Here is a 144179-nt window from a genome sequence, read left to right as displayed (position 1 = left end):
TTGATGGTCATATACTCATTCTTGAAACTTCAAAACAAATAAATGCCTTCCTCTTAAGTTATCTTGATTATGGTGTGTTAGCAAAGCAATAGAAAAGTAGCTAAGACATACATGCTGACACATTTCAAGGCAACTAGGTGTTTATCGATTACTTTTTGCTGTTAACATTCTCCTGGTCATTTTGCATGCAGTATTGCTGTTGCAAAGAAATGTGCTTGTGTGTGTGGTGTGTGTGTGGGGGGGTGTGTCTGTGTCTCTGAGTATGATGGTGTCGAAATTCTCAATCTCTTTTCAGCATGGCGTCAAAACCTTGTGACAATCTTAGATATAATTTTCTCACTTAAAAAGTACAATGCAATTCTTCCACATTTAAGATTTATTTCCTGGATTCACTTATACTTTGTTTTTGACCATCTGATACTTGTGTTGTAAGATGTAGGACCATCCCCCCTTGCCATCCACTTAATTGATTTCTACCTCCTGGTTCTAAATGTTCCATTTTTCAGAAAGTGTGGGAAATAAAGATCCTCACTTCAAATTAAGAGTTTCACAGTCTTTGTACCTGTACTAAAGCTAGCGCCTCTGAGAAGGGCTTCAGTTGTCATTTCTTACAAAATGTAAACTTCCTTTTTCTTTGTTTCTGACTGATCATCTGTTTATCATCTATCACCTACCTATCAATCTATCAATCAGTCTATCTATCTCTCTATCTATCCATCCATCCTTTATATCACCTACCTATCAATCTATCAATGAACCTCACCTGCTTGCCTGTCTTCCTATCTATGTGTCTGTCATCTGTCTATCTGTCTGTCTGTCTATCTATCTATCTATCTATCTATCTATCTATCTGTCTGTCTGTCTATCTATCATTGAAGCTATGCGGGCTTTCCATTGATTTTTATTGCTATTACTATTGGCAGTTTTGAAATGACAGAAAGGTAGTTATTTTTGTAAGTAAATTTTAACATTAGTTGTCCCACTCCACAATTTTCATTTGCTTTAGTTTTTCTGACAATTCTTTTATTTGTTTGGCTTTTGAGACAGAGTCTTGTTATGTAGCCCTGGCTGGCCTGGGACTTGCTCTATAGGACAGGCCAACTTCAAACTTAGGGCTATTTTCTTGTCTCAGCATCTTAAGTGTTGGGATTACAGGTATGTACCACCAGGCCAAGTTCCCTGGATATTCACGACCTACAATTTTCATTATTGACTTAGGCATCCTATGGCCTGGCCAATAAGAAGTTCTCATGGTAACTTGGCTACTTAACAACTACCAAGTCTGCTCTTTCCTCAGGTTTATTTTCAGGGATGAGAACTATAGTCTTCTGGTTCTCAGCCTAAAACTTCTTATGCGTGTTTTTGTAATTCTTATAGGTCAAATGCAAATTAGGAAACCTAGCTGAATCTGCCATCAAAAGAGACCCATCTTCCAGCCCCTTCGCAACAGCTCTGCCGCTAATGCCCTCACGTCTTTCTCCCCTATTTGTCCTGTGAACATTCAAATCCATCCTTGCTAGAATAGCAAGTTAAGAGCAAAACCAGACCATAAGAGACGGCTTCTCAACCAGGAGTCTACTGACTGTTCATCGCACTTAAAGTTTTCTCAGAGTCCTGAGTGGCCCCTGTAATTCTGCCTTTGTAACCCCTTGGATCTTGCCGGCTCCTCCTTCCTGTTCATTTTCCTGTAGTCGCTGGTATCTGCCTGTCTCACAATCCCTTCTCCCCTTGCAGAGCTAGACAGCTGCACCTCTCTGTGTGTGCTCTCCTTAGGGGCTTTGCTTAAACCATCTCGAGAGGATTTTTCCAATCACCTGTACAAACCTCACCTTCTCTTTTCCGCTTCACTCAGCACAGCCCATGTTCAGATTGTCTCTTTCTGACTCCCACTAGGAACTGAGCTTCCCAAGGGCAGCTTTTGATCTACTTGGGTCATGATGATATACTAGTGATTAGAGTGATTAGACACAGTAAATGCTCAAGAGTCATTTTTGCTGACTGAACTCATAGGTTTAAAAAAAATCACTAAGAAGCACATACACAAAAACAAAAATCTGAAAGACTCTGTCAAAGATTTGCAAAGATTAGACTTCGTAAGGAAAAAATGGAAAGTTTGCAACAACAAAATTGTCCTATATAGTCCCAATAACACCAACACAATTCCTACGTATGAAGATTTAACCTTTAAAAGTAGGGTGATGCTATCTGAGACATATGGCTATTATTTACTGCTGGTAGGTATTGGCGGTTGTAAAATAAATTCTTAGAAATGAAATTAGCGTAAAGAAGGTGACACGGGCAAACTGAGGCATGAGGGTAAAGGTATTTCCCCTAAGGTGTCCACCCATCATTTGGCAAAGACAAGATCTGGACCCAAGTGTTTCCTTGACTGCTAAACGGTGCTATCTAGCTAGTTTTATCTCCCAACTGTGTTCCTTCTAGCCACAGCCCCTCTTGGGGATTATTTTTCTTGTCTGTACAACAGAGGGCATGGGGTTGGACTACATGGTGTGCTGAATTCTGCAAAATGAACGTCAGTGGTTCGTGGTGAACCCTGGGCAACATCATCTACTTGAGTTATCTGTGTAGTTGCAAACTAAAAGAACACATTCGAATTCGACCTGGAGAGTATCAAGGCGTAGTGAAAGCTCGAAAAGAACTGTTATTATGTCTGAATGTTCATTCAGACAACACAGAACAGCACCCAAGGGAAGTAATTTGGAAAGTTCAGGGGAAATCGTATTGAAAATTTGAGCTGAGCAGGAGCACATCTGAGACGTGATGGCTTCACACCGCCCTCTTGTGGTAATAACGTGAGACTACAATGCAAGCCTTAGAACTTAGCTAATGGAAATAGGCTTTTCCTGTTTCCTTCCAGACACTATGATCCATAGGTAAGGGGTTGGCAAGACTCCGCCCATGCCCATACCAACGTATTTATTGAAAAATACACGATCTGAAATTACTTCAGGATAAGGCACGGATTCATTAGCTAGTGCAGCATTTCTAGCCTTTTGTGATCAAGGGTCAGCTTCCTTCCTGTCCTATGCTCCAAATAAAGCCACCTGTTTACTGCTCATATATAAAGTGGTCATATCAATGCCTTATGCAATCACTTTTCTTAGGCTATGTCTCTATATCTAGATTGCGTACTAAAGCATCTGTAGGACCCTGAGTCTCTGCCACTGAGAGTCTACATTTCCAGAATGGACAGTGTTAGATTTGGCTTTTGTATCTCCCAGAACCTAAGACCATGTGACCTCAAGAAAGGGGGTACACTTTGTGACTTAAAATATACTTTTTAGAGGAGAGTGCTGGCGACTGAACCCAAGGTCTTAGGCGTGCTAAGCAAGTACTCTGCAACTTCTATCACTGAGATATGTCCCCAGCCATCAAAAAAAATTTTGAAGACAGGGTCTCATGCAGGGTCTAGTCTAGCTTTGAGATTGCTGTATACCCAAAACTGACACTGAGCTCTCAAAATTACAGTTTCTACATTCCACAGTTTGGTATTATCTGCATGTGCCACCCCTCAGGGCCTAAAATCTTCTTACTTTGAATTTATCCTGAGAATTGTATACAACTGAAAACAACTAGATAGCTCAGCCTCCTACTTCTCACTTAGGGCACGTAAACGATCCTGTGGTGGTTTTCCAGGTCCACTCTTTCCTTGTTCAGTCAGCTTCCAAATAGGTGTTAGAATGCAAGTTCCAAACCCAATCTCAGTAGGCTACAATGAGAGGTGCCAAGGTGACTTCAAACAGTAGAGTCTGTGTACCCCAGCTTTACTTAGGTACCTGTACTGTTATACTCACAAGCCATGCATGGTACATAATGCACAAACAGTACTGAAATATCTAAAGGAGACTTTATACTGTGATATTTTTGATGAGAGGAATGTCATTGTACGTACTTGGTAGTTTTGAAGCTTGTAGATCAACACTCTTCCACTTTCAGCTCGTTTGGGTACCCCACTTTTTAATGATTACTGTAGCAAATCATTATCATCACCATTGTTTTCACTGTATTATTATGTTTTGCATATGTTGTGTACATGTTTGGGAATGTGAGTGAGTTTGTGAAAACCACCCTGTCACTTTCCGCCTACCTTCTTGACACAGGATCTCCCACTGGCCCTGAAGCTAACTATGTGGCCCAACCAGCTGTCTAGGAAGCTCCAGGGTTCCTCTGTCTCCACTTCCCAACACTGAGGTCACAGGTACATGCTGCCACCTCTGGCTTTCATGTGGTGCTAGAGTTCCAAGCTCTTGTCCCTATGTTTTGTAGTATGTACATTCCCTGCCTTGCAATATTATTCTTATCAAAAGCTTTCCAATATCCCAATGGAGAGCCTTGTATACCACTGGCATGAATACAAATCTACCTTGGAAACTATTTATTTAAAGAACAGAAACAAAGCTCTCCAGGCTACAAAGACCAACTAAATTTACCTTTCTACCCTGCCTCTGAGTACTGCGTCCCTGTTGTTGACACACTGGGTCCCAGGCTTCTAGGATGAATTGTGGGTCTATGGAGGTACACTCACCTACCCATTTCTGGGCCCTTGCATATGCATGGGATGTTCTTGTACACCATTGTCTGCAGTGAATCATCTGCATTTCTTTCTTAAAAAGTTAATTTTTATTACCGCCCCCCCCACTGTGTGCATGGAAGCCAGAGGACAAGTTTTGGAAGTTCTTTCTTTCCGCCATGGATTTCATGGATCAAACTCAGATCTTCAGTCTTGCAATGAAAGCTCTCTTACCCTCTGAGCCGTCTCAGTGGGCTGACTCCAGCTTACTTCTGACAAAAATCATGTTGAATCGAGGCAAATCCAGTTATCATGGGAAAGATGCAGAGTGTCAGCCTTGCTCCTACTAGTAACCATTGCACCACGCCCCCGGGGGGAGGTGAGCATCTCCCATATTCTTAGTCATGACTCCATCCACATTGGTTAACTTCCGTTTGTTAACTTAGTGTGATAGCTTGGCTCTCGAAGAGACGCTCTGGGTACGTCTCCTCCTCCACTTCCCTGCACTGCCATCTAAACCATGAATCTGACAACTCCATATGTTCACAGTGGAAAGAGAAACCATGTCTGTTCTGCTTACCACTGACTGTGCATGACAAGGCCCATGAACTATTGTGCATCTTAAACTACGTAATCCCATTCTCTAGGATCACCCTGGGAGCTAACAAGACTCTGACAGATTGACAGACAAATATAATGAACTTCTGCCGGGCTGTCTTTGTGCCTTTGAGGAACACAAGGGCAGGCTGTCCCAGAGGGGCTTCCCCTGAGCCAATCAACTGAGCAATCCCAAAGGAAGCCTACCTAACATTGCCATAATGAACCCCGAGTCACAGGGACCAACTGATTGCCAAGTCTCTATGCATATGGCGCTCTTTCTTGCTAAACTTCCCCAGAGCTCCTCTGCTTGTTTAACTTTCCTTAATAACCAGCAGATGGCTTCTGTCTGGGCAGTCATCAGCTGGTGCTTAGCAATCGCACATTCAAGAGGAGGCATGGGGCTTGTTAGGGGTGGGCATCCAGATGCCGACATGCAGAATGCCAGGTGAAATTATCAGGCACCATCTAATTGGTGTTGGAGGCAGTGAGGACAGCTGGGAGGGGGTATTAGGAGGACTTCTTCCTGGAAGGGGCGACTATTGCTCAACAATGTGTGCAAATGAGCAAAGTCAAAGTTTGTGGTATTCAGGATACAGCAGTAGACTAGCCACTTGTTAGACTAGAGACTTGTTATTTTATGAGTCCTCAGCATTACTCATGGTGTCCTATGTATGTGGGGTTCTCATTAATGTAGAGTGAATACAAACTTAGAGCCACCATTTAGTCATTTATTCAAATACCGAAAAGTTTGGCATGGCCTTGCAGTGTGTCAGGCTAGATCGAGTGTGTACTGCACTTGGGATCAAACAGTGAAAAATGATGTTTAATCACTAGTTGTTATTGAATTTTAAGATTGTATTATCATGTTTGATTGACAAATCATAATTGTATAGAGTTATCGGGTGCAAGTTAGTGCATCCGTGAAGTAGAATCAGCAGGTAAATAGCTCACTTAGCTTAAGTGGGAGTGACTTAGGTAGACCTTGAATAAAGTAAGTGTTGAGCATCTGGAAGACAGGAAAACTCACGTTAATGCAGCTGAGAAATGAGGAAAATGAAGAGTAGAAGCAGAGCAAATCTGAAACACTCCAAGAACACTGCCCTCTGGCCTGCCCAGCCGTGCCTTCTGGGCAGCACTGAAGACATGACAGATGGAAGAGTACCCTGTCAGGCGATGGGGGAGTTCTCTGCATGAAAGCTCAGCTAGCTCCTCTCTGAAGGGGCTTCATTAGCCAGTGTTGAGTGTGGGAAGAATCACATATGCTTCCTTTTACTAGATGCTGTTCTCCAGGCTGGGTCTCCTTGACAAATTGTATACAGTAAAAGAACAGATTGCTGTCACGCTGGAGGGAAACACAGGTAAGAAAAGTGAAAATGCAAACATGGTATTCTTTGAAGCATGAATAGCTGCTTTAAAAAATAATTGAGCAGAGTAAGGGATAAAGACAGGAGTGTGTTTGTGTTTGTGTGTGTGTGTGAGAGAGAGAGAAAGAGGGGGGCAGAAATAGCCTCTTTGAAGAAATGGCTTCTCAATGGATACTTGTATTTTCTGAGCCACGCAGTAGATCATGTGGTGATCTTGGAGAAAGCCCTGTAGGTGGAGAGAAATACTTCATGATGAATTAGAAAAATAGCAAGTATGTCAGTGCGGTCAGACTATAGTCAAAAACAGAGTGGTAGATGTTGAGCCTGTAGTCATAGTCCAGGTTATTTTGTACAGAGGTCTTTGATGAGTGGGTGGATTTATTTGATGAGTGGGTGGCAGAAAGGCAGGCAAGAACTGGGAATAAGGAGTATTGCTGTAATTAATATTTATCTTCTTGTAGTCACACAGCAGGATTGCATACAACATTCACATGAAACAAATTTGGTCAGTACATGTGAGCAGTTGCATGTCACTCTTGAGCACATGGGGACTAAGTTGTCATATTCTCTCTGCATGGTTGTGGGTGTCATATTTGCTTCTCAGCAAAAGTCTCAGGGTGACATTGATGATCCACCTGAATAACACATTACATATATAGTGAATAAAGGGGTAAAATATGAAAATTTGAGATCATACAGCACAAATAAATGTATTCTGACAAGTACAGAGTTCATTTTCTTTCATGCTTAAGGACTATTTTAGTTCAGTTATCATGGCAGCTAATATCTACCCTCTATGTATCTATCAATCACATATCAAATTACATAAATATCACCCAAACTTAAAGTTATATGAATGAAGATGAAAAAAGGAGACAAGAACAGAGAATAGGTGACAATACATAAAGATGAAAAATTAACAGACAATAGGACCTACTTTATTTCAGCAAATGTGAAAATAACACATTCGAGTGTTGCAAAGACATATCTAACAACACACACTTCATCTTGTATGAGCAGGAGTAAAGTAAGATAAAGACTGATGAGTGCTTTTGTAATTTTGCTTTTGGAAGAATATGGGTAAGGCAAGTTTTGAAGAAATTTAAAGAAATTAAAGAATCAAGGTCTCTGGGTATGGTGTGTCCCACCTTTAATTGCAGCACTTGGGAGGAAGATGCAGGTGATCTCTGTGAGTTTGAGGCCAGCCTGGTCTACAAAGTGAGTTCCAGGACAGCCAAGGCTGTTACACAGAGAAACCCTGTCTTGAAGACCACTTAAAAAAGAGCCAAACCCATGAGTGCATGGTTTAGAGTGATGAGACTCATTATGCAAGAGGAGACGAGGGAATATGGACTTAGAGAAGGCAATAGATTAGAATTGGAGGTATCAGTTTGATCATATATTTTCTAATAAACATACACACATATATGTTGTATTATGCATATACTACATTGGGTATATGTGTAGTATTTACATATTTGAGTGTCTACATGTGTAGACATATTTGCACATGTGTAAATGTACATATAGTGTATGTTGGTATAAAATTAAACATAGACATAAGAATAACACAAGACATAGAATGTAATGTAATACTATATGCCAAATGATAGATTCAGAGGAGTAATAACTTGAAACGTCATAATTTTATAAGGTCACCATAATAATGCTTGATTTAGCAAAGAGTCATCAATGGTTCAGGTTAGAGTTATCAACAGGTACCAAATCTAAGGGGACATTTTAAATAAAAGTTGGATACTTTCATGCTTCAAAACACTGGTTGATTGCAAAGGAAAAGAAACAGCAACCACACAGTGAACATTGATAATGTGTTACCCAGGAATAAAAGATGAACATCAGCACAAAGCACATTTCAGCCTATGATTTTGGTGCTCAGGCGAACAGCACCCATGTTGTAGTCTGAGCCAAGACAACAATTTAATAATATTTTAGGATGTAACAGGTTAAATCAATATAAATAATGCCTTAATAAATGAAGCAGAGAAGTTAGCCACATTCATTAAATTTTTTGATGCCTTGAAGTAAAAGAAATACTGGAAACATAGTTTAAATTAAGCTATAGTTTAAGTAAAATAAAAAATGTATCACATGGAAATGCTATTAAAACATATCCACTCTAAAGACTTTAAAAAATCATATGGAAACATTACTAACATATATCTAGATATATAGATACATATATAGAGTCAAAATAGATTTATCCTATAATGGTGCCACAATGTCCCTACTAGACTACACAGGCTAACAAAAAAAGAAGCCTAGTGTCATTAATGGGTTACTTCTTTTGAAATTATTGACCAGTGAAGTTTCATGGATATCCAAACACTATAGTTTATTGCCACTGCTCACAGTTGACTCTAAAACTTGATGGCAAAACCCTATTGCCAAAGATACCACACACTTGAGTCAATAGAACATGGAGAGACCAAGCTTGTATTGACCTGGAAGCTTCATTCATACTTGTCAGCTTTCATAGTACTGGAAGATGAAATGCAACCTATCATATGGAGGAGAACATTTTATCACCAATAATATCCAGTTGTGAGCCCTGGCCAAAAGACATAACCATTGGTGCAGTAGTGGCCTGCACATTATGAGAACAATCACCAACTTTTAAATAAATTCCAGGTTCACTTCCCAAGATGAAATACCTGCATTATTATAAGGAAGAGAACCGATGGCTGGATAGGCAATAGGCTTAAGGGAGAACATATTACTATTATTTTACTAAATGGACATAATAGTAAGTCAACATCTAATAGCTTATTAAAATACTCATAGATCAAGGCATCTCCCAGCTCTCATATGAAAAGCTTATGTTTGCAGTAGATGATGATCCACAGAGAGACCTTCAGCTGGCCAAGTTTCAGAGAATAAAAGATACAATGATGTTCAGTCCTAAAAGGGAACATATACACTGAACCATCTCCCCCAAAGCTCAGGGATCATTGAAGAAGGCAAGGTAACTGTACATATGAACTCACACCAATTGTGAGCATGCACAAGACATGGGCAAGCCCATGGCGACCAAATCCCAGCATGGAGAGTACAATAGGGTATGAGGTTTCACCCTGCTACCTGAGGAGTTATTGGCATTTGTTAGCTGATGAGAAAGTATGAGTAAATTTTATCTAAGTGCATAGTGCCTCGTAAGTCAACCTTGCTCCAGTGGAAGCCACATGTGCTAGACTTTTTAGATGGGAAGAGAAGAGAAGGGAAGGTGGGTGTGGGGAGGATTCCATCCAGGTGAGTAAATATTACCAGAACTCACTGTCCAAAATTCTTAAAGAACTGAAATCAAATGTGTTTTCTGAAGCATTTGTTGGTAAAGGGGCACTCACCATGATTTTCTCCAACTTTATTCTCATATGATTTAGAAAAATATATATCCATAGGTGTATGAATGTGTAGAGATATTATATGTATACACACACACATATATATATATATACATATACATATGATCTATCTACACACATGAAAGGAGAGGGAGAGAAAGCACTCAAACAAATGGCAATTTGGTAAAAATGCTGCTACCCAAGGAAACTGTGATCTATGTGTTTTTCCTGTTATTAAAACTTTACTGTAATCTTGAAGTTCTCTTCTAATAAAAGTAAGAAAAGAAATTCTATAAAGCCATTCCATGGGTCTGTTGGAGGCAGACATGATAAAGTTTGCAGGTAATATTCCATCTAAACTCAAAATCATCTTGTGCTGCTAAATGAGACACACAGGGTATGTTTTAGGTCCCTTGTTACAAAGCTGAGCTTCTTTGCATACATACAGATTTAAGACAGAGAAGACTGACTTTTCAATGTTTAAATGTCTGCCTAAAGGTTCATATTTCGACCGAAACTGATTTAATAGCTGAAGCAATTTTCAAGGCACAAGAGGCCTCACATTGGTGGGATATAGAGTACTGGCTTTCTAAATGAAAACTAATTCCAACCTGACTGTCTGTGCCAAATCTGAGTGATGGCTATTTTAACCTGTCTTTGAAAAAAATTGGCAAGTGAAACATAATTCCATAAATAAAATAAGTATCATTCTGTGAGTTATTTACGGACAAGTCAGTCTATGCTGCCTTCTCTGGAACCTGGAAATGGGTGTAAGAGATGAAGAAGTAGGTTGAAGCAGCTCTTGGTGATGTTTGGAATAACTTCTGCCTAGTTCCTAGAACACTGGAATCATATTCATGATAAGCTCGTGAATGGAGTTCTTCTACTTTTAGGCCTCCATGTGACCCATATGGAGAGGCCACGGCAAGGAGCCTAATAAGACTTATGAAGAGAGACATAGTCCTGCTCTAGCACTATTTGACTAAAATTGAAAAAACACACTAGCTCATAGTGAATATTAATCTGGGTACTTCCAGTATTTAGGGTGCACATAACTGTGGGAGAATATAAATGGTTGTTTTCGTCTTAAATCACTGTTTTGAGATATATAACTGTCTCATGAAAGAAAGGAGGTGTCATTACAGAGGGGGTAGTTTCTTGGGACTACATAAGGGGGTTGGGAGCAAAGAGAAATTCAGTTTACACTACAGCATCTTGGGAAGAGCTTTGGGGGTACTCCTATTAAGGGAGTGAGGGTGGGACATGGATCTGGAAAGAATGCTATTTGCATTATCCTTTGCTTCCGGGTAGATACTTTCACTTACTTTGGCGAAATGTAAAATACACCTCTGTGGAAAAAATGAGGTAGAAACATTTCAAGTTGAGCAACATCAGGCAGAGTAGAATTTGAGGAAAAGTGTCCACACTAAAACAGGGAGAAGTTAGTAAGTTGAGTAAAATTCTCTGTTTTATCCTACTTATGTACACAAGTTCCAGTTCATTCTTAATGTATCCTTTTAACCATGATGGATAAGAAAGAAAAATCCCTTTACAAAACGTGCGCGCGTGCCCATGCATGCATATGTGCACGCACACACACACACACACACACACACACTCACACACACAACACCAGTATAAAGGATGCTAAAATTACAACTGAGCCTACAATTTCTCCTACCAGAGCACCAGGATCATGCTGTTTCTATGCTGTTCCTCTATCTTGATAAGTGCCAGAGGTCCTTATTTAAGATCCTTCCACATCACTTGTATCTGTGTTTCTAAACAAGTTTGTGTATTCATTGATTTGACAAAACTAATTCCACTTAATTTGTCATTAACAGTCTTCATGTCTCTAGTCTCCTGTGTGAATGATTATTACATTTTCTTGTTCTACCTGAAACAAGCTTCTTCTAGGGACACCACCTTCTCCACAGTCATTTCATGTAGTTCTGTTATTTCCTTTCACGCCCTGTGTGTCTTAGTTAGGATTTCTCTTGCTGAGAAGAGACACCATGACCACCTCCTAAAAGTGGTACTCCCTTTGCGGGCCATTTTTTTTCAAACCACCACATTAATGATATCATAATGCAAGAAATGCATTCAGCCCAACTTCAAAAGTCCCCATAGTCTATAGCAGTCCCAAACTTATTTAAAAGTCTGAAGTTCAAAGTCTCTTCTGAGATTAATTTGATCTCTTAACTGTAATCCCCCGTAAAATCAAATAAAACATCAGATTACATACTTCCATTATACTGGCACAGGATATACATCACCATTCCAAAACACAGGCAATACTGGATCAAAGCAAGACCAAAAACCAGCTGGGCAAACTTCAAACTCTGCATCTCCATGTCTGATGTCAAAATACACTTCAGATCTCCAACTCTGTTCAGTTTTGTTGATTGTAACACACTTTCTTTTGGGTTGGTTCCACTACTGTGAGCAGCTCTCCTGGACAGGTATCCCATGATTCTAGTATCTGTAACATCTCTCCTGTCTCCAAGGCAATCCATGCTTCAACTTCACAGCTTCAAGAAATGGCTCCCTAGACCTCCACTCAGGGACATCCCTTACACACACCTGGTCTCAGCAGCTTTCCTTAACCACAGAAGCAAATTCCATACCTGTTTCTTCTGTCTTTAACTCTAAAACCAAAATGCTTGGCCAAGTTTTTGCTGCCAAGGTTTGTTTCTTGCTGGGGCTGGAACATGGCTCCTCATTCAAGTACATCTTCACCAGCTTTCTGTGTTTGATTGTTAGCTTATTGTTAACTAAGCTTGGCTGTCCTTGAACTTGCTCTATAGACCAGAGTGGCCTCAATCTGTCAGCCTCTTCCTCCTGAGTTCTGAGATTAGAAGTGTAGAAAACCACCTACACTAAGAGACCATGGATGCCAGCCCAGACCACTATACCCGGCAAAGCTCTCAATCACTATAGACGGAGAAAACAAGATATTCTATGACAAAACTAGATTCAACCAATATGTGTCCACTAACCCAGCCCTACAGAAAATTTTGGAAGGAAAACTCCAACCCAAGGAAGCTAACTACAACCAGAAAAACATAAGCATTAGAGAATCCCTCTCTACCAACAGCCAAAAGAACAAAGAGGTGAAATTCCACACATAATTCCACCAACAACAACCATCGCAAATCGAAGAAGGATGAGCAATCATTGGTCATTAATATCCCTCAATGTTAATGGCCTTAACTCACCCATAAAAAGACACAGACTGGCAGATTGGATTCGAAGACAGAACCCTTCCTTCTGCTGCATACAAGAAACACACCTCACCCTTAAAGACAGACATTACCTGAGAGTTAAAGGTTGGGAAATAATTTTTCAATCAAATGGACCCAAGAAACAAGCAGGGGTAGCAATCCTAATATCTAACAAACTAGACTTTAAAATAAAATCAATCAAAAGAGATGAAGGAGGTCATTGCATACTCATCACAGGTGAAACCCACCAAGATGAAGTGTCTATCCTGAACATCTATGCCCCAAATACAAAGGCATCCACATTCGTTAAAGAAACATTATTAGAACTTAAATCTCATCTAAAGCCCCACACAGTTATAGTGGGAGATTTCAACACACCACTATCACCACTAGACAGGAATACCAAACAGAAACTCCACAAAGAAGCAAAAGGTCTAATAGAAGTAATGACCCAACTGGGATTAACAGATATCTATAGAACATTTCATCCACATAAAAAAGAATATACCTTCTTCTCACCACCACATGGAACCTTCTCAAAAATCGACCACATACTTGGCAACATATCAAACCTCAGCAGCTACAAAAAAATTGGAATAACTCCATGCATCTTATCAGACCACCATGCTTTAAAATTAGAATTCAACAACAACACAAATTGCAGAAAACCTACAAACTCATGGAAATTGAATAATGCTCAACTGCACCATCCCTGGGTCAAAGAGGAAATAAAAAAAGAAATTAAAGACTTCCTTGAATTCAATGAGAATGAAGACACAACATACCCAAACCTATGGGACACTTTGAAAGCAGTGCTACGGGGGGAAGTTCATAGCGCTAAGTGCTCACATGAAGAAACAGGAGAACAGTTATACCAGAGAATTAACATCACAGCTGAAAGCTCTAGAACACAAAGAAGCACACTCCCCCAGGAGGAGTAGACACCAGGAAATAATCAAATTGAGGGCTGAAATCAATAAAGTAGAAACCAGGAAAACAATACAAAGAATCAATGCAACGAAGAGTTGGTTCTTTGAGAAAATCAACAAGATAGACAAACCTTTGTCCAAACTCACCAAACAGCAGAGAGTGAACACGCAAATTAACAAAATTAGAAATGAAAAGGGGGACATAACAACAGACTCTGAAGAAATCCAGAGAATTATTAGGTCATACTTTGAAAACCTGTACTCCACAAAATTCGAAAATTTAAAGGAAATGGATGACTTCCTGGACAGCTATCAATTGCCAAAATTAAATCAAGAACAGATAAGCAATTTAATTAGACCTATAACCCCTATGGAAATAGAAGCTGTCATCAAAAGTCTCCCAACCAAAAAAAAAGCCCAGGTCCAGATGGCCTCACTGCAGAATTCTACCAGAAATTCAAAGAACAGCTTATACCAATTCTTCTCAAAGTGTTCCACACAATAGAAGCAGAAGGGTCTTTGCCAAACTCTTTCTATGAGGCTTCAATAACCTTGATCCCCAAGCCACACAAAGATACAACTAAGAAAGAGAACTTCAGACCAATATCCCTCATGAACATTGATGCAAAAATACTCAATAAAATACTGGCAAATCGGATCCAAGAACACATCAAAACAATCATTCACCACGATCAAGTAGGTTTCATCCCAGGGATGCAGGGATGGTTCAACATACGAAAATCCATCAACATAATCCACCATATAAACAAGCTGAAAAACAAAAATCACATGATCATCTCACTAGATGCTGAAAAAGCCTTTGACAAAATCCAACACCCCTTCATGATAAAGGTCTTGGAGAGATCTGGGATAACAGGGACATACTTAAACATAATAAAAGCTATATACAGCAAACCAACAGCCAACATCAAACTAAATGGACAGAAACTCAACGCAATTCCTCTAAAATCAGGAACAAAACAAGGCTGTCCACTCTCTCCATACCTTTTCAACATGGTACTTGAAGTTCTAGCTATTGCCATACGACGACAAAGGGGGATCAAGGGGATACAAATTGGGAAGGAAGAGGTCAAACTTTCACTGTTTGCAGACGATATGATAGTTTACATCAATGACCCAAAGAACTCTACCAGGGAACTCTTACAGCTGATTAACACCTTCAGCAAAGTGGCAGGCTACAAGATCAACTCAAGAAAATCAGTAGCCCTACTATATACAGATGATAAAAGGGCTGAAAGAGAAATCAGAGAAACATCACCCTTTACAATTGCCACAAACAACATAAAATACCTTGGGGTAACGCTAACCAAACAAGTGAAAGACCTGTATCATAAGAACTTTGAATCTTTAAAGAAAGAAATTAAAGAAGCCCTCAGAAAATGGAAAGATCTCCCATGCTCTTGGATAGGTAGGATCAATGTAGTAAAAATGGCAATCCTGCCAAAAGCAATCTACAGATTCAATGCAATCCCCATTAAAATCCCAGCACAATTCTTCACAGACCTTGAAAGAACAATAATCAATTTTGTATGGAAAAACAAAAGACCCAGGATAGCCAAAACAACCCTGTTCAACAAGGCAACGTCCGGAGGCATCACCATCCCTGACCTCAAGCTCTATTATAGAGCTATAGTCCTGAAAACAGCTTGGTATTGGCACAATGGAATCGAATTGAAAATCCGGGTATTAACCCACACACGTACGAACATCTGATCTTTGACAAAGAAGCTAAAAATATACAATGGAATAAAGAAAGCATCTTCAACAAATGGTGCTGGAATAATTGGAGACTGTCATGTAGAAGAATGCAGATCGATCCATGTTTATCGCCATGCACAAAACTTAAGTCCAAATGGATCAAAGACCTCAACATAAATCCAGCCACACTGAACCTCTTAGAAGAGAAAGTGGGTGGTACCCTTGAACGAATTGGTACAGGAGACAGCTTCCTGAACATAACACCAGTAGCACAGACAGTGAGATCAACAATTAATAAATGGGACCTACTGAAACTGAGAAGCTTCTGTAAAGCAAAGGACACAGTCAGCAAGACAAAAAGGCAGCCCACAGAATGGGAAAAAATATTCACTAATCCCACATCTGACAGAGGGTTGATCTCCAAAATTTACAAAGAACTCAAGAAGCAAGTCTCCAAAACACCAAAGGACCCTATTAAAAAGTGGGCTGCAGAACTAAATAGAGAGTTTTCAATAGAGGAGTCTAAAATGGCTGAGAGGCACTTGAGAAAGTGCTCAACATCCTTAGCCATCCGGGAAATGCAAATCAAAACAACTCTCAGATACCATCTCACTCCTGTCAGAATGGCTAAAATCAAAAACACCAAAGACAATTTATGCTGGAGAGGATGTGGTGAAAGGGGGACACTCCTCCATTGCTGGTGGGAGTGCCAGTTGGTTCAGCCACTTTGGAAATCAGTATGGAGATTCCTCAGAAAAATGGGAATAAACCTACCACAAGACCCAGCAACTCCACTCTTAGGCATATATCCAAAAGATGCCCATTCATGCAACAAGGATGTCTGTTCCACTATGTTCATGGCGGCTTTATTTGTAATTGCCAGAACTTGGAAGCAACCTAGATGTCCTTCACCTGAAGAGTGGATAGAGAAAATGTGGTACATCTACACAATGGAGTACTATTCAGCAGAAAAAAATAATGGAATCATGAGATTCGCAGGCAAATGGATGACACTAGAAGAAACCATCCTGAGTGAGGTAACCCAGTCACAAAAAGAGAAACATGGCATGTACTCTCTCATATATGGATTTTAGACATAGATCTGGGGAGTGCCGGCCTTCAATCCTATGGCCAGAGAGTCTGGGAAACAGAAACTTTATTTAGTGGCTGATCGAAGAAGAGGCAGTCTCCCTTGGTTAAGTACTGAGCTGAACTCAAGAAAGCCAGTAACAGAGAGGGAGGACTGATGATCAAAGGGATTAAGACTGGGCTGGTTTAACCCCCAGAAACAGCTGACCAGACAAAGGTTAACTCTTGAATCCCAGGCATCAGCCTGGGAAGCCAGCATGGGACTGATCAAGACCCCCTGAATGTGGGTGTCAGTGAGGAGGCCTAGGGAATCTATTGAGCCTTGGGCAGCAGATCAGTACCCATCCCAAGTATACACACGGACTTTGGACTCCCATAGAACAATGTGAGGTGCACTCTTACCCCGAACTCTTGGGGAAGGGTCTAGGCCCTGCCCTATATGAAATGACAGACTATGGACACCCCCATGGAAGGCCTCACCCTCCCTGGGGGAATGAGGGGATAACGGGGGGGGGGGGCTCGGGAGGGCGGGAGGGAATGGGAGAGGGACCTGGAACTGACTTGTGAAGCAACCTTGTTTCTTATCTAAATTTAAACTGGAAAATAAAATAAAAAAAAAAGAAGTGTAGAAAACCACACCCAGCTCTAAGCTTTACTTTAATTCTTTTTCACAAGTTGGGTGTGTTCTTGCCCTGAGGTCACCACTACCTTTATCCTTTTTCTTACTCTTTTTATCTCCTCGAACACAGGATTTAGCTCTATTCCACTTCCTGGTGTTTCTTTTCTCAAATTTTACATTTTGTAATTTACCCTCCTCAGCTTGCTCCTCTGCTTTCCTAACCCAAAGTATCAAAGTCCAAATCCCTTCAAACACAGTCATGGTAGGCCTATCACAACAATATCCCAGTCCCTGGTGCCAACTTTAGTCTTAGCTAGGATTTCTCTTGCTGTAAAAGGACACCATGGCGATGGCTAGTCTTATAAGGAAAGAATTTAATTTGGGTGGCTGACTTACAATTTCAGAGGTTTAGTCCATTATGATGGTGCAGAGCATGGGAGTATGCAGGCAGACATGTGCGGGAGAAGTAGCTGAGAGTCTTATATCTTGTAGGCAACCGGAAATGGTCTAAGTGTCACACTGACTGAAGCTTGAGCAAAAGAGACCCCAAAGCCCACCACCACCATGACACACTTCCTGGAACAAGACCACACCCACTCCAACAAAGCCACACCTCCTAATAGTACTACTCCCTTTGGGGGTCATTTTCTTTCAAACCATCATACTGAGCATCACCAGAATCAAAACGCAACTGGTCTATGGCTCTTTGCTCTTTGATTTCTCTCTTTAACAGTGCCAACTGTTAGTCCAGTTAGTGTAGGGAGAGATCTTACGTACCTGTGGCACTGACCACGTTTGGGTGTGGTCACAGGTATGTAGACTGTACAGGGGTTAAAAGAGCTGGGAGGAAGAAGACAATCTTTTTTTGGGTTCCTGTTGTGTCTCAGAGAGTAGCATGTAGATTTTTGGTTGTTGACTTTCTTGGCTTCTCATGTAAGTAACGTCCCTCAATAAAATATCATAGTACATTCCTACTTTGTGTAGCTCAATATTTCCACGATATCTGGTGGCAGGAGTCAGGAAGTAAGTTTACCCATCCTACAAGCATGGCCTACAGCCCCATGTGCAGCTCGGCATCCCCGAAGGCCCTCCTAAGTCACTGGGGTTTCCCAAACACAGTCCCGTTCTCCCACTCAGTGTGGGTCTCTTCCACCAAGTGGGGTTCCATCTCCCATCTCCTTTGTTCTCTGCCCACTGCTGGCTCCAGCCACACATGCAACAGAGTCGCTGAGTTTCTGCTTGCCGGTGTGTCCAGATTTCTTGAGCAGCTGCATTCTCCCTTACTGGCAGCCTGCTGAACACAGTCCCATCCTCCCTGCAGGTTCCCACAATCTGTGTGGGGTTCTTTTCCCCTCCCTTTAACAAAATCCTGCCCCCTAATTTTCTGTCAGAGCTACTTAGAATTTTTCAGATTTTACTTGAAGATACTGAACTTCTGCGATGGAGCTGTGTTTGGCGGTACACCTGTGCTACCTGCTGGCTAAACATAGTTACTGTAGGTAATTATATACACCCAAACCTGAAATCATTGGAGGTAAGTTTTGCATTCTGGTAGTTTAAGCTGGTGATGAGATTACCTACTCTATAGCATGGCGGATAATCTTATGATGCAGAATATTAAGGACCTCATTGCTTTTTATATGAATGACATCCTGGGAGAGAATTATGACATTCCACAAATATATTTGCGTCTAATGTTAATGATTAGCTTCGTAATCCATATAATATTCTGGAAGAGAAGCCTTGATAACAGGGCAGAAAGCAGGGAAATTGTGCAAAACTATTGGGAAACTAGAGACAAAAATTCAAAATCTTCACGTCAATGGGGAAATATCTAACAAGGTAGATAATCTAGAACTTAAAAATAATCCCCTGCAAGACAGGATTGGTTCCATGACTACTGCCCTAAAGGCCAAAATCGGATCAATTCAGGAGGACATTTTCAGGCTGTCAGAAACAACTTGCTCCATGTCTGATGACTCGACTAATAAAACTCAAAGACTGGAACATCAGATTGGTAAACTTACTGAAACAATTCATTCCATGTCTGAAGATATGACCAGCTATTGGGTAGAACACTCTTCCTAGAAGGCAACTTACATGTCATTCATGTAATATCTAAGGATGAGAACATTAAATGCTTGGAATCACGTATAAATGGTGAATCCAAGAAACTGACAGACTCTGTGAAGTTCTTAGAAATTTTTTTGACCCAGGAAGTTCAAGCACTCAAAGAAACAATGGTCAATGGGCTGCAGGTCTTTAGACAACCTAGAATCTGATACATCAGAATCAAAAGTACGAGCAACAGGTAATGACAGAGGTTTACCTATACCTCTCAGACGCTGGGAAGACCTTCCTAAGGTTGTTATGCCATCTTCTATGGTATTTCTAGTATCTATGACTGAAAACCAGCAACAACAACAACAAAACACTCATGGCGTGGTCAGTGCCATGGGTAGTTAAGGTCTCTCCTGACAAGTTAGTGACTGTCACCCTCGTTCATTGATGTCTCATTTCCTTTCTTTAGTTCCACATCCACTCCTTTCATTCTCCTCAGCATTACAAACATCGTACCATTCCCACACAATGCTTACTTGGTTGGTCTCCTTCCCTTCAGTGACCTCAATTTTTATTCAGGATGTTGCTTGCCTCGCCCCAATGTGCCTTCCAAGTTCATTTGCATCTTTACAGGTGTACCTTTTACCAGTGTTGATTTTATGAACCTTATTCTTATAGTGGGCTCTCCTCCTACCCACTGGGTCCGGTTCCTAAAGAGATTACTCCCTTTATGCGTACATCTCTCATGGCTTCTCAAGAATTTCTCTCTGTAGCTAGGTCCTCATCATTTGCAGCTTTCATATCTCTAGAAGTGTTGAGACATTTTTACAAGTCTGTGAGTATGCCATATATTATCAAACATGGAAAGTTCCAACTCCATGTTTCTCTGTTATTATCCCCATTTAGGGAAACTCTCCACAGGATTGCACTTTGTAGCCTTAACTTCTCCAACATCGTATACCCATTGAAGTCAGGAGTGTTTTGTTTCAGTTGTTTCCCAAAACAAGCCTGGAGACAAGTAGCCTCCAAAGAAGGATTCGAGGGGAATAGTTCATTTTGAGATTTTAGAGAACAATGCCATCAACGTACACAAGTGACAGATGGGAAAAAGGCAATGAAGACTGTAGTACTAGCAAAGGCAGCAATTACTATGAACAGTTGGTGCTTTCACAACTCCGAGGAACAATTCAAGCAATGCTATAATAACACCCGATACAGGAGGAAAGCAAGGAGGAGAAAAAAAAACTCTATGAGCTCTTGGTCCTGTATGGCTAGAGGGTAGCCATAGTTTCAAGGTATATTCAGATGTAAATATGCAGTAAGAAGTACACTGGACACATCAAGAGGTTGAAAGTTCTGGCTATGACTGAAATATCTGACTTTTTACTACAGCATATTCAGACAATTCTTAGGGTAGGGTTGTTTTTATTCCCACCTTCATTCTCTAGCCTGTCTGTAGGACAATTCCATCCTATGTCAGTGGGGACCGGCTAGTGTGGTGTAGTCTGTCCCAAGGAGAGGCCAAGCATATAATGGATTTTCTATACTCACCCATGGCTGAGCCACTGCAATGTCCTGATTTCCTCCTTTCAGTTTCCTTTTTAGCACCACTGTAAATAAAGGATGATCATAAATGTCACTGACATCAACTGAAGTAGGGGAGGATGGTGGGAGAAAGATGGCCTTCACTTTAGGCACACTTTACTGACACTTGCTTGCTTGTATTTCATTGTATGAGCTGAAAAGCATTGACAATTTTGCTTCTGAACCATGGTCTGTTGTACCAGTGATGTTTGTCACCCACCAAAGACAAATCCAGAAATCAATACCTAGATCTATAATCATCCCAAACCCAGATGCCTAGATATCAGTGGGAAAGACCAAATCAAAACAGCCAAGGCAATATGTGCCCACTGAAGCCCAGCTATCCTACCACAGCAGGCCCTTAGTATTCCAACATGGCTAGAGCACAAGAAAAAGACCTTAAAACCAACTATGTAGAGACAATAGAGGGCTTCAAAAAGGAAATGAAGAAAAATTCCTCAACAAAAACCTGAAAAAAACCAAACAAAAATGGAGAAAATGAATAAGTCCCTTAAAGAAATTCAAGAAACACAGTTGGAGAAAATGGATAAAACTGTTCAAAACATAAAAATGGAAATAGAATCAATAAGAAAAATACAAACTGAGAGAATCTTAGAAATAGAGAATTTCTCAACTTGAACAAGGAATACAGAATAAAGCTTCACCAACAGAGTATAAGAGATGGAAAAAAAATCTCAAGCATTGAAAATGCAAAAGAAGAAATGGATACATTGGCCAAAGAAAATGTTTAATCTAAAAATCTCCTGATACAAAACACCCAGGAAATCTGGGACACCGTGAAAAGACCAAACCCAAGAATAACAGGAATAGAGGAAGCAGAAGAATCCCAGCTTAAAGACCTGAAAAATAATTTCCACAAAATCATAGAAGAAAATTTTTCTAACCTAAAGAAAGAGATGCCAATCAAGGAATAAGAAGCATACAAAACACCAAATAGACTTGACAAGAAGAGAAAGTCCCCCTATCACATAATAATGAAAACACTAAACATACAGAAAAAAAAAGAATATTAAAAGCTACCAGGGAAAAAGACGAAATAACATATAAATGCAGAACTATTAGAACTATGTCTGACTTCTCAATGGAGACTCTAAAAGGCAGAAGGGCCTGAAGTGTTGTGCTGCAGAATTTTAGAGACCACAGATACCACTCCAGCCTCCTACATACAGCAAAAATTTCAATCAACATAGATGGAGAAAATAAGATTTGGTGTCTTGGATAAAATGACCTCCATAGGCCCACAGGGAGTGGCACTATTAGGAGATATGGCGTTGTTGGAGTAGTTGTGGCTTTCCTGGAGGAGATGTGTCATTGAGGTCCAGCTTTGCGGTCTCAGAAGCTTGAGCCAGGCTTAGTGGCTCACAGTCTTTTCCCACTGTGGTGGATTCAGATGTAGAAGTCTCAGCTCCTCTCCAGGACCATGTCTTTCTGTACACTGCCATGCTTCCCACCATGAAGAAAATGGACTAAACCTCTGAAACTGTAAGCCAGCCCCAATTAAATGTTTCCTCTATAAAAGTTACTGTAGTCGTGATGTCTTTTCACAGCACTAGAAACCCCGATGAACTCCTAAGGCATTCCATGATAAGATATTCCAAGTCAAATTCAAATTTAAACAATATCTTTCTATAAATCCTGCCTTACAGAAGGTGCTAGAAGGAAAACTCCAACCTAAGGAGGTTAAATACATCCATGAAAACATAGGAAATAATCTCAGCAAAATGGAAATTAGAGAAACACACACAAACACACACACACACACACACACACAGAGACACAGACAGACACATACACACATACACACAGAGCGAGAGAAAGACAGAGACAGAGACAGACAGAGAGAGAGAGAGAGAGAGAGAGAGAGAGAGAGAGAGAGAGAGAGAGAGAGAGAGTTCTATTACCAGTACCAGCAGGAGTACCAATAGGGATCAACAATTACTGCTTACTGTTATCTCTCCATATCAATGGTCTTGATTCTCCAATAAAAAGACACAGATTAACAGAATGGATAAGAAAACAGGATCCATCATTCTGCTGCATGCAAGGACCATACCTCAACATCAAAAATAGGTATTACCTCAGTAAAGTGTCAGAAAAAGACATTTCCAAGTAAATGGACCCAATAAACAAGCTGGTATAGCCACTTTAATAACTAACAAAATAAACTTTGAATTGAAGTTAATCAAAGGGAAAGGCAAGCCCACTACATACTCATTAGAGGAAAAATTCACCAAGATGATATTTCTTTTTTTAATAAATTTTATTTAAATTGGAAACAATCTTATTTTGTATATCAATTCCAGTTCCCTCTCCCTCTCATCCTCTCATTCCCCCCACTGACACCCCATCTCATACCCCATCCACTCCCTAGGGAGGGTGAGGCCTTCCATGAGGGATTATCAAAGTCTGTCACATCATTTGGGGCAGGGCCTTGACCCTCCCCAGTGTATCTAGGCTAAGAGAGTAATACACAATGGAGTACTACTCAGCGACAAAACAATGAAATCTTGAAATTTGCAGGCAAATGGACGGAACTAGAAGAAACTATCCCGAGTGGGGTGACCCAGTCACAGGAAGACAAACATGTTATTTACTCACTCATATGTGGATATTAGACATAGAACAAAGGATTAACAACCTACCCATCTATAATCCACACCTCCAGAGAAGATGACATTTCTTAACATTGATGCCCCAAACACAAGGACCACCAAATTTTGTTTTTATTTTATGTATGTTTTTTATTTAAATTAGAAACATGCATGCTTCAAATGTCAATCCCAGCTCCCCCCTTCTCCCTTCACCAGCTCCCCTAATCAATTACCCCCAGCCCAATCCCCACATCATCCCCCAGGGAGGGTAAAGTCCTCCTTGGGGGGATCTCCAGAGTCAATCATTTCATCCAGGGCAGGACCTAGGCGCTTCCCCATGTGTCCAGGCTGAGAGAGCGTCCCTCCATGTGGAATGGGCTCCCAAAGTTCATTTGTATGCCATGGTGAACACTAGTCTATTACCCAAGGCCCCAGAGATTTCTGAGGCCTCCTCACTGACACTACATTCATGGAGTCTGGATCAGTTTTTTGAGTTTAGAACTCCATGCCATTTGACTGCAGTGTGTTAAATAAACCACTTGAACTCACCTATCTGCCAAAAGTGCATTCCAATTCTCTCCAGTCATTCTGCTTATCAACATAATTGTTTTTCTTCTCTACAGGTAAATAGCTCCAGTGAAAAAGAACTGATAAGGGGGACTGATATACAAAATAAGATTGTTTCTAAATAAAAAATTCATCTCATTCTATATTTCATAGTTTTAAAAATCATTATATTTGGGGCAAGGTGAAACTCAAGGTTACCCTTAATTACCTGCCAAGTTCAAAGCCAGCCTGCAATACAGGAAATGCTGTCAAAACAAGCATAAAGGCAAACCAAATAGACGAAGAAAGATAAAAAGGAAGGGAGGAAAGAAAAAAGGAAGGAACAAAGAAGCCTAAGCTTACCTTATTCCACAAGTCTGAGCATTCCTTGCTTATATACTTTTCTGGAAATGCATATGCAAAAACTTGATTTATTCCAGGCAGTCTAAACTTGTTTATTGCCCCATTTAACTGAATTATCATCACAGCTCTATGCTGTAGACTTTTCTTACTTTTACTGTTCCTGGTTTGCAGATGTAGAAACTGAAGATCAAGGAAATGTGTAGTTGTTAGTGGCAGAACTAGGAACAGATCAACTTAACTCCAAAGCTGATTTTTTTTTCTGTTTTATTACATTGCTTTTGCCAAATGCCATGTGGAATTTAGCACATTAGCTGGAAATGTAGCAAAACTGCTAGGTATGTCCTAGTAGGCATCATTGTTTCCAGTGGAAACAAAGCAGATGCTGCTGATTAAGAGTCTAAATGGGCTGAACAACTTTAGTAGAAGTATCTTTACCAGAAGGTGAATGGTAATGGAAGACGAAGGCTCTCTCACTGTCTTCAACTATCAGTCAGTTTATCTGAGTTCAGACTATACAGAACAATACATGCATTTCCATCCACATCACTAAACCCTTGGTTGCTTTATTTTTTATTCTGTGGGTGGTTGTTTACTCATCACATCATCATAGCATGTATGTCTCAAGCTACGTAGACTTCAGAAATCCTGGGTCTTTAGGTGGAATTGTTCCACACGTCAATGAAAACCTCCCTCCTTTTTCTCTTCCCTTGAAGTATGATGTTGGCTTCTATCTCTGAGGCAGCTAGCCTTTGAGAAGATGCAATTTATGGTTCAGGTTGAGAAATCCAGACTCAAAACCCTCCGAGAGTTTTAAGAATGAGCCGAGCTAACCATGAAAGAAAGCTCTGGTTGGAGGCCCCACGAAGTTAGGCGTGGAGGTGCCAGCCATGGAATCACAAGCAGTTTATGCAAACCTCTCCAAGGAGGTTTACACAGATACCCATACAACATCCTCTTCGGAGAGGATCTGTTTCCATCTCATGAGCCTGTGTTTAGCAGCGCTTAGCTGACTGTGAGTCTGGAGGCTGAAAGAAGATGGTGTTTTAAAAGCCAGCCTAGTCATTAAAAAAGAATGTAGCCCGTAAGCTGAATTAAACTGGCCTTTCCTCAAGCCGCAAGGAAAGGGATTCGGTGACCCAGGGCATCTGGGTGGACTGGGGACACAACTTCTGCTTGCATGACCTGCCTTGTTATCTGCCTCCTGCGGGTGACTCTTGCTTTGTATTTGAAGCCTCAGAGTGTGTATCTGTGGGCAATTCTGGGACAACCGGGTTCTGAGTGTGAGTGTGATGGGAAACATAGTAAAGTGCCTGCCTCCTGTATCATATGAGAAGAGAAGTCTGCACTGGGTGTTGACACCGTGGAGCTGTGGTATTTTAAGCAGTGAATGGTGACCTTTTAAATAAAGCTGTCGAGTATTTCTACACATTTATAATTTACTCATTTTTGTTTTGAGATAAAATGAACAAAATATTCAATATACAAAAACTACAATATAGTCAGTATATGAAATGTAAAATTACTGGGCTCTCCACCAGCCCAGTCAGGTTTGTCTTGAGCTCCTAATAAATCCATCCCAGGGTTGTGTTATCTTAGTTTCCTGTACAAGATCTTTACTTTTTATTCTTTATTTTTACCAGAACAAATGGGATATGAAGGGTATGTAGGACATTCCACACTGGATCTCCATATATCAATAACAGTGTTAAGGGTGAGGGGGATGAAATAGAAATTACTTACTTGAAATGGGAACTTCAACTCTCAATAGAAAGTTTGTGGTGCCTGGCCATTTTTATTCCTCAAAAAAAAAAAAAAAAGAACAGAAAAGAAAAGATTTTGTTCAATGAAGATTTCCAAGTTACCAAACATAAGATGGAATTATCTTAATTGAAACACATGACACAATTTAGAATTGTTATGGCATTAATGTATTTTTCATTCTCCCCTACCTTCCCTGATACTGGTCTCCATTTCTTGCCTCCTGTTTGTTGACCCCCCCTACTTCACTTATTCTATCCTTTTGGTCTGTTTTCCCACAATACAAGCAATTGGATCCTCCTAGGAGAGGGCCAGCTACTGGGTGCTTGTAGGTGACAGGGTTCCAGGGAGGAGATCGGGGATGGCGACAGCCTGAACAGCAGAGAGTATTCTTAGTCTTGATTTTAGGGCATCCTTCATGGGGAGTCTTGGCAGAGGCACTGGCATCCTAGTTCACTATCATCATGGTGTGGTGTCATATAGTTCACTTAGCTCCATCAACAGTGACGACAGATGGGTGTGAATGGCCTGACTAGGGAGACTGCAGCTTGAAGATTCCTAAGACAGCCGTGCTATCTTTTCTTAGTGGTGAGCATGTGGCTTTGGATGCTCCAGTCATGGCTGCGCCTCAGCAACTTAACATCATGCTTAGAAGAGATTGAAACCATTGACGGTGTTTAATCACTGTATAAGCTATTGTCTTATAGCCCTGGGTATGAGGGATAAGTCAGTTACAACTTCAGAGTGTGGCTTCTACCTGTATAAGATCCCTTGGTTCTTCTGAAAAAGTGATGGCAGCAGAAGTAGCTCCATGGTTTGCCCAGTCTTGGTATGTTGAAGACTGGTCTGTCACCATAAAGGAAGAAAGCCTCGGTGTCAGTTCCAAGTGTGTGGGCGATGGTAGGTGCTGAACAAGTGTTGGGTGCTTTCCAACTATGGCATAAAAGTGTAGCACTCTCACGGTCTCACAGGGTTTGGATTCAGCTGGAGTGCACCTGGTGCCAATTTTATGTTAGCACTCACTGAAGAATGCTCTTATAGACTCCCAGTGAATTTTTCAAGAAAAACTCTCCCAGACAACATTTGCTTAAACAGGATTGTGGGGTCACTGCAGACATTTATGAATCTGTCCAGCCTTTCGGTGACTCAAGTTTCTTTTTGACCTTGGACTACACCTACTGCCTCAAGTATATCTTCTTGCTCTCAGCTTCTAGGTTCAGTGTCCAGATTCTATGAGGCAGAGATGGGCGGAAGTGGTGGGAATCTTGGGCCTGGGTGTTCACACTTGCCTTCTCCTTACAATCTGAGCAAAGTTGGAATAACACTGGGTCTGGAGTGGGCTGTCAGTGGGCAATCAGCAGAGGCAGGGCAGGGGGTTAAATGACAAATGCATTTTCATTGATTGGCACAAGAAATAGCAGCCGGTGGTCAGGGGGTTCCTGCTTGCTCCGGGATGTCTGGGATGTCTGCAGAGTGATCACCCATTTCACTCCAAGGTGGGAAGAGATTCAAACACTAGCTGTGCTTCGGGGCAGTGCTTTTTAATGCATATCTGGCTTTGTTAATAGAGACAATGAGGGGAGTTCTCTCTTTAGTCTTGAGTGTCCTTTTCATAGATTTCTCTCCCTGTCCACTTGAGGGCGCTGGAACCCACGTTACCGAGCCTCGCTGGAAACAGTATCCAGGGATTCTCAGAAGCCATCCAAATGGGCATGCTCCAGATGGTGGCACCAACTTTGCCAGCCTGCCTATTTGTGAACCTCTAAATGTGCTGACTCGCTTAAAGGGAAGCCTTAACTCCCATTCAGGAATCCCACAGCACAGGTTTGAGCCCATTTTTAGAGAGGTATTCACTACGGTGGAGGCGGGGGGGTGGTCTGTGGGAAATAATGGGAGAAGGCACCTGCCCAGGGACCTGGCACTGGCCGGTCAGAACGATCACAGATTTGGGGCAGTGGGAGTTGGCTCAGCCTTTCCGAGGGGGGCTTTTGTTTGGAAGAGGAAATAACTTCATTTTATGGCTCCTGAACTGCTGTCTAGAAGTAGTATTTCCTTCTCAGTAGTGGAGAACAAGGCAAGACAGCCGACAGAGCGGCTGAAGCAGCAAGCTGGGCTGACACTGAATTCCCAGCTCGGCCTGTGACCTGCTAATGCCTCCACTTAACCTTTTACTGCCTCCTAAACTCAGTCTTCAAGTGAAACAGCGTCAACCGCTTTTCCTGACTGTGGCTGTGGAGATCCAGTAATCTGAATACAGGGTTGGGCATAGTGCCTCGCAATTTTATTTATCTCTATTTTTGAAAGCACAATTAAAAAGAAAATCATACAACTGACCCTGAAGGGCTATGGTGGGCTCTCGGGAAAGGCAGTCGGGTTCCCTTTCAGCACCCAAGCGTCTGTAGTTGATAAGCGCTCCTAAAACTCCTGGTTTTTCAAAAGGGGCAAAAGTTGGGCTCAGAGAGCCTAAGAGATTTGCCAAGGTCTCCGGGCTCTGAAGTAGTCATGCTGAAAGCCCGAGCCTGGTTTGTGTCTTCCTGTGGCCTACCGTCAGGACACGACACTGCCTGCCTGTGTCAATGCTGGGTCTGCACCCAGAGGCCCCTAGGTCTGGTGAGCTTTTGGCGGGTTTTATTCATCGTACACAATGGCGCAGGGGCACATATGTTGCGCTGGCAAGGCCGAGCATATTTTCCAATGTCGGGGGAAGCAGTGGATGAATGAATAATACAGGGAGAGGAATCAACAGAAGGGGCAAAAGAAGGCCAGAGTCATATCGGCTCCCCTGCCCCCAGCAGGGCAGCAGAAGGCGCAGCTGGCGAGCTGCAGACTGGTGCTCCAGTCCAATCATCTTGCCGCTGGATTTTTGCACAGCTTTCCTTCTCCATTCTTTCTCGGTTTTGACACTTGCGATTATTACCAATCCTGGTGGCGCTGACGCACTGAGTGCAATGGTTACCATGGCATGCTTAATAGCGAGAGCAGATGTTTGGCAGGGGAACACCATGCATTCTAAATACACAAGGCGAAAGTCGGTGGAGGGCGTAATTGATTTGCTGACTGCAGTGGGAAGCCAGCCCAAGCTCGCTCAGGGCCAGGGCACCCTACCACATCCTCACTTTAACACCATACAGTCTCATCAGCAGCTGACCTCTGGTACCCCTGGCTTTCCATGCTATCAATTCCCACCTGCTCACTTGTCTTCTGCAGTACTTAGCACCTGCAGCCTCACAAACAAGCTGTGCCTGGTCTGGCTCCCGTCTGGGTTTGGCACAAGCTGTTCCTACAACTCAAGACTAGGTTCCTTTGTCTGGTGAGCAGCACCCCATTCAGCCCCCAGGTCTCAACTCGATCCTTCGGTGTGCCTTGATTGTGTCTGCATTGCTGAAGCTCTGCTTACTGTCCTCATAGAACTTACTTCTGTGGCATAGCTTGCTTGGTTTCTCGAATGAGGGCAGGAACCCTGACATCTATAAGAAAAATCGACTTTAATTGTTAGAGGCACTTACAGCAAATAAAAATTTCATTCATTACGATCAGGAACACATGTCTTGCAAAACACTGTGCAAACAGTAGCAACAGCAAGCAACCCCACCTTCCCTCCACACAGGATAGCCATCTGTATGCACAGTGCCCTTTCTTATTCCCCAGCCTTCCTCTAGAAATCTGCAATCCTTCTCTCGTTCTCCTCCACATTTTCAAATCCTGCCTGCCAACCAAGATGCTTCTCAATTGCCATGCAGTTTCTCTGGCACACCCTCCCAACCATGTGTGATCACTTCATGCTACTGTTTCCCCAGCCCCCCATGCTTTCTGACTGCTCCGGCAAAATACCATGGCAAAAGCAACTTAAAGGAGAAAGGGTTGATTTTTGCTTGCAGTCTAAGCAGGATACAGTCCATCATGACAGAGAAAACATGGTAGTGGTCAGAGAAGGCATGGTGGCAGGAGCAGAAGGATGGCTAGTCACACTGCATTCAGGCTTAGGAAACAGAGCAGTTCAAATAGTTTTGCAGTTTCCTTGAAAGGATAAAAAGATACACATGTAACTATATAGTGACTTATGGGTGGTTTGGCTGGATGATTAGTGACTTGAAAAGAACATGATTCGAAAATTGATAAAAAACACATTTGTGAAAGAACTATGTACATGAATATCCCCACATGGGCAAGGACACAAAGATACTTGTATCCCAATGCTCGTCAGAAGGCGACTTTAGCAGAGGAGGATTTCAATAATCAAGTATGTAGGATTGACTTTCTGGAGTTTGTAGTCAGCCTCTTTTACAGGCTATCCCTGTCATTGTCCAATGGGTCCATAAATAGCCATAGAGGCAGAAATGGAGGTTATGCTTGGTTCCACATCATAGACTTCCACTCACCAAAGCTGGTAGATACAGCTGTTGCTGAGTGTGGTATAATTCCCTGGGGATGATCAAGTCAGAAACTTGGTGATATGTAGGCTATATTATTGTACCAGTTCTATTATTTCAAAGGCAGCAGATGTCCTTACTAGAATAAACACTTATTCTGCTTATTTGTTTGCCTTTCTTTCACATAATACTTTTCCCTAAGTCATCCATGGACTTACAGAATGTCTTACCCACCGCAATGGTATTCCAGAGAGTATCACTTCTGACACAGGAGCTCTATTCATAGCCAAATAAGTGTGGCAGTGAGCTCATGTTATGGAATCCACTGGTCTTTCTATATCTCCCACCACACTGAAGTAGCTGGCTTGATAGGATAGTAGAATGGCCTTATAGAGATGCGGTTACAGTGCCAATTAGGTGGTAATAGCTTGAAGGATTCAGTTGGGGTTTCTATAAAAGGCTTTATGAGTTCCAAGTCAGCTTCCAATGTATGACACTGTTTCTTCAGTGGCCAGGATTCACAGGTCTGGGAATCAGGAAGTAAAATGGTAATAATATTACTCTCCATTATTCCCAGACCCATTAGAAAAAATTGCTTTCCATTCCCACCACCTTATGCTCTACTGAATAGAAGTTTATTTCCAGGGCAGAAATGCTTCTCCTAGAAGGTCACAACAGAAATTCCATTGAACTAGAAGCTCAGACTTCCCCTGGCAACTTTGGGCTCCCCATAACCTTGATTCATCAGGTTAAGAAAGGAATGATAGTGCTTGGAGGGGTAATTGGTCCATACAATTGGGTAGAAGTTTCACTGTTTCTCCATAGAGAGGGAAGGAAGAGGAATGCTTCAAGTGTGCAGTCATCCATTATGGCATATCTTGGTGTTACCATGTCCTGTGATTACTACAACAACAACCTAATCCTGATGGAATGATAAATGGCCCAAATACTTAAGCAAGAAAGGTTAGGTCACTCCCCTGAGTAAAAAAAAAAAACCAAAAACAAAAACAGTGTGTGCTGAGGGCCTTGATGAGGGTGGAGGAAACAAGGTGTAGAGAGCAGAGGAAGACAGTTGTTAATACTATCTAAGACCACATGTTACAGAAATGAGGACTGCAATTGCCATGAGTGTTTCCATCCCATTCTGTTAAGAACGTGTTTGTGCACATCTACATATATATTAAGCAGGTATTTGTGTGTACTTTCCTTTGTGTCTTTATCATGTAATATAATATCAGTAATCAGATAATGTCAGTAGTGTAAGTCTATACTATCACATTTAAGTTATGGGACACTTAAAGACTATAAGCATTCTTCAAGGGATTTTGTTGCCTATCCTAGGGGAAATGGTAAGTTTGCAGTTTTACCATGTTGGGTCAAATTATGAGATTGTTATTATTTTCATTTGGAAATTAAACGTGACATAGGAGGTAAGATTGGGTATAAAGCTAACAAGGAGTGGACTTGAGATGGTTCATCTTAGCTGTCAACTCTATTGGATCTGGACTCAACTAATAGACAGCTTAATAGGCATTCTTATGAGGCATTTTCTTGATCAGATTATTTGAAGTGAGAAGACTCACTCAAAATGCCTATGGTAAATTCTGAGGGCAGTCAGATAAAAAGAAAAACCATTTCTTCCCCCTTTTGCCCATTTGCCTTCATGTCTTGCTGCTGCTGCCTATGCTGTGGTATTCAGTTTCTGATACCAGAACCTGGCTTCTTCAGGCTTCTAATGTGAATGGAAGACCAATGACTCTCTACAAACCCTCTAGACCTTCAGTGCCAGATTGAGACTACTGAGGCATTCCAGTCAACCAGAAGGAGCAACTATTGGGTTCTCAACATTCATAGTATGAAGAGAGACATTGCTGAATTATCCAGCCTAATACATGTCATTTTAAATATATATCAGTCCTGCACATCTAGAGATTCCAGATACACACACTCTGGCTATACACCACTTTCATGACATTTAGAATTTTTGATAGACACAATAATTGTATATCATCTGTCTGTTTGTCTACCTATCTACCTATCTACCAACTACCTACCTATCTGGACAAGATACAATTTAAAAATTGTAACTACACAATTGTATAGTGAATGAATCAGGAAACAGTATACATATCACCTTGAAAATTTATGATTGCTTTGTGTGGGTACCTTCAAATTTCTCTCTACTCTCTGCCTTGAGTGTACAATGTGTATGCAGCTCAGTCACGGTTGCTGAGGAACCTGAGAGTTTTCCCACCTACCTCACTTCACCCCTGTACTCTGCCATCATAAACTTTCCATGAACTCTTCTTCCTTTCTCAGGAAAATGGAGCCATTTTACTCAGTCTTTGAGGCTCACCTGGGTACAAAGGCTGTTTACCTAACTCTGAATCTGAGAAGAGTTTCCCTGAAGGGAGTCCTGAACACAAATGAACTCCCTCTCCTTCCATTCTACTCTGTGTCCCTCCTTTCCTCCTCCTTCCCCTTCCTTCTCTCTCTTCACTCTCCACTTCCCCTTCCTTCTCTCTCTTCACTCTCCAAGACCCATCCTTTTACCTTAAAAAATAGCCACATTGCGCATTACAAAGTAGACCACCTTTGTAGATGGGAACCCTCTGTTCTAGTGTATCAACTCTAGCTTTTTGGCAGGTGCCGAGAGGACTCTCTTTGTTACTGAGCTTCCTGAGCCGTCCTGACATGAGTGAAGGAAAGGCAGCTATTCAAATTCTAACTCCAGTCTAGAAGGGTAGTTCTTTTTCCATTGGAAAAAAATCTTGAGTCAGCAGCTTAGAGAAATACATCGCTGATGGTCTTAGTGCATTGGAGCAATTTCATCAGTGTAGGAAGCACATTTTCAGGAGGCAAAACTGGCAGGGCACAAAGGACAGAATATTAATAAAGCTGATGGAGGGAATAGTGCTGTTTCAGTTCTGGGCAGCAGAGGGAGGTGTTGGCATCCAATCCTTAAATTCAAGTTTGGCAAGAAGGCAATCAACAGTGTCTGGGAGAATAAACTTGGCCCTTTCTTGGCAAAGTGAATTTGGTTTGCTTCACTAGGAAGAAATGGAAAGGGCAACATGTGGCTAGTTACAATGAGAGCAAGTACAATGCACAAGACTTGTCTTGAGACAGGCACTGTTCTGTGTGTACCTTATGAATTTGAATGTATTAAATTCTCCAAACAGCAGTGTGAAGAGGTGATGTCAATGTGGCCTTTCTGGTAGTGAGGAAATTGACACTCAGTGATGTTAAATGAACTCTCTAAGGTCACAGAGAGATTGGCAGAAGTGAGTTTTGAACCAAATTTCTCTGGCTCCAAAGTCTGAAGGCTTAATTATGAATGACAGTTTACATATACATGTTTGATCCCATTTAATATTGCAAACAGTTGATATTTGGTAAGTACTTTCTCTTACCATTATATTTCATACACACACACACACACACACACACACACACACACACACGTCTGGGAGAGAAGGAAGAAGAAGTAGAGGATGATATCAGAAGAGGAGAGGAGAAGAAAGATTAGGTGAGGAGATAGAAGAGGATGAGAAGGGAGAGGAGAGAAATTTTGCCTGAGAGGATGAACAATTTGTTTCAGGTATTCAAATCTAATCAGAAAATAGATAACAGTCATGCCACTATTGCACTAATGGGTACAACTTGCCTGTCAGGATAGTATTTTAGCAGTCAGCCTTTCTTCCAAAATCAACAAAACCATAAGGAGCACACTCCATAAGCAGATCTCAGACAGTGAAGTAATTTGCCTTGCTATTGAGATAATATACTAGGAACCCAGAACATAAGCCCAATTTTCCTAGTTCAGAATCTACTCTTTTATTATCTAAGATCAAATTCTACCAATATTATGATCTCACCAAAAGCGATTCTCTCCCCGTCTAGCTCGAGGGCAGTGTCAGGACTTGACAAGGAATTACCCTTATTCATGTCATAGCCTTCCACCATTACATGACAGTTATCCAAGGTACAAAATCATAAATTTTAGGTCAGTGGTTCCCATTCAAAAAGCACTTGAATAATTGGTGTTCTGAAAAGGGTCTGTGTTTGGCAAACAGTCTAAGCTCTTTTGTGTATAAATTATGTGATCCTATTCAAATACTCAGTCTTTTCTTCTGTCAAGTGAGTATCTCATATACTTGTTGGTTTGCTGCAATTGGGCAATGATGCACATATGATGGGAATAGGGTCTAGAAGGTTGTCAAGTTCATGTGGAATCTAAATCAATGTGACTCTTTCATCCTTCCTTCTGTCTAGCAAGTACTTTTCCATTCACTCTCATTACACAGTAACTAATAACAGTGAACAATCTTTATTACTAATGTGAAATCCATCTGGGAGAACCCATCACCCTACATCAGGACTAATCAACAGGGCCTCATGACCCAACTCTGTCCTGCTATGAGCTCATAGGAACAGATGGAAAATGGGTTGGGCAGATGGAAAAACTCCATTTTCTGACAGGAATTATTTATTTGTGAAGTTGGAAACACTTGGAGTGACTATTTTGAATCGAGAGGATGAAATATTGTTAGATTCACAATGGGGCCACGAAATTAACTAATGTACTGTGACTATGAGTGTCTCTGTGAAACAGGGAGAAGGAATAATAATGGAGCTTTTAGAAATGGTCCAAATGCATAAATTATTTACTTGCTGTGTGTCAACCATTCCCTTGAAGCTATTTCTGCTGTTGGAATTATCCTTCATGCCCTTCCTATGAAAGACACTGCTCTATGTGACTGAGTTATTACAAAACATGAGCATTGAAAAATACATAGCTGCTATTAGGAGACCTGTTTAGCATTAGCCATTGTGCATGTTACTTTACATGTCTTATATCCAAACTTTATGGTTGTTATGTGCAAAGCAGGCACTTTAAAACTGCCATTCCAGATGAAGAATATAAAATTCGATGACATTGATTTCTCTAGGTCATTCAAATTGCTTGAAATAGGCTTTCTCTTGTCTTTGTTTTTGCATATCAGACCTGTTTCCTCAAGAGGAAATCAAAACATTAATCGAGCCACGTGATACCTTTATGCCCTTTAGGTGGCATCTTAGAGAATATTCAGAATTTGTTGGGGTCTGACCCTACTTCTCTTAGCTTTGTATCCTTGTCTTTCACCTGGGTCATTATTTGTATTTGCAAACAATCCACAGTTTCTAGAGTAGAGAGTATATTCCTGACTCAGAAATTTTACTCACCATACTTACTCTGCAGAGAATATTCACTTCTGTTATCCATGGGCCTCATTTAACCCACTCTGACTAGTTTCTTTTCTTTGTCTAGTTTTGGTTTGGTTATTATCTAGAAAGACTTCTCTGACAACAACCTTGCTCCTGTTACCCATGCTGAGCACTGTGGCCCTGCATGATAGTTGATCATTCTGGCATACTTCCACATGCCATTAGCATAACATACTGATAAATCAACAACACCAGTGTCCATTTTCACAAGAGCTTGGGATCTCTGTCTTGTTATCACATGAAAGGATCCCAGCACGAAACAGATTGTTTTCTATACTGACGAATGAACAGATGGACAGATAGACAGACAACAGTGACAAGGGCTTCCTTCTAAAACATTCACAAGGTGTGCCTGCAGTATTTTTGATGACCTTAGATTTAAAAAATGCTAAGATACTTGGATAGGAACTAGTTACTTATGTTTCACTGGGAGTCCAAAAAAATGTTGAGATAAATTGTGGTCTTGGCTGGGTGATCTGTTAGAGTGAGGTGGTCTATTAGTGTGCTATGAGAGAAGCAGCAGGAGTGGACACATATATATTCACTCCCTTAGTACCAGAGGGCAATGTTACCAACAGGCTAATTCCAAAGGAAGGTCAGGATTAGTTAAATTTCCAAGGTAACCAATGTGTTTGGGTAAGCGCACTACAAAAGAAGTCTGAACAGACCTTTGGAAACCCATTTAAAATTTCACTGATGCGTGGTATACAGTAGACAGTTGGAAAATAGTTATTAAATAGTAAAATGTAAAATATGCAGTCTGAGTTCTTCTTTCCCCATCCTTGGAAAGAAGAGGTATCAGAAGGAAGATACCTTTAAGCTATTACTGATCACACCAGAGCAGCTCAGGTTGGGAGTTAACAACATGTTCCATAGCTGGGGGCCTCTGTACATAATTCATGGCTAGTCTGCCTTTTTTTAAGTGCCTCACAATGTCATCTATAAAACAAAAATCATTGTACTTCCTAGGCTCACAACATGCCTGCAATCTTGAGTGCCCTTTTCTCACCCTTGAATTCAGTGAGCTCATGAAGTAACAGGAAACAAATCCCAAAAGTTGAATGTTATATGGCACCAACATTCCTTGCATTCTGTCTATCATGTATAATGAGGATGACAACAAAAAATGTGTAGAAGTTAAAAAAAAAGAATTATAGAGAAGGAAGCTGAGGGCCATCTGTCTCTAACTGCCCTGGTGTCTTTAGCAATGACATAAAACTTTTCTGAGTCTCATTATCCTCAACTGAAAATTGTCACTATTATTCTTGTGTTCCACCTACTTTGGCCCAAGTGTGTCAGGGACACACTTAGGAACATACTATAGATGATATGTAGATTCCCATACTGACTGGTCAGAAACCTGTCTTTCAGGGATACAAAGGGCACAAGGAGCCCAAATCTCTCCTTTCAGGATATAACGTAAAATCTTAGGCTTTGGAATCACTCATTGTGTACTGGACTGTGCTTGGGATTTAGCTGACAAATAGCAGAACCCCATTTAGATGAGGTCTTCTGAACCTCAAGTCATCTGGGAAAGATTTTGGTGTGTTTTTAGGTGTGCCAGTGACTGTACAAGAGCATCATAGTCTAGACCTGTGGGTCATGATCCCTTTGGGGACTGGACAACCCTTTCACAGGGGTCACATGTATGATATCCTGCATATTAAATATTTGCATTATGGTTCACAACAGTAGCAAAGTTACAGTTATGATGTAGCAATGAAATACTTTTATGATTGGGGTCACGGCAGTATGAGGAACTGTGTTGAAGGGTCACAGCATAGGAAGGTTGAGAACCACTGGCAGTATTGTTCCTCTCCCCTTTTCTGCCTTTGTGTTAAGGTGGCCAGAACCTGGCAATCACTCAGATTCTTCACAACAAAATAGTCTCTCATCTGTAATATCTAATGTTTAGAAGCACCCTCCTGTCTTTTCCATTACAGTTTTTCAGACATCTGCTTCTGAGGGTAGTAAGCTACTGCTTGTATTTGTAGGCAAGTTCATTCATGCAACAGTTATGATTGTTAGCACCTTTTCTTTAGGTTTAATTGGAACTCATCTTTCCACATCTTCTTCCCCCCACCCCAATATGCCTGGTCTTAAAGAGCAAAGTCTCTTTCCTACTTGCCTTTCCTTTACTTCATTGTGTTTCCTAGATGCTGAAATAAGGGTTAGAGGGACAATGATGAGTAGAGGGGCAGCTCTTGTTAACCAAGGCCAGCCCTGATGGGAAATGGAAAACATGCTTTTGTACCATGCTTTACACATAGAAGGCCAAAAATGCAGACCAAAGTTTGGGTTATAGAAAGTTTTGTAAAAACAAGATGTGTGATTTACACATTACAGTGTAAACGGGAGTTCAACCACTCAACCAAAGAGAGGAAAAGACATTGCAAGAGGCAATGATATGAATAAAAGCATCTACAAATATATATCATCTCTGTAGGAAGCAGGTTCTTGCTCCTGGAAGTGAATATGGACTAACAGTGGTAGATGAGGCAGGAGCAGAGGAACCCAACAAGGTGTTGATTTATACAGGATGTTCCCAAGCAGACAGCAGTTTCATTTGGTAGTAACATCAGCTGTTCAGATTATACTAATTTTGTGAAACTTATTTTCACTTACTCAACAGTGTTTAGTTAGTATCACCCAAGGTTCATCACTATTTTGGACCTTGACATCTTAACACAAATTAATCCGTGTATATAATAGGCAACTTAGAAGACTAGGGGTATTGGAACATGACCATTAATAGTGTTTCCTATAATGTCTTGGATAGTTCTTAGGGATGGTTAAGGTGTTATTTGAAAATAAAAACTACTTCAGCTGACTATCTTCAGAGTAAAACAAAAGTAGAAATTTTCTTTGTTCATTTGCTTGATTTCATTCAAATTGTACTGTGCGGTAGATAATGAGATGCGCTTACTTATAGATAGTATGAGGTTGAGTTAAGCAGAATGGAGTTGTTATTTCTCTCCATGAGGAGAAAGTCAAGAGTCACAGACCAAATCCAATATCAATGAGAGAAGAAAGTATCACTCCCTCAGGGGAAGGAAACAAATTTTGGATAATAGTTATTCTGAAAAGTAGTATAATATTGCTAAGAGGAACCCAGAATTTGTATCTTTTGAGACTAGGGCATCAGACAGCCCAGTGGAATTACCCACCAACCCAGGCAAGAGCCATGCCATCAGCTGTTGTCAGTATTCTTCTTATAAGAGAGGACTTGAATTTCCATTTCCAGATATGTAAATGTCTGAGGTCAAATCCCATTCACCAGGAGCTATTATTACTCTCTGGAGAATAATACTCACAATGAAAAACAGATTCCATAATTCAGTTCAGAGGCATAGAGGAAGATACACAATCTAAAGTGTTTATGTGTGCTGGGAAAAATGGGCACTGTGTCATGACATTGGAAGGGAGAGAATATATGCTATTTATTTATTTATGAGATTAATATAATTACTGCACTTCTCCTTTCTCTTCTCTCCCTCCAAACTCTTCCATATAACCCTCCCTGCTCTCCTTCAAATTCATGATCCCTTTTTTCACTGTTACTATATGCATGTATATATATATAGTAATATATATAGACACATCAATATATACATCATTTATAGATATCATATGATGTTGTATGTATGTAGGTTTTCAGGCCTGATCATTTGTCACAGAACAACCAATTGCTGTGCTCTTCCCTGGGGAGGTCCTGCTCCCAATGTTCCTCAATTGCCTATATGTAATTCTTTGCATAGGGTTGAGGCTTCATGGGCTTTTCCTATCCACTTCAGCATGCCCATTGGTGTCACCCTTGTTCAGATCACTTTTGATCAGTCATATAGTTGAGACTTATGGGTGTAGCTTCTGATGTCACTAGGAGACACAGTCTCACAGAAAACTCCCTGATTCTTTGGCTCTTACAATCTTTCTACCTCCTCTTCTGCAGTGTTCGCCGAACCCTAGGAGTGGGAGTGTTTATAGATGTGTCCAATGTACTGAGCTCGGCTGCATTTTGGTTGCTTGTGATTGTAGAGGTCTAAGTCTGTTACAAAGAGAAGTTTCCTTGATAAGGATAAAGGTTACACTTATCTATGGGTATAAGGACATAGATTGTTTTTAGTGATTTTGCTGGTTTAGTAAATGAAAGGCTGTAGAACCTCCTCCAATAACCACATCTTCACTAACACTATTTGATCTTTTTTACATACTTTTTTTTCTTTTGAAGGTCAAAATCTAACTCAGCATTGTCAGTTGAGTGTAAGTGCCTTCCTCCCTAGGAAATGCCCACTGATCCACTCCAATGGAGATATTCCTTCCTTCTAATGTGCCCCCTTTACAAGGGTAAGTCTCAGAGGGGGTTTATTTTACCTGAACAATCAGTTATGCTCCTATTATAATCTCGGTCATGTGCAGTATAAAAGAACTGCTGGGGTGCTCACCTGTAGACATTTATTTAATGTGGCTGTGTACTTATAAAAGGGGATGTTTATACAGAGAGATAGACACAAAGACAAGGAAAATGTCATGGGCACATAAAGCCAGAGACCAAGTTCATTCTCCTAAAATTCAAGGAATGTCAAAGACTGTCAGCAAACTAGGACAAGCTAGGGAAATGATATAGAGAAAACCCCTTCCAAGCCTCAGAAAGAACTAGCCCTGCCATCCCTCAGTTTTGGACTTCTAGCTTCCAGACTGAAACAACACATTTCTGTTGAAATCTCCCAACTTGTGGTATTTAGCTAAAGAAGGACTATTAAGGGACTTGGAAGATATCTCAGTGGTTAAACGTTTCAACTACTTCAATGTGCCCACATTGGATAGTTCATGACTATCTGAGATCCTCTTTCGACTTCCACATGTGCACACAGTATATATTCACACAGATGACAGATATAGATGCACATACATAAATAAAAGTATCAAACACAAATCTTTTAGAATTATTTCTTTTATTTTTAAGTTTATAATGCAATTATATCATTTCCTCCTTTCCCTCCCTCCAAACCCTTCCATGCTCCCCTTGCTCTTTTTAAACTTCATGGTCTCATTTTCATCAATAGTTGACAGATACACACACATTCATAAATACAACTTTCTCAGTCTCTATAATAACACTTGTTTGTATTCACAGCTGACAATTTGGTATTGGGTAGCCAATAGGTTAGCTCTTTCCTGGGTAATACTATCCCTCCTTGCAGTATGCCTTACTTGTCTACAGTTCTTTGTATAGGGTTGAAGACTCATGGACTTTCCTCCAGTCACATAAGCATGTCTACTGTTGTTGTCCTTGTTAGCTCATGTTTAGGCAGTCATATCGGTAAAACGTTCAGGGTGTAGCTCTGATATTCTTAAGAGACACAATCTCACAGCAAACTCACTGATCCTAGAACTTTTATACTCCTTCTGCTCACTCTTTCCCAGTGATCCTTGGGCCTTAAGTGTGTCAGTTGTGCTGTATATGTATTCACTGTGATTGAGCTTCACAACATTATTATCGGTTGTAGATTTCTTTAATGGTCACTGTCTGTTCCAAAGATAAACTTCTTTGACGAAGGGCAAGAACTAGTTACACTTTTCTCTGGGTATTAGGATATGCATTTAGAATGTAGTTGGAAATTATGTTGATTTAGTTAAGTGGTAGTTACAGGTTCTCTTATAAGATCCATGACTTTATTAGCAATGGGTAGTTGGCTAAGTATCCAGTAGCAGGAATTTTGAGTTTTAATTGTCTAATCAAAAGATACAGGGTAACTAAATGGAACAATAAAATAATCTATCTGTTTTCTATGAGAAATACATATTAGTTTTAAGGAGATTCATGGCCTTAGAATAAAATACTATGCCCCCTTTCCCTACTGACTTGTTTCCTGTCACAAGCATGGACAAAAGTACTCCAATCAAAGGGAACCAGGAAACATGCAGGCATTGCTATTCTAATATTTGACAAAATAGACTTCAAACTAAAACTAATCAGGGAATATAAGGAGGCCTACTCCATCCTATTCAAGAGAATACCTAACCATGAAGATGTAGCTGCCTAAAGGTATATGTACCAAATTCTGGTGCATCTAATTTTATAAAAATGTCCTACTGGATTTAACATGTAGATTAATCTCAACCCAATAATAGTGTTTTCAGTACTTTACTTTCTCCAATAGACAGGTCATAGGGACAAAAATGAATAAAAATAAATATTTAAAAAAGAAGGTATCTTCTAGACATGGCAGAGAAGCTGCACCAAAAAGATATCAACATTTGGAATGGTTGTTCAAATAAGAATTGAATAACGAAAACCCCCATCAACATGGATGGGTGAGTTTACAAGGTTCACCGCTCAATGAAGAGCTGAGAGAGGGAGAATAAGTTTTTTCAAGAAAAAAGTCTCCTGATAGCTTATCCAATCCCAAATGGTGAGCCCTAAGCCCATGAGGTAGAAGCAACACTAAATTTCATCAGTAGGTTGTGTGTGTGTGTGTGTGTGTTTGTATGTATGCTTACTTAACAATAGAGGTTGTGAATTTGAAAGGTATGGGGGCATGAGAAGAGTAGAGGGGAATGAGAGGTGTAGAAAGGATGTAAATATAGCATCCATGTACAAAATTCTCAAAAAATAGAAAATTAAAAAGGACCCCTTTCAACCTAATGCAATTATTTATACATGAGTTTTTCTAGTTCCCTTCACATTTTGACCCTCCTGAACTTGAGTCGGTACTGTAGGAGACAAGCAAGACCCCCATTTTCCTTTTCTTCTCCCCCTTCCTTCTTTTCTTCTGCCAATGAAGGCCAGGCACAGGTTAGAACAGTCATCAATCTTCATTCTGTGTGTCCACAGGGAGGATAGAGATGGCTTTTGGAAGAACAAATTGGACTTGTCCAAGGATAAGTAGTAAAGAGCCTCAGCTCAGAAGGTGGTCAAGTACGGGGAATTTCTCCTTAGAATTAGCTCTGTGAAAGAGCAGAAAGCGAGCTTTGGTTATAATCTTCTGGGGACTGGCTAGATAGCCAGTACTTTGGAATTCTGATGAGGCAGAATCTCGGTGTGAATCTCCCTTGAGTAAGAACAGAAAACAGTGTGGGATATCAGTGTGTGCCAATTACTCTTCACAAGATAAATCTCCCATGCCCCTTTTCAGAGCTCAATCTGCCGGTGAAATTGTCTGGACTCCATTCCTGGAAGCACCATCTGCTGGTGATTGTCCGACCATCTGACCAGTTATCCTTTGTCAACTGCCCTCCTCTGGGCAACCCCACTACCAGTTGGAGTCTACCCATTGTCCAATTTGGAAAAACTGAGTCTGAAGAGCGACAATAGAGAAGAGAAGGAGGAGGGAAACACTGTCATGTACAGGTATCCGAGGCCAAGATATGTTGTGGGAAAGCCTTGAGTCTTTGCTCAAACCTGGGGAGGGAGCAAGCACGAGGCCAAGCCAGAGCCATATTGTGTCCCAGGCAGCCTGATGGTTCCACAAATAATATTGATGCCTTTTGTTTGGAAACTTTTGAGGCGGCTTCCCACTTTCCAACAAGCCGTGGCAAATGCTGGGTCTCCCCCAAACCACTTTGCCTTTTGCACGGTCCCTGGCCAACTGTGCAGGCAGATGAGGCCCCTCAATGTTAATGAGGAGGAAGGGCTGGCATTCCTGAGGCACCCAGCTCTGGGAAGCCAGCCTTTGTTGCTAAGGAGCATTGGAGCTGTGGCTGAAAGGCTCATGAAGACAGGGAGTGAGGAGAGGGAGACAAGAAAGGCGCTTGTTTCCAAAGCTTCACAGTTCTCCAGACAGAACCAAAGCTGTGCATTTTCGGATCCTAGTTAGAACATCACCTTCTCCTTACTGTTGCTCTTAATGATCTTTGGAAATTCCTCAGAAGAGTTAGAGAGCACTTAGCAAACTCTGGAATGTGCTGTTGCTTCTGTTACTCATTTGCTTCTATGAACACACCACCCCCAGGTGGCTGGAGGATGCTCTTTGTTTCTGGTTCAGAGGGGTGATGGAGCTTGGAGAAAGCACCTCGGGTTTGCTAACAATCACATCCGAGCTTCACTCAGTATGCTGCTTGCCAGTGGTTTACTTGGTGAAAGATCTGGGCTTGGGTCCGTTAACAAAGATGAAGAGGCTCTGCTCCAGCTTGTATTTGCTGCCATTCTTGCTGGAGACTAGAGTCATTCATACTGAAGTGTTCTGTAGGCTGTTTGCTGTCAATATGGTTTGCATGGCATTGTTGTACATGGGGTTCACACAGCAGTTTTCCAGTCCTAGCTCAGTCACTCTCACTAGGGTTGTTAGAACCTATATGAATACAGTATTATCTTGAGCTTAAGTTTCTCAACTGTAGGGTGGGCATAGTAGTGCCAACATGTTTTTGATACTAAGAAGAGCAATTATAGGCAGAAGAATAATATAAAATACAGTTTCTGCTGACTAGGAAGGACCTCTGTGAATGAGCCAACTGCTGGTTTCAACATCTGGAAAAGACTAATGATTAGGCCTGTTGCTTGAAGGTAAACAGAGATGCTGTATAAAAATAAAGTGCATTTTACTCCTCTGTGGTGCTTCTCTGAGGTGTGGAAGATATAGTGCTTAGCTATTGATGTAGTATCTCATTTAATATGAATGAAGTGGTGTTGTTCTGATAGTGAATTGCTTAAGGCTGTAAGGTATGAGAGAGACTTCCCTGGGTGAGATAATGCCTTTGTCTTTACTTTTAACATCTGTAAAACTTGCAGTTCTTGGAAAGTTAGGACACACCCACAGACACACACATAGGACTGTCTCTAAGATTACTGCATACTGTCACTTATAGGTAGGCTCTACTGCAGGGTACTTATCAATCAGCAGACACCAGGTTCTACTTCTCCATGTTTATTAAAATCCCACAATGACACACAGGGAGTATGCAACATGCAAATATCTGAGAATAATAGAAAACAACAGAGGTCACAATGACATTCTTAATGACATCATAGCCTATTGATACTTCTGTTCATTTGTTGTGTTCATAGCAGACTTCATATAACCTCTACCGTCACATTGTTACCATGATAAATATGCTTCTCTCTGAAGTTAAATTTTGTTTCTTTAATTTTTACTTAGACAAAAGTAATGGATATATACACATAACACATACAGACTCAGAGAGACACACATAGACAAACAGACAGACAAACACACACACAACATTCCCTTCTTGCCAGAACTCTAACCATCCTATGGGCATGTGGCCTGACTTCAATTGGAATCATATCAGATAGTTTTAGTCAGAACCCCCATCAGCATCTCTGATGCCTCTTTTCCATGTATTCATCCCCTGCCTTTTTATCATTGTCTGTAAGTTCCTATTTCCTCTTAGCATATTGGAGTTGAGGTCAATATCTCTTATCTATGCCACTGTGATAGTTCAAAATAAAGCCTGTCTTATTGTTCTTTTAAGTAACATACACTCTATTAATTCTTAGAGAATTTCATACAACATATAATGATCATATTTACCCATTTTCCTCCCTGTAGCACTTTACAGATCCACTCCCCCTCCCCCCACACTACTTCAGGTCTCTTCATGTCTCCATTTGTTTTAAAACAACACACGTGTGTGTGGCCTCTCTCTCTCTCTCTCTCTCTCTCTCTCTCTCTCTCTCACACACACACACACACACTCACACACACAGAACTTGGAAGTAAAGCAGGGAAGAACTCTAGGGAGGTAATGATTCAAAAGCAATTGTTATTTGGAACTAGAAGAACAAAATAAATATCAAAAGTTGTTTTGGCATGGTAATGGCATGACTCCCCTCTGTTACTCCACACAGACCATTTGTTCAGTTTTTGTTTTTTGAGAGTTTATGTTTCCTGCATGCAAGGAGTTGTAAAAATGGCATTGCTTCTAGTGTTTATCACACTCTTACAAGGAAGTCTAAATTATTTTCTTCTTGTAGATGAAGAAACTTAAGTGTAGGGAGATTAAGACACTGCTAAAGCAACTGTATATTGAATGGCTTTTAGCTGTTCTTAGAGCCTGTTCCTCTTCTATTCTTGGTGTAATCTGAATAGCGAGGGTAGAAACTGTGGGTTATGATTTGTTCATGCTTTCCCTCCATGAAGATCTACTCTTTCAGCCAATACTATGGATGTTCTGATTGTAATCTACCTGCAGTCGCGTGGTTCTGGGAACACCTATTAAAATGCAGTCTATATAAAATGATCCCCATCAATTTACATCAGTTGGTTACTAAGGCCATAGTCAAGCACTCTTTTGGATGGGGATAGATAATACTGGGCAAGGCAAAACTCTTGCTTTTGAGGATTATGATTTAGTTTATTAATCCAATCTCAAATCAGTTTTAGAGCTCCCTCTATCCCTGCTGCCTCTCCTGCCCACCTGACCAGAGATAAAGGGTCTACCAGGGTCCAGAACTCCTGGTACACTGTCTGGAACTTTCTTACTTTTTACTTTTCTAAGCCTGGTTGCTTATCTGTCAATGGACCTGTGAGACATCTTACTGAGATATCAAAATTGGGGAAACGAAGTGTCAACTTCTGGTGCTTAGTAGGTGTACTGAACCATGAGACCTAAAACCCTCATTTTCTTTACTTAGCAAGTTGACAGAGCGAGAAAGCTATTTCTGTCTTTACTCTATTGACTTATAAGACATATCTAGGAGTTCCAGAAGTTAAGTTGGTAAAAATTAAAGAATTTATCTTAATGGATTTAGAGGTTTTTTGTTCTTGGAAGTTTGTTTGTGAGATGTCAAGAGAAACCTCACTAGAAAATGAAAAATATGGCATTGTCAGAGGTCATTTTGTTTGATTGTTCTCTGATATGGTCCAACTTATTCATCTTATTCCCTATAATATTCAAGGCTAGCATCCAGATCAGTAGATTAGTGATCGAATTAGTGGTGGCTCTGGAGGCATCTTATCTCTAAAGTCTTCATTCAGTGAACCTATGGCTATCTCTGTTGTACTTAGGAAGAGAATATCCAGAGAATATGTTCAATATACAACTCCATGGTTGGTAGAGACTTTACCAGGTTTTCCTGCCCTGAGAGAGCATAGCATGCTCCTGGAGCCCAGTCCCAGTTATCCTTCCTTGAAACTTCTCTTGGGGACTCTGGGAAATATCCCTGGAGACACTACCCACATTGCCCTGAAGAAGATGCTGCACTTACATAGAAAATACTAACTTGAAATTATCATCCTGCTTCCTGTTCATTGTCAATACATTTACTTTTCTTATAGTGAAAATCCTTCCTAGAATAGTGACTGGCATATGAACCTATTTACCTAATGGGAAATTGTGTATTGGAGCTCTCAGGAATCTGAGGCAGTAAGATTACAAGTTTAAGGTCAATCTGGACTATGTATTTAGACTCTGTCTTGAAACCAAACCCAACAAAAATACCTAGTGAGGTGTACTATGCATCAGACATTCTGTATACTTTTTGACACATTGACTCATGTTGTTTACAAAAACAGCTTGTCAGCAATGTAGAAAAAAAGGTCAAACACATGGATAATGAACACTATAAGAAGAGAAGGGAGCTTTGAGTGATTGGACTCTTGTTATAAGGGAAGAGAAAACTGATCATTATGAACAGCTCCTTGTCATAGCCAAGTCCAAGCCAAAAGTGACTATAACAGCTACATCTGTCTCAGCTCAAACAAAGCCTCTGTCCCCAGTGCTCAGACTGGGAAGAAGCACAAGGGGAGATGAAAGAAACATCTGCTCCTTTGTTCTCACAGCTCCTTTAAGTAACCCAGTGCTGGCTCCAAGATTATGTTTTCTCCAGAACGGAATCTCCTCAAGGCCTGGTCAATTCTCTGAGGACTCAGCGACAAGTTGTATATGAGATTGTAGTTATGGATGAGGCGTCTGGCTCTCTCCTTCTCCAGAACTCCTGTGATGACATTGGTAGATCAGGTTTTTTTTTTGAATGGAGAATCAAGCAAAGATACATGTTAGCTTGAATGAGTTGCAGGTAGATGCTGAACACTAATGTTTTAAGAGTTTAAAATTCTTAAAATTGACTTAAGATATTTAGAGTCTTGGATATGGATTATAGTTCTTAGGAGGTGACTTTGGGGTAGAATAAAGCATATGGGTCCACTAAGACCACAATATGTTCTAAAGAATTTAAGCTTGTTCTTTATATCCAGACATTTCAGTACCAATTTTCAAAGAAGTGGGGGTATGTGTTCAAGTGTTCCCAAATATTCTTTTTCTTATCAAAGTACCTGTGGATGTTCTAAAATATGTAGGTGTAAAGCTGATCCTTCCTGACACACATTTCCTGTGACTTTCTCCATCTAACGTGTGCGATAGAAGTGCGGATGCACAGTAAGCATCCTGTCACCCATATGTCACATGCCTCAATGATGACAATGTCAGCATGTTTTCTTCCTCCATGAAGGCCTGGTGGTGATAGTTGCAGAGAGGACTGCAAGCGTGGATCACATTATCACTAATGATCACTAACTGGTTCATAAGTCTGAATTGGAAGCTTAGATGTATTAGATGCTGCACTTAGAATGCAGAGAAAAAAATTTCTGTTGCCTATGGGAGTTTTCTAAACCATGAGGAAGACAAGTTATGGAAAGGATTAACCAAAGTAGAACAATAAATACAATAATGAATATTCTCCTGCAAAATAATCCATGTCTCAAGTTCCATTCCAAGCATTTTACAATATTAATTTGTTTGGTCCTTACATGACCCATATCATAAAGGGAGAAACTGAGTCCTAGAGTTGTTCAATCAGTTGTTTAAGGGTGTTCAGAGTTAACTGCTATATGGCATGAAATGAGGGTAAGAGATTAAATGTGGATCATATTATCTGCTAATTGTATTCTTTGAACTCTGAAATCTATGCCATAAAGTGCCACTCCAAGAAAGCTTTCCAGTGTCTTTAAGGATTAAAGATGCATCCCCTGTGTCTTAACTTTCAACTTGATACAACGTAGGATCACCGTGGAAGAGTCTTAGTTAGGAATTCTCTAGACCAAGTTAGCTCATGGACATATCTTCAGGATTTTCTGGATGGTTAGTTGATGTAGGAAGATCCACCTCATTGTGGGAGGCACCATCCTTAGGCAAGTGATTCTGAGCAATCTTAATGATGGGAAACATTAACTGATAGAGTCTGGGCTACTATATATATATATATATATATATATATATATATATATCCTGATAAAAATGACAAAAAGCTATAGTAAGACATCAAGAAGACCTAGGCTTGAATTATGGATTAGATTCCTACTGGCCACTGTGAGCTTGAGTTCTTCCTCTCAAAGAAGGGCACTACCCCTTCAGATTCTGGCTAATATGAAAATTTAGAGATGAAAAGTATTAAATAGTCAGACCCATGGAAAGAATGCCCTTTAAGGCATTTTGCCCCTTTGACTTTATATTTTCTATTTAGACTTTGGTTCACTGGGTGAATTCTTAGTGTACCATTTGCTCCTTCTTTAGAATACTTGTCATTCCTTGTTCCTTCTCTTCAAGGCTATTTTCTTCATAACCCCCATTAGAGAATAAGCTCAGTATGTTCCCAGAAACACTGATTCAATGATGGATGGTCTGCCTAGAGCCTGGATAGGGAATTCATTGGCCTACTTAGCTCCTTGCACATAATAAAGAACAGTGAGTCATCTTTGGGCAGAGCAGGTGTTGTCAGCTCCACATCTAGAAAAGGCCTTCATGGTCTGTGAAAATGCTGTGGCTAATGAACCAACAGCGTGACCTTAGTTAATCTTCTTTCCCATTAAAAAGTTGTAGATGTTCCCAGATCTGGCTGATACATTCTTTGGCTGTTGAGCAACTAGCAAACTTCATAGAAACAGAGAAAACAGGCATAAACAGTGAAGGGGGCATGAAAAAGGCATTGCGAAGCCACCCGAGTCTGTCCCCAAAGTCAACAAAACTACATTTTTCCTTAGACCATTTCATTCCTATGAGAGAGGTCCAAATCTTTGGGGAGTTTTTTAGCAACTAAGTTTAGGATCCAGCATCCATTATCATGACTTGATGTTTTATGTAGTAATGCCTTTTCTTTCCACCCAGTGTATAGTTAGGCTCAGAGTTATTTCAATAACCTTTTAATCTCTCTTCTGCCCCAGAGAAATCTCCCATAAATGATACATCTCAGCTTTCCTGATGACCTTCTCTGGTTGAACTTTTGATGGATTCTGGTAAAGGAGGAAGCATTCTCTTAGCTCCCATGATTGACAGTAGAATCTCAATTTCACCATTCATCTAATGACCAAATGTTAACTTCCAGGCCTGTCTTGCTCATACTTTTCTCTATCTTGAGTCAGTGCAACTCCTAACACTTGCAGAAGATGGTTTAAACTTAGAGTAACTTGTTAACATCACCTTACATCATGTTTCATGTCCAGCTCTGCCTTCCCAGTACTGTCTCTAGTACTTCAGGTCTATGCTAAGTTTCCTTTCATATCTTGTCTCTTTCCTCTTCATATTAGCAATTTCAATGGATAAATATTTATGGAAGATAATGTGATGCTCTGCTAAAAATAAACTTTGTATAATTTAATCAGAGTTGGTGTATTTAACTCAAATATTTATAACTTTTCATTAGGAAATTATCCAGAACTCCTTTTCTGATTATTTGAAAAACATAATATATTAGAACTCCTTTTTCATATTTATTTATTTATGAAGTATTTTTAATTTAATTTAATTTATTTATTAGTTTCACATACCAACCACAATTCCCCCTGCAGCCCCTCCCCACAACCCACCTATGCAATAGGAACTGATGTTTTTCCTTTGGACAACTTAATTCCCAATTCTTCCTTAAATTATAAAATGTGTATTATCACTTTACTTTTCCTCTTGAATGCTGTTAAATACTACAAGTCTCTGCCTCTTACCTAAAAGTCTGTCCTTGAGGCCAGAAGCCATGCCTCATTCTTTCTGGTTTTCTTCCTGGTCTAGCCTCTAACACAGTGTTGGGGCCATTAACACAGCTTTAGTGAGTACTTTACTATTTAGCTGGCTTAATCTTGTATGTAAAGTTTTTAGTTCCTTCTGAACTCCCTTTTCTTCTTTCTTTTCACATAATTATTAAAGATCTTGGCATATTATGCTATTGTATTTCACGAGGTCTAAATTTGTATTAGGAATTCAAAACAGAAAAAAAAGAACACAAAGAGAATGAAGACATCACCATTTTCATATGAGTGCTTCTATGGGGCACGCTTGCACTCAACCTTCAGTGATCATTTTAACATTAATAAAGCCTTTCCTGGTCCCACAAAAGAATTCTTCTTTCTCTGAATGGCCACATGGCGCAATCTAAGAGCACATGTCACCTTGCGTGTTGAATTCAGGTATTTATACACATGAAATCATTTATTGTCTCCAAATTAAAAAATCTGTTTAAAATTATGTCAGTTTTAGGCGTTAGAAAAAAATGCAGTATACTAGTGAGAAGGCAATGAACCTTCAAGTAAAAAAATACACGACTTCTAATATGATGGCAGATAGTAAAGCTGGCAAAACCAGATGAAGTCTGACCTAGATCCATCTTAAGTCCTAGAGAACAGTGATTACATTCCAGTATCGATAATATTGTGGAGGAGGAGACCATGCAGACAGAAGACTCAGACAAATGGGACAGTAAGGCATATCAGAGGAAAGGCAAGTGACCCATTGTGACTATGTGAGGAATGCTAAAAATAGAAAATGGTAGGAAAGACAGCTCAGGTCGGCAGACACTAGATTTTTGACTTGCTAAGTAGTTTTTAGTTTGTCTTGGAAGCAGAAGAGAGTTAGGGGAATTACACAAATGAAGCATTTGTCAGACTGGTGGAAGAGTGGAGGTAGGGATAAGAAACACAGTGCCATTTTCAGTCACCACCTGGGGAATTCTTCTTCGATTTATCTTTGTGTTTTCTATTTGTGCCAGGCACCTGTTTTCTAGGTGAAAAGAACAATTTGATTATAAAATGAGAACAAGGTGGGCATTCATGTGTTGGCTAGAACACAAATACAGAGAGGCTAGTGGCCTTTGGAATTCATACTTTACCTGTGTTGCTCAGGTCACACAAGTAGAGGGCGCTCTCCAGCTTCCTGAACCTGTCTATCCACAGGTCAGATTGTTCAGTCTCCTTCCCCATGGCTGGACTCAAAACAGGCTGTGAGTGTGGCCTGTTCTTAAAGGACTTCACAGAAACTTGTCGGGCTGAAGTCATAGCGGTAGGCTTTTCTGACCACAGATTCTCTTCTGGAGCTTTCTACCAAAACAACATAAGCATTTTACTGGCACACATTCACCACTCAGAACTTCTCCAGACTCTTGGCCGAAGATGAGGCCACACAAGCAGAAAGATTTATTGCAAGGTCTGTCTTTGGAAAACAAGGAAGAGTCTCACACATTGGGCAGCACAAAGCTCTACCTGCCAAACTTTTGCTGAGTGCAAACATGACAAGTTTTTCTTTCTTTGGGAAAGACAACATCATCACTTTTGTCCAGTTTTCTTCTTTGAAATAGGCAAGTACTTGGGACCTGGCTGACAGATCTGACGTCCTTCTCTAAGGATATTAGAGGAATCTCCATGGAATGTGCTTCTGGGAAAAGCTACTGTCTCTTCAGTGGTTTGTGGCGAATGAGTGACTGGCACAATAATAATGTCACATTTGGCCTGTGGGCTAAGGTTATAGAATGCCCTTCTTTCTGACTTTAACAAAGGAAATGGAAGCCAAGAAATAAGCAAAGACTTACAATAGGGCAGCCTCACACAAGACCCAAAACTATCAGCAGAGCATAGAGGTGATGCTTAGCTCACTTCAATATCCTACTCTCATGCCCACTACCGAACAAAAAAGTGTTTTTATGATGAAATAGACAAGTGAGACACCATGGTGCCAAGTAAGGCATCCTGACAGCCTCCTTGTGTAGAAGGGGTGAATGTCTGTTGCCTGATTAGCCTCCTGCCTGTCTAGTACACATGGATGTAGGAAGAAGCATCATGTTCTTTTTGAGTGGGTTGAGGCTGACCATCCAATACAAAATATATAGTACACCTATTTGTCCAGCAGAGAGGGAGAAGGAGCATGAAGTTCATAGTAAAGAGAAGAAAGCTTGTCCATGTTTGACTCCTTGGTTTAATTCACATTACACTCCTATCCATAGTTAACACAGTAAAATTTCCTATCCTCCAGTTAATTAAGCTAGTAGAGTTGGTTCTGTTCATTGTGATCTAAAATGTTCATAACTAACCATAAAACAATACTTCTGATTTGTACCCTTAACCTTTAACTATCTGATGTTTTGCAGTCTTTTCCCTAATGTAGAACTTGTCATGTGTAAGTAGTGAAAACTCCAGACTCCTGCAGAGGAGCGACTGTAACCAGCTTGCCTCTGAGTTGGCAAACTGACACGGATGAGGTTGCTCCCGGGGAATGTGAAGAATTTTTTTGTTTGAAGTACTATATCACTGTGTGAAATTGCACTGACACAGTTGACAGGCAACTGGTAAATTTTCAGAATGAATATAAAATAATTCTCTTTTGATAAAATTAATTTTGGGACAAAGAAAATTTTCATGTAGAATATCAAAATAACAATTCTTATGCTTTTTTTCTTTAGAGGTTTGGGCAATTTAGAAATGGTGGAAGCTTAGAAATTCATAGATGTTTTTACCAAAAGTGTTCACTTTAATTTATTTATTTTTAATTTCTTTGGATACTTCCTCATTCTCTGATAAAGACAAGGGCAAGCGGAGACTTGTGTGAACTCAAATTAGGCTCAGTAAGGAGCAAATAACTAACATACCCTAGATCACTTTTCTGTTCCAAATTCCTTGCTTGGCCCAAGGGACATTAATGTTCTTTTTGCTGAATTCTCCACTTATCCATTTTAGTCTTACATGGGCATTGTTTTCTCAAAGCACATAAAGCCTGAACAACTGGAGGCGCCTTTTGTCTTTATCTCTTTATAATTTCATTTCACTAGTTACAGAAGCCCTTTTTGATTTGTGTCCGAAATGATAGAATTCCGATACAACTTTCCAGACACATCTCATATCCCACTTGTTGAACCGTCTTCACTTACAGCCCAGGATAGGCAAGAGTTTTTTCTTTATCGCCCCTTTTCTTGTCCAGGCACTCACCACTGAATACTATATTTGTGTAAGTATCTTTTGCCATAGGGATAGCTATTGCTATATCCTCAATATCATGAATGAATGAATGGATGGACATATGGATGAATTATTTTTCTGGTATAATAACAAAGTTGCTTTATCAACCCCCTGCTTCATCTACTTTTTAAAAAGTGGGGCAATAAAGACTACTTAAACAAGGATGCTAGAAGAGTCAATTATTACAGAAATGCAAAAAAGAACCCTTCAACAGGAGGCAAAATAAAAGAGCAAAATGTATTTTTTATAATCGTATTCACAACAGACTTAACACTCAAGGAGAAAAGCATTTGTGGTTGTTTTTGCATGGCAAGATGCTTGCCAAAATGGATACTGTTTTCTAAAATATTTCCATGTGTGAAGTGCATAAAGGGGCCTCATGTCATTTTAACATGAATTGTGTTCTAATCTGGACCTTTCAAAACAACAACAATAGAAACACTCATGCTGCTTTTCAATTTCTCAAAATCTCCTGGCTAAATGCTGAGAATATTAAGATGTATTTTTAACCATTTGCAAGATACTCTTTTTCTTCTTCCTTGTTTTTCTTTTTAAATCAGAGAACTTGTTGGGTTTTACAAAGCCATTCCTTGGGGGGAAAGTCGACCTCAGGTTCTGGAAACTGGTATTAAGATATTAAAATGGTCTCTTGACTGCCCTTTACTCTGAAGACAGTTGGTGGTCACAAGCTTTGCAAGCTCACCTGTACACAGGCTACCAGAAAAATTGCTTGGGGCACATGGCAAGCCTGCCACTGAGCAAGGACCGGAGGCTTCCACATACTAACGAGGTTGGGAGTTCAACCATATTCTAGGAGTTAATCTGCCTCCCTTTTCTATGTGAAGCAGGTGCTAAAGGCAGTCTGACTCCCAGGTGTAGGGCAGAAATAAAGGACCCATAGAGGAGGGTAGGCTTCCAGCTCAGCAAGAGGTGGGAGGATGGGGTCAGGGTCCTCAAGGCCCTCCCAGGAGCTCTACGTGTCCAGGTGCATACCACATGTTCAGTTTTGCTTTGGGGTCTCTCAGGGATTTCAACCAAGTCCCCTGGGGTTTCCTTTTCATTGTTTCCTAAACAAGAAAGAGAGAGAGAAGGGTTGAATTTGGGATATACAATTAATACATACATACATGAGTCAAGGGCAACACTGTGGCTTTGCTGGGTGGCTTGCATTGACTTAGGTAATGGCGACACTTGGTGGATTTCAAAATGGGGGAGGGAGTCTTAAATAGTTTCTCAAACAAATTATTTAAACACAATTATCATATATACCACAGAAAGGAAATACACAGAAAAAGAAAAAAAATCAAATTTATTTAGAAGAAGTAGAAACAGCAGGGAGTGAATATTCCTGGAGGAAGAGAAGCAAACTGATGGTTGTAGAGATGAGCAGGAGTTATTTGGACAAAGCATTGGCAGTGGCGTCCTTGAAGCAGAGGAGTGGAACCCAGAGAGGCCTATGCAGCTTAGTGAGGCAGACAGCCTCTTCCTGTAAGTCTGTCTCTTAGAACACCGCCCACCCTTTCCCATCAGATGTGTTAGCACCGCCCATTGCCAGTCTGTAGGCTGCTGCCTTCATGGATAAAGCCAACTCACTTTAGACGCAGAATAACCAACTTTCTGCTCAGTCTACCCCAGCCCATGGTGGATCTTATGGACCCTCAATCCCCATGACTATCATGTACTGAAATTTAAATAGGTCACTAACAAGCATACATTAGTTCTCAGTTGGGTCCCACTATTTTTAATAAAAATGAGCCAAGATAAACAAATTTGGAAAGAAGCAATATAACACAGTGGGCAGAAATATCAGTTCTACGGCTAGCAGACTTGGATTTTAATCCTGCCTACTCTCTTTATCAGATCCGTGACTAGAGCAAACTACTCTACTTCTCTGTGCCTCTGTGGCAGAGGGAGAACACCTTGGGTGACTGGGTAACTGTCAGGATTAAATGGAATTCCCTAGAACATACCAAGTGTTCAATAATCGTCTTTAAAAACTGAAGAGTGTTTCCTAAATTTCCACACCAGGCTTAAATTCCTTTTTGTAACATTCTATTAGCATTGCCTCTTGGGATCATTATGAATTATCTTATTGAATTACTTTCTGTACGCTTGTGTTACATACATATAGTACACATGGGTTTACAAGTTTGTGTGTCTACATATGTGTGGATGCACTATGAACATGTGTCAATGTGAGTGTGGTGGCCAGAGGTGTCTTCCTGAGTCACTCTTCATCTTATACTTTTGAGACAGGGTATCTCACAGAATCTAGACCTCACCCATTAGCTAGACTTACTGGCCAGCAAGCTCCAAAGTGCATCTTGTCTCTGCACTCCCAGCCCTGAGCATATAGTCATGCTGTGCTCTGCTGGGCTTGACTTTTTTCTTCTTTACAAAGGTGTTGGGAACCAAACTTAGGTGCTAAGGTTTACACAGCGAGCACTTTATCAACTGAACCATCTCCCCAGCTCTTCTTCAATTTGTTGATGGTAAAAACAGTGTGCCTCAGCAACCAGCATGAGAACAGTCCTCAGTGCATGCTCGTAGATGAGTAGCTGTGCACTTTTACGTGAAGTTTGGAAAATAAAGCCACTGCATGTGTAGTTCCTTTCTCCGATGCCTTTTCAAATCCTCTGAAAACAGTGATGTTGTAATTTTCAATAGTGACATGTGACAGAAAGACACTGTGTAACAGAGCTTGGGTGGAGGGATTTTATACTGAGGGAAAGTGAATAGGGAAAAGGGGAGAGGGGAGGGGAGGGGAGACTGGCTTCTGGAGACATAAGTGGCAGGAGAGAAGAAAGAGACAGACAGACAGACAGACAGAGAGAGAGAGAGAGAGAGAGAGAGAGAGAGAGAGAGAGAGAGAGAGAGAGAGAGAGAGAGAGGAGGTGGACAGGCCCCCTTTAAAAGGGCAGGTAGTGAATGTGCATAGGTGCTGTTCTTAGTGACTACAACTCAGGGCAAATCCTGTCAGAACCCCAAGGACAGGGCCTTAATACTAACAGATGTGTCTTTGTATTTCTTTATTTCTCATAACCTATCCAGATGCCATAGAATAAAGTTCACCCAATGCTGTGGTAGTTTGAATGTAATTGCCCTCCCCAGCAGCAAGTTCGTAGGGAATGGCACTATTAGGAGAAGTGGCTTTAGCAGAGGAGGTATGACCTTGGTGGAAGAAGTATGTCATTGTGGGAGTGGGCTTTGAGGTCTCCTATATACTCAGGCCATGCTCACAATCCCAGTTCCTATTGCCTGCAGATCAAGATGTAGAATTCAAGACAAGAAAAAAAAAGACAGGAAAGACAGAATTCTCAGCTGCTTTTCCAGCCCCATGTCTGCCTGCATGCTGGCATGTCCCACCATGATGACAATGGACTGAGCCTCTGATCTGTAAGCCACCCAATTAAATGTTTTCTTCATAACAGCTGCTCAGTGAAGATTATGAGGGTAGTCCCTTTGAGGCAAATCTGAATTAAACTGTTGAGAATTTAAGTGACCATGGAAACCCATGAACACCTACTCGCACTGAGATCTGCTGACTGCACCACATTTGTGAAAGGAAAGAAATTTGCTCTTTACTGCAAGAGGAAATGCCCAGCTTACCCTGAAGCAGAGATGGACAGCTAAAGGGACTCTCACAGCTGTGAATGGCATACAGGCAGAGACGGTGACTCACAGCCTGACAGTTCCAAACACTAACCCTGTGTTTTTCTTCCACCAACTGTGAAATTTTGGACCATTTCTTTCACTTGTGAAATTCCAGGAACTCGTGGTAATAATTAATTAAAATCATGTATGCAAAATACTCAACAAGGGAAGATGTTTAACTTTAGGTAAACCTCTTCACCTCACAGAAAAGGGTGTACCATACAGCATGCCAAGCGTTTTCCTGGGTGCCAGTTAATGCACGGCACTTCTTAGAGTAAGACCTATTACCCAGACTTGTCTCTGTCTAGCTCTTCCTTGCTGTCTGAGACCTTCAGGATTTTCTTAGGAGAATATATGAAAAGTCTGCTTGGTTTCTTCTGTGTTCACCCTTTCCTTTGTCACATCTGATGACATATACAAAGGTAATCACTTGCACATGTACACATTGTTTTAACAACCTGTGCTGGAGATCTCTTTTTCTTCTCCTCCCTAACACAGCAGGAAGGGTAAATGAGAACCACCTGTCATGTCAGCCAGTGGAAGGTTTGCACTGGGGGAGGTAAACCCCACTGACTTCTAGAAATTTTCAAGCCTGGGAAGGAGCAGGATTTGTAAGGCTTCTGGGAGATTATGCTGTTCATCCAGTCATCTCTCCTGTTTACTCTTTAGTGCTGGTTGTGCATTAGCCCAACCTGGGGAGCTTTAAAAATGACCAGTGTGCAAATGACTCATAAGACCAACTAAATCCTGACTTCAGTCCAGGCGAACCCAGCACAATACTTTACAAAGTGTTCTCTAGGTGATTTTAAAATGAAACAATGTTCAGGGCATTTGACTGAAGTAAAAGCTTTTGGATTTATGGGTTCTAATGAATGAAGCTTGTGTGATCAGCAAACTAGCATATATTAAATGTTTATCAATGGCTGGCATTTCACACATAATCTAAAGAATAATTCTACAGGCTAGAAGTTATCCCTATTTTACAGATGAACTAACTAAGAAGATGAAAATTTCAGTTGTCCTCTAATACCAGAGGTCGATGTAAGTCTGCTTCTGACTCGTTCATCATTCGTAGAGGACACACTAGTCAAGTGATTACCAGAAGCTGGCATTGTCTTGGGAAGGACACAGCAACAGTGACGAAGACAAGCTTTCTTCTCATGCAGTGTGCATTCTAGTTGTGAAGCCAGAAATCAGATACGCAACAACAAGAAGTCCTCATATGTGCCACAACATGACTAGACCCAAACTCACAGTCAGAACCATGGGAGTCACTAGGGAATATGCCAGAGGCCTCCTATAAAGTCATAATTAAGTAAAATACTCAGTAGACAAAAAACAAACAAAAAACCAAGAATGCAAGTCATGTAAATACCTGGGGAAAAGGTACTTGGAAAATTACACAGAAGGCAAAAGCCTTGGCAGCAGTGCTTATTTTATTCAACAATGACTGCAAGGAGAGAGTTTGTGTAGCGCAAGGCAAAGGGAGGAACCACACTAAGAGTTACAAGATCTCCTGGCTGAGCCTTAACATTGATGCAAACTTCTGTCTGTTTAGTTTCTAGCCCTCATTCAATGCCTGGAGATTTTTCCCTTCCTTTCCCTCTTTTGGAGACAGAAACTACTTTTTGCTTTGTAGGACCACTCAGCTACCAACCCAGCACACTGTGGTTTGGTAGGAATTATATCCAATTCCAATTACAAGCTTGTTTTAGTTAATCTAAGCCTCTAACAATATCTTAACCACCATCTTTCTCAGTTCTAGGCTGGACATCAAACTTCATCACAGATCCAGTGATCTAGAAATAGAGAAAGTTCATCACTTTAATGTTCAGTAAGCATTTGTCCATAACACAGTGCAACAAGGGCAATACTACCCTCTCCACCTGGTTTCTCTATGGTGATTGATAATCTCTGTTTTGTTTGTCAGACTCAAGTCACTCCTACACACTAATATAATCTATCTCCCTAGCACATATATTCTCTTATTCTCCATCTTTCACATTATGCATTTTAAAGATGATAAAATAAGCCAGATTACATTAAAGAAAATATTCTAACCTAAGGTTATTACTCATCTGTGATAGGTGCTACAGGATGGATTGTGCTTCTATAGCATCTGTGTACTAATACTCTGATGCCTGATAGCTTGCATTTTGAGATAGAGCCTACGAAAACCATTATGAAACTGAGGCTGTTTGAGTACATACAAACACAATCTGACTAGTGTCCTTAAAAGTTAAGGAAATCTGATCATAGTGGTTCCCTGTGAGAATGTAGTGAGCATCGATCTGGTGCTGAGGAAGGGCTGAGCTATTAGGTTGTCCATCATTCTCAACAGGAGTGATATGTGAGCCCAAAGGCACATGACACCCATTTTGTAGTCTCAGCATTATAACATGATATTCTGTTTAAAACACAAGTACATCAACCTTAAAACACAAGTATATCAACCTTCCAAACTATGTGGAACTTAAGATCAAGTTTCACAGGATGTCCTAGGGAATGGTGACACTTGACCAAGGGTGTAATAATACTACATTCTAGATGTTTGACATAGTATGCCAACCTGTCCGGCTCCAAGATTTAGAAACATTTCTCAGTCACTAAAGTCTGGACTTTATCAAAGCAAAGTATTTAATTGTGTCTCGCTCCCCCATTTATATTTTCACCCCTTACCCACTGTACCTATGAGTTTGTGTTATCTGAAAACAGTCCTTATAGATATAATGAAGTTGAGAACAACTTAGATCTTTATAAGAGCAAGAAGGTCTTTGGATATAGAGACACAGAAGAAATAGAAGGCAGCCAGAGGAAGATGTGTGCAGACAACAGGGTCATATGTAACAGGCTAAGGGGGGCCAAGGCCTACTAGAAGCTGGAAGGGGCAACCAGAGACCCTTCTAGAGACTTCATAGGGACTGTGGCCCTCGATGATACTTGGATTTGATATTTACACACTTCAGAACTACGACTGAAGCATCTTCTACTTTTTAAAAACAATTTTAAAACTTTTTTAACCTTTTCTACTGTTAAGTCCCAAGATAGTAAGAATTTGTTATAGAGACCAAGATCAAGAATGCATTCTTCATACTTTTTTCAACTTTTTCAGCCTCTGACTTTTACATGACTAATGCTCTGTACCTATTTTAATGTTTCCTCCACTTACTTGGTTATAAACTGATATATTCATCCCACAGTACACACCATCTTACACAATGGGTACCTTACACTGTGTTTCACAGAAGTTAGTGAATGTTTAAGTAGAGAAATCACTTCAGCAGATTACTATAAATGCATATATTTTCACCTGTCATATTTAAACTTGCTAACTGCTAAATATTTTGCCATATTCATCTTTAAAAAATCATTTAATAATATGTCATGGAAATCATTGTGTAGCAGCCCAGTTGTGCTGTTTTAAAACTCGATAGTTTAATCAGACAGTTGAATGATAGTTCAGTGCTACCAGAAGGTTCTTTTCCTTGTTTCTAATTTTAGGTCATTTATAAAATTTGCTGCACTAAACATATCTACACACATATATATGTCTATTTGATATCTATATTTGAAGATGACATATGGCAATTTATTAGCCAAATAGATGCTAACATAAAGGATTGCTAGATTAGAGAGATTGCATCTGAAATTTAAGGCAATAATACCAACTTCCTGTGCAAACGTGCTAGATTCATACCAAATAGTTACCACAGAAAATGAAACAAGGAGCTTGAAGAATCACACATTCAATCATACAACTAACCTTAAAGAATAGTTTTAAAGGAAATTTTAGTTTGATATTTTCTTTGCTGAATATTTTGGGACAAATGAGATAAAACCCATCTAGGTTTGCTAAGGAACAAAGAAAGAGCAGTACTCACCTACAGGCAAGTCACACAACATACTAGAAGAAGCCCTGTTCAGCCACTTAACAAAGTTCTGCCACCTGTGTAAGAAAAAGAGACAGGATCTGAGTGATGAGTAGTAATGCTCCCATTACCTCGGAAGCATGCACAGCAAAGCTGAGTTTTACAATACTGAAAGGAATTTTGATATCAGTGTAGGAAACAGAAATTACTTTAGGTATATCTATAGAAAAGACTTTGGTACCAGGAATTAGGTGTCCTAGAGTTACAGCGAGAGGACTTAGGCCATCAGTCCCAGACTGTAAATGGAGAGAAGTTTTGTTGCTGGCTCACCCATCAGAAGACTTTGGCAAAAATGAGTCTTAGGTTTTCTCAAGGAGCTCTGATGTCATATAATTTTATAATAGGAGTGATATGTTAACTATGAAACCAGTTTGTTTTTCTTAAACCTTTTCCTAGACATCGGTCACATGTCAGAAGCATTCTTTGATCAGCAATGTATATTCCGACAGGAGCTTTGAACATGTGGCCTCCAGAGCTCCATGTGAGGAAGAGATAAGCCATGATGTGAAATAATGCAAACAGAAAACCAGGTGACTGTAATAAGAGGCTTAGGATGGCAAAGAAAAACTGGAGGAGAGGAAGCTTTCATGGAGTAATAATAATACAAGCATCAGGTATTACCTCTGGTCTGGAAACAGTTTGCAGTGGATTTATATTTTAATTTTCTTCACTGCTTCTAATTTTAGATACTATTAGGAAGATCATGCATATGCGTAGACCATCTTCCAAACTCTTGACAATAAAATACAACCAAGAGCCTAGTCTACTGATAGTCACAGATTGCATTCCATTTATTTTTCAGAGCTTCCAGGAAATTTTAGGCCATGTTCTCTAAGATACCAAACAGAAGAAAAGGGCCAGAGAAATGGCTCAGTCAATAAAGGACCTTGCTGTATGAGCCTGATAGCCTGAATTTGGTCCCAAGGACCCACTCTGGGAGAGGAGAATTGATTCCCAAAAGTTTTCCTTTGATCTTTACAGGTATGCACGCACGTGCGCATGCGTGCAAGCACACAAACACACACACACACACACACACATACATTCACACACACATACATACACACAGGCACACACACACACACACACACACACACACACACTGATGTGTAATGGATACATAAACAGAGAAAATATAGGAGACAAGGCCTGAGATAAAATAATGCTACAAAGTTTTCCTCTTTTTCTTGATTATATCCTGACAGCCGAGGGGGGGACAAAAATATGGCAAATAGTCATAGGTATCCAACTTGGACATTGTCTACCATGAAACATCATATAGGACATGTGCGGGCAATACATTTCTTAAGATTATTTTACTAAATATTTCCCATTTCTATATCACTTACATTTCTAGACCTTCAGAGAACCATGCAACTCAAACGTAAGAATAGGTTCTCACTGTAATACACTAGTAACTATAATAACAAAAGTATGTGCCAAGCTTCCACCTTCCAACTAGGGGACAAAGGGACAAAGACTATGACCCCAATTCTAGATTCAGAAAGACTTGGTTTCACATTCCAATTCCAGGCTGGGGGTGTAGTTAAGTGGGTAGAGCGCTTGCTTAACAGGCATAACACCCTGAGTTCAATCTCCAGGGAGCATAGTATTGTGTACCTGTAATGAAAAGACTTGCAAGATAGGAACAAATCATCAGGGATTCGAGGTCATCCTCAGATACATAGCAACAGGGATTCGAGGTCATCCTCAGATATATAGCAAGTTCCAGAGCAGCATGTGCTATATGACACTCTCAAACACCACCACCAAGTTCCAAATTCAACTGCAGTTTTCACTTTTCAGAGTGTTCCTGGTACCTTTTATTCAACATTTCATCTCATGGAGACAACTGTTATGTAATACATGTAAACTACTACCCTGAGACACAGGTTAATGGGAGCAATCAATACTAAACCCTTTACAGGTGACTTCAGATTCACAAGGGAGTAGGTCATACAACTTGGTTTCACATCTGTTTTCCACTTTGAAATTATAGCCATTCTTTTAGTGTCTATTAATGTTTACTATTGTAGAAATCTGAGGCCTGTCTGATTTTTATTCCTTAACAAATAATTTCCCCCTTTCTGTTATTTTCACTAAAGATTTTTGACATATTTTGTTTGTCTTTATAATACAAATTGTCATTGTAATACACAAGCACATGGGTACATTTTTTTTCTAAATTTAGCCTGGATGACAGTGAGTTTTTTCAATTTGTATACACAGGGCTCTTTCTTACCAGCTCTGTAAAGTTTCTTTAGTTGGTGCTATTCTTTGAGTATGACTTGTGTGGGTCACCAAACACCTTCTTTCTGCAGCATGGCAATATCGAGGGGAGTTATTAGCACCAGGACTGTTACCCTTGGAAGAGATTCTCAAGGGATTCTGGTAAATTGCCTTACAATTAGTTGTAAAATAACACTGTTCTTTCAACTCAATGGCTTTCTGTCCTGCCATACAATCTCTTCTTTCGCATGTATTTCTGCCATAATGTCAACTGTCACGCTGTGACTCAGAGATAGAGGTTCTCAGGAAAGGGCAGGTCGATGAAGCACCTGATTTTGGACTTTCAGTCTCCAGTGCTTTCAGCTAAATACATTTTTTTAAAAAAAGCAGAGAGATTCATAGTATTTTGTTAAATAAGGAAAAAAATGGGCTACCATAGTGAGGACTTTGGTTTTTATTTTATTTCTCTATTTTGTCCCTAATTTCCAATGATGTCAAGTCATTTTAGATTGAGTCTCTATTCTAGTCTTATGTCTAGTATTTTCTATCTTTTTCCCCTAGTTATTTTTGGGAAGATCCTGAAGAAGTCCCTTAAGTTTGAAATAACACATTAGAGTTTCCCCCTGTATTCCTTTTGTTTATTTATTTATTTTTTATAGATACCCATGACTTCAATTTTCCTTGAGAAGTTGAGAGTTTCTTGAAATTACCCATACTTCCCAAATTTTTTGTGATTTTAACCAATCATCTTCAATGATTTTTAAGCTTCATTTTTATCATTCATTTGTCTCACTATTCTTATCTGTTTATCACTTTCTAATTCATAGTAACAGGATGCATGACTTTTGCATCTTTGAGAGAACCACAAAAATTTCTCAAAATTTTCTAGTTTTTAGAGCAGAAATATTTTCAAAGTATTATTGAAACTTGGAGTTCATAGGATTATACTTCCTTTTCCATGTTCTGTGGTGCTTATTTTAGAGTTTTAAATTTTCTTTTTAAAATTATCTTTTAGGCTAACAGTACTATTTTAAAACAGGCTTTATATGTTGAAGTTTGTTTTTTGTATTCACTACCAAATGAGAGTTTGTCCACATATAATGTAACCAAATGTATACACTTTTCCTGTTTCCATGGTTCGGCTCACTGTTCCTGTAGGCCCACAGACAAAGGACAGATCACAACTCCTGTGGATTCTTGACATCTCAGATTCTTCTTTTGAAGTTGCACATGGGATACCCTCTCCATACTTGTTGGATAGAAGACACTGGTATCCTGTGTCATAATCCACACTCTCCGTAGTGCATACAACTGCCATCTGTTTCTGTGCTGACACAACTCAACTTTCAGGGATGGCACTGCCAGATGCAAACACTTCCCACCTTGCTCAGCCTAACTCTTTCCTCTGTAATTTCAGAAATAGGTTCTCAGAATATGTACAGATAAGGGGTGTGTTGGAAAGTATTCATATATCTGTCCTCAGGCAGGGTTGGGGGATAGCACTGTCAGCAGTACCATTTCATGTTTCTAGTGGGGGAAGACTTGTCTGTGGTCTCTCAATTAAGAGGAAGGCATCAGTGCACCTTCTGCCTGGCGAGCTTCTTAGAAAGCCTGGGACTGGTAGCTTGCTGATTCCCCCACATTCCACTAGATTTTGACTGGTGACAATTAAATCTTGATTCTGACACATAAATGGAGTGCCCATAAATTTTAGTAACTTCAGTAGGTTTTGCCTTATTTCTTATCCATTTATCTAGGGGCTACAAAGCAGATGCCTTTTTATATAACAACATTTGATATTGAGAAATTAAGCTTAAACACTGCAAAAATCAAAACATGGTCTATTTTACAGAACATCTTTGTAATCTCGATGGAGTTAGTTCTGGGAAACATGTTCCTCTGGAAGATTCATATAGTCAGAAAGACTTCTGGATATCCACCCGAACCAGCCGCTTTTCTTCATCTCCAATCTGTTCACTTTGATCTTAGTACCAGGGTGTGGCAAGCCAGATTTGCAAGGTTTGGATTTCCTGTATTACTGGGTTGCTTCTGTTTCTCATAGCTTATCAGGTAAGCTCCTGCAGATCCAACCATTCTCAGTCAGGAGGGCATAGAGGAGGCAGCTCTGTCCAGACTGCCATGTAGAAAAGGCACACCTGGGTTTTAGATGTTCAATCTTTCCCTCAGAATCCTGGAATTCTTAACTCTAGTTGAAGGGGGCAAAATATGCCTGTCAGGGGAGACATCTAGCAAGCAAGATGCAAAAATTTCCCAGGGTTACCTCATATATTTATGTCTCCCTTGATTGAAACCTTCACATATGATTTATTAGTGGGTAGAACCTTTGGAAGGTTTCGGTCCTGGAGCAAACCCTCAGGAATTAAACTAATTTTCTTATAACAGATTCTTCATCCTTTCTCTTATGTGAGGTTATGGTAAGAAAACTGGATCTCCAACCTCCAGAATTGTCAGAAAATGGTATCTGTGGCTCATGGACCTGTGCTATTGAAGCACACATAGATTATAACAGGCTGCCATGAAAACACCCCACAGATCCTGGGATGGAAATTCAAGGTTTAGTTGCCAGCAAAGGGAAATTCTTCTTTACTGACTCCTCACATTCCAAACTGTTTCCAGTACCAGCCCAAAGAAGAACACCAGCACCCAGTTTATCCAAAGGCTGTGGTCCAGCCACAGGCAAGCTTATCATGACTGTAGGACTTGCAGGAAAGTGGCTACAGTGTATGCTTATGGCCTAACACAAGAACTGGGGAATCTGCATCAATTCAGCCTGCCTGATGAATTTATCTATCAGGGACATATAGGCCTTGGGCTGTCAATAAATCCATTCCCTCATTTGAAAGATAGAATAGTACCTATCACATGGAGCTGTTGAGGGAACTAGAAACGTTAATACTTAATAGATCACTTGAAATATTGCTTGTTATTGTTTAAGTTCTACAAATTTTCTCTATAAACAGTAACAACTTTGTTATCATTGTCATCAATGCTAATGTAGAAGCTGAATTTGCTATCTAACACTGAGTCAACTGACAGACCGTTGGTTGCATATCTCTAATAGTTCTTTGTGTAACACTCTTCCTACTACCTTTAACCAGCAACTGCTGAATAAGACACCTCATGTTGCCTTTATCTAATAAATTCTCTGCTTGTTCCGAGGATTAGCAAAATGTACTTTCCAACCCAACTCTATTTTCAATAATGTGCCAGATGTGTATGGTAAATCCTACTTGTGGCTATGTCAATTGCTCTACTCTATTCAGGAGGCCCCCATAGCAGCTTCATTATTTATCTCCTCCCCCAACAGAATTTGGCTTGCACGTGTGTTCTAAACTGGTTTAAAGCATTTAATTTTGCCAATATAATTTTAGAGTATTAGATTGCCTCCTGTTCTTGCTCTGCCCTCCTTAATTACCATTTATTACAGAGTCACATAGAAACATTAAATGTGAATTCTGACTTCCATCTCCCTGGCCAAGAACAGGGATATGATTTCCATCCAACACAACCTGAGCTCATTTTACATAAGGGTGATTCAGAGTGGAGATTAGAAATAATAATCGAGTCTTCTTCACAATCGCCTTATCCTGGCAGTTATTCACCAATGTGTCTGCTAATTGCTAGGAAAATGGGAAAATAAAAATGAAATCTCAGAGCTTAAAAATATATTTAAGAAGCAGCAACAACAAAAAACCCCACAATTTTGTTTCAGGGTTAGCAAAATTGCCCCTCTTGTCAGCTCTTGCAACATGCTAGTTTAAAAAGAGAACACGACTCATTTTATTTGGCTAGATGGGGCTAATCCCACATCACCACAATCCCTCCTGATGTTTTATTGATTCTAAAGGACATTTAATCAGGAAGCAGCTCAGCACTAGAATCCTGCTAATTAGCAGACAGCCACATTCCAAATGGCTTTCCAATTGAACACAGATTAATGGACAATATGTACTAAGATAATGATTCGAGCATTCAGCTCCTAAAATGTGTGTCTAAATTGCATCTTTAATCTCCTAAGGATGTAGGGTTGCATACAAAGCTCATAATGGACTGAGTTTAATTCACAGAAGATGCTTTAGCCAATAACTGGTTAAAGATGAAATAGGTTTACCTCTTATAAACAAATATTTCTTTGATTCTCATGGTTTTGAAATCCTAGAATATTCTAAGGTCAAAGGAAATAAGTATCTGCTCTTATATTCCAGATCTCTGCAACACTGCTCCTGAATTAGTCATTAGTCAACAATATCAATGGAGTCCTTACTATGTCCTATGTTTAATGTAAATTTTGGTACTTGATTTTCTTTTTTCCTTTAGACTAGATCCACTTTGAGAATCTCCTTTTGGTTTCTCGTCTGTGTCTAACTCCTTTTTCTGCTTTTTGTAGCTTAACCTTCTCTAAGGAAAGGCTCATGTGCAAAACTGGTCCATAGGAATTCATCTACTGGGTTGGACTCGAACTCATTCACTTAATTGACTGCTCTTTGCAAAGCCTTCACCTACTTTATGTTTCCTTATTGCTCCCATGACCTTGTGATATGCCATATGTTTCATTTTATTTTGCTTTATTTATTTTTGAGACAGGGTTTCTCTGTGAATTCATGGCTGTCCTGGAAACTCACTCTGTAGACAAAGCTAGCCTTGAACTTATAAAGATCTGCCTGATTCTGCCTCCCAAGTGCTAAGATTAAAGACATGTGACACCATCACCTGGATATACCATATATTTTAAATTGATTTCTCATTCCAACTAGAATGCACCTTCTTGAGTAAGGGGCTTTGTTTTCTTCGTAGCTGTAGTCCCAGTTTCCAGAATAATGTTATATTTCTGGTTCTTGGCAAATGTTTGTTAAATCAATGAATTAGGAAGCTCAGCAAATACACACTGTGTACCTATCTTGAGCCCATTGTAGGTAAGATGCTGTGACCATTCACCGTGAGGAAAACAGCTGTTTCTTGAGATAGGGTGATCATTGTATAGACATCAATTAAGAAACCACACAAATAAAGCCACTGTTCTAAAGAGCACTAGGAAATAAGGTGCTGTTGGAGCATTTAGTACTACGGACTTGATTTTGTGGAGATGGTTGGAAAAAGCACTGTTCAGTTTGACCATGAAATAGTTTGAGATAACCTCGCTCTTAATTCAGTTGAAGCACATAAACATTTATCATCATAATATCTACTGCTTTAGACATTTGGGATACAGAACTGAATAAAGAATCTGTTTGTCCTATGGTACTGTAGTTCACTGTTTAGCAAAATATGGCAATGAGTATAGCATGCTAAATCAGTGTTATTAGAGGTTAGGTTTTTTTTATGCTCAATGTAGTGTGTGTGTGTGTGTGTGTGTGTGTGTGTGTGTGTGTGTGTGTGTGTGTGTGTGTGAAACAGTCAAAATAAGTTGGGAGGCTCATAGAGCAAACAAAAGGAAAACAGGTAAAAGGGAAAGATGGGGGTTAGAATTCCAAATAAAGTAACTAGTATAGCCCACACAGATTGTGTGAGCCCTAAGCTAAGGGGTTTTCTGTCTTTTCCTTTCCATTGTTATGAACAGTTTTCTACTTTCATACATAAGCCAGTACCTATAAAAAGCCTTGAGGACAACTCTTTAACATCTCCAGAGGATGTCCTTAGGACATACATCCTGTACTCTTGGTAAGGTATGCTATATCCTCCTCGCTCTTCCTAACCTCCAACTCTATCTTATTCCAACTATTTGAAGATTCTAGCCTGTTACTTTCCTCATTACTCTGCAACAAGCTAAGCCAAACTTATTGCTTTCCTTTCTTAATAGTCATTGTTTGATGTTGATGCTTGATCCTCAACATCTGTAAACACATTTCATCTGTTTGATCCTACTATTTGGCTGTTTCAGAAGGAATGGCAAGTATAGGCAATGGTAGTTCCTATGGACTGAAAGGACAGGTTTCTTGATTTGTGTTTCTATGACTTCTAAGAACTTTTTTGTGCTAAATATTTAAAATGATTACATTTACTTAGTGCATGCACATGTGGAGGTCAGATGTTGATGTTTGAGAGCAGACTCTTTCATTCTACCATGGGAGATTCTATCACTCTATCAGGGATGGACATTAGGTTATCAGGCTTGGCAGTAAAAGCCTTTAGCAAGTGGGCCATTTTGCCAGCTTCTTTTGGTCTCAATAAAACATTCTTTATGTCAAGTAATTGAAATCCGTTTGTTCCCACAGGAAACTTGTTCTCTAAAGGCAGATCTCTGTGTTTGGCATCCTATTAGAAAGCAATGGGGATAAGGAATTTTCATAGTTCCACAAATAGCACAGTATAGTGGCCAATGTGTCTAACATCAGACATTATCTTTTTCTCATGATTCTGAGATGACAAAAAGGTACAGTTCTGTCTTGGAGGTAGCTCTTGCCTTTTTGTTGTGTCTTTCTACAGTAGAGAGCAAAAGGAAGTTTTGGTGTCTTATTTTCATGGAAAGATACTACTTCTCTCAGCATGGTCCAACTTCATCTAAATACAGTGACCTTCTAAGACTTAAGGCCCAGACTCATCATATTGAAAGTTAGGTCCTTACCACATTTTCATTTTGGTAGGGCACAAACCTCAAAATTCAACTTACTTTATTTCACCTTGGTAACCCAAATCTTGATGGTTAAGCAATGTTTCTAGCAGGGTCAAGGTTAGATACAGTCCATGCCTGCCACATATAGCTCTGACCTAGAAATCAGAAAGGATTTGAAACTTTAGTAAAATGGAACAAATGTTTGGATTTCTTCTCACTATTATAGCTCAGATGATTCTAATAAGGAGTATTGCTCAAGAGCACATGCTGTTATTGAGTTATCCTTCAGCACGAACCTTTTCAGCTCAGTGTTTATGGGTAACAAACTTCTATTTAGTTGACAGGCAGGTGTAGCTTTTCGGAAGCCACTAGGTTTTCTATTACTGAGCTACATTTTTGTCAACCGCTATGTGCTTAAGGGCTAGGAAGGATATACCTTTCTTCATGTTGATATATTATAAAACATTTTGTATCATTTACTTCCATTTGTAAAAACAAGTATGTTGTATCCATGGTTAATGCCATTGTCCTAGTTTCTTTTCCTGTTGTGAGGAATTAGTCTGACAAAAGCAATTCAAGGGATAACAGGTTTAAACTGATTCAGTTCAAACTGCAGTCCATCGTGGTGGCAGCAAGGCAGCAGGAACATACAGCAGCTGGCCAGGTTACATCCATAGTCACAGAGCAAAGAGCAATAAACACATGCTAGTTCATAGCTTGCTCGCTCTGTTTTCTGCAATCTGGAATTCCCAATCCAGGGAAGGGTCTCACCTACAGTTGAGGAGGATCTTCCTTCACCAATTAAGAGAACTGAGACAATCCTAGGGGACCGGGCAAAAATCCTATCTCCCAAACTGTGGATTCTATCAAACTCAAAATTAACTCTAACCATTACAATCTTGCCCTTCTTAGGTTAGCTAATTACTAGAGAGAGTAGAAAACTCAGCTGAATGTGAGCAATCCAATTAGACAAAAGGTTTTATAAATACTCTCAGGACTCACTCCACTGCTCCTTTGACTTTTCATCCTGGGACAAGGGACCAGGAAACCAGGGACAGTATCCAAAGTTCCAGAGTTCATGGGAGTTATTCAAACCAGCCAATCTTGAGCTTGCTTACCTTGCTTTGCTTAGTCATTCCACAAGAAACATAGCCACAGGCCCTTCCCACCTTCCCATTTTTGTCCTATACCACAAAGGTGCCTCCCTGGATAGCCTTACACGGGGTGATATCTTCTTTTTAGTAGCAATTATCTACAGATCTGTTAGTATAAGCATAGTCAAACAATAATGGAATCTACATTTTAAAGTAGTGTCAAGGGCTTATGTCTGTGATGTTTTCTTAGCTTAGGCAAGGTCTTGGGTTCATCAGCACACAATAGGCAAGCAAGCAAGCAGAGGCCAAATGCTCATCTTTGCTTGTGTTTCTGAGGCTTTCAAACTTGCCTGCTACTATATAGGTGTAGAGAAATTAGAGTCAGAGGGACTTGTAGAAGAAAATAAAAACAGATTTTTTGGTAACATTAAAAAAAAGTTTACTAAGTGTAAGGAGTTGAGGAGAATGCTGGACAGAGGACAAGAAGATACGAACAATAGTTGAAAAATTTCCAGACCACTTCGAATGGTATATTGGTGTTGCACATTCTGCTGTGGTTGTATGCCTTTTCCTGGCAGGGCATCAAACCTATCACTTTCTGAGCTTCCTTGTGAGCTAGCATCTTTTCCAGGATGAGATGGTCCTTTAGTCATTTATTTTCTTACCACTATTGCTTAGCAGTCTTGGAAAATAAAGGATCCAAGTAAAGGATGAATGCTAATAGGGTGTGTGGGGAGGGCTTAGCAAAAAAGCAAAGGCATATAGAAACTGATCACACATTTTACCATTTTTATTTAATAACTAAAAACTTATGAACCTCATGATTAGAGCATACTGATGTGTTTTTGGACACCTATGTTGAAAGTCTATTCTCAAAATAGACCATTCTGTCAATATTCAGTTTTTCTCTAGGCTAAAATGAATAGCAGATTAGAAAGAGTACATCATGGTACCTAGACACAGACTGATTGACAACTGTAAAACCTGACTGATAATCATGAGGAGCAATGGAAATATCTACCCAAAAAATTAATTAAGACAGTGTTATTCAGGATTACTATTAAAATACTTCAAAGCATAAATATTCCTGCTGATCACCCTTGGTAAGAAATGTTTAATTTTCTTTCTCAATGAGGAAATGGTTTCAATTAGTAGTAAATAATTTTTTCAAAGTAAAACCAATAAACCATATTATTTAGCAAGTGACAGACAATGTGATTATTCGTGTTAATAATGTCTCTTGAAAATTGGCATATAGTCACAGGTTACATCATGAATTTTTCCCATTTTACACCATTACTTGACTAAACCATTATTACCAGTTACAAGAAATCACTATGTGTTTCCAGTTAACAGATTTTGCCCAATTCAAAGTTGCCATCTTTGCAGCATGGGACTGAATGGCCATGCTCTGCTCCTCCAAGCTGTTTTTCATTCCTTTCTTGAATGCTCCTATATCTCCTTTGATCATATTTAATCTTTTTCATTGACTTCTCTTGGCTACTTACTCCAAATGGGGTGCCTTCTTCAGTCTTCTTACTGTCTCAGACTTCTGTATGCTTGGGAGTGGTCTAAACTGCTTCCATGATGTCCAATCCATCTCGAAGAGTCTCAAGTCATTATGCAATTTCAGTCTTACTACCCAGAGAGTCATGTGCGTCGGCTCTTACTTTACTCCTTCACATTACTCCTTTCTTCAGTTTATTATCTTAGTGAAAGCATTGTCATCTAACAAGTTGGTGATTTTGGAGCTAGTTTTGACCCACATTCAATGACACAACAAAATGTGCCTTGTCTTTCCTAGTGTGCCCATGCTTCCAGTTAGTGCCTTATTTGAAGTATCATCAAGGGAGTAGCTTCCTACAAGGCTCCACTTTCGGTTTTGCTTGTTTGAAAAAAAACTCTCAAAATTATATTTAAATGTCCCTTTGATAGCTCAAATGTGACTATGTTATTTGCACATTTAAAATGCTTTGGTGGCTACAATGGTTTCATAGAGTAAAATGTAAACTTCTTGGAAAGATCCTTCATACACAGGATCGTATTTTTTACTCCACAGTTGACTTAAAACTTTTCCTTAAGTGGTCATTTTCTCTCTGAGTCCTTATTCTGGAATGATTCACACTGTGCGTTTGGCCCAGATCATCATTTTACCTTATACTCTTCTGTTTGTTTTCAAGCCTATATGCTGATCAAGGTACAATATTTACACAATCTCTTTGGACCACTTTCAGATAAGCTACATTGGTGTCCAGTTCTATGCTCAAGTAATGGCTAACTCTACCTTTGTCACAGAATTTTGATGGCATTTGTCTTTCCTTAACTTCCTGATAAACACTGAAATTGAAATTGTTCTGGTTGGTACCTAGAACACACAGTGATTAATGTAGTCAAAAGTGAAAATCAGTTAAATAATACTGATCAGAAATATAGCTGTTGCATTGAAGGTAGAGAATAATGCAGAAATAGCAGAAATATTTGAACTGTTTTAGGACAGAGATATAGAAACAATGAAATATGAGAAGTGTGACTGAGAAGCTGTAGAAGATGGCTGGGGAATCTGACATCTTAGCAAATGTTCAAAGGGGAATTTTGGAAGTTCTCTAAAAGTATTCAACTGAGGCTACATGCTCAAGATCTGAGTTTGTACAGTTCTGGTGAATGTATACCTTGCTCAGGAAATGGGCAAGATGTGATAGCTAATTGTCAACATGATGAGATCTAGAGTAACCTGAGGGATGGGTCTCAAAAGATAACTGAGAGATTATCTTCATTAGATTAAATTAGGTGGCAAGACCTCATCATTGTGGGTAGCACAATTCCCCGAGTGGGATCCTCGAATCTATAAAAGAAGAAAGTGAGCTGAGAACAAGCCTTCATCATGATTCTCTATTTCTTGACTGTGGATGCAATATAACCAGCTGCTTCAAGCTCTTGTTGCTGTAACATACTTGCCATGATGGTCTGTACCCTCTAGTTGTGAGCGAAAATAAGCTCTTCCTTCCACAATTTTGGTAGGGTATTTTATCATGGCCATAAGGAGAGTTACTAAGACAATGGATCAGTTAATAAAGAAATACAAGTGGATCCACATTGTCTTTGCAGTCTTGTCAAGTCACCAATGTACCAAAAATGTACACGACAACAAGATGACTGATACTAAATTTGTTTCTATACTATTTTTTGTGACTGGTCAAAACTCAATTGATGTGGGTGACAAGATCTAAAGATTAGTTTTGACAATGTTTAGTTTTCTTGGAAACCACAGGTGGTCTGCAAACCCTTTGAATTGAGATAGTTTTTGGTGTTTTTATTCCCACTTTATTCTTATTTTTTCATCTTTTCCTGGTAAGGGGTAGTGTATAGCTGTCATGGACTACCCAAGAAAGTTCATGGTTCTCTTTTCTGCACTTTTAACAAAGTTAAGACGTGTAGTTCTAAATTTTCAATGCTTCTTGTCTTTATATTCTGCTCTCAACTTAGGGTCCAGGAATAAGGAAGTTGTGGTGTGGCTGCAACCTTTTGCTTCCTGTATCAAATATCCCTTGGGCCTTAATTTGCTTCACATTCTGAGGAAACAGAACTCTATTTAACATGCCTCCCAGAACTGTATTACTCTTTGAGTGAGTTCCAGATGTCTTAAGAGATGCCAGATGGCTCATGAAAGACAGACCAGCTTTAAGGAAAATACACCCTGTTTCCTTGGATTTGTACCATAAAGTTAAGCTTTCAGTCCAGCGGTAGACAAGAACACTTAAAGACTCTATGATAGCCAATGTTTAATGCTGTATCATCTGACCACAGGACAAAGACCTCAGAAAACTGGTGTATGTGTGTGTGTGTGTGTGTGTGTGTGTGTGTGTGTGTGTGTGAGAGAGAGAGAGAGAGAGAGAGATACTGGGTCACACACAAATACTTTCACATGCTTAGTATCATTTAATCTTCATAATAGTCAAAGAAGGTGCTACTTGGAACCGAAGTTTTCCAGATGAAAATCTGAGACCAAAAGATTTTAAGCGGGTGCATTTTAATTTTCAAGTTACTTGTGTTATAGTCTATGCATAACATCTGAGAACACCAGGCTTCGCCAGTGGCATTACATGGTTTCCAATCTAACAAAGAACTGCTGTTTCTTAGTCTATTCTTATTCTCATGAACATAAAACAGGCAAGTCATGAGGTTCAGACTGTCCTGCATTATTCCCTTTCTACTAAAACATGTTTGCATATACAGGAACAGGCACATGCACACACAGACATTAGCATAAGCCTTGCTTTGGATGCCAACTGCATAATTGCAGTCCCAGAGAAATGCAGCTTTTGTTTGCGAATAAAACCTCACCTGTACTGTAGTGTATCTTTGCTTTCTTAGTAAACATCAGAAACTAAGCTGACTCCCTTAGCTTTATTCCCAGCATGCCCAAAACGAAGGATATGTGCCAATGTGTCTGATAGACTTGTGCCCCCTATAATTTCCAATCTTCTCTAATGTTCTAATTTCTATCATTTGGGTAGTGTTCTCAGTAGAAACTTCTAGACATCGCCTAGATGTCTAGAATATTAACTCTGTCCCTTGTTACTTGTGGCCAAGAATTAGTTCAGTTGTGTTTTTCAAAATTTAGAATTTATTTGACACCTAACTATGTTTCATGATATATTGTGTAAAGAGGTAACTTTGCTGATGTTATACGAGAGATCATGTCAGTTAAGAATTTAGCACAGTGATCAGCACTTAGTAAGAATTAAACAGTGTGAAGCTGTGCTATTATCAATGCAGTTATCATAATAGCAGCAATCATCATTCTACCTCTTTCCAATGTAGCTTTGAGACATCAGTTTATTTGGCTAGGGAAGATTCATGAATTAATATGGTTCTGGGTCCTCTTCCATGAAACACATCTGCACTGGTAATTACTGTCTCAAATCAGCATGCTGAGCTCTATCCACAATAAATTACATCAATCCTAAAATATGGTCTTCCCAAGGCATGAGATGCCACATGCTGGTCCCAGTAGAAGCTGAGAGAGGATGTGAGAAATGAGTTTGGCCTTGGGAAAGCACTTGTTTCCATTGTGAGGTGTTATTTGGATATTATCGTATTTTTTATTATTAACATTAGATATAGCACAATGTAAGTAACTGCTGGACCAGTTTTGTACATTAAAAAATCTCTTCTCTGTTTTTCTCTTCTCAAGTACACACACACACACACACAAACACACAACCACCCCCAAAACAGTTGAGTAATGTAATCCACAGGGAGAACACAGACAATAGCTGTGCCTATGGTTAATATAGACTCAATGTTCTGCAGAAGTTCTGTTGACCCTTGACAAATCTGAAATCTAATTTTGGCTACCTTAGGCAGAGGGAGGCAGCCAGAAAATGACTGATCTTCTTTGCGAAGGCTCAGGTTGAGGTTGTCTATGTTGAATTTGCCTTGGCATGTTCTTAGTGCCATCTTCAAAATCTCCAGCAAGCTCTTGTTCACTTCCGATAGTAAGCCAGAACCTTGAGGTGGTGTGCTGCGTAGAGAGGCAAACAAAAGACTATGAGAAAGATGGCCTGCTAAAAGTCTCCATGTTTTCATGTTGTGCTTCTCAGTTCGGCTATTCCCTGGGATTCACCTAAATCTTAATAACCTGGAAATGGGAGGAATGTGCAATTTTAATAGATTAACCTAACTTATTTTCACAGAAATGAGCCTTGCAATTTCTTCTCAGGAGGCACAAACCAGCTGGGTTCTCACGTAGATCTAGGCACCTAAACTGTCTTCTAGCTCTCTTTTCTCATTTGAGAGGAAAATAGAAATAAAAAGCAAATTATATTCTTGACGTACTTAATCTTTGTACTTTTAAGTTCAGTTAATTACAAATAGTTTTCCAAACTAATGATTTCCACAAGCAAAGCCAAACATATGCTGCCATATTGTAATAGGGGACTTACACAGGAAATCCTCTACTGGGCAGAGGTATTGCATGATTTCTAACCTTCTTCTTTATGTCTAGAGACCTAGCGTTTGGGGAATAATATTTACTTGTAGTCTAACATGTAAATATATAATTATTAATACATTCATGCTTGGTTTATTTCTTCTTTAAATAATTGGTGAATGGTAGAAGTAGCTGGGCACTAAAATGTTATATTGATTTATTTCACAAACCCTTTACTCACAAATTCATTTCTTCCTCCTGATCCATCTTAACTACACCTCCTCTGTGAAGTTCAAACTGAGTTACACTTTTGACATGAAGTGTCACCTGCTCATACTGAGACATCCACACCTCACGTCCACATGTACCAAGTTTCTTTCAGTGGTGTGCAGACTTTGCCAATCAGATATCTGGGTTTCGGATTTGATTTGATTTTCTCCTTTCTTTCAACACCAGTTTCTAAGGGTCAAGATTCCTCAGGCGTAGGTTCTTGCTCAGTTGGCTGAGTGCTGACTGGGAAGGAGCTATGTGGAATGTACTAGAGATGGCAGGATTTCTGGAAAGACTGTTCCAGGAGTATATTTCGTCTGTTTTATTTTAGTCTCCTGCCAAGGAGCTACCACACCCAGCAGATGATAATAAGGACTTCCTCTTCAGCTGCTGGCTCAATCTTATATTTCTATCAACACACTATTTGCTCTGAACAAAGCAATTCTTCTATGATATACTCAACATGACCTCTTTTTGTACCTTCATAAACCAGAGATTCCTTGGGGTCCTGCAAGTCATGTGGTATAACATCTTTAAATACTTGGAAATGTCATTTTATTCGATACATATTTGTTGAGCACCTTTTATAAGCCAGCAACTACGGCAGGACTAAGAGAGACATAAAGTTGGCTAGGGTAGATGCCATTCCTAACCTCAAATGCCAAATATGTAACTCTTAATGCAATGCCTGTCAAGAAGGAAAAGAGCTCTGGACCATGAGAAAAAGAAATATAATCCCATCCAGGGGACAGAAGTGTCCTCCTGTTTAGCACTTATTAGTTCTGGGTGGTCAATAAACTTCCAGAACCATAATTTTATAATCTATAGTACATGAGGGATGGTTGCTGCTTATTTAAATTTTCTGTGGCTCATGGCTACTAATAACATAGTTGTTTCCTGAGCCACACTTAGCTGGAGTATCCACATACTAATATAGTTTTCTATTGATTATGACCCCATAAGGAGGAGACAAGGCCTGTCCAATTTGGGAATTTACTGTGTCCAGCAGAGTGCACCCTGCAATGAAAATTTGCAAAATTTAAGCATTACAGTCAAGGGTTGAGGTATAGGAAGGTATTATTGTTGCAAAGAATGGAATCTACCTGTGGGTGGAGACATACCATGTCTTCTCCCTTAATAGTTAATCCAGTAGGGTAGGTCAATCAACTAGCCAAGGGACCATCCCTAAGGAAGTTGAGTTCACAATAAGCCATGCTAAAGAAATGGGAAGAATAATTACCCCCTTAATGGGACAATGTTCTTTTCCCTCCCCACATGAAGTCATTTACTGAGCCAAAGCCATGTAGCTTCTTTAAGTCTTTACACTGTTATGAGTTACTCAGGAAGGCATAAGTTGACTTCCTTCTTCTTATTTCTTTTCTAAGTATGCTTTCCACACCCTTTGGGGCTCAGTTTTTCTATAGCTCACCCCCACAGCCTGTCTGCCATATGTCTGACCTCTTTGCTGGCTCAACTTAAATGTCACAGTGTCGTGACTTCCTCTTTTCCTCTTCATCTCCCTTGCCTGGTGGGGCAGCTGCCAAAATTTACATCTTGCTTGCCTTGGGTTTTATTTCTAATAAAATTGTCTTTGAGCTTTCTTCTGAGTTCTTTCATAAATTATTTTATTAATGAGACTAAGAACCCAGAGGGTGACAACTCTGGTGGGACTTGCTAAATTTTCTAGAACAGAATCAGCTCTACTGCCTGGGTCCAGGGACACCTATCCCCAGTGTTACAGTTTCTAACTATGAAGCAGCCCTAACTGAAAAGAGAAGTAATAAGAAGACCATGTACCAGGAACTGTTCTAAAGAACTTTGTACTTGTCCATTTATTTTATTTTACTTTCAGTTGTTTTACAACAGAATTTCACTTCATACCTCTGCCTGCCTTGAACTTGCTGTGTAGAAAAGGCTGACATGAAACCCAGAGTGATCCTCCTGCATCTGTTACTTACTTTTAAAATTAATTTTCTGTGTTAGAATACAATACCAAGAATTTCATTAGGTAAGTTTCACAAACACATCTCACTAAACATGGCTCTCAATCATCCTGCTTTTCATGCTCCATTATCCTAGGAAAACCTCTTACTTCTTCCTTTCCTTCCCCAAGAGTGGCCCCCAAATCTCACTTTCATTGTTCTTTCTTTTCTTCTATCCCTTAAGTTCTCTTTCTCCTCTTTCACAATACCTTTTAGTTTCCTGACCTATATTCACACAGGTATAAATACATACATACACACATGCAAGCACACTCATACACACTTTTAAATCTGAGTCGTAAGATATCCAGAAAAGGGAAAACATACTTGTTGATCTTTGACTTCATTAATAGCTAAAAATCAGTGAAAGGAAGTTTATTTGAATCTGTTTCCAACTGGACACTGCAAGCACAGCAGAGGTAGGTTAATTCTAAGGTTACATAGTTATTCTGTGATAAAGATCTTGAACCCAGGTTTTTGGCAATAAAGCCCATGTTCCTGACAACTGAACTCCTTCCTGTTCTTGGGAAGCAAAGAAAATAGCACACAAAATTCTGCCTCATGTCTAATATATCTCTCATATACACTTTGATAAAAAATCTGTCATTTCTTTTGCTTGCAATTAGGCAGAAATATTATTGATTTTGATATTTCAAACCCTTTGCCAATACCGATAACATAGGACTTCCCTGATCAAACCTACTTTTAGGATCACACTTTATAGGTGAGATCTGCTCCATACATGATTCTTTCTTTTTTTTTTTAATGAGATTTTCTTTTTCAAACATAAACACAAAAGAAGATATTTTGGCATTAAGAAATACATGATATTAATGCAAATTAGTTTCTATTCTGAGCAGGGAGAGATGAGAGGGAGAGGGTATGGGGAGGGAGCGAGGAAAAGGGGAGAAAAAGAGACAGAGATAGAGACTATACACACAAACCAAGTGTTTGTGAATTGGGTTTGTTACTCTAGCGAATATGCCTCCACTATCCTGAAAGTTCTAAAATTCTAGGTCAATGGACTAAAAGTTTGTTTCACAAATTCAAACTCTGGAGCTTTAGGTCAGGAGGCTGAAGCCCTCATGAGAAGAACTAATGCTATTACAGTAGAGGTTACAAGGTTTCTTTCTATTCCCTCCCCCCCAATGTGACATCTGAAAACCAAAACATAAGCATCTTCCATCTTAAACTTTGAACTTTCAAAACTAGCCAGCAACAGTATTTCAATTCACTGCAACAATATAGCTTGAGAGATGGAGGAACAATATGCCTATGAAAAGGGAAAGAATACCTTTGTCTATGTTGGCATTGGCTTGGAGTTTTCCTTGGGTTATTGTATACAGCATTTCCATTTTTCTCCAATTTATCTGAACTTGCCCCTTTTAAAAACCAAAGTAGATCTTCATAATTCACCTAAAAATTAAATAGAAAATCTTTACTTAATTTGCATTTAAGGGAACGTGGCCTGTTGGAGCCAGTGTACTTGGAAAATGTTTACCATTGATAGTTTTTAAAAATCCTATTTAAAAATTCAGACCCATAATTATTAGTGGTTTGGGATAAATGGTCTTATCTGAACAAATAGCAAAATAGTACCTCCTCATCGATACCTGGTGGTTGGGCATATAGCCCAACTACTTAAATTCTTGGCAGGAACCTTATAGCACTAAAAGATTTTTAAACATGCAATAGCCATATATTCATTCAAAACCCAACATATAAAACAGTTTTGACCATCCTCATACAGTTTTGCCTCACTGTAGCCTTGCTCTGAGCACACATCATATGCACTGCTCTTGCATTACATCATCAAACACCAGTGATCCCTGTCTGAAACACCTTGCCTTGGACTACAGACCACCATGTGTTGGTAATTGCAGGGTTCTTACTGTACATAGAGCTTTCTGCCCATACAGAAACACAGGGGGCTTAATTACAGAAAATGAAGACTTTTGGTATTTTTTAATGCAATCATTCCTCAGTATATTTTGTCAATTTAGTGTATTTTTGGATTATATTTTATTCAAATGTTTGGTAGAAAAAGCTGTTATTTGAGTTCTTAACTTGACTTTCATGAACATGCATTCAGTGAAGTTTAAATTGTGATTAGGATTAGGATAGGTTTTTCATCTTCAAAGGTAGCATTAAACATACTTCAGCCGTTTTGAACTGGGTTGTTTTTTGTGATGAGATATGCTTAGCGTTGACAATTACACAATGATAGTATCGATCAATTTTGATAATTGATGTATGAAAAATGTTGAGGGTGCTCTATATTGTGCAGTAACAAATATTCAGCTCAGACTGGCTTCTTGGTTGTGTTTATGAATGTGTGTAGTGTATGTGTACTTACACAAGTATGGACACATATGTATACTTGTGGAAGGTTGTTGTTAGGTATCTTTCTCGGTTATGCATTGCCTCGTGTATTAAGGAAGAGTGGCATGACTTCATTTAAGTTGCATATATACATATATATTTACACATAGTATAATTTTATGTAAATATAAAATAATACCATTCCTTAGGTTTTGTCAAGAATCCTTAGTGTTATTTGTAAAGAAGTAATTCTGGGGCTGGGGAGATGGCTCATGAGGCAAAGCACTTGCCACACAAGAAAGACATGAAGAATGAGAGTTCAGATTTCTAGCATCCTACCTATAATCCTAGCTCATGTGAGAGGAGGACGAGTTCCCCGGATTAAGCCAGTTAGCTAGGTTCAAGTGAGAGACTCTGCTTTAATGCAGCTATATTTATAAAGTGCCTACTGGCACATAGTTCATGGGTTTGATTCCCAACATCAAATAAAACCAGATTTTGTGGCAAAAGCCTATATCAGAACTCTTGTAAGATGGATGCAGGAGGATCAGAAACTCAAGGTTATCTTTTGCTGTGGCATAATCCTTTTGTACACTGTGAAGATTTGCCACTGTGATTGATTTAATGAAGAAGCTGAATAGGATAAAGTTAGGCAGGAAAGCCAAACTGAGAATGATAGGAAGAACAAGGCAGAATTAGACGAGTCACTAGCAGAAACACAGAGAGAAGCAATATGGGCATGCTGTACTGAGAAAAGGTACCAAGCTGCATGGAAAAACATAGATAAAAATATGGATTAATTTAAATGTAAGAGTTAGCTAGTGACAAGCCTGAGTTATTAGCTGAGCATTTGTAATTAATATAACCAACAGTGTGTTTATTTTGGAGCTGCTGGGGGAACAGAATCTAGCATCTACAATCTTCAACTACACATGTACCTTCAGCTGCCAGTCTGGATTGCATCATATCGTGTTGGAAAACATCAATCAATGACACTTGCTTTAAACCACTGAGGATTTGGGATTGTTATTGTTGAACGAATAACATAGTATTTAGCCTATTTTCCCTCTCACATCTCAGGAGTTGTTATTATATATGATATGTACTTTTAAGTTTAGATGAATTCATATATTCTTGAGGCAAGAATTTAGTGAGCTAGGTAAAAAAAAGCCAAGATTGTTTCCCAATGTAGTAAGGGATTGAAAGATGGTCACTGTCTTTCACTGCTAAGATAGAGGTCATCCACATGCTCTGGATATCAGAACCTTCAGAGAACCAGAGGAATAGCCATAGAGAGAGTTAAGGAATTTCATATGAGGCAGGTCTTGAGCCATAAAGAAATATTGAACGCAAGTTTCATGTACTTTGTGCCATGTATTGTCAAAATACTGCTAAATCTCCTATGATAGAAAAGGTTCAATTGTAACAGCTTAGAGTAAAGAAAATATTTACTTGAGCATCTAAGAGCTAGACATAATATCAGTGCTTTACATTTGTCATATCATTAAATCCTGACACGATGCCCAAGAGATTGGTTTTGACTTGATTTCTTAGTCAAGATCATTGAGGCATCAGGGACATTGAATAGGACAGTCGCATGTCATAGAGTTGTAACTGCTGGGATTTGGGTCAGCACCCTGGCCTTCCTTTGTGAGGTTTGCTCTGTTTATGACCTTGCTGTCAATGATATTCACTCATGGTTTTCTCATTGTTATCATTTCCATTTCAAGATAATTTCCTGTAGATATGTGATTTGTCTATATTTGGACCATAGTGCAATCAGAAACAAGTGAATTTGGGTTTAATGCCCAAATATAGGCCATATCAAAAGCCACTATGATCTTATCATTGGTAAACTCATGTTTCAGCTCTAGGTTTGCCATTAAATCCTTGGGCCCAAGTTTTCAAAATAGTAGTGATAAATTATATTTTAAATTATATTTTACCTCTGACCTCTAAGAAACTGCCACAACACATAAGAAATCTTAGTCAAGCCGTCTACTCTTACCATGAGGCTTGCAGACCATGTCAACTCACCACTGGACACAAGAAGGCCCATTGTCTTGAATCAGTACACAGGGTTCATATGTTTAGGACAGTGAAAGTTGAGACAAGAAAACTCTTTTAACAGAAATTGAACAGAACTGAGATCTCTAACTTTATCTCCTATTCTGGTATTTTTTGATGAAAACTTCTACCATGAATATGAATAAACTTAGGGGTCCCTAGGAAAGGCCATGGTAAAGATGAAACTAACTTCTTACTTTTATCATCCTCTTGGATTAAAGGCAGAGACACAAAAGGAACCCTCATCTCCGATCACATGTTGGCCATACCATTTCAGAAGAATCCTTTCTGGCAAATCTTTGGCAGAGGAGCTTCACTGTTGGTAACTGCAGAGGGATTTCAAGCCTTAGGAACAGGTGGCTCAGCTGTGATTGGAAGAGAAACCCTGAAGCAATGGGGTCCAGAGTCTTCAGCTCTTTCAGAAGTTTGTCCCACAGGCTGGAGTTCAATGGGTATGACTTGAGTTCTTTTCTGACCAAAGTGAGTAGAAAATCATCTTCTTTTGTTGTTATACTTGGCCTTTGGACAATTTCCTAACACAACAAAGGGCAGAAATCTGAGGAGATCTCTGAAACAAGACAGGTAAATGCCTGAGGAGGAAGCAGAAATGACCAGGGCAGGTGCCACTGCTTACACCTGCAGGGCTGGCATAGGATAAGTTAAGATGGGAGTTTCATTACTTTATGGGACCTGGAATTTGTTCCTTAGCAAGGAAAAAAACAAATCATTGGAGAGGACACACATAGGCTCTTTAACACCCTTCACTGTCTTACACAATGAACATAAAACATATCGTCTTGAATAAATTTTAGAATAGTAAATTTTAAAGACTTGTCAAGTTGACAAGCTTAGTGTTGAGAATGAAACAAAGATGGAAGCTGAATCAAATTGGGTTAACTGGGACTGCAGGAAGCCTTCTGGGAAATTTGGAGTAAAGGAAGGTTTTCCAGTAAAGTCCCCAGGGAAGATTCCTGCAAACCTGCTGAGTATGGGGATTATGACATTTGTCAGTCCATCCTCAGACTTTCGAATTAGTAAATTAGTATTTCACATTAAAATATGAAGTTAATGAGTAATGCTCATCAGCCACACAGCTATAGAAAACAGGTCAAAATTTCAGTATACACACCTCAGTTTGGCCAGAGCTGTCCTTTGTTATATGTTCCAAGGACCAGTCTCTAGACTTTCTTCTGGGGAGACCGTGTATATAGGAAAGAGTCTGGTCTCCAGTTGGTACAGAGCTACAGTAGACTTTTGCATCTTGTGAAATCTTAAAGAAACAAAGACAAATGCAAGCAAATAACAGAAATGGGGAAGGAAAAACAAAACAAAGAGGGAAAATATTAGTGATCCAAGTGTATTCTTTCAGCAATTCCAGTTCTCAATGTACTTCAGCCCATGTAGTCATCCAGTTACTGAATTTCCAGTGAAGAATTTCAGCAATAGACAATTAACACATGTTGAGGAAAAATGTTAACAATTAGATACTGTCTTATGTGTGCAAGAAAGGTGTCTCTGACAGACACACACAAGAAAATAGGTAGAACATAAGGTGTTTGTAGGCAAAAAAATGTGTGTTCTTACCAGAAATAGGAGTCTTTGTAGGATGTTTTAATTAGCAAGTTCATGAAGGGTGGTAAAGGCAATTATGAAGTTTGCCAAGAATATATGAAACTAAAATGTTACTCTCCAAAAATATTATTAAAGTTCATAGCAAAACAACAATGGATTTGGGGGCAAGGTTAAAACATCATCTTATCATGCCATAGAATATGGTGAATTATTGTTGCTTTAAATTTTTTTCTGTATTTTATGATGGTTTATCAAGTTAGCTGACAGGGCCTTTAGTGACTAAGGAATATTGATCTGCCTAGGGGTAGGTAGATAATGGGGACAGAAAATGACTTGTTTGTAAAACTCTTTTCACTAACTAGCTGCTACCTTTATGTAACTGCTGTACTTTAAATTATTGACTAAGTAGCACTGGAATTCAGATGCTCAGAAGCAATCCTTCTGTCCCAGTTTGGTGGAAATTCTTCAACCTGACCAGTAACCTATTTGTGTTGTCCTGCCTTGATGATCCCAAGAAACTTCACAACTTTGGCATTGTCTTTTCCCTCCAGTGTCTTTTTGCCTTTTGATTGAGGTTCATATTTTCTCACATGCCCGAAATGCAACAGTGTACCAACCTTTCTCAAATGTAGTCAGGCAACCACCAGCTCACCAATAAGGACATGGAGATTTAATAATCATTATGAAAGCTTGGCCTTTAGCCTAGGCTTTTCTAAAACTTGCTTTTATAACTTCACGCAATACTTTTATTGGTCTACATTTTGCCATGTGGATTGGTTACCTCTCCTCTGTACCATGTGCCCAACTTGCTCCATGTTTTGCTGACATAATTCATGCATCTAGATGCCTTCACATCTTCTCTCTCCTGCCTGCTATTGCCCATCCATCTTTTTACTAAACCAGTCAGAAGGCACCTTGGCAAAAAAAAAAGACATCTTCACAGTTTACAAAAGATTATCTCACAACATTTCCCCCTTTTGGTCTAAATAAAAAAGAATAGTCTTAACTCTAACATAGTATAACTATATACAATAAGAAAAACTGTCTGGTGAGAATTACATTCACAATGTCCAGTCTGTCTGTATTTGGCAAATTTGGAGAAAGCCTGGACAGTCACTCAAGGTTCCTGTAACACTGGGGCACCCATCTTCGACATATAGGCCTAGAATATCTGACAGACTTTTCTGTGAAGCAGTAATTTTTGAAGGACTGTCTTACCTTGTCTTGGAAATGTTTGTCAGTGACCTACAACAATATTTATTTGTGCCTTGCTTGTTCAATTTGGACAGCATACTGTCAGCAGTCAAAACAAGAGCAATTTCTTTGCCCAGAATCTAACTTTGCCTCAAAGAAAGAAAATTCCATATGATGGTTCTTTAATGTCTACCCTCCATTTTTGAAGTAAATTGGTGCTTCCAGGAGCAGATGTGTCTCACTTTCATCAAAACCTTATGTCACTAAAACATTTTATGTGCCACATTCTGTCAGTCCAGAAGTGTTTGAAGACTATTTAAAACATATCTCTGTTTGACCTTCAAAACATGCCTAGCATGACTATGAGTTTGATTGCTATAGATGACTAACCATTAACTTAAATTTCTTAATTAACCTAAAAAATTTGTAATAATAACATTTAAGGACTAGAACTTGACATTGCATTTTCAAATGAGGAGCATAGATACAATACCTCAAACAAAAGAAGAAACATATATTCAACATGTTAGAACAAAATAACCTTCAATTTGTATCAATATAAAAAATCCATACCAATGTAAAATATTTGATATTAGTAGTTACTTTTTAGTTTAAAAATTGATTCAATAATCTACCCTTTTATCCTATCATTCCTATATCCTACTTTTTTCTTTTCAGAATCATATCCTTGAATCTAACCCCATTTGCTTAGATTTTTCCTGATTATAACCAGTAACAACTTTCAACCAACCCTCCTAAAGAAATAAGAAACATCTGTAATTCACCAAATGACCAAAAACCCTCTATCCTAACTATTAGGAATGTGGGCATCATGTTTTCTAGATTGCTTCTTGTTGTTTGGAGGTGACAGCACCTTTGGGAGATTATGAGAAAATTGGAATAATGGTCAAGTTTTGGGAGAGCTAGTTGTATTATTTTTCTTTAGTTTCTGTGCTATGGGAATGTGTAGTGTTTATATGAAGTCCTGAATGGAGTAGTCTGAAAGACTGGGTCATCTCAGCTAGCAGCTTTGAAATTGTGCTGGATGTACAATTTTGAGGAACCTGCACTAAAGGCATTTTAAGAGGTTGCATCACCTGGGATATTTGTCTTTTTGGTGTCTGGTCCTTTTTTTTTCTCCTGAAAACACACAAGCTTTGAAAGGTAACATATATATCTGCATTAACACAAGTATGGAAATGAGGTTAAATATGTTAAAAACGAATGCTTATTTTATGTTTGAGAAGGTAAAAGGCATCTGTCACTTTATAAGTCTGTTTGGACTACATAACCAAACTGTAATATAAATCTCTATGCATGCTATATGAAAGGGTGGCATGTAATAAGTCATAAAGACTCTATAACCAACATGATCTATGTCTCATCCATTCTAAAAATCGTTTCTATGTCTAGGGAACAACTCTTATGTCATCTGTCTTGTTTTTTCTTTTTCTTTTCCTTCAAGTCTATAGTCAAGATTTTTAGGAGTTCTCCCACAATCAAATATGATTTTTATTAATTTTGAATAAATCCATAACTTTTTGTTTCCTCTGGAAACAAAGGCAAAACCTCTCTCCCAAAGAAACAATATTTTTACTTCCATTCTGAAGTTAAGACATTTAAATTTTTTTCTCATTCTTTTTATTTGTGTCTTTCACATGCCTTCATATCCAACCTCTGTTCCTGTGATACTCCACAAAAAATATAATAAAATTTAAGAGAAGGAAGAAAAAAGAAAGAAAAATTCAATCTCATCATGGAAGCTACAGTGTGACACAGGGAGGAACATAGTAAACACTTTTACCCATGATCTTTACTTGGAAGTGTTCATTGCAGAGAGTCATTGGTATGGTTTGAGGCCTCTGTTTCTGCTACACTAGTAATTCTTGGCCCTCACTGGAATTCCTCTTGGTTATTCTGCTATTGCTTTGTGTTGTGGAAATCCTGAGCTTTGGCTCTGCAGGAACTGGTTCCTTCACTCTATTCCAGAAGATCACAAGTGAGGTGGTTGCTGGGGTGGGCCAACACATTACTCTGGTTCTGGGCCTGGATAGTTGTAATGTTGGTCATCCTGCCAGCTCTCCCTTGTCTTCACCTCCAGGCTGAGATCTCATTCATTGTCCTGGTGAGTTCACCCCTTGCAGTGATGAGCAAGGATGTGTATAGGTTGGTTTAATTTAGTAGGTTATTTTCTACAATCACATGTCTCTCAGCAACATTTGTCCTTTTCTCATTTGCATTCAAAAATTTAAAGTTAGCAAAACAGCATACAGGATATATGTGTTCTGTGTATTTCCCATCCTAACGGTATCTATCTATCTATCTATCTATCTATCTATCTATCTATCTATCTATCTCTACTCTCTCTTTAAAGACTTTATTTTATTCTTTTTAAACTATTTATTTTTATGACTGTCTATACCAATTTTCTTTGTTTTTCTTTAGCATCTAAGCACATTTGTAAACATATTTTATTTGTTCATCTGTTCATAGGTTTTCTTGGCCTGGACCTGGCTCTTTTTTGTTTTCTTTTTTCTGTCCATCTGCAGTGTTTTTTGGATCACATGAGTCAAACTTTAAACTGTCATACCAGCCACATCACAACTCCACTTAGCACATGTCATTGGTGGCTGGCTCCACTTCACCCCTGGTGGGTGCAAGCCAAGCCTCATGCGCATGGGCCCTGGTCTGGAGCCTTGTCCATCTGTTCCAGCTCTGGAAAGTTTCTGGGACCATGCTGTTTACACCTAGTCTCCTGTACCAGTAGTGTGCAGGCTGCTCAAGGGTTCAGTTGTATTAAAGGGGCCATGCCTCAGTGTGCTACAAGGACTGTGCCTGCTTGAGAGTTCAAGGTTACCCAGAAGCTGTTTCTGACTTCATGTTCAGAATTTTTTACTTTTCCAGGTCCTATGTGGATTTACATGCCAGAAATTGCATGCCCAATATAGCAAGCTTTCTCAAAAGTAGATGGACTTTCCTTTGTCAAACCACTAGCTCCCCAATAATGACATGGAGACTTACTATTAATTTTGAAAGTTTAGCCTTGCTTAGTCTTTTCCACAGCTAGCTCTTATAACTTAATTAACCTTTTATTAATCTGTATTTTGCCACTTGTCTGGTTACTTTTCCTCTCTACCATATTGCTGCATCTTGTTGGCATAACCAAAGCACCTAGATTCCTTTTCTTCTTCCTCTCTTTCCAGAGAAATGCTGCCTATCCTTTCCTGCCTAGCTATTTGTCATTCATCTCTTTATTAAACCAAACAGAAGGTGCCTTGGCAAAGTGTACAAAAAGATTGTTCCTCAAGAGGACAACATGGCTTCTTTCTTTTAGAAAAATCTACTATTCATTCCAATTTTTGTTACATTTATCCTTTTATAGACTTGATTTAAACTAAATCTTGGTAAAAAAAAAAACCAGACACTTGATTAGTTTTAGTGGCCAGAAATAAGAGATAGTATCTATCAAAGGGATTGTGGCAACTTACTGTTTTCAGTCAACTGACTGTGGTGGCAATAACCATCAACATGACAGCAACCTACAGGTCTTATGTAATTATGAATTATTTTAAGGTAAAATCAAGAGGCTCTCCAGAGTGGCAGGAATATCAGTTGCAGAATAGTCACATAAAGAAGAGTTATTTGTGACACTGGGATCTCCTGGTCTGGGCACTTCAGTCAGGTCAACTTGCCTGCAGTTCACCAAGCAACTGCAAGTCCTAATACAGCTCCCACCCACAGGGAAAGGGAGTGCCTCAGACCTGTCTGCATCAACATTGATACCCATCAGAGTATTGAACCTACTTGCACCCACTGGAAGAGCACCTTGGACACATACCCACCAGGAGAGGAAGAGACACACCTGTACCCACTGGAAGAAGTGATTGGAAGACAATATAAGAACACATTCAACAACAGAAATACCCTAAAAGAAGAAATGAGAAAATCCTTTAAAGAAATGGAAGAAAAGACAAACCAAAAATTGCAAGAAACAATTCAAACAGTGCAAGGTTTGAAAACGGAATAGAGACAATTAAAAAACACAGTCTGAAGGAACGCTGGAATAAGAAAAGGTGGGCAAAGGATCAGCAACTACAGATAAAAGCATAACCAACAGAATCCAAGAGATGGAAGTGAGAATCTCAGGCATTGAAGATACACTAGGAGAAATAGATTCACTGACCAAAGAAATCTTAGTCCAAAAAAATTCCCTACCTCAAAATGTCCAGGAAATATGGGACACCATGAAAAGACCAAACCTAAGAATAATAAGTATAGAAAAAGATGAAGAAACCCAACTCAAAGTGGCAGAAAACATATTCAACAAAATCATAGAAGAAAACTTTCATAACCTAAAGAAAGACATGCCCATGAAAGTACAAGAAGCCTACAGAACACCAAATAGAGTGGATCACAAAAAGTCCTCTCGGCACATAATAATTAAAACACCAAATAACGCAGTCACAAAAAGAGAAACATGGCATTACTGTCTCATATATGGATTTTTAGACATAAATCTGGGGAGTGCCAGCCTACAATCCCATGTCCAGAGAGTCTGGGAAACAGAAACTTCATTCAGTGGCTGATGGAAGAAGAGACAGACTCCCACGGCTAAGTACTGAGCTGAACTCAAGAAAGCCAGTAACAGAGAGGGAGTACTGATAACCAAAGGAGTTAAGGCTGGGCTGGTTTAACCCCAGAAACAGCTGACCTGACAAGGGTTAACTCTTGAATCCCAGGCTGATGCCTGGGAATCCAACATGGGACAGATCAAGACCCCATGAATGGGGGTGTCAGTGAGGAGGCCTAGGTAATCTATTGAGCCTTGGTCAGTAGATCAATATTCATCCCGAGTATACACATGGACTTTGGACTCCCATCCAACAATGTGAGATGAACTCTCACCCTGAACTCTTGGGGGGAGGGTCTAGGCCCTGCCCTGGATGAAATGACAATCCATGGACACCCCCATGGAGGGCCTCACCCTCCCTTGGGAAATGAGGGGATAATGGGGGAGTTGGGGGAGGGCACGGGAGGAAGGGAGGAAAGGGAGAGGGACCTTTAACTGACATGTGAACCAACCATGCTTCTAATCTAAATTTAAACTTAAAAAAAATAATAATAAAAAATAAAACACCAAACATACAGAATAAAGAAAAAATATTAAGAGCAACAAGGAAAAAGGCCAAGTAACATATAAAGGCAAACCTATCACAATCACACCTGACTTCTCTATGGAAACTCTGAAAGCCAAAAGATCCTGGATAGATATTCTAAGAAGTTCAATGAGGTCTTTGATCCATTTGGACTTAAGTTTTGTGCATGGTGATAGACATGGATGTATCTACAGTCTTCTACATGCCAGCATCCAGTTATGCCAGCACCATTTATTGAAGAGTCTTTCTTTTACCGATTGTATAATTTTAGATTCTTTGTCAAAAAAATCAAGTGTTCTTAGGTGTGTGGGTTAATATCAGGATTTTCAGTTTGATTCCATTGGTCTACCTGTCTATTTTTGTGCCACTATTTGCAGATGATAGTTCACATAATGACCTGAAAAACTCTATGGGGGAACTCTTACAGCTGATAAACACCTTCAGCAAAGAGGCAGGATGCAAGATTAACTCAAGAAATCAGTAGCCCTACTATATATAGATGAAAAAATGGGTTGAGAAAGAAACCAGAGAAACATTACCATTTATAATAGCCACAAACAGCATAAAATACATTAGGGAAAGGCTAAGCAAACAAGTGAAAGACCTGTATAGCAAGAAATTTGTGTCTTTAAAGAAAGAAATTAAAGAAGATATCAGAAAAGGGAAAGATCACACATGCTCTTGGATAGGTAGGATCAACATAGTAAAAGTGGCAATCCTGCCAAAAGCAATCTACAGATTTAATGCAATCCTGATCAAAATCCCAGAACAATTCTTCAGACCTTGAAAGCACAATAATCAACTTTATATGGAAAGCCAAAAGACCCAGGATAGCCAAAACAATCCTGTACAATAAAAGACCGCTGATGCCAGCCCAGGCTACTATACCAAGCAAAGCTTTCAATCACTATAGATGGAGAAAACAAGATATTCCACGACATAAACAGATTTAAACAATACATATCCACTAAAATCCAGCCCTACAAACAGAGCTGGAAGGAAAACTGCAACCTAAGGAAGTTAGCTACACTCACAAAAACATAGGCAATAGATAATTCCACTTTACCAAAAGCCAAAAGAACAAACAGAGTAAATCTGCACACAATATCACCACCAACAACAAATTAAAAACAAACAAGAATTAACATCCTTAATTTCCCTCAATATTAATGGTCTACCTGCCTGTTTTTGTTTATGTCAATATGCTTCTGTTTCTATTCCTTCAGCTTTTTAATATATCCTGAAATGCTGACTTCTGGTACCTCTAGTATTACTCTTTTACTTAGAATTGCTTTGACTGTCCTGTGTCTTTTGTAGTTTTGGATGAATTTTAGGATGGTTTTCTATTTCTATTTCTGTGAAGAATTTTGTGTGGAAATTGGTTGAGATTGCATTGATACTATAAATTACTTCTGAAAGAATGATCATTTTCACAATATTAAGTCTACCAACCCATGAGGATGGGAGGTATTTCTATTTCTTAGTATCTTCTTCAATATCTTTCTTCAAAGATCTAAAGTTTATTAAACCTCTTTGGAGTTCTTTTATAGCAATTTTCTTGCTTAGGCTTATGCCTATGCTGTTTTTTGAGACTATGGTGAGTGAGAGTGTTTAATTAGGGAAGCACTCATGAACTTGGGAGGAGGAGGAGACATAGAGAAAGTTGGAGGGAGAGTTAGATGGGTCAGATGATGTAGATCATGTATGAAGTTCTCAAAAAAGATATTATTTTAAAAATGAATAGCATAAGAAAATTATGGAAGGATAAGAGAATTCTATTTATGAGGTGGAATTTTATTTAATGAAAGGAAAGAGAGTAGAGGGAACTGGGTGAAGAAGTTTGAATTTTATACCAGGGCAAAGCTGATAGGTTTTGAAGTTCTTCTTAAAAGTTGTGGCAAACAAACAAACAAACACACACACACACACACATACATACACACACACACACAATTTTATTAGCATTCTTCTCATGTATAAACATATATCCTTTAAAACTTTTTTTACTACTTCTTTTATTTTTGAGATTATAATATATCATTTGCCCTTTTCCTTTCCTTCCTTGAAATTCTTTCATGTATCTCTCCTTGAGTCTTTCAAATTCAGGGCCTCTTTTTAAAGATTAATTGATGTTATTATATGTATATTAAAGAGTAAATATATTATATAATATACATTATATATTACAATAGCAAAAATATATACCACAATAAAGACAAAATATAAGAGAAATAATACCTGGAACAAATTTACAGTTTGGAGACAGTCCATTAAATTCCAACTGGGATTAATTAAGACTGACTTAGTTCACACCTGTGGATGTGAGTGCACACTCTAATTGTCATAAATCACCCAGCTATTTGGTGTTATATGGCAACATGTCTTGTAATAGCTGGCCAGTACAAAGAGGTGAGTTTACAAACAGAAAAATCCAGTGTTATGAAGTTCATTAAAATTTCTATAGTAAGACAGAATAGGACTCTGACTAGATTAATAACAGAAGAAACAGGAGAAAGAGATGCTGGGAAGTCATAATATCAGGGACTCGGTGACTGGTTGGACATCAGAGTTATAGAGTGAGAAGAGGAAAGCCTGTCTAGGTTTCTTGCTGCCATATCTGGAGGAGTGCAACAGAGACCATTTGTGATCAAGTCAGAGGAAGATGAACTTTGAACATGAGGAATTGAGGAATTGAGCTGCAAATACACATGTAAGTGAGAAGTTTCCCTGTATCTGTCTATTCATCTCTACAATAAAGGGAGAATCATAGGGTCTACCATATAGCAGCATGCCAACTATGCAACAGGGCTTTGAAGAGTACTGTTACAAATTGGCTGTGATAACTATTAAAATGAAAACACTCACACACTTATTTTCATGCTGCCAGATGCTATAAGCACTCTAATTCATATTTTAAAATAATGTTGCTGTCTTTGATGTTAGTCACACATTCTTTTAAAAAATTTACCAGAGAACTAATGTTTCTGAGAATCAATCTCTCTCTCTCTGTGTCTCTCTCTCTGTCTCTCTCTCCCTCCCTCCCTCCCTCCCTCCCTCCCTCCCTCCCTCCCCCCCTCTCTCTCTCTCTCTCTCTCTCTCTCTCTCTCTGTGTGTGTGTGTTTGAAACATTTTCACAGGTTTATCTAGAGGAATAAAAATATTAGTTACATAATTGACCAATTGTCTTCTTAGGAGACCCTAGACAATTCCTTCAGGAACTCTGAGCCTCATTCCTGTGTGAGGCTAAGGCTTGCCCTGTTGATTTTTAGATGTCTTACTATTCTTAATAGGTATGCTCTTATAACATGTTAAGCTTTACCTCTTAGTAAGGACATCCTTTGACCATCATTTGTTTCCTGATGTTTGCTTGCCCTCCCTTTATACCCTATCACTCTGTTTTTCAGTAGCAAATTAATCTGTCCAGATTGTGGGCTACATCCCAGGCTTATTTTTAATCTGTGTGTGAGTGATAAAGATCTAGAAGCTGTTTTGATTGGTGTGCTTGCATAACTACAGCAGGATTCCATTTACCACTTAGTCAAGGTGGTAATGAGGGTTTTCTGTACCAGGCAACTGTGGCTGCCATCTGGCAAGCCAGCATTACATGCCTGCCTGGCAGACAGAACCAATTAGTCAGTCCCCACGCCTCCCAGGAGGCCTTCCTGTATTTGGTAACTGGTGTCCCACACTAAGCCTCTTACAAACCCATGATGAATTCTAAGTGGAAAGAGCAAAGTCATTTCCATTTGATATTACAGGATCAGCAAAGACTCCAAATCAAGAGAGTCCATGAGATGAAGTGCTGACACAGCAAACTTCTTCCACTTAGTTATGGTAAATTCCTACTTCATGTACCAAAAGATGGGGAGTGAACATAGAAATTAGAATTAGTTTATGTGCTACAATGGCTTTGTGTCTATCCAGGTAAAGGAGTGGACTTAATCTGGGAACAACAGGGCCTACAATCTGAGCTTGAATTATCAGATTGGCACTTTTCAGCCTTATGATATTGGCAAAGCAGTTGACCTCATCTGTCAGTTTTCTTCTCCATGAACTAAAGATTGAGTGTTTCTTGCATCACTGGGTAATTTGGGATAGAAATTAGCTAATACATGCAAAGAGCTTAGGCTAGTGCTTGACACAAGGCAAATCATGGCTGCTAGCTTTAAATGCAAATAAAGAGACCTTAAAGTTATGGAATAGGACAAACTTTTTTCATGCTAACGGAAGAACCCCTGAAGTGAAATTAATTGAGCAGAGAGCAAAGAATACATGTGTAATGTTTCTCATTCTCTGTCAACACATAGAGGGTAGAAGCAAATGAAAGTCCCTAGTTTTCTGTTTTAGGTTTTATTTTCTGATTATTTATATGATATTGTTTTCTAGCAATTGTGTAAGATTTTATAATTAGGGAAGTCAATTAAATTTTAAAGCAGAGGGCTGAGGGTGTAGCTCAATTATTATAGAGTCTATCTAGCATGAACAAGGTCTGAGTTCCATCCTCTTCACCACATATACCAGGCATGGTGGCATATGCCTGTAATCTGAGCACTCAAGAAGGAAAGCTGAGGTCAACGTTAGTCCTCAGCTACATAGAGTTTTAAGTCAGCTTGGGATACGTTGGACCTTATCTAGAATAGGTGGTTGAGGAGGAGGAGCAGATGGGAGGAGGAGCAGAGGGAAGAGGAGGGAGGAGAAAACTCAAGAGCAGGGGACAGGAGTCAGAAAACAGCAGTGGCAAGAGTGGGTTACACATCTTATCTGCACACTTATGAGTCATTTCAACTTTGAGTCTCAGGGTGCCTTCCATCTCAGTGAGAGAAACAAAAGCGGCACCTGCGTCAGGTAACGCAACACCAAAAATGCAAAATAATAAGGTGTACCTGAAAATACCTGTTCATAATAAAGTGCCTTAAAAAACTGTAGTATTATTGTCCAAATCATTCTTGGGAGTGAAAAAACAGAAGCAACAAACCAATGCCAACATCAAAATTAGAGAGAAACCCACGGACTTTTAGATATTTATACAATATTATTTTAGTTTTGGTAATTCATTCTTTCTTGCTCCAAGCAGGCCCTGACTTCAAGGACTCATCATGAGAAAGCCAGTAGAATGTATTAAATGCAGACCAGAAGGTCTGGGTTTCAACCTCAGTTGTACCATTAACTTACAGGCCACGTTACTTTCATAAAAGGACTCCAGTGCTCAGCTGGAACCTTCAGAGTGCATTCTGAAATCCACTGGTGGGCTGTCAAGCACTCCAAACACACAATCTTTAGCCTGAATCTTATGCACAGAAGATCAGAAGTCATAGGCATTCATTTCCTCATATGGATAAAATCTAGCTAGCATCCCAGTGATTTTTAAAGGCATACTAAAATTATAAGCTAAAAATATTTCTGTTTGAGTTTTGTGGATACTTTAATCAGTATTCTACTAAAATATCTGGCTGTCACTTAATGCTTGGCAGCATTGCAAAACACCCACTCTATGTATCCATTTAATTGAAATTTCAGTAATTTTTGGAAATGGCACTTTGTTATCAATGAATCATTAGTTTTGTCTTGATTTGGATCCAGTTTCAGTTGGTGCTATACTTGGCTTCTAATTTCAAATTGCTAATCATTTAGCTTTATCCTTCTCAAGATAGCTTTTATGGATTGTTTGGATGGTTACTAGCAGAGTCCACTGATACGTGTTTCCATAAAACAGTTTGGGGATTTTCTTTATAATTAGACATGGTTGCATGGTATTTTGAAAATTAACAATCTCTTCTGGTAATGTGAAGGCAGACAGACTTTCTGTTTCTAACAAACTGGAACCTTACATGGTGTGCTGGTTAGATTCTTGTCAATGTCACAAAAGTTAGAGTCATCTTGGAAGAGAGAAGTTCAGTTGAGAAGATTCTCCCTTCAGATCAGCCTGTAAGCAAGTCTGTGAGGCATTTTGTCGATTAATGATTGATGTAGGAATGCCCTGCCCATTTTTGTGTGGTACTAGCCTTGGTCAGGTGACCCTGGGTTATATAAGAAAGTGGACTGAACAAGCCACAGAAAGACGGAAAGCACCATCCCTCATCAATCATTGCTTCAGTTCCAGACACCAGATTCTTGCCTTCAGTTCTAGCTCTGATTTCTCCTCATAATGATTTGACGTGATATGTCCTTCTGTATGCTGTGAATATGTGTTGCTTTCACTGATGGACAAATATAGCTGATTTGGCCAATGGCCAGGCAGTATAGAGCCAGGCACAAACAAAGACACAGAAAGAAAGAAAGAAGGCAGAGTCAGGGAGATGCTGTGTATCCTCTGAGGGGGTAAGATGCCAGAACTGTTGGTGAGTCACAGTCATGTGGTGATACACAGATTAATAAAAATGGGTTAATTTAATTGTGTGAGTTAGCCAGAAACACTCCTGAGCCACTGGCCTAGCAATTATAATTAATGTTAATCTCCTGAGTGTTTATTCAGGAACTGGCGGGCAGGAGACAAACTTCCATTTACCTGGATTATAAACTGTAACATAAAATAAACTTTTTCTCCTCCCTAAGTTGCTTTCAATCATGGTATTTATCACAGTAATAGAAAGCAAAGTGAGACGTGACTAGTGACACGTATTTATTGTATTGGTTAGCCAGTATCAGTGAGTTTACCACAGGCAAGCTATGTTGACCAAGTCAATTCATTGTAGACAAAGATGTAATGCATAAAATACTCTTGAAATTTATTTTAAGTTGAAAAAACAACATTTAAAATTTCTATTCTATGTAAAAATGTACTAATTTGTGAGTGTATGTTTGTGTGGATTTGTTTTCCTCTGTATTTTCCTAAATGAATTACCTAGGTAAGCTTGGCTATTTCTTGTTACTCACCCTGCCATCCGGGAATCTGTTACTGGATACTCCTGTGAAGAACTTTTGATCACTCTCTGGTTTTTGGCTGCTGCCTAGATGCTTACTGTCTTCCTTATCAGCTGGGTTAGCAGTGGTTTGCTGATCAGAAGGGACAGTCAGGTCTCTGCTCACCTGCCTTGCATAATCAGCCCTGGGTTTCTGGAGTGTGGTTTGAGGCTCTTCTGTCTTCAACTTCTCATTCTGCTTGCTGTGAAGAGAGTTTGCACCTTGTCAGTCATAAGGAACACTCATCATGCACAACGTTGGCATGAGAAGCAGAAGGTGTTAGTCTGGAAGCGTGAACAGCAGTAACAGCCCTGTGGGATATAGTGGTAAACGTGTCTAAGCACCAGGAACCACAGAGAACCCATGCTACTATCTGTCTTCTCAGACAATCCTTTCTCCACTCACTTCTGAATAATCTGACTATGTACTCAAGAACACTTACTATAAGAATGAACAGTCAAAGCTGAACACTAACCATTATCACATTCCTCACTTACAAAGCAAACAGATATTTCTAGTCTTTGCACCCAGAAAAGGAAGAAAGTCAGAGTGTGTTGCCAGGCCCCGGCCTGCTTGGTCTCTCCTCAGGTGGTTTACCCAGAGACTTGTTTTCTTTCAATGGTCCTTCAGTTCATTTTAATGCTAATCAGAATAAAAGAATGAACACTACACGAATGATTTTTTTCCTTTTTTTAAATTTAAATTAGAAACAAGTTGTTTTACATGTAAATCCCAGTTCCCTCTCCCTCCCACTCCTACCCTGTCCCCAGGAATGATATAAACAATAAGTTAGCCTTTTTTAATAAGTGAGAGTTTACAAATAAAAATAACAAGGTATCACTTTTTAATGGCGAAATTTTTTTTACGAATAAAATGAGAGCTGGCAAAATGGTTTAGTTATGATAACCAGGGCCCAGATGGTAGACAAAAACTGACACAAATGTCCAATTATAAAAATAAATGAAAATAGCCATTTCAACTATGGAAAATATATCACACAATGTGAAAGCATACTAAGCCTAAAAAGTTTGCCAGAGTCACCCACTATTTCTGAGTAAGAAACCTGGGCTGTTGTGTTATCTCTATGAAGTCACATTCTCTCATGCTATGTTGTTTTCTGTTTTCTCTATATGAAAAAAATTGCTTATCATCAGAAATAATTAATTTCAAAGTAGTTATGCCTGGTGTCAAGAAAGCATTGTTTAAACCGCAGTTGTTATTAATGATGAAGAATATTTGTTTTAAAATATGACATGTCTGAGCATGAAACAGATGCTCCAGTATTTTTTGATCTGATCCAATTTAAGTTATGTTCAGTCCTTTGAATACATGTGTAGATTTTACATTTATTTCTTTTGTAATGGTGCATTAAATGAAAAAGAAAGTTTAGAGAGAACTCAAATTGGCATCTATGTAAAAGATTGGAGAAGATTCCTAACAGGTAAGTAGAAAGAAATTCCTGGGATGTCAGGGGAGAACCCAGGAGCATAGATTCAGCAGCAAAACAGACAGGGTGTTTGCAGAAAGAGGTTCAGACAACATGCCTGAGTGTTCTGCAAGGTGTCTTTAGTTTAGCCATATGGACACTGTCAGGAATCTCAGCAAGGGGTTTTTGTGTGTATGGCTCAACGAGCTAGTCAAAGTGGACACTAGAATGAAGGGAGTAAAGGGAAGACAGCAATGAGGAATCACAGGCTGGAAGTGTAAAGACATCTGTCTACATGAGGGACACAGGATGGAAGTGTAAAGAATGGCATGAAGGCGTCTATCTACATGAGGGACGAGGTTGTCGACAGGCATGTAATCTGAGTTTTCAGACAACTCTTTCCTACTCTTGCATTTAAAGATGGCAAAGGTCACACATGGCAACATTAATGTGAAGGACCACATGTCACTGAAGAAGCACAGTGAACCTGGTAAAATAAGATGTTATGTCAGAGAGGCCCAGTTCAGGAAAGAAGCCAGGGAAGACACAGTCAGGGACATGTAAAGTCTCAAATTTATGTGTTTGGTGACAATGGAATAATAGCTGATAACAGCTTGAATTTTTCCCTCTGATAACAAGGTTCATTAGATCTCATTTTAAAGTATGTAACAGATAGTCTGAATTAAGGAGAAATTATCTGAATTATCTAGTATGAAAAGTAGAAAAGAGAACCAGTAGCTGACCGGGAAATGAGGATAGGTAGCCAGTCAATTAAAATAGAGAACATGGACTTTTTAACATCATTCTGGGAGTATGGATGCTCTCTTCTGGAATTCCTCAGTATCCCTCATGTAGATGCAGATAAAGCAGTGAGGTTCACCAAGGACTTTGCCTTACTAGACTGGTAAAGTCCAAAGACAATAGTTATGGGTAGAGTGCTAGAAAGAGAGGGTGCATATTTGACAAATTGTTCTTGTAGTGAGAAAAGTCAGGCATTGGTGTAAACCTACCACAAGACCCAGCAACTCCACTCTTAGGCATATATCCAAAAGATGCCCATTCATACAACAAAGATGTCTGTTCCACTATGTTCATAGCAGCTTTATTTGTAATTGCCAGAACGTGGAAGCAACCTAGATGTCCCTCACCTGAAGAGTGGATAGAGAAAATGTGGTACATCTACACAATGGAGTACTATTCAGCAGAAAAAAATAATGGAATCATGAGATTCGCAGGCAAATGGATGACACTAGAAGAAACCATCCTGAGTGAGGTAACCCAGTCACAAAAAGAGAAACATGGCATGTACTCTCTCATATATGGATTTTAGACATAGATCTGGGGAGTGCCAGCCTACAATCCTATGGCCAGAGAGTCTGGGAAACAGAAACTTTATTTAGTGGCTGATCGAAGAAGAGGCAGACTCCCTTGGTTAAGTACTGAGTTGAACTCAAGAAAGCCAGTAACAGAGAGGGAGGACTGATGACCAAAGGGATTAAGACTGGGCTGGTTTAACCCCCAGAAACAGCTGACCAGACAAAGGTTAACTCTTGAATCCCAGGCATCAGCCTGGGAAGCCAGCATGGGACTGATCAAGACCCCCTGAATCTGGGTGTCAGTGAAGAGGCCTAGGGAATCTACTGAGCCTTGGGCAGCAGATCAGTACCCATCCCAAGTATACACACGGACTTTGGACTCCCATAGAACAATGTGAGGTGCACTCTCACCCTGAACTCTTGGGGAAGGGTCTAGGCCCTGCCTTATATGAAATAACACACTATGCACACCCCCATGGAGGGCCTCACCCTCCCTGGAGAAATGAGGGGATAACGGGTGGGGGGGGGGAGGGCACGGGAGGAAGGGAGGGAATGGGAGAGGGACCTGGAACTGACTTGTGAAGCAACCTTGTTTCTTATCTAAATTTAAACTGGAAAATAAAATTAAAAAAAAGAACAGCGTCAAAAAAATAATAAATTATAAAGTTTGGAATTTTATAGTTTAGAATTGATCTAGGCTTCTAGAAGTCAGGATAACAGTTACTGAGGGGGTTAAAAAGAGTGCAGGACGGAGAGTTTGGGACTTTTGGGGGGTACTGGTATCTTTCCCTATCTTGAACAGGACATTTGCTGCATTACTATACGATGTTTGTGAAAATCCACTGAGTGGTAGATAAAAGATACATGCTTTTATGTCAGTGAAGATATAGCTCCCTGAAATTCATAGAGAAACTGGCATAAAATTTACAAATCTATCTACCTGATATATACATGTCTAGTGAGAATTGCAAAGAATTAGTATTATTTGGTGTTCAGAGGAGAAAGTCATAACTATGGTCTGTGACAACTAGTAAAAAAATTATATTACTGATTGTTTGCTTTCACGATGCCTACCCTATAGCTCTTCCCATATCTTGGCTTATTTTTTCCTCAAATCAATTCCATTAAAGGCAGATTATCCTTCTCTTTTTCAAGGTTTAGAGATTTTAAATTACTACCTGGCTGTTTAATGGTAGACTATGAGTTAAACTAAATACTGGAACGTCCAGCCTTACGTCCTGTAGGCAGTAGAGTCATAGAGACACTGTGGACATTTGGGATTATGTAGGGATCTGAAAATGAAGGAGCAAATAACAAAAGCAAAGATTACAGACTTTGAAGGCTGTCGAGCTGAGATAACACCTATAGATGAAGGCAAAGAAACTGTATCATCTTTGCTTTCCATTCCTATAAAATCCTTCTCTTGCCAGACTCAAGACAGAAATGCCCAAGAAATACTGCAGTGTATCTGCCTGTCTTTTAAAACAACCACAGTTGATGTGAAACCAAAAATAACCTGTTAGGTCTGCTTCAAGCGAAAACTGTCTTAAAAAATACATAGCACTTTAAAAATTAACATGAAGTAGACTCTCCAGCTGAGAAACGACATGTGTCTCTGCTTAGCACAAACAATTCTTCAACACACACTTTTTGTTGTGTTGTTCACAAACTCACAGTTCTGTCTTCTAGGCAGTGTGTTAGCTACCTACTTTACTGAAAATAGAAGCTTGCCATTTGAGAAGAAAGGGTAAAGCACACAGTCAGTGCTATCTTGGGAACCCAGCTGTTTAGTCTCCCCCACATGTACTTCTGACCTCAGCTTCTCATCCTCAGAGGCACTGTGAAGAGCTCAGTGGCATCCCGGGCTAGAGCAATGAGGAACAATTACAGTGATCACTAAATGAGAAGAAGCTGTCCAACTGTTCCCTCTTCCACACTGGAGACTAGCTGCAACAAGGCCTTTAGGGATACTCACTGTTGAGTCAGAGTCCTGGGGTTAGAGAGAAACACTGTGGGTTGAGTGACTGCATCCTGTGAGCTGGTGATGGAGGGTCCCTGATGTGCCTCCCATGTAACTCCACCTCATCAGGTCAAAAATTTCAGTTGGATTACATAAAATCTCAAATAAAGTACCCAAGAGACTCAGGAAAAGGTCATCAGATGAATTCTAAAGGTCTGTCATCCTTGGCAGTCAATCAATGCCTTCAATTTCCAACCATGTGCTAACTATCCTCTGGAGTAGACAGTCTGGAGATTGACAGTACAAGGCCTAGTGATCTAATTATAAGTTTAGTAAAATGTTTTTATTTAAAGTCATAAAATATCAGCATAATCAGGGTCCTGATCATCATCATCTTTTTTAGAGAGACATTAAATGTAAAACAGAAATTGAGGAAGGAATACACCTAAAATATTTCCAAACTTCTCTTAGTAACTGAAGGATAATTCTGTGATAGAGTAGTTTGAAAATTTTATTGTGAAAATCTTTCAGGGTTTTAAATTTTTCTTTCTTTTTTAAGCTATGAGAATATGACAAATGATTTAATTTTCAGAGAGATGTTAAAATCATGTTATTTTTACTCCTGTATCCATGCCAATTCAAATCACTTCTCTATCATTAGTGATGTCATAAATATATATATCATCACACCCATAAAGCAATATTCCTTAATTCTGAATTCATGGTCTACAAAGTAGGTATATAGTCATGGTACAAATATATGATTAAATGGACTAATTAAATTGCACAATGCTACCTTGCTAGCTGGTAGAGACTAATGACATTAACCCAGACATATATGGCTGCAAAGCCTGCATGCCCCAATTTCACACCTGCAGTTTTCAAACTATCTATAATTAAATAGGGTTTTAATCTCTGCTCCTTAAATTATGAATACAAATTTTAGTGAAAACAAACCTAGAGTGGTATCTATGTTATCTTTTAACCTAGTGTCCATGTAGACCAGGTCATTCAGCCTGTGTTTGTACTTTCTCAGAGATCAGGATACTACAATCCTAAAGTAGCTCAACTCTTTATATCATTGAGCTAAGTTCTGGCATTGATGAAAATAATAAAAGTTTATGTTTTTTTTCAACTCACTTATAATATAGTACTTTGGAGATTTATGAAATTAGTATGATCTCAGATGGTGTAAAATTTAGTTACTAAACCAATCACTAATTGTTCTTTGCTGTGATTTTTTTAAATTGTAAATGATGATATCTGAATATCTCTGCTCTCCTTAAATCTCTTTTCATTATGTAGAGTTTGGTAGTAAGAGATATGCTTGCACCACGGGCCTTACCTTCTGTTTGTCATTTGTTTCATGGCCATGGGAGTATAAAGCAGGTGACAACTAGTATTTAACAGGTTGACCTACTAGATGAGTCACTCTCTCATGGGAAACCCCACTTGGAAAAGACCATGGGGTTATTGACTGTAACTGATTGCTTGTATCTGTCTGTAATTTTTCTCATGTACCACTAAAAAAAGCTATTATTCCCACTGTTTGTGTGTTTATCTCATGTATATATTCTATCTACTGGAAACACATATAGCTGTGAATAGTCAGAAAGATGATTTCTGCTTATCCTGTATAATTCTGATGAATAATAACAATAGGATATTTTTCATCACTCAGACTTACATAGGAAAGTAATAGTATTATCAGTCACAAAAGACGACTAATTTTAGACTTGGGAGCAAATAAAGGCAAGCTGGTTGCCCCTGGAGATGAATATCTGTTTGCCCTTGGAGATAAATATACAAGGTCAATTTTTCCAACGTGTTTATTCCCAATTCAAGGTCAGAACATGAAGCAACTTTAGTAGACATAACATTCTCAGCAAAGGTCATTCTGCATGTACTCCCTAATCTCAACATTTAACCAACTAACTGTTTGTTATTTAAGTCCTGAATTTCAATGTTCCCTTCTGTCTGGGAACCTTGACCACCCATGTGCTTACTTTACTCACTAGCTGGTCAGTGCAAACTCCCTAGCCTAAGGGAAACTGTGTGATCAGTTTGGCTCTGTTTTCTTTGTTTATTTAAGAAGTGCTGTGTGACGTTGAGGATATCATTCATGTTTGTCCAGAGGTTTGGCTGTGAGAGGAAGCAGGAGAGAGGTAGGGGAGGACATGTGTGATGGGGAGAGATGTGAGAGGTGTGTGTGTGTGTGTTTGTGCATGCACACTTGCATGTGCTAAGGGAGACATAGCTGAATATGTAGAGAGGAAGAGAAGTGTGGAGAGATGCAGCTGAGTGGGTAGAGAGACATAGAAAATGTAGGTGTTTAAAAGAGAAAGGTGCATATAGGAGAGATGTATATGAAGGGAGAAGTATATGGGTGGGAGGAGACTGTAACTGTGTGGAGAGACATGTGACTGTGTAAAGAAGAAGAAATGTGAAGGGATGTAGCTGTGTGGAGAATGTAACCATGTGAAAATTGATATGACTGTGTATAGAAATGTATGACTGTGTAGAAGAGATATGTACCTGGAGAGAAAGGCATCACTGTGTGAAAAGTGATGTAACTGTGTGTAGAGATGTATGGCTGTGCAGGAGAAAGATGTGTGTATGGAAAGAAAGATATGTAATTTACTTAAAGAGATGTAACTGTGTAGAGAGATTGTCGAGAAAGAGATGAAGTAAAAGAGAAGGTTACCAACAGGAAAACGTGTACATGTTCCTTTTTCTTAAGTGACTATCAAAGTGTGTGTTTCCTTATTTATCCTTCAAATAGAAAAGTCTGGCTCCTTCAGCATTTGTGGATTTTTGTTTTGCATACCCTAGAGGTGGCCTTGGTGTAGGCTCTCCACTGTGTACTGGTATAGAGAAGAAATATTTTCTAAGTTCCTCAATGCTCTGAGAAGGCATTCTTTTTTCTACCCGTGGTGCACATGTGGGAGCTGGCCTCCTGGGCTGCAACACATTTGGGTATATGTTGTTATTTCCTTATTCTGATAGTGTGGACATGCATTAAATCTAGCCATTGTATTCAGACTGTATTATCTTGAAGATCTCATTAAGTAGAAGAAGTACACATTTAAACATAAACTTTTGGTAGTGTGGCAATTGTAAAAATCTAGATTATATAAAAAGAAATATGGATTCATAGGGGAGGTTCAAATTGTACCTATTTAAGGAAGATAAAGTCACCTCATGAAAGAATTACATATAAGCCAGTGCTAAAATAGAAAATAAGAGAGAAAGAAATATTACAGGAAAATGGATCAAGTGACTCTTGGAAAAGGTGCTAGTGTTTTGCAACCTGTGGACCTTAATATTCGTATTTCAGGTAGACAATATACTGTGGGTAAATTTACTCACTAATGCTTAAGTTCTATAACATTTAAAATGCTTAGCAGTTTCTCATTGCGTTAACACACAAGAGTTTAACCAATCATGCATTGTTAAAATTTATTTTGTCACAAAATATTAGTTAATTTAAATACTCTGCTCTGTGAAGCATATTCCTTCAGTGCTTAGATTCACGCTATTCTCTTGCCTAAGAAACTGCCCAGGTGGACTGTGTCAACAGTTCTTGCATCTTCTGCTTTTGCTGGATAGCTTTAGCAGCAGATGGGTTTTTTTCCCCCTGTAAGTTGGTTCAGCCTTCCTATGTCTCCGTGTACTAAGGACCACTTCCTTCATTATGGTGTTCTGGGAGGCAGTATGTTCCAGTTCCATTTAATTTCAGTGCCATTCTTCTTGTGTTCCTTTCAGCTTTAATGATGATACTCATCTAGCAGATCCCTGTGCTGTGTATCACAGTTTTCTTAGTCTGATTCTGTATCTCTGTCATTAGTCCCATCATAACTAAAGCTTTCTAATTGTGGCGGGTGAATGTGCAAGTCTGTTTCCTCCTAGACTCCAGTCTTACAGTTTATGGAGGTCTATGAGTTGGACCATTATGTTCAAAACTGACTATTTCTGTACAATTGAACCATAAAGTACTTAAGCCAGAGTACATATGTGTGTTTTGGTTTTTCTTGTTTGTTTTGTTTTTTGTTTGTTTGTTTGTTTTGAGGCACAGTTTTGGGGGGACTCACTCCAGGAGTCAGTGGTCCTGAGGACCTCGGTGAACTAGATGATTTTCTTCTCCCCATTGTTTTCTGCCTGCTTCTGTAGTTTCACTAGCATTTTCCAATAGTGAATCTTGGCCTTTTCCTTCTGTTTCTCCTCCAGAGTAGTTGTCACTACCTGGCGTTTTCAACTGACCTCATCAGCCTGATGTCCCAGGTAAGCAAACTTTCTAGTAGGCTTCAGTCACACAATCTTCTTGTCATGGGGCGGGGGGAATGCCATTGAAGCATTCAAGGCACCCTGGCCTCACTTAGTCTTACGAGGCAGTTTGACACGGTGTGCCAAAAAATGTAGCTCCAGTCTCAGAAGTAGCAGGAGCCTGGGGAAGCGTTGGTGTTCATTAGCTTTCAGAGAGAGTCCAGATATGTTAATGTGCTTCTGTAGAAATTTCCAGAAATGTTAATGCCCTCGCAGAGCTTAGCCATCACTGTCTAGCTCAGCAGTACCTGCTTGGCCACAATGGCCTCCAGGCAGCCTGAAAGATGGCCTTGGCCATCTTCTGCAGCTGCTTGGGAAAGCAGTACACATACATGCACTGTCATTTTTCTAGTGCTGGGGAATCAGTCTTGGTTAGCTTGATTCAAACTAGTAGTCATCTGGAAGAGTGAACCACAATTTAGAAAATGCCCCCACCCCCCAGACTGGCCTGTGGGAAAGTCTGAAGTGCTTTTTTAATATTTGTTCATGAATCATTATTCATGGGCGCCTTGCTCCCTGGTGACAGTGCTACTCCAGGACTGGAGGTCCCGGGTCCTATAAAAAAGCATGCTGAGCAATTCATGAAAAGCTAGCCAGTAAGCAGCATCCCTCCATGACCTCTGCATCATCTCCAGCCTTCAGGTTACTGCCCTGCTTGGGTTCCTGCCTCTCAAAATGGAGTATGACCTGAAAATTGTATGGTAAAATAAATTCTTCCCTTCTCAAGTTGTTTATGGTTTTATTATATGAATAAGAACCCTAACTAAGAGGGGATCTGCCCTCAGGTTTTGAATATACTGAGGTATATAGACATTTAAAGGTTTGATGAGAGCATACTTCTAAAAGACCCATACATTCTTTCTCCAAGCCTTGTCAACTCTGAATATTTTCATTTTTAAAATGCTTTAAATTTGATTTGTGAAAATAACATTTCATTGCTATATACATTTCTTGTAATATATTATAGGCTGAATTTTCCTGGTAATATTGGTTGTTCTTTTATTCTTTTGTATATTGCCTGTCTGGGTCTGTTGTAAGGTTTAAAGTTAATACTGTCAGCCTGGCAGGGATCTAGACTCACCTAGGAAACAGCTGCTGGGTATGGCTATGAGAGTTTCAGGGTTAGATGAAGTGAGGAGGGACCTGCCATAACTGTCTGGACTGCAGTTATTTGATGAGTAAGGTGAAAGCAAGCTGAGTATCAGCATTCACTGCTCTGTGCCCTGTGGATGCAGTGTGACCAGCTGCCTCATGCTCCTCCTGCAAGGCTTCAAACAGAGCCAAAGCCAATCCTTCTTTCCTTAAGTTGCTTCTTGTTATGTGCTTTGTCACAGCAAGGAGAAAATTAACTAATACAACCTCTGCAGCTGATGAAGGAGCAGCTCAAGGCCATATAAAAGTCATAAGAATGATTTTAGTGTATTCGTCATTTGGAACTTTTGACAATGAACATAACAGTATTTGCTCTAATGTTCAGTTATTTTTAAAGGTTTATTTATTTTTAGTTCTTGTGTACAAGTGTTTGACTCGAATGTATATATATGCCTGCTGCCCATGGAGGTCAGATCAGCAGAGGGTATCAGATTTACTGTAGTGACAGACAGCTGTGGAGTGCCTTTTGGGAACCTGACTCCTCTACAGAAGCATCAGGAGTTCTTAATTCTTGAGTCATCTGTCCATCCGACAACTGTACGTTTTAGTATGATGTTTATTCTCCCTCATATGCCCTTCCTCCCTTAATGTTTCCTTCTTTCCCAGTATGGAAATTGAACCCTGAGTCTGGCACATTATATGTGCCATTAAGTTTTATTCTCAGTCGTGTAATATTTCAACCCAATTCTTATATCATACACTGATGTTGATCTTGTACATCATGAAGTTTATTCAGGGTTTATTTAGAAGCTATCATTTCTCTCTCTCAGATTATCATTACAGTGCCCTAAATGTTTTCTCTTTCCTCTTTAACTTTCTGTTTATCTAACACTCAGCCAGAACCACGTTTTGGAAAGTGTATCATGACACATTATTCACTGTTCTCAATTTTCCAGTGGTTTCTCATCCTACATAAAACAGAGTTCACACCAAGGGTCACCCAGTCCCAGATCTGATCCTGCTGGCCTCTCTGACCTCAAACATTTTCTGCTGAGTACTGAGTACATCTCTCTGAGTGTCTTAGTGCATGCTCAGCACAAATACAGACCAGTATCTAAGCATTTAATCTGTGTAACATGACTGTGTACAAGGGCAGACTTTGCAAGTACCATATTGGTTTGGTTGTTAGCATGCTTTTCTGCCAAGGCCCATCAGCATTCTGTTACTTGTGTATTTATTACAAGGAGTACCTGATTTTCCTTATTGTATGTTACAAAGTGTCACATACAAAACCTCGACACTTCAGGAGGTAGGATTATTAATCATTCCATCACCTAAGAGCAACAATTTTGGTGTGCACACTATAGTTTCAATATGGTCTGAGACCTCTAAAACTCATGTTGGAATTTATTCCCATTGTGAGATACTCAGAGGGTAAAAATTTAACAAAGCTACTATGTTTTATTATTAGCTTTTATTTTTAAATTATATTTAAATAACATTTTTCATTTATTTTATATATGGACTATAGTTTTCTCTCCCTCCTCTCCTACCAATCCTCCCTCCCCCAGTGGGAACTTTATGAGGTGATTTGGACTACATTAAATTCTAGAACAGAACCCTCTGATAGAATCCTGGAGTTTGAAAAGAAGGGGAGAAAACAGATAAAATAAACATACATTTTTTTTTTACTGCCAAGAATGTCTGCAGCACTTTAAGACTCTGCCATCATTAGACACAATCCTCAACCTTGAATCTCCAGAACAATGGGCCCAAATAAACCTGTTTTGCTCAGATTTGTCTGGTTTGTGGGATTGTGCTGTTAGCAACAGCAAATGAATAGCAGGATATCACCTGCCTCAATAATGTGCCTTGTGTTAGACCATTGTGAAAGATGATGCATCTGAATTGACAATACCACATCTCTTCATCCCTTTCATTTGGGCTGCACAGTCGCATCGGTAAGGGGATGGACTGTGTAATTGAATCTGCTTTTTGTCAACATGAACTGATTCTTGGAGATCATTACTTTATCTTTTGTTCTCATAATGATACATATTTGACTCTTTGGCTATAATTTGTTCAAGGGTTGTTCACAAGCCTCTGAATTTCATTCCCCATTCTTACCTACTCTTTTTTGGAAATGAGATAAAGGCATATCTTCCTTTCAATGGGCTATCAAAGACTATTCAGGAACCCTGAGTAACATCTGCATGCTATTTGAAAGCTTGGGATCTCAGACCTGAAATTCTTTAAAGCTACTAAACATTGCTTTTCAAATCTTTACCTTTCTTGGCAACTGTCTTACTCTAATTCACTTACTCAGTTTTCATCTTGTACAGTACTTTGTACTTTTTGATGAGGATACATTTTTGCACATAGGACTTCATAGTTAAATGGGACGGACAGAAATACAGGACGTTTCAATGCCCTAAGATCCTCATGGGTGTTGCCGATACTACCAGGTGCAGTGGGTTTGAATTTTAGAAAGACCCTTCTGGCCACAGTGGAGAATGGGGGTTCTCACACCAGAATGTGTATCAGTCACTTGGGAATTCATCTAAAGGGCAATTCTGACTTAGTTGTCTGCCAAAGGAACTTGGGATCTGCTCAAGTTCCCAAGTCATATGGATGCCACTAGTCTATGCAAGACACCTTGAGAGCAAGGCTTCACATAGTTCACAGGGGACAAGAAAGTCAGAGCCAGAGTGTTGATTCAAAAGGTTTGGTTGGACTTTCAAAGGGAAGTGATGCTTGTACAAACCATAGGAAATCTGCTTCTTTCTTCAAAGCTCATAGTTTGATCTTCTTCATGAAAAGTAATTATATTAAGTAGGTGTTTAAAATTTTAATATAATAACATCAAAACAATTTGAATTTAATAAAGAGGAATGGAGATGTCTGTTGCAATCTTAATTATACCAGCTGCCCTCTGTTGTCTTATTTGTGGCACAGATGTCTGGTTAATATGGCTTAAATTGTGTTGCCACCAAGATTACTATGTTTAAGTCCCAAACCTTATACCTCAGAATATGGTTTCATTTGAAAATCAGTTTATTGTAGATCGAATGAGGTGTGTGTGTGTGTGTGTGTGTGTGTGTGTGTGTGTGTGTGTGTGTGTGAATATAGTGGACCCATAGCCCAGTTGATTGGCATCCTTATAAAATGGGGATTAGAGGTACAGCTATGGAAAAGCCACATAGCGCTGAATGCCAAATGATAAGCATGAGTGCACAGGACACATGAAAAGCTTTTTCTGGCACTTCTAGAGGGAGCTCATCTGGATGCTTACCTAGGCGTTAGATCTCTAGTGCCACTACTATGAAAAAATCTGTGGTTCTTGTCACATTTAAAGAGTAATGACTTGACCTTCAAGTTTGACTTGATGCTTCATCTTCAACAATGTCCTATAGGAAATACCAACTACATGTACTTCCACTTCTTTTCATTATTCTTTTGTGATTTTCTTTAATTCAGATTTTCCTTTGATGACCCCTCCTTTGCTTTTTTTAGTTAAGCTTCTTAAACATATTTTTTACTAATTGGATCAACTTAAAGACACACCTTTTTCAGGTTCTGCAACCCTGAGTTAAGGCATTTTGGGACTTGGGGCACATGATGGTTGTCGGTCTGCTTTACTCAGCAACAAGCAGGCTTTTGACAACTCTTTACTTTTGAACTGCAGAAGATGATATTAGCAAAGCATGCTAATTTCCTTGTAGCATTCTAGCAACAACAGAACTAAGGTAACAGAAAACCTACCTTAATATAAAATGCTACCACTGTCCTAGTGTCTCAGGAGAAAGAGCCATGGCTTTTACTTCACAATTTACTTAATGTACCCTTTACTCCTTTATTATTTAAAGTAAGCAAGGGTTTCTCCTACTTTCCTTTTAGAAACAAGTGATATTTTACATCCTTAAAATAACAGGATTTGGATGGAATGAGGTTAATCAGCCTTAGGAAGAAGAACTAGAAGTGTAGTGAGGTTTTCTTCCTGGTAGATGTGGGGCTCAGTGCCTAATTCTCTTTACTTTTTTCACAGTGGCTAGTGACTGGTAAAAGATCTTAAGTGGTCACTTACCTAATCACAGTTTTTAATCAATTAAACAGAAGATATTCTGCTTCTTGGGAATGGAATATAAAAGCAATGGCAAGCATTTCATAAGAAGATATTTGTTTTGTGAAACAATTTGTATCATTGGAAAATATGCTTCAATAACAATTGCAGAACCATTTGTTAGATACAGGAGATATCCTGAACACTGCAAAATGCTCACACACTTTTCTTAATCCCATCAACAACCTACTGTACAGGTGCCATTAAATTCCTGCTTTATAGATATAGAACAGAATGCCAGACATATCACCACACTTTTGCTAAGACCAAGAAGGAGCAGGACCAGGATTAAACCCCCATCTCTCTGCTCTGTAGAGATCTCAAAATCATAGACCCCATGCTGACATGCTCACTGCTCTACAGAGAGCTTAAAATCATGGACCCCATTCTGACATGTTCAATTCCTAGTCAACTCAGTCATTACTCCTGACAGCATACATATTGAAATTGTCCTGGTGCAACAATGTTAGCAGTGGAGAAGCAAAAGCAACTGATATTGCTAATCAGTTTTGGTAACGTTGGTCATGGGATCTGCATTTAAAGATTCTGACTAGGTTTGACTCAGTTTGTCTTGAGTTGGACTCCAGATGTTAATTTTTAAGTATGTTTTTGGTGATTGTCTTTTGAGTTGAATAATTTTGTCACTTCCTGTAGCTGTGTTCAGTGGTGCAATAGAAGGAAAGAACAAAAAGAAATCATCTTTGGAGGGAAAGGCAACTAACTACTGACTTGCTGGGCCTAATTGATATTATTTTCTTTTGCAAACCACTAAAACTCTAGAAGAAAGAGGTTGATATGCTTTTCATAGCCCAATACCTAGTTAACTTCTGAGATGTCTGAATGACCCTCCTCAAATGAGCTATCATTGAGGGAAGGGAAGAAAGACATGCTGGCAATGCTCTAAAAAGTTTGCTTAGAGAGGGAACACATGCAAGAAGAGTAAATGAAAACCTTACAAGTTGTGATTCATTATTAATCCCACTCGTGTAATTCACAACAAATTGACTAATAGTCTGCCTTCCTGTCTCCCTCCCAACACTAAATTACTGCATGTAGTAGATTACAAACTTGACTAGGAGAAGCAGCGATAGTCCATTAATATTTATAAGTGTCATAATGCTCACATTTCCCATCTATTTGGCAAATCAACCCAAGTAATTAAGGAGAATTGGGGAATTATAAAGATGAAAATATCAGAAAAATTGCTCATGGAGTTATCAACACTGTTTTATTTCTACTTTTACATCTTAATGACTTAATTTTGCACAGATGGCACTTTTAAAATTTCTTAGTTAAAAAAACCAACACAATTTCATTATTATCCAAGAAACACAGTCATTTTTCAGAGAGGAAACTTACATCTTTGTCTTTTCCACGAAGTATCGAACGTGTTTACTTCCAATGATTTTCACTATGATCTCTGGCATTGGCTCTGATCTATGGGGAGTCTTGCAAGCTGATGACATGGTCCCTCTCCAAGTCTTTTCAGACCCTTAGGGGTGGAAAATAAATAGGTCCTTCCTCTTGATTTCTCACCAACAACATGAACAATAACATCAGAACCTACTGGCATTATTAATGTGAAGGTATTATATAGACTACTCCACTATAGCAACTAAGTTAAAGATACTTGAAAACATCAGGAGGAACAGAAAGAGCATTCCATTCCATTATTTTCCTTAAGAGTAGAAGATGAAATTCTTACACAAAGGATGTAGTATCCGTGTCTTTTGAGAAGTCAAGACTAAAACAGATCTGACAAGCCTTGTTGGAATAATAATAACTCTCTTCAAACCTCCCCAAATCATTCAGTTGCTCTATTGCAACTATTTCCTATCTATTTTTGGCATAAGCAATTTACTCCAAATACTTTTTTGGAGAAGTCTCAGTTCCTTATTGGAAGTGGGGTGGAAACTTCTGTGCTATGCAAAGCTTGTGTTACATAATGAATATGCTTCCTTCTCATTAATTCTCAGGATATTCAGGGTCTAGGAAGACTGGGTAAAAGCCTGTCACCCCTATACCTCATTTTAAATAAAAGAACCTTTTACATTTTTAAATTATATTCATCGTGCACACGATGTGTGTGTGTAGTGTGTGTGTAGTATTAATGAACTTGATGAAATCTGTTTTCTGCTTTTACCATGTGTTTCCCAAGAAGTGAACTCAGGTTAAAAGGCCAAACCATCTCCCCAGCCAGGGTGTGAGGTACTCATAATAACCGTGACAATCCTTGCTTTCCCATCGAGGGAAAGAGGTATGTGTAGCTAGAGCTGTCAATTCCAGAAGGACTGCAAAGCACACACACACACACACACTTAGTCCGTAGGCAACTACATCTTTCTAAACTAGAAGCCTTGGGGTGGCATTGTCCTGAGGCTTGAAAAGAAAGCTGGGCTTTAGTAGAACACTTGAATCAGCAACCAGCTCTGATCCTCCCTTTTGCCTTCTGCAATTCCTATTATCCTCAGAGACTTGGATATCCAGAAGACAAAGTCTTGTACTTTGAAAAAGTGATTCATTAACTCCTGTCTGTACCCACAGCTACCAGACTCTACAATTGAAAACCTGCTTGAGATACGCCCAGGGTGTTTAAGCAGGAGTGATGCTAGGTGAACCTAGCTGGCCACTTCTTTCCAGAGAATTCAAGAGGCCTCTAGAACTTCCTCTAATTTAAACATTGGCTTTATCGATTGGGAAATCGAGGCCCAAATGATATCTCACCAAGGTCTTCCAGATTGGAGGGGGAAGGAGAGGGTCTTTCCAGCGTTCTGTTTTGATAGCTACAACAAGGTCCTTCCCAAGATTCCAGTTCACTTAATGAGAACAGTATTTAAAGCACAGAAGAGACCCCTCCAGCCAACCACAGGCTCTTCAAAGCTGTGGGTGTGCAAAGCTATGGGGTTTGAAACTACCAGGTTTCCTATTTGCCCCGCAGTGGGTCATCAGCCTTGAGATCATCCCCAGGAGGGACTAGAGGGGTATGCAGTCTTACCGCCAAACTGGTGCTTCCTACCCAAGAAGTTCAGGGGTGCTAGTGCTTCTCTCTAAAAAGCAACCCAGAATGCCAGCAAGGAGTTCCAGAATCCAGCCAATTACAGGGCCCGGCTCACTGCAGGAGCTTTGCAGCCCAGTTGCTAAGGACACACAGAGGCTGTTGCTGGGAGGGAACCAGATTTCTCCTCACTACTGGTGGCAGCCAGTACTGGGGGTGGGGAAGGACCAGGTGTCCCAGGGTGTGGCTGCTGACAGGAGGGAGCTAATGTTTTGAAGTCTGTTTGGAAGGTTGCTGAGCAGTTTCAGGAGCCCGTCTTGCTCACCTCTGGACTGATGCTGCCCGGCCCTTCCACTTAGACTTCTGGTTTCTGAAACTTGCACAAAGTTGGAATCTTTAGACTAACTAACTGGCTTTGTATAAACTTCTTTGCTCCAGGATTGTTTCCTGCTGTACTGTGATGCAAACAAGGAACAAACAAGATGATTTGGTGACATTAAATAAGATTAGAACACTTGGAGATATTGTAAATCAATTGACAGAGTGCTTGCCTAGCTTTCATGAGGATCTGTGTTTAATCGCTAGAATGAAAACCTGGGTTAGATTCCCAACAATGTATAAACAAGGCTGGTGAAGCCAAGAACTCAGAGAATAGGAGGATCAGAAGTCCAAATTCATTCTTGGAGACCTGTTCCAGTTAAGTCTGGACTATGTGAGATCCTGTTACAAAATAAAGAAACAAAATTCTAATAATAACCTTGAATGCCATCTATATGCAAGATCCCTTATTTGAGCCATATAAATATTGCATTATTGACAACTGCCAACTAAACATTTTACTTTTATGTTTTTTTAAAAGGACAAGTAATTGAAGCTTGGGTATTGTGATATTACCAGGACTCCACAGAGTGAAGGAGCTCAGCTGTCACAGGGTCTCTCTGCTCACGCCTCAAACATCTTTCCAGGTATAGAAGCCCATGGTTTGCATAATTTGTCCTCAAGGAAGATCTCTTGACTACAGCTTAAACCCTGCACTTCGTGTTTGAGCAAACCTCTGAGGCAGTGGTTTGTAACTTTCCTAATGTTGTGACCCTTTAATACAGTTCTTCATATTATGGTGACCCCTCCACCATAAAATTATTTCATTGCTACATCATAACTATAATTTTGCTGCTGTTATGAGTCATAATGTAAATATTTGATATGCAGGATATCTTATATATGGCCCCTGTTAAATGATTGTTGACCTCTAAGGAGATCCCAACCCACAGATTGAGTACATCTGCTCCAGTGGCTAGCACATCCAGTGGAGTTGAATTTACTCAATATATCCCTCCTCCGGGATAACTTTTCCATTCAACCCAGATTTCTAGGTTCTATGTCTGTAACTGTGTTCAAAGTCTGTAAATGTGGGTAAGGACACTTTACATTGACTCCAAAATGATATCATTGTATCAGCTCCAGCATGCAAGGACCTGCCTTCAGTCCCTGGCTATGCTGTGTTTGCAGTTTTACTGAAGCCTCTGCTGTCAGTCCCAGGCAGAGAAGGATGGCCTTATGTCAGGACCTCACTCTCTGGTGGTCAGGAGACACAGGCAAATTGTGTTATGGGAAAAAATAGAAGGGCAACTCCCTCTCTTGTCTGCAACCCTGATTTCACATTTTAGACTGCCCAGACTTCCCAAGGCCCAGCTCTAAAAGGTCATCTCCTCTACCCATGTCTCAAAGATCTCATCAGCCCCAGAGGCTCATGGTCTGCATAGTCTGTCCTCACTCCAGGCTTAAACTCAGCAATTTCTGTTGGAACAAATCACTAGTGAATAGAAAATCTCCTGTAATTTGAGTCCCAATATAACCTTCTATCCTCCTGGATAAGAAATCTTTGTGGGACTGTGGCTTAACTTATTTCTTCAACAGTACATCTCCCTAAAACAGCTCAGATTATTGATCAATAGGCTTTAGAACCCATGGAGGTCTGGCCTGTGTTGGGAATACCAGACAGTGAGGATGGATGTTGAGATTTTTGGTGCATGTTTGTATTAACATATTCTGTCAGGAAAGCTGGTCATCAGAGGAAAGCCAAGCTGAAAATGAAACAAGTGGAAAGGAGAGGCCAGCACAGAACCTGGGTCCAGCTGGACCGGAAATGGGACTTAGGGATACCAGAAACAGGTGGGAACAATTTCCTTTTTGCTGAGGATATTTTGAGCTAGACCATTAACATTTATGCCTGAAATCACCATTGCTTCTCTTGAACTTTCAGATTCTCTTTAAAGTTCAGATGTGGGGCACAGTTCATCAATTGGATGGTGTGGTGATTTGAATAGGTATGGTCCCCATAGACGCATGTGTCTGAATGCTTGGCTTATGGAGAGTGGCACTATTAGGAGATGTGGCCTTGTTGGAGCAGGTGTGGTCCTGTTGGAGGAAGTGTGTCACTGTGGAGGTCTCATATGCTCAAGCTACACTCAATGTGGGACATAGTTCACTTCTTGTTGCCTGAAGATTAAGAAGTAGAACTCTCAGCTCCTTCTCCAGCATCAAATCTGCCTATATGCTGCTGTGCATCTTGCCATTGTGATAATGGACTAAACCTCTGAAGATGTAAGTCACCTCAATTAAATGTTTTCCTTTATAAGAGTTGCCATAGTTATGATGTCTCTTCACAGCAATAGAAACCCTAACTAAGGTGGCATTTTCAGTGTCACTGTAACTCTGGTGTGAAGCTTGAGGAGCAGTAAATTATGTCCTTTGATTTTCTAAGTTTTACAACTTTGACTAATGGCGTTCCCAAGATCCATTGGGCCCTTTAAAACACTTAGTTGTTGTCACATGAAATTTGACACATTTTTTCAGACCCAAGGGAAGTTCTGCTTTGCCACTTCCATATCCATGGACATGAACATTCCATTTAACTATTCATAAATTGGAGAACAAAGTGACTGTTTCAGGGTTGCACGCTAGTGTCTTGGAAATATCCCTAAACCAGTAATAGGCTTACAATAGACTACGCATTTATTTGTAATAATGCTAATAACACAGTGAATACTTATGTGCTAGAAACAGTGCTAAGAGTTTCACCACCAACACTTGTTGGTAATAGTCATAAGAACTTTATAAAGACTGTTAATTTTCTCATTTTAAAGAAGAGATAGCTGAGCTTAGCAAAGGCACCCAGCATGTGAGAGAGAAGCGGGAAAGTCAGAACTGTAAGGAAATTCTGGCTATTCCAGACTCCAGGAATCATTGGTTCTTCCCCACAGTTCCTCTCTGGAGTTAGTTGTTGCCATTACAATTGTTAGTGCTTGTATTCCTGTTGATGGCATTTGAGGCTGAGATCTCCTACAGCATTGCAGAATATACAGCGATTCTAAAGCAGGACTGGGGATTTTCGTCTCTCACTCTACTTTATGAAATGACATAACCAAGAAACACCTCTCCTGTGGTTTATATTAAACAAGGCAAAACAAGAGCCTCTGCAGTAAATGTCTCCATAAGATTAAATACTGTGGTTAAAACCACCTTCCTTGGATTCAGCAGCTTTAGATTATGAGTCACCAGAGAAAGATTCTGCAGAAATGTCTCTGTCCAATGTCAGCTCTCCCTTTTTCCTCCAAAGAAAGATGGATTGCTGTAATAATAGAACCAAAGAACCCCCTCCCCAAATGTCAGAACTTTCCATTTACCTCCAAACAGAGGTCCAGAGAGAAGAATGGGGTCCAGTGCTTCGCTGTGGTCCATGTAAGTCAAAGTAGAACGAGTATATAAACAGGAAGTAATAAAAACTGCTCTTTGAACAGCTTAATCATGGATCTATAAAAATGAGGCATTTTGTAGTGAAGTCCATGACCTACAGAGAAGACATCAATCCTGAGCTGTATTACAAAAAACAAAACAAAACAAAAACAGAAAGCAAAAAATAAAAAAGGTGGATTTTGCTGTTTCATTCTATTCTTCCCTCCTTCCTTCCTTCCTTTTCCCTTCCTGCTTCCCTCCCTCCCTTCTTCCTCATTCCCCCTCCCACCTTCCCTCTCTCTCTTTCTCTTTCCTTCAGGAGACTAACATGGACTTCAGGTACCAGACAAAGGAGCTCCAGGGGGCTTCTAGAGCAGAACAGAGAGTAGTTAACCCTTTCCCCTTTGCTTTGAAAGGAGGGTGTAGCATGAAGACTAGATGGACAGACTATAGATATGCAATACTAAAGCACCACGAAATGAGAAATTCAGTAAAAAGAAATGTGTCCTTTCTTATTCTGGAGGTCAGCAGTTTGGCAGACCTGGTTCCATCAGAGTGTAAAGTGCCTCTTTTCTAACCGCTGGCAGTTTGCTGGCCACTCAGACATTTATTTCTTGACTTGTAGATAAACTTGCTGTTCATGAAATACCTTTCCTTGTGTATGTATGAGTCCACATTTCTCATTTTTACAAGGATACAAGTGATAGTGGCTTAGGCTCTCATCTCTGTGTAACTTTATCTTTTTCTCTGTTACTATCCTATATCTACACAAAGTCACAGTGGGGGATACTGAAGGTTAGGTTAGTACTTCTATTGACAAATTCAAGGTCACAGAAATCAACCTTTAACAAGCCCAGGAGCCCAATTTGGACTTCACATGGTACTGGTACTACTTCACACAAACAACTTTGCTTTTCCATGATCTTGTTTCTTGTTGAATAATACTAATTGCATACATAAATATGAGAATAAAATGTTTTGAAAGATGCTTAGAAAGTATTTGGTACATGCACAAGGTTGCTGCCGTTACATTTGCCTCCTGAATGTTTTTTTTATTAAGGCCTTTTTGTTTGGCTCCTGAGCCTTCATGTCTAGTATTTCCCTTCCTAGTCAACTACTTACACATGCGGTCATATGGCACCAGGGATTCCAGCATGCCTTCACAGACTCTGTTTGCCTGAGAAACAGCACAACTTCCTCATTGCTCAGCTCCTGACTTAGAAGATTAATCCACAAATTTATTCAGTTGGTGAAGCTGTGCCACAATGTCTCTTATCAGTTGATCCACTCTTCATTAAGAGAGCACTTTAATGAAACTACTCTTTTTTGTTGGTTGTTTTAATTACGATTTACTCTTTTGGCTCTTTGTTGTTTGGGGGCTCCCACCTCCCAGATCCCGAGTAAATACACACATGGATGCTTAGTCTTTGTTATAAATGCCTGGCTTTAGTTGGGCTTATTTCTAGTCATATTTTCTTAACTGAAACTATCCCATCTACCTTTTGCCCCTGGGCTTTTACTTTTCTCTTACTTTTGTATATCTTACTTTCACTCTTCTTCTGGGGCTGGCTCGGTGCCTGGGTGTCTGGCCACTGGTGTCAGCCTCTCTTTGTTCTTCTTGCTCCTCCTTTTTCTGAGTTCTTTATCTCTCTTGCTTTTCTGATCCCTCTTTTTCTCCTTCTATGTATTCCCTCTGCCTACCAGCCCCGCCTATCCTTTTTCTTGCCTTGATATTGGCTATTCGGCTCTTTATTTGACCAATCAGGTGTTTTAGACAGGCAAAGAATCCCAGCTTCACAGAGGTAAACAAAGGTAACATGAAAGAATGCAACACATCTTTGCATCATTAAACAAATGTTCCACAGCATAAACAAATGTAGCACATATTAAAATAATATTCCATAACAACTCTTTCTGCTATAATTACTGCTTTAGTAGTTCACCCCTTTTTTACTTTTTAAAAGAAGTTATTTCTATTAAACTTCTTCTTTGGCAATTTCATCCATACACATGATTACATTCTAATATCTCTCCCCTTCTACTATTTATTATCTTCCTCCCATCTCAGACTCCCCAACAAGCAATCCATTGTACAGATTCACAAATTCCCGGGGTTTTTTTTAACCCCTTTACCTATGACCAGCTATTAAGTCTATCTCTCTTCAAACTATTTTAAGATAGAAATTACTAGTATTATTAGAGATAGGTTCTCACTGTCTAGCCCTGACTACCTCAGAACTCAGTGTGTCCACCAGGCTTGAACTCATAGAGATTTGCCTGCCTCTGCCTCCCGGATGTGATTGCTGGGATCAAAGGCATGTGTCATCGTGGTTTTCTTTCTTCCTCAGGATCATGGCTGCTGCTCCTTGAGAGAGAGTGGAGGGAGCAGGATAACTGTGGATATGATGGAGATGACTTTGGTGAATCAGTTCAACTTCATTCCAAAGTATAGGAAAAATATGGGATTGGGAAGCTTGGGTGCAAACCCTAATTTGCAATAAGTGGCAAACTCCTATCATAAGCCTGGGTTAGTTGCAGTATGGTCCTATAGCAGAGTTCCTAGTCCAAGTCTTAGTTACCTTATGTGCAGCAGGAGGTTAAACTTTTTCTAGCAGGAAACTGTGCCAAGGGTACCACTAGAGATAAACCAGGCATCCAGGGTTAGTGACAGCTTTCAGATAAGTCAATCCTCCAGACCTAGAGATATTCTCCAGATCAGAACAGGTAGAGAGCAGGAAGTCTCAGTAGGAAGGGTGTCCCTCATGTTGCGGGGCATCAGAGAGAGCTGCCAAGCCACAATAGATTGCAACATCGGACTATCAAGGCCTCCCAACGCACCACACCTAACTATATAAATTACATTTCAAATTTAGTGACAATATAGGTGTCCATTTGGCTTTTTTATATTCCCTTTGTTTTACTTAGGCCTCTGTAGAAGAAACTGTGGCCAGCCTACCCAAGGCACAGGTGCCCAGGTATGCATGGCAGGCACTTTCTCCCCCAGCCAAGCCTGCCTCTATGCACAGAAACTGCTGACTAAGAGACACCTGACCCAGAGACACCAATGAGGAAAGGACAATGCAGCAGAGTCAGCCGCCTGAGCCAATAGGGAGGGGATACAAAGGCAGGCCTAACTTCCTTAATAAATGAGTCTGCAGCATGCTCTGCTACTCACTGTCTCCCGGTGCCTGAGTCTTTGGTGCTGCATCTTCTCATCCCTTCCCACAAGGGGTGTCCAAGCAGGGTCACTCTCAATAGACTTCCCCTTAACTCCCTGTTTTCTCTATTCCCTTCTGCATAGTCTTTTCTATCCTAGTATTTACTTGCTTTTAGTAATGATAAATGCTATGTCCTATTCACATCATGCATTCTATGTAGAGTACACATAGCATGTAATCACAAATGAATGTTAGATGCATGAAAAATGATCATAATAGATTATTTATAACATAACATGATATTGGCAAATAAACAAATGTAAAAAAGAATCAAAGTCTCTAGATAGAGACTTTATTTATTCAAGATTTCCTTTGTGTGGGTGACAGGACAAGGCATTTTTAATGTAGTTCCTCATTAAATTTTAGTAATATAAACAACATATATTCCCTGTTACTGTGACAGGACAAGACCATGCAGAAGTTTCTCCATCTGGTATTATTGCAGAGGATATTTTAGGTTTGAATAGAATTTGATAACCTTGTTGGAGAATCCCATGGAAAATTACCCAACTCTATTCTAGGAATGTGAAGCCAAGATTCCCCAGCTAACTTATTGTGGATTCTGTTAAACTGTCTGCTTGGGCCAGCCCCTTCCCCTTCAATAACTGCTTATCTTAGAGTCCGTTAAACCATTTGCTTGCACAAAACCTTCCCTTCAGTTGCCTAGTGAGACACCAGAATGTAGTTTTTGCCTTAAAAGAAAAACCCTTACCATAAATGTTTGGGGCTATATTTGGATCCCAAATACCCGAGTGTAGTCCCAGCTAACAGGAATAAAGATTTGGAGTGTAGACTGTGTCTGAGTATTCTTCTCTGGTAGGCTTCCAATAACAATATGATGACAAGAAAGCTGTTCTCAGAATGGATTAGCCAAGATGTTTAATTATAGTAGGAAACAGACCACTAGAGCCAACTCTAGCCAAATGGAAGTTCTCATAGAATGCAATTCAGGGACTTAGAGGAGAATTGCCCTTTTCTGGTTCAGATCAGCTCTTCTCTGTGAATCAGCTGTCCTTATTCTTATACCATTGTTGTGAGCCTAGTCTTTAACGGCTGAGCCATCTCTCCAGCCCGAGCTGTCCTTATTTTTGTGTCTGATATTCACAGGTGTTTTTTTCATATCTCAGACAATAGACAAGAAAATCACCAAAGTTAGTTCATGAGTTTACATCATTTCCATTAAAGAGACCACAAACCCAAACTTCTTAGTTTGTCCCACCAGAGCAAAAATTAGTGTGGACAGCACAGGTCTGAGAGTGCCTCAACTAACCAACCTTTGTATTAGCAGAAGATACACAATGCAGAATCACAAACAAAACTGTTGCTCAGAGCCCTCAGCCAGGGTTTCTAAGGTTTAGTAGTCTGAATTAGACTAACCTGGCAGGATGTTGAATAACTTGCCCAAGCTCTTGCCAACAGTAAGTGATACCACCATGACTCAGAGTCATGCTTGTTGAAGTGGATAGCTTATACTTCCTCCTCAGAGCATTATGATGATAAACGATGGGGTGTAATAAAAGAGCCGGGGGAAAGGTAATTAGAAAATCCCAAGAGTAACCACACAACAGAAAGCTGCTCTGGAGTGTCAGGAAAGGTACTTGCTTTTAAGCTTTGAAATATTTAGTCAGAATTAGTACTTTAAACTGAACATACTCTTCTACCACTTCATATGTTGAAGCATACCTCCAAAAATGATAGCTTTAAAATGGAGGCTCTGGAGAACAAGTATGAGTTTTGATTCAGAGGCTGGGAGTTGGATTCAAATATGGCCTTGCCATGTCCTTCCATGTCCTTGTGGTTAATATTGCAACTTACCAATATTGGCTAACAGCAGTTACAGCTTCATTCTTTTTTAGAACAACATTTGTTGCTATAAACTATTTAACAAGACACTAAACTGAATGTTTTGTATACTACCAACACATTAATCATCATTAGAGTAGGGAATATTGTTCCCAATAAAGGAAATAGTGACAGGGAGAAATTAAGCACTTTGTACAAGATGGCAGTTAGACTGACTCTTTTCTGTTTGATAATCTCCTTGGCATCCCTGGGAAGAGAAAGTAAACACATAACACATGGACAGAGTGCACCATAGTTATGCGTGTACCTCATATCCCTGTGACAGTCCTGCTGCTGTCAGCCCCGGCTTTTCACTGTTGGTAGTCACAGCGTCATACATCATTCATGAAACACTTGAAGAAAAGCAAGGAAGCTGAATCTATTTCCTGATACTACTACAGGATCTGAAGGAAGAACCTGTGTATATACTCATGACTTTCAACACCTAACATTTCTGCAGCCCATCAATAAGCATAACCTTCTGTGGGAGAAACAGGCAGTAGTCCAGAGAAGGAATGTTTCTTGATAGCACTTCTAAGTGGTCCCAATTGATTTTTATGATGAAACTTACTGTTAGAGAAGTATCTATCAAATATATAGTGAATATAATATTAAGGCATTATAGTGAGTTATTGAGAGTACAATGATGAATCAAACTGTAGTTCTTCTTTCTAGGGCAGGAGAAATAAAACATGACTAAAAAATAAATACTGTATTGGATATAAGGTAAGAAGTAGTTACAAGAAATAAAAAAATTAAAGTTGGAAGACAAGAAAGTTGCTTCAAAATAATTGTACAAGGGGAGATTTCTTAAATTAATATATGAGCTGCCATTAAAGGTAATAATTGACAGATAAGAAGGGGAGAGAAGATATACAAAGCAGAGGGACTAACAAAGCTAAAAATTGTTATATAATCAAGAAGCACTCTACTTTCATCTGGAGAATGGTAGAAGACAGAATTGGGAGGGGTGTTGATGATCTTGAGTATCAGATTGGCAAACATTTATTTGTTTTAATTAGGGCAGAGAGATATGCACATTTCATGTTAACAAAATCATCTCTCTATAGTTCTAGTCAGGATAAAAACAAATCATATATGCTAACATATATTAGCTACATCTCAGTGTGTACAGAAATAAAATTCAGGACTGCAAGATGGCTCAGCACATAAAGGCACTTGCTGATCAGCTGAATAACCTTAGTTTAATTCCCAAGATCCATAGGGAGGAGGGAGGGAACTGACTTCTAGAAGTTGTCCTCTGAATTACACACACACACACATACCTAATTAAAATAGAAAAAGAAGCAAATGAAATTCAAGTTTTCATTCATAGAATATACAGACATATTTTTCTTAAATGTGTTGGTTCAAGAACTGGTCCGAGTTTCTCATTTCCTCCATGTCTGCGGAAAGAGTAAAACGTGCTGGAGAGCTACCCAACTTTAAAAAATGGTTTGTTTTATAAGAAACACATGCAGCTCCTACTTGCAGCCCAGTGGTTAGAATGAGCGAATCAGACCTCCCTAACAGCAAGAGAAACGGGGTTGGAAAGTAGTTTTCCACATGACTAGAAAGAGCAGAGTATGTAACTATGAGCCCCCTGGTCTACCATACTCCACTTGCATTAAATTCACCATGGTTCAGGGAATTTTTGCATTTTGTATATTTGTATGTAAGATTTCTAATAGGATTCTAAGAGGAATTTTCCCATCTGTTGCATTTACCACTTTCAAATAAAGGAAATGTTGTTTACTGTTTATCTATACATAGCACATATTGAAAGAAAGATACCTCCCTATTTTTGTAATCATCCTGCTATTATCTCTAGAGGGGTGTAAACTGGTGCACACTGCATGTGATTCGGGCTTTGTTGATACAAAAATGACACCTCCTTTGGATTCAACAGTATGCTTCCTCCCTTAACCATGGTAATTCAGCTTCTTTGTCACAACATGATGAGAGAGAATACGGTGCGTACAGAATAAAGCACACATGTACAATGTAAACACACATTCATACACACCTAGCCCCTGATGTCTGATATTTTGCCATATTACCTCAAAATACTTTCATTTTCTATGTGGTAAAATGTGGAGTTTACATGATTTAATCAAGCATTCCTGGACTTTGGGGTCAGAAAGGATGAGCTAGGAATCTAATTCTATGAACTAATTGTCTCACTTTCTGTATTTTTTAAGATGCTATTGATAACAATGGCATTGTACAACATTTTAACTAAAATTGAGAATATGGTGTATGCCAAAAATTTTATATATATTTTCACTTTCTTGCTCACATGCTAAGCCCCCTTTCTCTCCATCCCTCCCTTCATCCCCCCCCTTCTCTCCTGTTCCTTCCCTGTTACTGATGGTAGGAGCTTGGCCTGAGTTACAAAGTTCTTGGCCTCTTATTCAAAGGGTTGACATAAAGACTTACATATATTTACAAAAGTAGCAAGAAAAATTTATGTCAAAAAAGAAAATTCTAGTACAGGTCAGAAAAACATTGCCAGGGTTAACAGTGAACCACATGAGGGATGATTCTCAAGGACCATTGTTATTACTTGAAACTTCCTTTTATGGGGTTCAAGAGGAGTTTCGCTGATAGATTAAGTCAGATTATCATTTCCTATAGTGTATGTCCTTTCCATAATGCATCTGATTATAATAATATGTATTCTCAATTGTTCTTAGGTGCAATATGGTAAATGAGAGGGAATCTCCTTAAAAGTTCACAGAAGGCTCAGTTTTACCTTACTGTTTATTTACCCCAAATCAGTTTAAGCTGGTTCTTTTGGGATATATTGGAGTGGAAACTGTCTATGTTTGATTTTTGTTAGGTGAGTAAAAACCTATTACACTCTTCTGAAAGTATGCTGCTCACCCATAGTAGGTAGAGTGTATGGTTATTAGTTCAATTGGTTGTAAAGAGGTATGTGTGCAGAGACTAGGCAGGTAAAGGAGTGTGGCCATCGAGTGCGTGATTAGAAGATGGGATGTGCGTAATTCAGTTGAAACAAAGTCCATGTTACTGAACAATTCTCATGCCCTATCCTTGGCTGCCTCCATCTCTCTATTTTCCACTTATCTATCTACCTGACTATTTATATATGCCATCTATTTATTTGTCAGTTGGAAATACAGTTGGTTCAGTTCAGAATAAGTGGAATGAGGGATTCTAGCATGATTTTGTAACCTTTGTAACCTGGGATTTACATACCTGTTGAACTAAATCGGCAGCAAGGATTAGGGAATGGGTCCCAGGACAGAGTTTTCCCCCTCCAGAGATGGAGAAGAGTTGCTGAAGGAAAATAACATAGCAGCTTTATGTGAATAGGACTAAGACTGAAGTAGGATAAACATTAGTGTTTATCTAAAAATCTAGGTTTCAGGCACCCCATTCTACACATTACTAGGATATGATAACAGAAAATATGTGGGAGACTGTGAAATACAATAATACTTGCAATACTTGTTTAGGAAGTATGTGATTGTCCACAGCAGGGATGTGATGGCATGCCATTCTACATTGGCATGAGGCCCAGTGTGGCCCCCCATACTGTGAAGGTCACACAGAAGGCAGGTGTGTGGCCATCTCCCAAGGGTTTAGTATTTTGAGCATTCTGGTAACCAATATCATTCTCTGGATTCCTCTCATCTGAGAGTGGCAAGACAGTACCATTCTCATGTGGTTTCCTTGATATCCCCAAGAGAGGAAAAAAAATCCATAAAAGTACAGAAGTGATGTGTTGGTGAAAACGGGAGGAATATTCACTGGGATGCATTGGGATTTGTTATAGGAAATGTCTTTACTATCAGATACATCAATTCTAATTGAGGTCCCAGTATGAAGCCCTCAAAAAATGTGGGTAGAGAAGGAAATAAAAATGCATTTTATCTCTGTTGTCTAGATAAGGCCTTTTATTTCATTTGAGACATACTTCATTGGGATGGGCTGTCCAGAGCACTTCAGGCCATTTAGAATCCCCATCTCCTAGGAACTAGCTTCCAGAAGTGTGAACCATTTGTTGTAGTACTTCAATTACTGATCAAAAGGCTCTCAGCATTGCTGTGTTGGATGAGGGCCATTGCTTCTATGGAGACCCATGCAGAACAGACCTCTTCTCTTTGTATGCTCAGCACATGTGACTGAGTTTCTTTTTCTCCAGTGCTTAGTGCCCTTGGCATCTTCCAGGCAGGAACCCCACTTAACAATCCAGCCTTCTCCCTAGGACAGTAAGCCTCTGCCAAAGTAATTTTTGTGTTCTCCGGAGAGGTGGAACTTTGGTCTGCAATACCACTATGTCTTGGTCCCTGTTCGATGACTATTAAAGATCAGAATTCTGATAAAATAGACCTGGCATCTTTCTGATCTTCCTAAAACTAAGATATTGCCTGGGGTTTGGTCAAACCTTTAGAGAAGACTTTAAGATAATGTGTTTAGCCAAGAGCTTCTTGGCTCAGAGATGAAAACATCTGCAGAATATCTTACAGAAAGGGTATGTTTCCTTTAAGATTGTGCCATTGTCCCCTCATTCAGGCCTTATATATGTCAGATGTGCATGCTACTTTTTGTGTTTGTGTGACAGAATGCCTGACAGAAGCAACTTAAGGAAGGAATCAAGGTTTTATTCAGGCTCTCAGTTTGAGGACAGTGTCCATAGTTATGGCAGACTTGATGGCATGGCCACAGAAATGTGAAGTAGATGGTCGCACTTCATCAGCAATCAGAAAAGAGAGATCTGAATGCTGGTCTCTGTTATTTCTATTATTCAGTTCAGATCTCTAGCTCACATTCAAGGTTGGTCATTTCAACGCAAATAACCTAAACTAGAGACTCCCTCATAGACATGCCTATAGGTTTATTTCCATTGTGTTTATAGATTCTGTCAAGTGGACAGTCAGTATTAATCATCATACCACATATCCTGATTAGCATTAACTGCTCTTCCCCATGAGGGACTATCACTACATAGGGGGTAGAACTGGATAGGAGACGAGGAGAGCTTTCTCTCCATTGTCTGAGCCACAAGTATAGGCTAGGAACATGCAAAGGCTACTCTTTAGTTCTTTAGGTATCACTTCACTGTACCAGCACAATTGGTTATTTTCTACTTTATCATAACGTCATGTGATCTTAGAAAAGTGGGTATCTTACCTATGCTACCTTGCTTGTGTGTGATGGAGCCTGAATTTGAACTTGGCTTGGCTTATGCTGCATATAGTTATGCTTGTCTATTTCTGCATGTATAATCTAACTGTGAATATGTGACATATTACATATAAATGTAAACATTCTTATTCATGAATGAATATAGACACAAAGTGAACCTTTTAGTTTTCAATTTCCTTCAGGTTTTGTCTCTTTGCATTGGGGATTCAAACAATTTCATGTCACAAACTCTCCAATAAGGCAATAGTTGCTTAATTCTAAATAAACACTCCACATAGCTTGTGACTTTTGTTTATATTTTATTACCAATGCTGCCACACTGATTGGCTTAAATGAAGATTTCTGCTATAGTTATGGAAACTGGAAGTCCACGTCCTAGGCATGAACAGATTTGATCTCTCCTTGGGTCTTTCTGTCTCACAGATAGCCATCTCCTCATTGTGTGCTCATGGCACTAGTGTGTCTTCTTAGTTCAAACACGCTTGTCTTAAAGAACATTAGTCATGATGGATCAGAATCTGCCTGCTGGCCTCACACCAGCTTAATTCTTTAAATCTCATCTGCATAGCCACCTTTTTCGGATTTGCATTTAATATGTAAATATTTTGAGAATATAGTTTTGCTCCTACTATGCTGTGTTGTTAAAATATTGGCTGTGTCATTTAAGGAGTAGATGGACAAGAGTTATCAGAACAAAGAGGACTATTGTCGTTTCAGTGTACCTTCTTTACAGTTTGGTAACCTGAGACAGAAGAATCTAGAGTATGGAGTCAGCCTAGGCTACAAGATGAGGTTGTCTCAAAAACAAAAACAAAATTAAAAAAAAGACATACAAACACACACAAAATATTCTTTACCCAAACTGAAAGCCAGAGAAATGAATGCCCACTTGATGTTACAGGTGATCATTCATATCACAATCTAATACACTCAAGGGAGACTTTGTCTTTGTATGTGGGCGACCAGGGGTATTTGCATGTAGGTGTCTACGACTTCTGTGTGTGGGAGGGAGGTGTTTGGGTGGACCTGACTGGCAGGAAAGGGAGCTTGCTCTCAACATTGCTTATTTGTATCTTATCATTAAAACTAAAATCACCCTTCTCTTCACTGCTTAAAACACCAGCAACAAGATTGGCAATTCTAATCTTAACCACGTGGTGGCAGCAAAACAGAAATGTCTGCAGAGAAAGAGGCAATCCCTTCAGAATCATAACACATTTTATAGACCAAGACAACTGCAGTTGTAAAACATTATCATGTATCAATTGGCATATTTTCTGATCAAATCTTTATAAGGCTCAAATAGGCTCATAAATACTGAGTTTTCTGGTTTTCTTTACTCATGTTTCATGCTTCTGTTTAGGATAGTTTGGAGGAATGGGAATCTAGCAAATGGTAGAAATATCAAAGCAATATGCCACTGCCAATTTGTTTTCCTGCAATCGAGGGAAAATATATGTGCCTCGATTAGAAACACGACCCAAACAAGAAGAATCTGCTGCATTTGAAACTGAGCTCATTTCACATGCAAAGCACAGGCCAGGCTGGAGTAAACCGAGAGCTGAAATGTTTTGCTACTTGATTTTTGTAAGTAAGCTCCAATTTCTGTTTCCACAGGGTATCATTACGCAGGGTATTTTCTTTCATAAATAGTTATTGCCTGATGATAAAATCAGACTTGATGATAAACACTTAGAAGCACATGGCAGAAAGTGTCAGCAATGCAAGCTCTCATCAACCATGTATTCTTGGTTGAAAAGAAGAGCTGGGAAATATGGTATGTGTACACAATGGAGTGTTATTCAGTCATAAATAAGAGTAAAATCACCTTATTTTCACGGAAATGGATCAAACTGGTGGTCATCGTGTTAAATGAAAAAAGCCTGACACAGAATGGCAGGCATCACATTTTCTCTCACAAGCCAAATGTACGTTTCAAAAACTGACATGAGAGTTAAAAAGAGACCACTTGGGAAAGTAAGGGGACTAGAGGGAGTGGAGAGGTAATGAGGGGGATATGTACAAAGTATATAATGCATGACCATGAAAATGACATAACAAAAGCCATGTTTTTATGCCAATTAAAAATTAAGAAGCAGAAGAAGGAAGAAAGGAAGAGAGAAACACACACACACATACAGAGAAAGACAGACAGAAAGAAGGGAAGAAAGAGAGGAAGGAAAGAAGAAAGAAAGAAAGAAAGAAAGAAAGAAAGAAAGAAAGAAAGAAAGAAAGAGGAAGATTGACTTGGTTAGGTTTGCCCCAACACACCAGTGGCAAAATTGATGTCTGCGTATTTAGTGGTCTGCCAAGAAACACCACTGTTGAATGGGTTGCCAGATGGTGAGGTCAGACTTCCCTCAAAAAAGTGTTATTCTGTGGAATAGATTCACCTGGACTCATTCAGCAGTGTTTGTCTCTTAAGCCTTTGAATGGCTGGACTTTCTCCACTTTGATTTTGTGCCTGTGTACAGTGATCATCTTGGAACAGGAGGGTGCTGCTGGGAAAGCTCTACTGTCAACGTGTGGACTACTTAGCTTTATTAGTACCTCCAGTGCATAGGGCTGCTTTTATCTCTTGCAATTAGTTCCCTAGATTTGGCTCAGGCTTGTCTCTACATACTGTCCTCTGCCTTCTCATCCTGGCAAGAGTTCATTGAGTCTAGGTTGGGTGGAGCCTCTTGTGTGTTTTCCAAAATGCCTTGTCTAGGATTTTTCCCAATGAAGGAGCAACTTTGCTTTTTATTATGTTCAGGATAGAGAATATCCCTGCTGCAGTACTGGGTGTTACACAACTGACCCTTTTTTAACCTGTGTGACATGAGAGAATGGTCCTAACACTTCCCTTTACAGAGTTGCTCTCATTTTAAATAGGGGAGATTTATTCAAAAAACCTAAATAACACACAGTATATAATGTTTCAGTCATACCATATATTACACATTTGTTTTTATTTTAAGAAACATCCTCTTAGTTATATGTATGCATATAGTTATGTCTACTGCCCATGTATCTTCATCTTTAATATATATATACACATAATTGCTTATTGTCTTTTATAATAATTTCTGACATTCTATTACACACCAGATGATGTAAAGGTCTTTTCCTATATTGTCATTATGTAAAAATCTTTGAATATAACCTGGTCAGATTATGGAATAAGATCACAGAAAACTCATTGTGTACTTGGATTCAGTTCACACCCATCTGTGTTCTCTGTAGAGTTCATTGTCTCTCAACTCTGCAGAGTTAAGGGGGCTCAGAGAGGGAATGTGACTTTCTAAATTGAGATGGTGGCAGAGCTGAGTGGTAGGATCTGGGACTTCAAACTCTACCCAAATTCTCCCCTTTCTATCTCACAGAGGCTGTATAACGAGAAAAGGAGGTAAGAACTTATGTATTCGTAGCTGCAGTAGTGCTGCAGATTTCAAGATTCCATGAGGCCCAGGCCTCCATTGGTTGTGTTTATGCTGACAAGCATAGTCATTTGGCAGCTATCAGGATCCATGTGAACAGATGCTAACTTGTGGAGTTAGCTAGTTCACAAAGCCCTTCATCCTTATGACTTTAACTGCTAGAAAAGTTTCGAATTAGGAAATGAGGATTTTATAATTAATTTGTTTGCATGCAAAAGAAAAAAAGCATTTTCCAGCCCTCTTGCTCTTGAGTGGCTTTCTGCCTAAGCCATCTTGATGCGCATTTGTCAAGGAAGTTTGTCATTTCCAATTTGGATAAAGTCATTCTTGTCAGAGAGAGCTAGGCACAAGGATTCACCGAAAAACATATTTGAAACAGTTTAAAAATGGGGATGACTATATTTGCTCATAACAAGCAGAACATTTTTAAAAAATCAATAATAAGAACAACAACTAATGGCGATAATGTCTTTCCTGACTCATAGGGACATTTAAAAGTAAAATGATGTAATTGATGGGAAACACTTTGAAAAATAAAAGCACCATGCAGCACAAGATGTTATGATTATCATACGATTGTCCCTAAGCAGAGATAAAAGTGAGCCTTTATCTCTCTGAAGACCCAATGTCATCCTTGACAAGTCCCAGAGTTTAACAGATGTTTGTGGGGATCCAATCTCTTATACTTGTTACAGTATCTACATTAGTGAGTTCAAAGATGTTACCAAAGCCAAGCCACAACCTCTTTGTTCCTATGGTCTCAAGGCTTAGAGATGTGGATTAGTATAGTTAATAATTACTGCTATGAACAGAATTTCTAAGCATCTTGGGAGCTGTCTTCCACTTGATTAAATAGCAGTTAAATAACTTATTTAATAGAAGAAGAGAATTAGGCATGGAATATCAGAATATTTATATCAAATGATACTGTGTCTATAGAAACCCATGAATCTTAACCTCAGGGACTTTACTGAATTCCAAGGTCAAATTTCAGATCTCCAGCATGCTTTTATCTAAACCCTCTTCTCTTGAGAATAGCCTCTCTCTAGAACACATGTCACCGTTTCTGAGATTGGGTACCTTCATGTGGCCATGGGGAAAAATGTGTCCAGGCCCAAGCAAGCACAATATACCTCTCCTTATAGTCCTGTTAAATAACTCTGGGGGTGGCTGCAAGCTGAAAATATGACCACTAGATTCAGCGGAATATATATATATATATATATATATATATATATATATATATATATATATGAACCAAAAAAGGAGGGACGTCTGGGTCTAGAGGATTGCTATCCAGGATACTAGGCCTTAAGAAATTGGTTTATAGAAGAGAAGAATGAACTCAAAACACCAGAGGAAGAGAGAAGAGAACTATCATGATGCACTCTTTATGCCCAACCACTTATTAAACTAGACTTTCAAAGTAGTCAGAGTCCAGAAGCACAGTTAATTTAGGCAATCAAAATATAAAGATTTCACAGGTGCAGCTTCTCCATCATAAAGATTTTGATGCAGATGCCCTGGGCTTCTGAATCCTACAAATACTCTTGACTCTTGGACTTAGTGCCTACTCAATAAGAGGGTATCCATGCCTGTTACTGTATATTTACCCAACCACCCTTGACTGGTGAGTGCACCCACACTAGAGGAGAGCTACAACTGCCACTTTCCTAAACAGCAAAATGTCTAAATCCATTCTAAAAATGTATCTATACACCCACATACAAGTGTGAGAAGCTCATCTTTTGCTGCAAATGAAGACAGAAATCCAGAACAAGTCAAATGCAGAGAAAAGCAGCTCATAGAATTCCACTACCACTTTTAAATGAGCCAAATAAATCTGCCCCCATTTAAAAATAAGAGAAAAATGTATAGTAAAACTGAAGACAATGGAAGAAGGTTCATAAATAGATAAAACTAAGCAAATGTTGCCTTTCAAAATAAAACCTGATTTTGTAATATATAATATGGATGTGCTATATTCTTTGACATAAATAGTAAAGCATTTGGGAAGAAGCAATAAGATACAAAATAAATAATTTTAAATAGAACATTTAGTAGTCTAGATTATAGTGAAATGACAGACTCTAGATATCCCCTATGTGGAAGGAATTGGCAATAGGGTGGGAGGCTGAGGGGTATGGTGGGGGGCAAGGGAGGTGGGGAGGGAGAGGGAACTGAGATTGACATGTGAAGCAAGCTATTTAAAATTAAAATAATAAAATAAAAATGAAAAAAAGAGAAATTTCTTGCATGTATTAACATAATTTTGTAGCCAGCTTTTTTGGATGGCCAGCCCAAATCATGACATACAGACTTATTATTAATTATGAAAGCTCAGTCTTAGCTTAGGTTTGTTTCTAACTAGCCCTTATAACTTAAATTAACCAATTTCTACGAATCTATCTGCTATTATGTGGTTCGTGGCTTTTATCTCTCCTCCTGCATGTCCTGCTTACTCTGCATTCAGTTGGCAACTCCGCCTTTATTACTCTCCCAATCCTCTTTGTCCCCAGAAGTCCTGCCTATCCTCTTCCTGCCTACCTAGTGGCTTTCAGCTCTTTATTAAACCAACCACAGTGACACATAGTCACATAACATAAAGGAATATTCTGCAACGTAAACTCTTAACAGTGTCAGAAGAAGCCAATGTATCAGAACCAGCTGTAAACATTGCCTTTTATTTTTTAGTTTGAATACTTTCTATTTAAATTTTTCTTAGTTTATTATTATTCCATATCAAATTATTATTATTTGGCTTCTGAGTCTTTTCTAGAGACCATTATTAGGCAAGGTTGGCCTTGAACTGACAGCAAGTCTCTTGCATCAATTCCCTACATCAAAGTGTTGAGATAATGGGTGCATGATGCCAGATTTCAAATTCTTAATGTAGATTAGTGTGTTTTGAGTTGTAGAGATTCTATTTAATTGATAAATGTTTTATCACTTAGCTTACATTCTTTATTTTTTGCTTGTTTCAAGGATAGTAATCACAGTTCCGTAGGTTTCTTGTCTGGTGACTATAAAAAGTCATCTGACTCTTAGTCTTGATATGCCTGGTGTAGACCATCATTTGTCAGGGGCTATGTGTGATAATTTATGATATTTTCAAGTGATGTCCTCTTTCCTGGGGTGGGTTTATCCTGTCTTTGATATGGTAGGTAGAGGACTGGTTGCTATGGCATAATCTAGGACTGAGATACTTTGAAGTGAGGTTCCTCTTTTGATATAGTCCTATTTGCATCTTCTTTATTCTGTACCTAGAATGTTGCCTCTAGGGTTATTACTCACTTGATTCTTGGGTTGTAGCATGCAGAATTGCTTTTACTACTACATTATAAAGATAAAGCAATGGCTTATACTTAGTCATTCTGTAATTAAAGAGAAGCTGGGTTTTTTTGACTAATTCATAGACTTGCACTATTGACCCATCATCAAACTAGCTTGACTTCTCTGACATATTCTGAGTTTTGTTCTTAGAATGCTTGTATGGATGTGGGGTGGAAGCAAGGCTTGTCTTTACAGATCAGAGAGAGCAATCTCCTTTTCCAGAAGCCTCTTTTCTTCAAAGATTCACCATGCACTAGCCTTTGTCCATAAATTAGTCACATAGTCATGCTCAAACTAGATTCTGCCAGAGGAAATATTTAGTTTACGTATTGGTCAAGAATAATCTCTTACACTGGGAAATAGATCTTTTATCTGATTATGTAGTCATGGTGGGAGTGGATAAACAAAAGTTGACTTGATTAACAAGGAAGGAATGACAGGTAAATGTCACCTAGGTTAATAGCTGTCTTTCCTTTACAGAAATCCTCTGAGAAACACAGTACAGCTAACCACAGCTTCCTTTTCCCAGATATTTACAGCCTAAACACTGCTCTCTTGCAGAAACTGATCTTACCAACATTAGCCAAATCTCTGTCCTTGATCCAGCTGTATATCCTAAACCCCGCTTCCTTGTTTATCTCTGTACCCTAAACCCTGTCACCTCATTCATCCATATGCAATAACTCATACAATGAACATGCTGATCTTCTGGGGTGCTACGGTTTCTCTATCAAAGGGCCCAGTCCACAAATGTCTCTGTCTCCATTTGACTGTCTTTCCCTTATTCCTCAGTGCCCCAATCAGGTCTGTCCCTGGATTTGAGCTGGATGTGACACAGGTGTCTTAGTGGCCATTCCTCCATATGCAATGACTGTAAGCCACCCAGAGTCTAAGCATAATAAGGTGTTGCTATGCAAGTTGGAAGCACAGGGGACTAATTAGATTTTTCACTTCCATTAGCAAATATGATTTGTGTCCACTCCTCACTGCCATTCATAATTCTGAATTTCTCTCTACATAAAATGCTCCCTCTCTGTTTCAGCTGGGTGATTTTCACAGAACTTGTCTCTTTGAGAAGCACCCTTAAGTGATTGATTAGCTTTCCTTGCAGCATTTGCTAAGCCTGGAGAACATTAGCTATTTCCATTTCTCTCTGCCCTTCAGATTGGAGGTGGGGAGATAAGAGTCCTGCAGTACAGGGAAGAGGAGAGGACAGGTCTATGATGAAGCAGCTGGTACCAAGGCAATTGCAGCCCCTGAGAGCAGCTCACGCCATGGGGTCAGGGGAGCAGCATTTTATGTTCCTTTGTAGAATAAACTGAATATTTTTATAAGAAACAAATCCTCCCTCTATGATCCTGTTCCCATTAGTAGGTCAGGGCAAGAGCAAACCATAGCAGCTTAATTTACTTAGAAGACATTCAGTATAAATACTGTATTCCCTTGTGTGATGTTCTTGTTCGGTTAGCCTTAATATGTGCAAGCAAAGATGACTTAAAAGTTTTGATATGCTCAGAGACCACTCTTCTTATAACATGGTTCATCTTTTAGGCTGGGATGTCAAGAAGATTCAGAAAGTTGACATCAACACAGCATGTATTTTTATTCCACTAAACTACTCTACAATCTGTAACTGCTAACCCCACAAGTTTGAAAGTTTACCTTAACATTTGTGGGAAGCAGATGGTTTCCATATACTGCCAACCTGTTGTTACCAAAACATTGTCTAGGAATTGTTTTCCAACCACAGTCATAAGCATAATTAACCTTTCTGTAGAGTGAATAAATAAGAAAATGATCACTAGACTGCAAGAAAGCTAAATATTCTATTCCAGCCTGCCTTGGGGCAAGCCCCAGGGCAAGCATAAAACCACACACATCGCAATGACTGATCCATATTGGGTAATGTTTTTCTGGACACTATTCTGTCTTCTCACCCATTCATTCCACACTGTACCATCTCTTTCTTGTTACATGCTTCTATATGCCTGCTTATTTCTGTAGTCATTTGTGTGGCTTAGCTCTGTGTTATTTATTCTTAATAAGGTAGGAAGGAGACAAGAAATATTTAGGCTGTAAAGGATAATGACTGATTCTATGTAACTTCATTTAACTGTATTGAATGTCCATGTGTTTCCTCTTGCAACTTTGCCTTCCTGTCTTGTGACTGTCCTTTTTGCCTTGATTTCTGATCTAGTGTTTTGTCAAACTTAGTATCTTTCTCTGCTTGGTTAGCATTAAATGTTGTTCTTAATTTTTCTTTTTAAAATTTTCTCTTTTGAGGCAAGAGGAAAGTCTTATAGAGTCACACGAAATTCTCCTTCTTCCTACACACAGATATAAGTAGATAGAGAGTCTGGATGTATTTTTCTGATCTCTAGTTCTTACATAACTACACTAAAACATGCACAGCTGTAAAAGTAGCATTGTTATAATCTTTGGGCTTGGTTCATGTTTTTGTCAACTCTGTGTGTGTTTGGGGGGTGTATCTGTAGGTTTTTGTTTTTGAGACAGGGTTTCATACATTCCACATTCCATTCCACATTCCACACTGATTTCAAGCTTTCTATATAACTAATGTCTTGAACTTCTGAGCTTCCTGACTTCACCTGTATTCTGGCATTTTTGGTTGCTTTTGTGGTGCTGGGGAGCTTTGGGAATGGTGGCAAGCATTGCGCTACAGTCCGGCTCTATCCCCGAATTTGAAGATGAATCATCAGTAATTTGCTTGGCTTTAGCATGACACAGAACCATATTCAACAAATAGTCATTAAAGAAGTGTCCCAGTGTTGTTAGATAATTGACATAAGGTTGTTCAGTTGCTCTTCTAACAATCATTGAATGAGGAGATAGAATTATTTGTTATTCAAGAGGAATTTAAGCAAACTTCAAAGATCTTGTATGGGAGTCCCAAGGTCATCTAAGCAATGACCCACCCTAGTCAGTAGTCATGGTGTTAGTCCTTTAGTCATGACACAGACTTCAACTCTGTTTACATGTGCTGTGCTATGCAGTCCACAGCTTGAAAGAGGGAGTTTTGTATGAGACCCTGACTTCTAGTCACTCTATTTTCTGATTGATATCCAAGCTTCCAATGTGGATTTGCTATATGCTTTTCTGGTTCTGATATCTGATGGCTAATCAGAATGCCCAGTAACCCATGATAGCATGTGCCTTAAATAGTGGCAGAAGTTTCTGAATCTCTTCTATACATAAAGTTGGTTGGTTCCCCAGCATCAGCATCAAAGGTGGGACTGAAATTTTCATTGCTATTTTGCAGATGAGGTGACAGACTCTGAAAAGATAAAATCAGAGAGCCAAAGGTGAAGTCTGAATAGGACTTGGGTGTTATTTGGTTTAAGTTGTGCTATGGTTACAAATTTTACTTTGGTGGAACTGGCTGATCCAAAGCGACAAGCACAGCTAACTAAACATCTATCAAGTTCTATGGATTTTGCCAAACTACTTATGTCCCTTGTTTAAATTTGTCCTTAACAGCTGTCTTATCAGGTTGCTTATTATGATTGTTACTACCCTATGGTTGAGGAAACAGACTCAGAGATATCAAGTGACTTAGCAGCAGTGGCAAAATTAGTATTAAAATATGAGCCTAAGCTGGGTGGCGGTGGCTCACACCTTTGATGCCAGCACTTGGGGAGGCAGAGGCAAGCAGATCTCTGTGGGTTTGAGGCCAGCTTGGTCTACAGAGTGAGTCCCAGGACAGCCAGAGCTGTTATACAGAGAAACCGTGTCTATTCTCGAAAAACTAAAAATGAATGAATGAATGAATGAATGAACTGAGCCTGCCTCCCAAGCTGAACTATACTTCCTACATTTCCTACTCTAACAATGGCAAAGAGTTACCTCACTTTTTCTCTATATATAAAAATAAAGCAGAATGGTTCAAAATGCATGACAAAGACTAGAGATCTAGAGGTATCAAACTATGTATTAAAATCTGAAACATTAACCTATAACTGAAAACTTGGAGAGTTCAACTACAAAGAGGGTAACTAGCTTTCCATGATCGTTCTACACAATTGGCCATTAGTATGTGGTCTGCCCTTGAATGTGTGATATTATATTTGCTATAATTTCCCAACAACTTATTTCCTCACCACTCTTAATGCCCTGTAGAACCTACTGAGAGAAATGGAATTTGGGGGTCAAAGTCCTGGCTTTAAATCATTGTTGTCACATTACTTGTGAGCCTCTAGAGTGTTCAGGATGGAGACTGTGCTTTCTCTTGCATGAGTTGGTATGACTTTCTGGGTTGTAAACGTTATACAGTTTGTACCTTGTTCCGAGGAACATCGTTTAGGAGCTGACCTGGTTCATCATTCTGGAAAGATTGTGTGGAGATGCTCTGGTCAAAATCCCAGCTGAACCCTGCACTCCTGCCCTCTTAGCCAAGGTACCAGACACAGTAAAGCTGATCTCAGTACTGTGAAGGAGCTCACCTGCTGGTGAATACATAGGGAGCCTCATGGTACCTAGGACAGAAGAGCTACAAAGTGGATCCCTGCTTACACGCCATTGCCATATCATGAGATAACATTTTTTTCTTTTTACCTCAAGCTACGTTAAGATAATATTTTCTTTTCCTTTTTACTGCAAGAATTGGGACAAAGTACTTAAGGCTCTGTGCCTCAAATGTGATTATGTTTAAAACAGAGTTAAGAGTAATATGCATCCTGACTTCTATACATGGGTCAAAATGAGGAAGAAATTAATTGAACCACATATGATACATTATCATGTCATATCCAGGTAAGATAATTATGACTTAAAGAAGGCTTATGGCTTTGTGGCTGTCTTTCATTCTTTAAATTTATCCTTTAACACCTTTATACATGTATGCAATTCATTCTGACTACTCTCTTCCCTCTCTTCTCTATTATCTTTCTCCCACCCCAGTTTCTGCCTGTCTTCATCCCAGAAAGTCCCTATCCAACTTTCTTTATTTTTGCTCTGATTTTTCCTTCAGACCTGATAGTATAAGCAGGGCCACTTACACAGGCATGGGTGAAAAGCCATGTGATAGAGCACGAGTGACTCCCTTGCCTCTACTAGCTCCTGTGGGTTGGGTGACATTCACTCATGTGGATTGGGTAGGGCACCATAAGCCCCTCCTCCATCTAGGACTGAATATTTACTGGCTCAGGCTTGTGTAGGCCATATATAGATAACTGCAGATGTTGTGAGTTCACAGGTGCTTAAGCAATGTCATGCCAAAAAAACAGACAAACAAACCCTGTGTTTTGAATCACTCTTCCTGTCACTGAGGTATTTTATTCTTTTAGACCCATCTTCTGCAATTTTAGAGGGGATGGTATGGGTTTTTTCTTTAAGGCTGAACACTCACCAACCAGTCACTTATTCTCAGCATCGTGACTAGTCATGAATCTGCATTAGCTGCTAGACCAGGCCTCAGTTGTTGTTTTTCTAACCTCTATAATGAAGACAATAATAGTGATTACTGACTTTGAGTAAGATATTAGTGTAGCATCAAATGTATAAGAGTTCACTTTGTCTTTAGTTTCTTCTTGCTATTAAATTCTTGGCGGGAAGTTACACCACTGAAAGTCCTGAACTCTTGCTTCTAGTTTCCAGCCTTTGCTCCTTTCCCTATCTATCAGTTAATGTCTGGGCTAGAAAAACTGGCACTGGCATGTCTCTTCTCTCAGAATCAGAAATGAAATGTCTTAAAATCAGAATGCAGTAATTCAGATACCATGGATACATCTCTATCCAAGAAGCATGTGAAATCATGACGGTATAATACATAAGGCTTCAAGAAAGGAAATGCATGAGAAAGTAATGCTGCCTGTGATTCTGTCAAATTAACTTATGTAGCTCAGTAGAAGAATGTTCCTTGATCTATTCAATACATAGTTTCTTATGCTCATATCAAAGATACCTTATTCCAAAGATTTCAGGTTTTCTGGTTGAGCATTTGAGACTGCAGTTAGTTTCTGAAAAAATATTATAAATGTTTCAAGATGCCCTCCCCTAGAATCAGTCTGTCTTCCTGTTAGAAGTTATAACTTCTTCCTGGTTGCACTCTTATTGCCTGCTCTGAAAGTCTCAGCTTCCAGAACTGTAATCTGAATAAGGTATCTTATGAAGTTAGTTTGACTCAGGTGTTTGACTATAGAAATAAAAGTAGACTAATTCTTCTGTAAGTATAGTAATAGCTTTTGGGTTTTGCCATTGCAAATGCCACCCTGTGCAATCAAATCCACATAACCTTGGTTAACTTTCACCCATCTTTAAACACCTGCTTTTTTGCTCCTTTACTAAAAGGCCTGCTTGCGCTATCTAAACAATGTTCTATTCTAGAGTCATCTTGGTTGGTTGGATGGCTATGTAGTATTTGCTTTTTGATATTCCCATCTAGACATAAAAGCCCTGTTGGATTCTTCTATGAAATTCACTACATGTCACTAGGTTAATGCTTGATGAGTAGTTGGATAAATAATTAATTTCAAAACTTTTTATAAGAAAAATATAAAATAGAGACTTAGAAGACTTAGGAAAAGAGAATAATTTATGTACTATTTATTAAATGTTACATATTCATATGTCTATACTCTGAATTTAGAGTACTTTCATGATTCTTCATAGTCTTTGTAGGTCATATCATTTTTATTTGACAGAGAAAGACTGAAAATTGAGATGTGTAGTAATGCCATGGGAATTTGGTTAATTCAGAAGTTAATTTTAAACGAAACTAAATGTTTTGTTTTCTGTTCTCTCTTGCTTCTGGGTGTGATGAGCACCTGTAGCTTATATGCTTAAGTGCTGGTACAGATGTGTACTCCCACACCTGGCTCAGGAATGACTTATTTTATCCATTATATTTGTTTATGGCTTCTTGATATTACAATTTGTATGAATAGCTTGGAGTTCATTTCCAACCTGGTGCTAGGGTAATTCCCAAGAATCTACAAGGAAGTCACCAGGTAAGACTCCTAGCAATAGTGGAGAAGATGCCCAAACTGGCCTACCCCTGTAATCAGACTGGTGAATACCCCAATTATCATAATAGATCCTTCATATAGTAACTAATGTAACCAGATGCAGAGATCCACAACCAAGTACCAGGCTGAGCTCCTAGAATCAAGTTGAAGAGAGGGAGGAGGGAATGTATGAGTAAGGGAGATCAAAATAATGATGGGAAAATCAGAGAC

At 39.4% G+C, this 144179-nt stretch overlaps 1 protein-coding gene and 1 pseudogene across 2 annotated transcripts; both read right to left on the bottom strand.

Moving 5' to 3' along the window:
* Positions 1–44844: 44844 nt before the first annotated feature.
* Positions 44845–116376, bottom strand: CUNH1orf87 (chromosome unknown C1orf87 homolog). Of its 2 annotated transcripts, none has more exons than XM_021229611.2 (12): positions 116265–116376; positions 114629–114761; positions 99006–99234; positions 85340–85480; positions 84480–84743; positions 81116–81237; positions 76996–77161; positions 70601–70698; positions 61696–61760; positions 55154–55227; positions 52045–52252; positions 44845–47892 (listed from the first exon to the last, which is right to left on the bottom strand). In XM_021229611.2, the coding sequence occupies exons 2-12, from the start codon at positions 114733–114735 to the stop codon at positions 47732–47734; spliced, it is 1635 nt and encodes a 544-aa protein (XP_021085270.1). In that variant the 5' UTR covers positions 114736–114761; positions 116265–116376; the 3' UTR covers positions 44845–47731. The 2 variants fall into 2 exon arrangements, with proteins under 2 accessions (XP_021085270.1, XP_040613073.1); XM_040757139.1 differs by having other exon boundaries at positions 99159–99234.
* On the bottom strand, positions 103590–108401 carry LOC110341675 (annotated as a pseudogene).
* Positions 116377–144179: the final 27803 nt, after the last annotated feature.

The sequence above is a fragment of the Mesocricetus auratus genome, unplaced genomic scaffold (assembly GCF_017639785.1).
Source record: "Mesocricetus auratus isolate SY011 unplaced genomic scaffold, BCM_Maur_2.0 Super-Scaffold_100014, whole genome shotgun sequence".
Lineage (NCBI taxonomy): Eukaryota > Metazoa > Chordata > Mammalia > Rodentia > Cricetidae > Mesocricetus > Mesocricetus auratus.
The sequence above is the reverse complement of the archived record's forward strand: the minus strand, read 5'-3'. Positions and strand labels throughout refer to the sequence as shown.

Excerpts from the sequence above, each read along its gene's own strand:
- CUNH1orf87 (XM_021229611.2), bottom strand. The coding sequence starts at position 114,735 with ATGTCATCAGCTTGCAAGACTCCCCATAGATCAGAGCCAATGCCAGAG. Across the intron at positions 77,162-81,115 it reads CAATGCCAACATAGACAAAG|CACACCACCTCAAGGTTCTG; the intron begins GTATTCTTTCCC and ends CTCTCTACGCAG. Across the intron at positions 47,893-52,044 it reads GTGTGACCTGAGCAACACAG|GAGTTCTGGAGAAGGAGAGA; the intron begins GTAAAGTATGAA and ends ATGTCATCACAG.